The sequence below is a fragment of the Triticum urartu genome, chromosome 7 (assembly GCF_003073215.2).
Source record: "Triticum urartu cultivar G1812 chromosome 7, Tu2.1, whole genome shotgun sequence".
In the NCBI taxonomy this organism is placed as follows: Eukaryota; Viridiplantae; Streptophyta; class Magnoliopsida; order Poales; family Poaceae; genus Triticum; species Triticum urartu.
Window position 1 is genome coordinate 294,713,088 of NC_053028.1, and position 144,179 is coordinate 294,857,266.

A 144,179-nucleotide genomic window follows, 5' to 3' on the forward strand; every position below is an offset into this window, starting at 1 on the left:
TAGACATCCCTCTAGTCATCTAAATGATCACGTGATCCAAATCAACTAAACCATGTCTGATCATCACGTGAGATGGAGTAGTTTTCCATGGTGAACATCACTATGTTGATCATATCTACTATATGATTCACGCTCGACCATTCGGTCTCCAGTGTTCCGAGGCCATATCTGCATATGCTAGGCTCGTCAAGTTTAACCCGAGTATTCCGCGTGTGCAAAACTGGCTTGCACCCGTTGTATGTGAACGTAGAGCTTATCACACCCGATCATCACGTGGTGTCTCGGTATGACGAACTGTCGCAATGGTGCATACTCAGGGAGAACACTTATACCTTGAAATTTAGTGAGAGGTCATCTTATAATTCTACCACCGAACTAAGCAAAATAAGATGCATAAAGGATAAACATCACATGCAATCAAAATATGTGACATGATATGGCCATGATCATCTTGCGCCTTTGATCTCCATCTCCAAAGTACCGTCATGATCTCTATCGTCACCGGCATGACACCGTGTTCTCCATCATCTTGATCTCTATCAATGTGTCGTCACATGGTCGTCTCGCCAACTATTGCTTTTGCAACTATTGCTATCGCATAGCGATAAAGTAAAGCAATTAGATGGCACTTGGATCTTATGCAATAAAGAGACAACCATAAGGCTTCTGCCAGTTGCCGATAACTTTAACTAAACATGATCATCTCATACAACAATTTATATCTCATCATGTCTTGACCATATCACATCACAACATGCCCTACAAAAACAAGTTAGACGTCCTCTACTTTGTTGTTGCAAGTTTTACGTGGCTGCTACGGGCTGAGCAAGAACCGTTCTTACCTACGCATCAAAAACTACAACGTGGTATAGTGATTGCTTTTTTATCTTCAGAAAGAACCTTGTTCATTGAATCCGATTCAACTAAAGCTAGACAAACAGACACCCACTAGCCACCTGTGTGCAAAGCACGTCAGTAGAACCAGTCTCATGTAAGCATACGCGTAATGTCGGTCTAGGCCGCTTCATCCAACAATGCCGCTGAATCAAGAATCAACTAGCGATGGCAAGCAATATGTATATACCCACGCCCACAACTCCTTTGTGTTCTACTCGTGCATATAACATCTACGCATAAACCTGGCTCGGATGCCACTATCGAGGAACGCAGTAATTTCAAAAAATTCCTACGCAGACACAAGATCATGGTGATGCATAGCAACGAGAGGTAAGAGTGTTGTCCATGTACCCTCATAGACCATAAGCGGAAGCGTTATGACAACGCGGTTGATGTAGTCGTACGTCTTCACGATCGACCGATCCTAGTACCGAACGTACCACACCTCCGTGATTTGCACACGTTCAGCTCGGTGACGTCCCGCGAACTCACGATCCAGTAGAGCTTCATGGGAGAGTTTTGTCAGCACGATGGCGTCATGACGGTGATGATGTTGCTACCGGAACAGGGCTTCGCCTAAGCACCGCTATGATATAACCGAGGTGGATTATGGTGGAGGGGGCACCGCACACGGCTAAAAGATCAACTGATCAACTTGTGTGTCCATGGGGTGCCCCCCTCCCCCGTATATAAAGGAGTGGAGGGGGGAGGGCCGGCCCTCTACTATGGTGCACCCTCGGGAGTCCTACTGCCACCGGGAATAAGATTCCCCTCCTTCCATGTAGTAGGAGTAGGAGAGAAGGAAAGGGAAAAGAGAAGAGAAGGAAGGAGGGGGCACCACCCCTCCCCCTAGTCCAATTTGGACTAGGCCTTGGGGGCGTGCAGCCTCCCCTCTCTCTTTCCCCTAAAGCCCAATAAGGCCCATATACTCCCCGGCGAATTCCCGTAACTCTCCGGTACTCCGATAAATACCCGAACCACTCAGAACCTTTCTGATGTCCGAATATAGCCTTCCAATATATTGATCTTTACGTCGCAAACATTTCGCGACTCCTCATCATGTCCGTGATCTCATCCGGGACTCCGAAAAACCTTCGTTACATCAAAACACATAAACTCATAATAACGATCATCACCAAACGTTAAGCGTGCGGACCCTACAGGTTCGAGAACTATGTAGACATGACCGAGACTCATCTCCGGTCAATAACCGATAGTGGAACCTAGATGCTCATATTGTCTCCTAAATATTCTACGACGATCTTTATCGGTCAAACCGCATAACGGTTACGTTGTTCCCTTTGTGATCGGTATGTTACTTGCCTGAGATTCGATCGTCGGTATCTCAATACCTAGTTCAATCTCATTACCGTCAAGTCTCTTTACTCGTTCTGTAATGCATCATCCCGCAACTAACTCATTAGTCACATTGCTTGCAAGGCTTATAGTGATGTGCATTACCAAGAGGGCCCGGAGATACCTCTCCGACAATCGGAGTGACAAATCCTAATGTCGATCTATGCCAACTCAACAAGTACCATCGGAGACACCTGTAGAGCACCTTTATAATCACCCAGTTACGTTGTGACATTTGGTAGCACACAAAGTGTTCCTCCGGTATTCGGGAGATGCATAATCTCATAGTCATAGGAACATGTATAAGTCATGAAGAAAGCAGTAGCAACAAACTAAACGATCATCGTGCTAAGCTAACGGAATGGGTCAAGTCAATCACATCATTCTCTAATGATGTGATCCCGTTAATCAAATGAAAACTCATGTCTATGGTTAGGAAACTTAACCATCTTTGATTCAACAAGCTAGTCAAGTAGAGGCATACTAGTGACACTCTGTTTGTCTATGTATTCACACATGTACTAAGTTTCCGGTTAATACAATTCTAGCATGAATAATAAACATTTATCATGACATAAGGAAATAAATAATAACTTTATTATTGCCTCTAGGGCATATTTCCTTCAGCCCCCCCCCCCTTGGGTCCGAATTGGACTAGGGGAAGGGGGCGCCGCCCCCCTTTCCTTCCCTTCCCCCTCTCCCTTCCTTCTTCCCCCTTTCCTCTAGGTGAAATCCTACTAGGACTTGGAGTCCTAGTAGGACTCCCCTCTCCTGGCGCGCCCTACAGGGCCGGCTGGCCTCCCCCTCCCCTCCTTTATATACGGGGGCAGGGGGCACCCTAGAACACACACGATCAATTATCTTAGCCGTGTGTGGTTCCCCCCTCCAGAGTTACACACCTCGGCCATATCGTCGTAGTGCTTAGGCGAAGCCCTGCGCCGGTAACTTCATCATCATCGTCGCCACGCTGTCATGCTGACAAAACTCTCCCTCATCCTCAACTGGATCAAGAGATCGAGGGACGTCATCGAGCTGAACATGTGCTGAATGCGGAGGTGCCGTACGTTCGGTGCTTGGATCGGTTGGATCGCGAAGACGTTCGACTACATCAACCGCGTTACTAAACTCTTCCACTTTCGATCTATGAGGGTATGTAGACACACTCTCCCTGCTCGTTGTTATGCATCTCCTAGATAGATCTTGCGTGATCGTAGGTAAATTTTTTGAAATACTGCGTTCCCCAACATTTAGAACTTAAATAGTGCTAGATACATCCATTTGAGCGACAAGTAAAAACGGACGGTGGTAGTATTACTGTACTTGCATTGCGAGATAGTTGATTATCTAGCATTAGTCCGCATCTTATCTGCCCTGCCCTCCACTTTCTCCAAATTATTACATCTAAATTTACTCTTACCAAAATGTTGAATAAAGCCAATGCCACTGCACACGTTGAGGTATGCATTCCTCTTGTCAGTACCTTTTGCCTTGTAACGTTGTACTTAATTGATAGCTATTTGATTATGTATCATCACTGTGCACCTGGGCTTCATTATCCTCTATTTCTTCCAATATTATTAATCTATACTTACTCTTTACAAAATGTAGAATAAAGGCAACACTTATGAAGAAGTTTCTTTGGGGAATTCCTTGAATTATCCTTCCATCGACATGGAGAAGGGCTTTGTTCAGCCCGTGTTAACATGTAATGTAATTCCATCATTCTCAAGCCTTCAAACTTTGTTCTAGTATAGATTTGGATAGGCATAATTTCCTCCACTGCTGTTTACTTTGGTGTTTGCATCAGATTGGATGTTTGCAACAACTGCCAGTTTCAAATTATAGTTGTAGAAAATGTTCCTTATGCAGAACAGATCCATTTATTTTCTTTAGCCCTGTATGTATGCATGTGTACTAGATCTCTAATCCGGTGGTGTGGTGAAGCTGCCCACGCCTGCATCATCTCATTTTCTGCTTTCTCTTAACTAATTATGCCAATGATACGGACAATGCCATATTATGTTAATGCTATTTTAAATTATATCTCTGAATTTGCCAATATAAAATGGGACAGAATTGTCAGCACACTGACTATCTGTAACGCCCTCGATGCGGCTATATCTCCCACGTGTCGAAGCACGACTTAGAGGCATAACCGCATTGAAAGAAATGTCGCAAGTGAGGTAATCTTCACAACAACCCATGTAATGAATAAGGGAAAAAGAGATACATAGTTGGCTTACAATTGCCACTTCACACAATACAAGAATGTAACATTACATCATCCAGATACACACAAGGTCCGACTACGGAACCAAAATAAAAGAAGACTACCCCAAATGCTACACATATCCCCGATCGTCCCAACTGGGCTCCACTACTGATCAACTGAAATGAAACACACAATGAACGAGATCTTCATTGAGCTCCTCCTTGAGCTCGGTTGCGTCACCTGCACGGTATCCTCGGCACCTGCAAACTGGTTTTGGAAGTATCTGTGAGTCACGGGGACTCAGCAATCTCACACCCTCGCGATCAAGACAATTTAAGCTTATAGGAAGGGTAAAAGGGATGAGGTGGAGCTGCAGCAAGCGACTAGCATATTTGGTGGCTAACATACGCAAACGAGAGCGAGAAGAGAAGGCAAGGCACGGCCGAGAGACTATGATCAAGAAGTGATCCTAGAACAGCCTACGTTCAAGCATAACTCCAACACCGTGTTCACTTCCCAGACTCCGCCGGAAAGAGACCATCACGGCTACACACACGGTTGATGCATTTTAATTAAGGTAAGCTTCAGGTTTTCTACAACCGGACATTAACCAATTCCCATCTGCCCATAACCGTGGGCACGGCTTTCGAAAGTTCAAATCCCTGTAGGGGTGTCCCAACTTAGCCCATCACAAGCTCTCACGGTCAATGAAGGATATTCCTTCTCCTAGGAAGACCCGACCAGGCTCGGAATACCGGTTACAAGACATTTCGACAATGGTAAAACTAAACCAGCAAAGCCACCCGAATGTGCCAACAAATCCCGATAGGAGCTGCACATATCTCGTTCTCAGGGCACACCGGATTGTCCAAGGTTCCGGTAGGCCAGCCCAGGGTTGCCCTTGGTGGCCACCGGCAGCTGACAGGTTGGACCAACACTCCGAGCAGCACTGGCCCGGGGGTTTAAATAAAGATGACCCTTGGGCTCCGGAAACCCAAGGGAAAAGAAAAGGCTAGGTGGCGAATGGTAAAACCAATGTTGGGCCTTGCTGGAGGAGCTTTATTCAAGGCGAACTGTCAAGGGGTTCCCATTATAACCCAACCGTGTAAGGAATGCAAAATCGAGGAACATAACACCGGTATGATGGAAACTAGGGCGGCAAGAGTGGAACAAAACACCAGGCATAAGGCCGAGCCTTCCACCCTTTACCAAGTATATAGATGCGTTAATTAAATAAGAGATATTGTGATATCCCAACAAAATATCCATGTTCCAACAAGGAACAAACTCCAATCTTCACCTGTAACTAGCAACGCTATAAGAGGGGCTGAGCAAAGCGGTAACATAGCCAAACAACAGTTTTCTAGGACAAGGTGGGTTAGAGGTTTGACATGGAAATATGGGAGGCATCATAAGCAAGTGGTGGGTATCGTAGCATAGGCATAGCAAAAGAGCGAGCATCTAGCAAGCGAAGATAGAAGTGATTTCGAGAGTATGGTCATCTTGCCTGAGATCCCACAAGGAAAAAGAACGAGTCCATGAGGAAGACAAACAGACGTAGTCAAACGCGATGTTACCAGATCCAACCCGAAGAAGCAACACCGGAAAGGAGCAAACAACATAGTAAACAACCAACACATAAACATGGCATGATGCACAACCAAGTATGATGCATGTCCGGATTAATGAAGCATGGCATGGCAAAGTGCACAAGCAATCCTACAAATTAAGTGGAGCTCAATATGCCACGAGTTGCATATTGACGGAACACCGCATGACTTATTTAGTTCTCTCTTGTTTAGGTACCCAACAAGATTAAATGTTGTTAGCATGGAAAGAGGTGAAGCATAACAAAACTATACCATCTAACCAATTTAAATGGGGCCGGATATAACAAACAACAAATCCAGTAATCCCCATATGCATTTAGCAATTTAATGCAACAACAATTTAAACATTTTAATTGTTGTTATCATGATGCGGATGACATGAACAAGTTTATGCAATTTTTAATAAAAGTTGACAAGAGCAATATGAAGCATTTGTCACCGTGGTGGAAAGGAAAAGGGGTGCCACGGCAACGATAACGAAACGGTGCCACGGCAACGTCCCGGTTTCCGGTAACTCGATTGAGATGCTAGTGCAAAAGGAAAAATGACGGGGGCGTGTCAAAATATGGTGGGGCGCTCCCAAATTCCGGGTGTCCCACGAGTTGGCGACAAGGAAACGAGTGACAATTTGGACATGGTGCAAACTCGAGCATCTCATACATCACACAACATTCGTTCACGGGCGTCGTCTCGGGGTTATACCTTTGTAGCGTGCATTATCGGAGCGGTTCGAGTTCGATGCAGTGTAGGGGAAGTAGACGTTCTCGGGACGTTCGTAGTGGAAGAAGTCATACACGGGCACAGTGGGTTGTAGTGGTACTAGCATCTTCGGACTTGTCGGTCTCGATTCTTACGACGGTAGCGGTATACGTCTCGTTTTCGGAGAGGTACTTGGGGTCATTTGAACTTGTCGGTCTTGTCATCTTGAAGGGGTGCTTGACGTTCTTAGCAATTCCGAAGACGACGGTAGAGGTACACTTGTTGTAGGGGTACTTGTCGGATCCACGGCGACGGTAGAGGTACAAACGTTCTCGCGGTACTTGGGTCGTCGTGGAACTTGGCGTTTGCGGTATTGATAGCTCGAAGGGGTACTTGTCGTGTCCGGGGTCTCCGGCCGTAATGGTACTTGATGATACGGGTAGTTGAACTTGACGAAAAACGGGTCTCCTCGGGGACTTGATGCATCCGAATTCTTCGGGTTTGTAGTAGTACTTGGCGTTCGGAGCGGTGGTCGTTCGTGTTCCGTAAGTCGTGGTACTTGCCGGACTTGGTGAATCCAAGTGTCTCGGTGGCGGCCATGGTACTCCCTGATTTGGAGGGTCTTGACAATGACAACAGGGGCCAGCGATGGCATGGAGGAGGGCCTCGGGTGGTTGAAGACGCCAGCGAAAGTGGGGTGAGGCAGGGAGCAGCAAGGCGTTGCTATGGATCCTGGACGGCGGCGGAGCATCTGCTGGCAAGCAGGTGCGGGGTGGAATGGGCAAGAGCATGGAGGGTCCTGGTGCTGGAGCTTGACGGCGTGGACTTGAAGTGAGGAGGAGGCCACGGCAGGAGGTCGGCGACATGGACTTGGGGGCGCCGGCGATGCTTGGCACGATGCAGGGCTCCGGCGGCGCGGTCGACGAGCAGGAGAGGCGGGGTTGAGGACGACGGGTCCGGGCGGCGAGGAGGCACGGCCCTGGAGACTGGGCGCGTCGCGCAGGACTTGGGGCGCCGGAGGTCGACGTCTATGGGCGCAGGGCCTCAGCAGCAGGGGGCGCGGCCATGGCGGGGCTTGGCTGCTCGTGGTGGTTGGTGGTGGCTCGGGACGAGGACAAGGGGGGGTTTGAGTAGAGGGACGGCGGGGAAATAGGAGGGGATCGAGAGCAAGGCTCTCTCCCTGGCAACGTGAGAGGAAGGAAACGAGGGAGAGAGAGAAGTGGGATCGAGGCCTAGGGTTATGGGGCGTGCGGGCTGGCCTTGGTGCGGGTAGCCTAGGTAGGCCGGCGTGAGAGTGGGCCTAGGGAGGCCCAAGTGGGCTGCGGCTGGCCTGAGGTGCAGCTGGGCCTAAATGGCCTGTTGGGCACCCTCTCTCTCACTCTAAAGAAAAAACAGAGATAAGGAAGAAAAGAAAGAGAGGTTAGGGGACGAAGTTGGACGCGCGGATAATTTTCCCGGACTCACAAAAATGTGAATTTTTCGAGAAAATAGAAAAAGGCCATGATTGAAAGATTTAAATTCAAACTCATTTGATTTAAATTCAAATGATTTGAATAGGAAGTGAGGGTTGGGAAGGTCCAAAAAATATTCGGATTTTTAGTGGAGCTCTGGAACATGTTGAAAGAATATATGGCAAGGTTGGAGACCAAGAATTAAGATAACAAAGGCATTGAGATAATTTGCAAGTGTGTTATGGTGATATCCCAATTAAATAAATATTTAAAATAGCTTCCTAATATTGGGAGGATATGTTGTAAAGAGAATCACCATGTGAATTCCCTCGGTTTAAATGGATCAAAGATCCATGCCATTTATTTAGTTGAGTTGCAAAAGATTTATGAGATGATGACATGATGCAAAGCAAAAATAAAAGGGCAGGCACAAATGAAACACACGGCGAAACGTGGAACATATGGAAGTCTTCTCGAGCATCGGTCTCAGGGCGTCACAACACTCCACCACTACGAGAGGATCTCGTCCCGAGATCTAGGATGGCACCGGATAGAAAATGGAAGAGGAAGAGGTAAAACAAAGTTGCTTCTTTGACAAATGAGTGAAACCAAAGAACCTTGAAAAGTTAAGCCATTTTGAGAAAAAAAATACAACGGAGATGAACGAAGTTGAAAACACTCCGTTAGAAAAGAGGAACGAGGAAGAACAAATTTTTGGCAGCACTCCGGTTGAAAAGTGATAAGAAACTTTATAAGATGAGAAGAACTTGAGCAGCGGGCACACACTCCGGTTAAAAGGATAAGCAAGAAAAAATCATGATCTTCACAATTCGAGATGATGACTGAAAAGAGCAACATCACAAAGCCTCCGGACGAAATGAAAGAATGGAATGGAATGGAATGGACGGAGGGTAACAAGATCTTGAGAGATCATGATTACAACAAATGTTGGAATGGAGTTGTTGGATTATCAACAACGAAAAGCATAAACTTGATATGGTCTTATGGAATACATCTCAAAATTATGAGGTGACAACCTGCCACTCACGGAAAAAGATTGGATTGATAAGAACAAGGAGACGAGAAAATATTTCACTGGGAGAATAAAAGAAGAACTTGGGTCACTTATGAGCACCATAAATAGCAACAATCCTTAGGGAAGGCTTAGATGAAATATAACCCAAGATAACTCCAAGGAAGAAGGTGATGGGTTTAAATATCCCATTCTTGTGAAAGAAGAATGATATATTATCACCTCAAATGATAAGGGAGAACAATTGCACTCCGGATAGCAAGATGAAGAATGCTAGAAGTCCTCAGAAAAGAATCTCAATGAACACTTCGAGATTGAATTAAATCCTTGATGAACCATCATGTAGAGCCTCCATGAAGAACTCCAGTAATAAAAGAATGATCAAACGAAAGGAAAGAGAAGTTGAAAACACAAGGTGAATCCTTGCAATTGATTGGATGAAGCTTTGCGACGAGATAAAGTGGTAACTTGGAACTCCGGAAGGAAAGATAAGGCATCTCGAACCGAGAATGTGATATGATGAACCACTTCGGAAAGAAGAAATTAGAATGCTTGGATGAAACAAGAAATAAGACTTATGTTATGCGTATCCTTCACCAATTTAGCTTGATGGCAAGCAACGGATTGCAAACAACTTAATCTCATGGAAAGGATTAAGAGAGATAGATCATACACTCAATGGACCACCGGTAGGATTGAAACAACGAATAAATTAATATGATAACCATGGAATAGAATCTTGAGCAAACCACCGTAAGAATTGAAAAACTAACGAAGTAAAGGGATGAATCACCGGTAAAAATTTGAAAACGAACAAAGATACTTAGGGAAATTTAGATACAATAGAATGAAGAGATCACGAGCTAATTAGATAATACTTGAATGAAGCACCGGTAATATTTGGAGAGCGAGAGCTGAAAGCTGAGAATGGAAAAGTCTTATGAAATGATGGGCTCCAGAGAATCAAACTGAAAAGACTCCTGAATTGCTCCGGATAAGTGGAGAGAATTCTCACAATCGAACACAATTATGAGAGGATGGCAACAAGCTAGAATGATGAATCTTTGAGAGAACGGATAAGATTTAGAGAAAAATCTTCTTCGGTCTTCAAGTGTTGAGAATTGCAAAGAGAAACACCACCATGAACAGTTGAGATACTCCGCAATGACGAATAGAAAGGTTGAGCCAATGGTGACAAGAATTTGAAAGCGATATTGGAGAAGGCAATTGACTGATGATAATTCATTCTTACGTCAAACTTTGAAAGATTTGAGAATAGCTCCGGGAAAATTAGAAGAGTCAGGTAAGATCCTAGGAAAAGACCTGTGGGTTAGGGCCCACTCAAAAGTTACAACGTTGAACAATTTCAAAGAGAGATTGCACCGGTTGAATTAAATGACTTGAATGAGATAACAACCTCAAAATATCTTGGACGGATTGATAATGGAGACACAAATCTTCTGAGATATCTTCAGCACTCCGGAACAATTGAATAGCGAGAAATGACTGAATGTGAGGTGCACCGGCATGAGAAGGTATTTGAAACTAGGAAAAGGATATGATCAACAAAGCTTGAATTAGATCCACCGGAGAATATAAAAGAAACAAAGAATGATGAGCTTGAAGCTCCATTGGAATATTCATGATGATCACCGGATAAGAACATTGACGGAAAATGAATGGAGAGGCTTCCCATCAATAAAATTGATACTTGATTAAGAAATCCGAGTCCTTGAAGAAAGAGGGTGGGTGGGCGGGAAAACAAAGACAATTTGGGACGAATGAAACAAACACCGTTGAGAATGCTTGAGTTGATCTTGCGGATGTTGAAAATGACCGGATCCACTTGAAGAGAAAACACGCCGGTTAAAAAGGATTGACAAGACAGACTCGATGATCGAGAAGGATTAGTGCTCACATAGCAATATGAGAACACCGCTTAGGAAAGGTATGGAATCTGCATTTGACTTCGAAGCACCTCGAATACAACAACTCAAAACAAAACAAAGGCTTGGCTTGCAAAATAAGCCGGAACAAACATATGATAGAGATTTCGTCCGAAGTTTTCATGGTGGGGCCCACACGGGCTCGATCGTACAGCACCATCATGTACAAGGCAGTGCACATGACATACGAAGCGTCCCCGAGTCAGCATAGCCAAGGACACTTTAAGACACAAAGAGACCACTGTAAAACCAACCGTGGATAGGCGGACCACTAGACGTTGAACCCCAATTTCATATCATACATCTGTCGGAAAGATATCCTAAGAGCTACTTGAATTCCCACTTATAAACTCCCGAAACTTCCCGATTATGCAATCAGGTGTTGGGGATACACGGGAAGCATAATATCTCACCCAAAACTAACAAATCCTACATCCAAATGTATCCATCCTTCAACACATAACCAAGAAACCTTCGGAAATCGTTTACCTCAACCTTCAAAAAGCATCCGTTATACGAGTTATGGCAATACTCCCGAACTCCCGCCCCAGTACTGGGTGGCGTCGAGGTTATCTCACCAACAACTGCATAAAAGAGATTTTCGATGTCGGCGAACTCAGGTATTCCAGAATTGCAACGATAAAATTGTGACGACAACACCTCGGAGCTCAACTCCCCGGGACACTACCACAACCCCTAAATGTCAGGAGGCATCAAGAACAATGTTCTCGTCACAAAACCATCGGAACGATTCCAAGATACCCGCGTGATCCTAAATTTTTTTTGTGAAATTTGAGAAGAGAAGAGTCAAAACTCTACGTTAGGATGCCTCACCAGAGCGACGAACGGACTGGGGAGTAAAAAGAATCCTACTCTCCGATATATATAATCCTAAAAGACTCAAAACATTTTTCTAGACTCAACAACACCAGCGATTTGGTCAAGCAGGGGGCTCCTAAGGTCGGGGAAGGCTCTGATTACCAACTTGTAACGCCCTCGATGCGGCTATATCTCCCACGTGTCGAAGCACGACTTAGAGGCATAACTGCATTGAAAGCAATGTCGCAAGTGAGGTAATCTTCACAACAACCCATGTAATGAATAAGGGAAAAAGAGATACATAGTTGGCTTACAATCGCCACTTCACACAATACAAGAATGTAACATTACATCATCCAGATACACACAAGGTCCGACTACGGAACCAAAATAAAAGAAGACTACCCCAAATGCTACACAGATCCCCGATCATCCCAACTGGGCTCCACTACTGATCAACTGAAATGAAACACACAATGAACGAGATCTTCATTGAGCTCCTCCTTGAGCTCGGTTGCGTCACCTGCAAGGTATCCTCGGCACCTGCAAACTGGTTTTGGAAGTATCTGTGAGTCACGGGGACTCAGCAATCTCAGACCCTCGCGATCAAGACTATTTAAGCTTATAGGAAGGGTAAAAGGTATGAGGTGGAGCTGCAGCAAGCGACTAGCATATTTGGTGGCTAACATACGCAAATGAGAGCGAGAAGAGAAGGCAAGGCACGGTCGAGAAACTATGATCAAGAAGTGATCCTAGAACAACCTACGTTCAAGCATAACTCCAACACCGTGTTCACTTCCCGGACTCCGCCGGAAAGAGACCATCATGGCTACACATGCGGTTGATGCATTTTAATTAAGGTAAGCTTCAGGTTTTCTACAACTGGACATTAACAAATTCCCATCTGCCCATAACCGCGGGCATGGCTTTCGAAAGTTCAAATCCCTGCAGGGGTGTCCCAACTTAGCCCATCACAAGCTCTCACGGTCAACGAAGGATATTCCTTCTCCCAGGAAGACCCGATCAGGCTCGGAATCCCGGTTACAAGACATTTCGACAATGGTAAAACTAAACCAGCAAAGCCATCCGAATGTGCTGACAAATCCCGATAGGAGCTGCACATATCTCGTTCTCAGGGCACACCAGATTGTCCAAGGTTCCGGTAGGCCAGCCCAGGGTTGCCCCTGGTGGCCACCGGCAGTTGACAGGTTGGACCAACACTCCGAGCAGCACTGGCCCGGGGGTTTAAATAAAGATGACCCTTGGGCTCCGAAAACCCAAGGGAAAAGAAAAGGCTAGGTGGCGAATGGTAAAACCAATGTTGGGCCTTGCTGGAGGAGCTTTATTCAAGGCGAACTATCAAGGGGTTCCCATTATAACCCAACCGTGTAAGGAATGCAAAATCGAGGAACATAACACCGGTATGATGGAAACTAGGGCGGCAAGAGTGGAACAAAACACCAGGCATAAGGCCGAGCCTTCCACCCTTTACCAAGTATATAGATGTGTTAATTAAATAAGAGATATTGTGATATCCCAACAAAATATCCATGTTCCAACAAGGAACAAACTCCAATCTTCACCTGCAACTAGCAACGCTATAAGAGGGGCTGAGCAAAGCGGTAACATAGCCAAACAACGGTTTGCTAGGACAAGGTGGGTTAGAGGTTTGACATGGCAATATGGGAGGCATGATAAGCAAGTGGTGGGTATCGTAGCATAGGCATAGCAAAAGAGCAAGCATCTAGCAAGCAAAGATAGAAGTGATTTCGAGGGTATGGTCATCTTGCCTGAGATCCCGCAAGGAAAAACAACGAGTCCATGAGGAAGACAAACGGACGTAGTTAAACGGATCCTCACAAACGCGACATTACCGAATCCAACCCGAAGAAGCAACACCGGAAAGGAGCAAACAACATAGTAAACAACCAACACATAAACATGGCATGATGCACAACCAAGTATGATGCATGTCCGGATTAATGAAGCATGGCATGGCAAAGTGCACAAGCAATCCTACAAATTAAGTGGAGCTCAATATGCAACGAGTTGCATATTGACGGAACACCACATGACTTATTTAGTTCTCTCTTGTTTAGGTACCCAACAAGATTAAATGTTGTTAGCATGGCAAGAGGTGAAGCATAACAAAACTATACCATCTAACCAATTTAAATGGGGCCGGATATAACAAACAACAAATCCGGTAATCCCCATATGCATTTAGCAATTTAATGCAACAACAATTTAAACATTTTAAATTTTGTTATCATGATGCAGATGACATGAACAAGTTTATGCAATTTTTATTAAAAGTTGACAAGGGCAATATGAAGCATTTGTCACCATGGTGGAAAGGAAAAGGGGTGCCATGGCAACGATAACGAAACGGTGCCACGGCAACGTCCCGGTTTCCGTAACTCGATTGAGATGCTGGTACAAAAGGAAAAATGATGGGGGCGTGTCAAAAGATGGTGGGGCGCTCTCGGATTCCGGGTGTCCCACGAGTTGGCGACAAGGAAACGAGTGACAATTTGGACACGGTGCAAACTCGAGCATCTCATACATCACACAACATTCGTTCATGGGCGTCGTCTCAGGGTTATACCTTTGTAGCGTGCATTATCGGAGCGGTTCGAGTTCGATGCGGTGTAGGGGAAGTTGACATTCTCGGGACATTCGTAGTGGAAGAAGTCATACACGGGCGCAGTGGGTAGTAGTGGTACTAGCATCTTCGGACTTGTCGGTCTCGATTCTTGCGACGGTAGCGGTATACGTCTCGTTTTGGGAGAGGTACTTGGGGTCATTTGAACTTGTCGGTCTCGTCATCTCGAAGGGGTGCTTGACGTTCTTAGCGATTCCGAAGACGACGGTAGAGGTACACTTGTTGTAGGGGTACTTGTCGGATCCACGGCGACGGTAGAGGTACAAACGTTCTCGCGGTACTTGGGTCATCGTGGAACTTGGCGTTTGCGGTATTGATAGCTCAAAGGTGTACTTGGCGTGTCCGAGGTCTCCGGCCGTAGTGGTACTTGATGATACGGGTAGTCGAACTTGACGAAAAACGGGTCTCCTCGGGGACTTGATCCATCCGAATTCTTCGGGTTTGTAGTAGTACTTGGTGTTCGGAGCGGTGGTCGTTCGTGTTCCGTAAGTCGTGGTACTTGCCGGACTTGGTGAATCCAAGTGTCTCGGTGGCGGCCATGGTACTCCCTGATTTGGAGGGTCTTGACAATGATAACAAGGGCCAGCGATGGCATGGAGGAGGGCCTCAGGTGGTTGAAGACGCCAGCAAAGGTGGGGTGAGGCAGGGAGCAGCAAGGCGTTGCTATGGATCCTGGACGGCAGCGCAGCATCTGCTGGCAAGCAGGTGCGGGGTGGAATGGGCAAGAGCATGGAGGGTCCTGGTGCTGGAGCTTCACGGTGTGGACTTGAAGCGAGGAGGAGGCACGGCAGGAGGTCGGCGACGTGGACTTGGGGGCGCCGGCGACGCTTGGCGCGATGCAGGGCTCCAGTGGCGCGGTCGACGAGCAGGAGAGGCGGGGTTGTGGACGACGGGTCCGGGCGATGAGGAGGCGCGGCCCTGGAGACTGGGCGCGTCGCGCGGGACTTGGGGCGCCGGAGGTCGACGTCTACGGACGCAGGGCCTCAGCAGCAGGGGGCGCGGCCATGGCGGGGCTTGGCTGCTCGTGGTGGTTGGTGGTGGCTCGGGACAAGGACAAGGGGGGTTTGAGGAGAGGGACGACGGGGAAAGAGGAGGGGATCGAGAGCGAGCGCTCTCTCCCTGGCGGCACGAGAGGAAGAAAACGAGGGAGAGGAAGAAGTGGGATCGAGGCCTAGGGTTACGGGGCGTGCGGGCTGGCCTCGGTGCGGGTAGCCTAGGTAGGCCAGTGTGGGAGTGGGCCTAGGGAGGCCCAAGTGGGCTGCGGCTGGCCTGAGGTGCGGCTGGGCCTCAATGGCCTGTTGGGCACCCTCTCTCACTCTAAAGAAAAAAACAGAGATAAGGAAGAAAAGAAAGAGAGGTTAGGGGACGAAGTTGGACGCGCCGATAATTTTCCTGGGCTCACAAAAATGTGCTTTTTCCGAGAAAATATAAAAAGGCCATGATTGAAAGATTTAAATTCAAACTCATTTGATTTAAATTCAAATGATTTGAATAGGAGGTGAGGGTTGGGAAGGTCCAAAAAATGTTCGGATTTTTGGTGGAGCTCCGGAATATGATGAAAGAATATATGGCAAGGTTGGAGACCAAGAATTAAGATAACAAAGGCATTGAGATAATTTGCAAGTGTGTTATGGTGATATCCCAATTAAAGAAATAATTAAAATAACTCCCTAATATTGGGAGGATATGTTGTAAAGAGAATCACCATGTGAATTCCCTCGGTTTAAATGGATCAAAGATCCATGCCATTTATTTAGTTGAGTTGCAAAAGATTTATGAGATGATGGCATGATGACATGATGCAGAGAAAAAATAAAAGGGCAGGCACAAATGAAACACACGGCGAAACCCGGAACATATGGAAGTCTTCTCGAGCATCGGTCTCACGGCGTCACACTATTGTTGCTTATATATTTGTGAAACTTGTTATCTGCCTCCTTGTTTCTCTTTTAGAGTCATATCTCTTATGCCAGGCAGAACTTTACAGAAGATAGTGAGCCAAACCATCTTGAAGAGAGCGAGGTGACCCCAAGGTCATGTCTTGGTTAATAAAGTGAGTTGAATCTACTCACTGGCAGTTGTGAGACAACCTCAGTGTAGTTGCTGCCCCAATCAGTTTGACTTCTTCAGTCTCAACTTAAAGCAGAAAGGCTTGGTTTAGCTTAGGTCTGACTTGATGTCAATTTTGTAACAAATATCTCAGAGGACAACCATCCCGTGCTTTCTTGCTACACAACTAGAGTTTGAGGATCTACGTTGAGATAACTGAGGTCTCATCGGCATGTTCTACTGCTTGCAATGCACCTCTGGGGCAGGCCTAATGCCTTCTGAATTGTTTTGAAGTGCTATCAGTTCTGTATATTCTTTTTTCGGTGTGTTTATATGCACTGGTGGCGACCTTTGATGCCCAGTGTATGTAATCACTGGTCTCGTTGTGCTTTATTATCACCGATGGCGAACTTTGATGCCCAGTGGAGGTAATATTTCGTAATTGCTTTATTGTATAGTCTAGGTTTATCCTTAGTCGGTATGATGTAATTTAGGCTGGAAGCTCTAACGAAGCTCAATGTTGTCGGTCTATTAGGCCGGCCCGCAACTCCTATATATGGGCTGAAACGTGGGCCTATAATCATCTTGCTCCATTACCAGGACTAAACGTAAAGTAGTTTTCCACCTTTAATAGGCCGAGTAAAATTCGGGCCTGTTGAGCCAAAGAATACCATGGGCTTTTAAAGGCTGAAAACTAGATTGGGCTAGAGTTGAGCCAAAAAATTCATGGGCCAACATGGTCCAAAACTGTCGTAGGCCCATGTTTGGCCCAGTAACATACGAGCTGTTAACATGCCAAAATGTATCTCGGGCCCTGTTTGGCCCAATAAAATTACGGGATGTAAGCAGGCCGGTATCAACACGGGTCGTAGGCCCAACTGTGTCACAGGCCATTAATAGGATGGGTTGTAAGCAGGCTGGATTCAACGCGGGCCATAATTAGGCCCAATTGTGCCATGGGCCATTAACAGGCTGATAGGCACGTTGGCCTGAAATTTATCAATGAAGACTACGGGTCGTTAAGAGGCCTAAAGTCACTCTGGACAAGAAATAGCCCAGTTGCGGCACGGGCCGTTAAATGGCCTAAAGTGGAATCGGGCCAACGATGGCCCAGGTGCACCAAGGTCCGCTAACAAGCTGAAACGATTATCGGGTCAAACTGGTAAACGGGCCTTTAAGAGGCTGAAATACAAACCCGACTTAGAATGGGCCCAAAAGCACAATGGCCTGTTAATGGGCCTGATCTGATATGGGTTGTAATTTAGCCCAAAACACGACATGCTGTGAATGGGCCAGATCTGGTATGGGCCGTAATTTGACAAAAAAACATGGCAGGTTGTTTAACGGTCCGGCCCACTAGTGTCTGACAAAATATTATGGACCTTTGGCTAGGCCAACCTTTTTACCTTAAATGGGCCACTGTTGGGTCGTGCAACGTGTCGATGTATCATAGGCGTGTTCCATCCATTGAAGGCATGCCCAACGCTGGGCTGACACGTGAATCCTCTGGTGAATAAGAAATTTAAATGTGGAAAATTACCATTGGTCATGGCTGTTAGCGGGTTATCGGATTCAAAACCGGACCCGGTAGGTTAACGGAAACCCGTTATGGTGGATGCCACGTGTCAGTTACCCTTGACAAAAACATTTCCATGAAGCGGCATTTATTGTCATGGAAGTGGACCTTCCGTGTTGATAATTTCAGTATTGTCATGGAACACTTCTACGACAGCCCGGGTATGACTATCTTGATTCTGTCATAAAATCGTCATAGATGTACATGCATGATAGAAAACGTGACCTACTATGACAAAGATGTATCATCACGGAAGTGTTTTTTTGGTAGTGAGAGGACACCGACATCGAAAACGCTTCTATACTCTTAGTGGTGAGATAACCTCGACGCCAACCAGTACTGGGGAGTGCGTTCGTGAGTACTGCCACAGGTAGTATAGTTGAAGGTCTAAGATACACAAGTTTCCAAGGTTCTTGGTTATGTGTTAAGGAGGTGGTACATTTGGAGCTAGAATTCTGCTAGGAGTTGTGTGATGATATTTTGCTCCTTGTACTTGTTATACCAGACTGCATAACCAAAAATTTCGCGAGTTCCTAGGTGGGAATTCAAGTAGTTACCTAGCTTATCTTTCCAACAAATGCATGATATGAGATTGGGGTTTGACATCTAGTGGTCCACTTGTTCACGGTCTTTCTTATAGAGGACAGTCTCGGTATGCGTCGTCAAGCCATGTAGTTTACTATGCCTAGGGAGCCTATTCGAATGTCATTTCAACATGAAAATCCAAAGTATTATTGAGCCCATGCTGATCCCACCATGAAAATTTCAGATGAAATCTGTATCATATGTTTGTTCCAGCTTATTCCGCAAGCCAAATCCTTTGTTGTTGTTTTGTTGTGGTATTTGAGTTGCTTCAAAGTCAAATGTGGATTCCATACCTTTTCTAACATGTGTTCTCATATTTCTATGGGAGTGCTAATCCTCTTGTTCGTTAGAGATTTTCATGTCAATTCTTTTCCAACCAGTGTGCTTTTCTTCTTTGTCCCCCCCCCCCCCCCTTTTTTTCCATTGGGGCCGGAATACTCAAATCAAGTATTCTTTTGTTCAAGTCTCCTCATCCATTTTTCTTAAATGTTGTATCCGGTGATTCCTCATGAAGATGGTCAGGAGTTTCAAGCTCATCATTCTTCATTCTCATTTTCTTCTCTGGTGGATTCAATTCAAGCATCCAGTGTTGATAATATCCCTTTCTTTTGTGAAAATACTTTCTCATTTGGAAGTTCTTAGCTAATCCTATCTTAACCATTCACCTTTCTTTATCCATTTATATCTGGAGTGCCGAAGATATCTCAAAATATTCACGTTTCCATTTGTAGTTCGTTCAAGCTAATTCGAGGTTCTTACCACATTCAAGCCAACTAATTCAACCAGTGCAATCTCTCTCTAAAAATCATTCAACGGTGTTTTCTTTTGAGTGGGCCCATAACCCACAAGTCTTCTCCTAGGATCTTACTTGACTCTTCTAATTTTTTCAGATTTATTCTCAAATTATTTTTCAAAAGTTTGACATAAGAATGGATTTTCATCGATCAAATGTATCCTCCAAGATCGCTTTCAAATTATTTTTGTCTTTGTCTCCCCCTTTTATCTTTTCATTATTTCAGTGTGTCTCAACAATTTTGGCGGTGTTCCTCATCTTCATTCTCATTGTTCAAGACCGAAGAAGGATTTCTCCTAAATCTTGGTCCGTTCTCTTGAAGATTCATGGTTCAAGCTTGTTGCTATCCTCTCAAATTGTTTACGATCGTCAACAATTCTTGTCATACCCATTCGAAGCTTTTCGTGAGTTGTTTTCGTTTTGAATCTTCGAAGGCCATTAATCCAGAAGAAATTTTTCATTCGCAAATTTTGCTCTTGTTCTCCAATTATTCTGATGCATCGCTCAAGTATTATCTATTCAGCTCATGATCTCTTCGTTCTCGTGTATCTAAATCCCCTCAAGTATCTTCATTCGTATCTAATTCTTTCCGGTGATTCGTTCTCTTTTCTTCGTTTGTTTTCAATTCTTACTGTGGTTCATTCAAGATTCCTCTTTCTTTATTTTCATATCAATTCATTCATTCTTTCCAAATCCTACCGGTGGCTCGTTTAAGACCTTCCCAAGTTTGCATTATATCTCTCTTAATCCTTTCAATGAGAATAAGTGGTATGCCAAACATCCATTATTTGTCATCAATTTAAGATGATGAAGGGCAAGCATGACATAATTCTTATTCTTATTTCATCGAGGTAATCTAATTCCATTTTTCGGAGTTCGTTCATGCTATCAAATTCTCAGTTCTAAGTTGTTCATCTTTTCTTTTACGGAGTTCCAAGTTTTATCGTTATCTCATCGCGAAGCTCCATTTAAATCATTGCAAGGCTTCAATCTTATTCTTTCCAACCTTCATTACTTCTCTAGCATCCTTTCATTTTCCAGAATTCTTCCAAAAGGTTCTTCATGGCGGTTCATTAAGAATTTAATTCATTCTTGAAGTGTTCGTATAGAATCTTGTTGGAGGAGCTCAAGTATTCTTCATCTTGCCAAAGTGCTCTCCCAAACATTAAGTCATGACATGAGGCATTTGAAGTATGAGTATCTATGGATTTCATTGGGTTATACTCCTTTAATGCTTCTAGATCTACTCCTAAATTTTCTTTTGGAGATTATCTACAAAGTGTCATGCTTAACAATTTGAAGTTCACACTAATGATTTCAAGCCAACTTCTTGAAATTTTCGTTAGTTTTGCAAAGTTCATTGCAATATCAACCATGATGGTTCTTAATTTACCGCTCGTAAATTAATTATCTCAGGTTTACCCTTATAAGAAACCAATGGCTAAAGAATTTTAGGCACTTGCCTTAATGGCCACAACTACCCTACATTGGTCATGGACATCAATATTTGTCTTATGTCCCGTGGGATAGAGCAATCCCAGGACACTAAGGACCTCAAGGGAAAAGGTTTGAATTCAAGTTCAACCTTCACCCACACAGTGCAAATGGAGCGGGTTGTTCGCATGATGTTCCTTTTGAACCGAGCAACACCATGACTTTCCATCAACCAGAGGACATTGCTGACACGGAGAACATGTTGGTTGAGTATGCCTCATCGACGTGTTTGAAGACTTCAGCTAGTCTCTCAATTTCCATGGTGATATATTTATTTATGTCCATTTATGATGTTGTATTAACAACATAAGTCCTATTGTCATCATATATTGTATATCACACTATATTGTATCAGCACTTTGGTACAAATACATTTGTATGTATTCTATATAAGGTAGAGATTTCCATACTGAGAATCTTTAAGTATATTTATGATTTCTACGGGGGTTAATCTGATGAAAAATAATATATGCCTTGTGGACATATGCACCACAAACTCTATACTCGGGGAAGTAAAATGTTTCCACTCTTATTAAGAGAATAGGAGATATTTTAACAACCGCTAGACGCGATGATGTAATTATTGGCTCAACTCGAGTCATATTTACTATCCCCATGAATACCCGAGTATCATCAAGGATGCTTTATTGTGTCCGGGTCAACTCGTACCCTACTAAACTATAGAGATATTCACCAAAATAGTTTCCATAGCGAAACTTATGATGAAAACAAAGAGGAATATCTTCTCTTTACCTTATGCAGCGGATATGGCAAGCATGTTCTCTATGTATCATCAGGATTGCACTACACATAATACAAAACCCATCACACATGTTGCGTACAAGATAGTTTTCCAGGATGCCTTCTACATAACAAACTTGGCATACTCGCCTTGGTCATCCAGGCATTGGTTCGAAACTGAAACTATCAGCAATTCCATTGGTTTATGACTATTATGATGCTAAATTCTAACAATATTTGTATTTTATGTTCACTACACGTGATGCAGGGAAGCTAATTTTAAGGCTCGTGCACCTTAAAGTCTTCACTGAACCGCTTAGACTCCTTGAATGTATCAGGTCGAGGTAAGTGGCTCTTCCCAACTGTTGACTAGACTATTAGGTATCCCATGGTTTTTAAAAGATACATTTACACGATTCTCTCAATTGTGCCTTTATCCACATGAAAACCATTGATTGATTATCCTGACCATCGATTTCAAGCAAATCGAATGAACAACGTCGTAGAATTCTCCTTCGTGCCTTATTATGGCCCTAGGATTGAAGTTTGCACTCTGTCCTAAATGTCTAGACTCAAATTGGTTAGGTAGAATCCTTTATCCAATGAGTTAAACTCATTCTATGATCTTTACCTCGGAATTGCAACTTACCAACTTTACATTGGAGTCATGCAGTTTTACACGCTCATGACCAAACTGCATAATGTTATTCCCCTCTATCTTTGATACGTGGAAATCTACCAAGTATTTCCCATCTGCCGTAATTTGGTTGATACCGGTATCACCACCCCAACATACATCATTGGCCCCTCAACATACATTTGGGATCTATGTGAGGAATAACTATATTTCCGTCAATACCTCAAGCATACATGGGAAGTTATTTATGACTAGTATGTTGATTCAATGAGGAACATTTCCAAACATTAGGGGGAGATTTCAAGTACCATAAAGAATGCTAGGAAATTAGTGGAATGCTCAACACATTTCTGCCTCAAGTCCACGTACTCAAAGATCTGAACCATGCGTTCAGAAGATTTACAACACATTGCAAATAACCTGCCAGATTCATTTACTAAAAATAAAGGTGTCACATAATCCTTCAATCCTGCAAAAATATGCCTGAAAGAATGGAGGTACCAACAAAAACCACTCAACTACCCATTCATAGCAATAGGGGGAGAAGTATGGCAATAGTACATCAGGATTCGACTTCTCGCAAGCAAGTATATCGAGGCTCTGAATCAGTAAATGCAAGTCAACTTCACGTTGGCAGACACCTAATGCGTAGTATACACCCAGTGGACGGGCAACCTTCACCAACCCAGGTCATAGTGCACACAATGACCGGGACAACGAAATACCCGACTCAATCGCATTGGAAATCATGAACAGTCACCATGGGTAACGATATTTCCGTCAACTCTATATTGATAGGAGAAACATATAATCAAAAGTCTGCAATTGTCGACATACATTTCTCAACTAGATTGAAAAAACCTTTCACATGATTTAGGTCCAAAGACCATGGCCATGGAAAAGTGTGAATGTCACACCCTAGTTAGTTCAAGCATTAGAGTGTGCATCATGTTTAAATTCCTCTTAAATTTGAAATGGGGAAGACAGAACCCCCAACACCCCCCCCCCTGAAAACAACTAGGGTTTACTTAAATTATTTTTCAATGAACCTGAAATGCCCTTCTAAAAAGTTCACTCTCTTTGTCTTGGGTTAGAACCTCTGGCAAAATTGGTGCACAATTTTCTAGGTCAATAGAAGGTCATTGAATTAAATCATAAGTATTTGATTTTGGGCATTTAAATACTATAAAATAATTTAAATGATCAAATAATTCTGGAAATAAATGTATACTGTTGGAAATATTCTAAACAGAGCCCACATTTATTTTCAGGATTTTTGGAAACGTTTTAGTATTTTTAATAAAGCCCAACAGTTGCAGTTAAATAGAAAAACAGAAACAAATCAAAAAAAAGAGAGAGAGGGAAGCCCACCTGGGCCTTACCTGTGCTGGCCCAGCCCACCTGGCTCGGCCCAGCCGACTGGCCTTGCCAGTCGTCCTCCTCCTCCCGCCAGGAGGACGAGGAGCGCGTGGCCGGCGCCCGTGGCCACACGTCGGCCACCTCCTGCTTCTGCCGACGCCCTGGAGACGTCTAGGGATGCCACGCCGACCCCCACGTCCCCCTCTCATCCTCCCTCACTCTCCCCCTCGTCTCCCTCACCCTCTCCCGCGATGGCCGAGCGCGATCCTCGCCGCCGTTCGCCGTAGACGTCACCAGAGCCACCCCCTCGCCCCTCCGACAAGCCCAATAGCTCCGCCTCGTCGCCCTGGACCTCTCCACTGACCCACGCGACTCCAAACGCCACCGAACGCCGTCTTCGCCCTCGTCTTCAACCTCGGGCACCCGAGCCGTCTCCGGTCGATTCGTCGCCGCCAGGACCTCCCCGAGCTCGCTGACCCCCTCTCCGACCCTGCTATGAGCTCCTCTTCCTCTTCCCCTAGCTCCCGTGCTTGTTTGGCCTCTGTAGTCGCCACTTCCACCGCACCCGAAAGCTCCCCGCCGCCGGCCATGGCGCCGTCGTGGCTAGAGCCACAGTGGCTCGAAGCCAAGCTCACCGTTGTGCTAAGCGCAGCACCAGGAGCCCGTAGCCACCACCAGCTCTTTCTCCCGTGCACCGTAGCATCGAACCCAACCCCGTCCGAACTCCGGCCGCCGCTGTCGAGCTCGCCGGCGTCGTTTCCGGCGTTCCCGTGTCCAACCACTTGCACCACTGGATGCAGCAGCTCCCCAGCTACGCGTAGCACGTCTCCACCGGCGATTTGGTCACCGGAGGACCAAATCCGAAGCTCTCCACCGTCTCGGCCTCGCCGGCGACTCAACGCCGGCGGGATTAGCCCCGCTGACCAGGGGTTTGACCCCAGTTTGACTCCATCTAAGACACTGATGTGTGGGGCCGGCTTCTAACTAATTTAGATTAGTTTAAATTAGAGCTAATCACTCTGTTAGAGGTTAATGACGCCGTTAACTACCCCTCTCTCACTGACATGTGGGCCCAGAGCCTAACTAACCCAGTTTAGTGCTAACTAAACACTAACCAACTCTGTTAGTTAGCTGAGAGACTGACAGAAGGGGCCCACCAGTCAGGTTTGACCTGGGCTGGCGCCTTTGACCCGCTGACGTCATAGTGACGCGGTGCTGACGCATTAATCCAATTTCTGGATTTATTCTTTAATAGGAAATTCCAGAAAATAATCAAAACTTCTAAAAATCATAGAAAATCAACCATAGCTCCAAATGCAAAGATTTATATATGAAAAATGATTAGAAAAATTCAATCTATCCATCTGTAATGGTTTCATGCATGACAAAACAAGTTAACCTTGCTGTTTAAGCAGAATGAGGTAATGCACTAATAAAGCCATGTTTAATAAGCTAATAATTGAATCTTTGACTCAAATGATTTCATCCCTTTCTGTTTTAGCTTGCATTAGGCCAAGACACCTTCATCTTGCCATGTCATAGCATGCATCATATTGTTGCATATTGCCATGTGTTGATTATGTTTCGGTGTGTCTTTCGTGGTAGGTTCTGCCTCCGAGGATAACCCCGAGTATCCGCCTGAAGGGCAGTACCCTACTACCACTACAAACAGGCAAGCAACCCATTGATCATTCCAATACAAAACCATGTTCTCGCTTCTGCTCTGGTTTACTGCATTAAGACAACGTGATTCAAACTGCTGTGTGTTACGGTAGTTGAACCCTTATCCTCTGCATGACCTGTCATTGCCACAGTAACTAGATGAAACCCACTAGCATGTGTAGGAGTTGATTGAGCCATGTATGTGATTCCTACCTTGCTATGCCTGCTATGCTTAGAGTTGTGTCAGGTCTGGTTCATCTGGGTGATGGGCTAGAGTGATATGATATGTCGGTAATGTGAGGAATGTGTCGAACATGTTTTGGTAAAGGTATCGATGAGACGCCATGTAGGAGTACATGGTGGGTTGTTTCATTGAGACCGTCCATAAGAACTGAGATCTGTATGCATGATTTAAGATTCAGCTACTACCACACATTGGGCCCTGAAATATGACCCCGCTCGACTTACTGACCCCTCTCACCCTCTGTCCAGGAGTTGCAACTAGTTTCTGGTGTTTGTAGGACATGTGTTGGCGGCCGTGCGTAGCGCTGACCCTAGGGGTGGGCTATGATGCGGTAGATACACTGTGGCCGGGTATGCCGGGCGCCCGTTTGGCGTCTCGGGACCCTGTACACATCGTTTGGGGCCGTTGAGGACACCCCGGCCGGATTTCCTTGCGGATGGAACCTGAATAGCCGATAAACCTAGACTAGAGACTTGTGAGGTTAGTCAGGTCGTGGTCTACACCCACGTCGGTTTTCGCTTGAAGTCTGCCGAGCACATGTCGTGTGCAGACGTTAAGTGGTGGAAACATGTGTGACGAAGTACACCCCTGCAGGGTATAAAACTATTCGAATAGCCGCGTCCGCGGTAAAGGACTACTTGGTTGCCTATGCAGTTCATAGACAAGTTAATGGATACTACTAAAAGACTCAAGATAAGTGTGAGTACCGAGAATGGCCCTCTCGTAGGATGACGAGGGAGGATCCTCGGTGGAGTATTGTGTTGGTGAGTAGTGGACTCGTGTGCGAAAACTATTTTACTGGTGGAGTTCCGTAGGATAGCTTAGCCAAGAGTCAAAGCTGGCTTGCTGCAATAACCCCACCTCCTTCTTGAGAATAAGCATTTATAGTAGGTTCTGTTGTAAGACTTGCTGAGTACCCTTGTACTCATGTTTGCTTAATTACTGTTTTCAGACGACAACACCGCCCCCTCCGATGGGTTCTACGTAGACCTTGACGTCGACGAGTGACTAGCCACCCAGGTGGTGATCCTGGCCATGGAGGGCCCTATGTAGATAGACAGGCTTCGAGAAGCTTTCTTTCTTTCTAGTGTCTGTACTCGGACTAGTTGCTTCCGCATGTGCTTGTATGATTGTATGACTTGAGTGTCAGGTCATGTGACCCCTGTCTGTATGAACATGTTATGTATGGCTCTCTGGAGCCTTTAAATAAAGTACTTGAGTTGTAGAGTTTTGTTGTGATGCCATGTTGTATGTACTCATATCGGGCATATTGTGTGTATGATTGAAATGCTTGGTATGAGTGGGATCCGACAATCTAGTTGTTTATCCTTGGCAGCCTTTCTTATGGGGAAATGTAGTCTAGTGTTCCTCGAGCCATAGTAGTCCGCTACAGCCCGGTTCACCGGAGTCCTGCTAGCCCAGCACTACTGTTCAGGACACTTGACTGGCCGGCATGTGTTTCACTTCGTTCCTATGTCTGTCCCTTCGGGGAAATGTCACGCGAAGACTTCCGGAGTCCTGTTAGCCCAGTGCTACAGCCCGGAATCACTCGCTAATGATCAACATGCTCGATGTGATTCATGTATGCCTGTCTCCATAGGTCTGTGCCGCTTTGGGTTCACGACTAGCCATGTCGGCCCGGGTTCTCTGTCATATGGATGCTAGCGACACTATCATATACGTGAGCCAAAAGGCGCAAACGGTCCTGGGCCACGGTAAGGCGACACCTGTGGGATACCGTGCGTGAGGCCGCAAAGTGATATGAGGTGTTACCGGCTAGATCGATGTGGCTTGGAATCGGGGTCCTGACAGTGAACAACACTCGGACTGAACTCGAGCAAAGGGTATAATCTAGGTAGAAATAATCTTGCTCAGTAAAGGGAAAAGTATTCATATAAGCAATACCTACACCAGTTTTCTTCTGGAAACAGAATTGAGAACAACGAGGTGGTGAAACATAGAGCAAGTATTGTAGCACAAGGGTTCACACGGATACCCAACTATGCTCTAGAGATGGAATCTCTTTCTGATAACTTATATCATTGGCAGTACAAAATCATCTATCTATGCAGTTGATAGATGTAGTGATTACATATCCATGTCGATCACTAGATTCAGACATAGATGGTTCCCAATGGAATCTCACTTCTGAATCGAAATGCAAAACACAACATACAGTGTGTAAAAAACCAATAAGTCACTATATGAGTTATTGTTGTTGGTACATTTTGGTACAACTGACATAGTGAGTTTCTTATACACAAGGATTACTCCTACAATGATGATTACCCATGCATGTTTGTCATACACAAGGATTACTCCAGCAATGACAAAGCACATGATCATCTTAATGATGGATTTTGAGATGAAGGATTGGGTAAAACCTCAATCACCTTCACTCATACATTATGGTACGCTATGTTGTCTATATTCAAAATATGTTGGGAAAATTCATTGTGGACAAATCTTATGCATCCATAACTCGCATGGCTTCATTCTTTAGACATAGAGAAAGATCCATTAAAACCATGAGTTGATGAGAATGCGATATTGGGACATAAAGTTTCATATCCTAGTGCCATGGACCCACCACACATAATTGGTTGGGGCTCAAGAATATCTTTGATATCTCCAAGGCATCAAATAGCTTGTCCTAGTTTTCAGTTCAGAGAAATCTGGACACCAATATCATTGGATAAATAAATCAGATCCCCACTATGTTAGATCATACACAACCTTTGTGTTCCTCCTAGGTGTGGTAGCCATACCATGAAAGTCTTTGAAACATACCTTTGTGGCTACATCCACCAACCATTTTCTCAAATATAATGTTGCTTGTGTTGTCTGGATGCAAACAGGGTACATAGTAAGCAATATCTTTATATTGTTCATCTTGCAAGTCAAATCATGTGACAACCTGAAGTCTCTGCCAACTTCAACATTCTAGAAACATGTTCATGGAATTGGTATTTGATGGCTTCAAGATATGCAAGTATCGGGGGAGTATCTTCCTGAATTACACCTAAATTACTCATGTTCAAAGCACCATATTATACTCCTTTTCCCTTTATGAGTTTACTTTTACAAGTTTTCATCAAGGTTTTTAATGAGGTAATATCAACATGAGATCATATGTCATACTTTCTGTTTTCCCCACCGAGGTTTTTATGAAAGTATACACGACATATTTATTGTCCTCTAAAATCTATGGATTTTCCCATATTGAGTTAAAGAGACAATTATCATGATATGTCATATCTTTTTGTCCTTATATATTTTTCCCATTGGGTGTTAAAGGAGTTTTCAATGACATATGAGATCGCACTATTTTCCCTTATGAGCTTTCCCTCGAAGTTTCTCATAAAAGGTTTTAACAAGGCGACATATGCAATATTTTCTATTTTTTCTCACTGGTTTTTTAAAGGTAAGTATACAAGGCATATTTATTGTTCTCCAAACTCATCAATGAGTTTTCTCCTTTCTCAAAGGTTTTCTGATATGAGTTATCAAGAAGACAATAATCATTATATGTTGACTTTTTCTCCTTATTCTTTTTCCCATTGGGTTTAAAGTAGTACTCAGCAACATATCTACTCTATTCTCCTCATATTTTTTCCACGGGGTTTTTGGGGGAGACTCTCAAGATTATACGAAAGACTTCTAAAGATGGAAGATCTATGTACAAGAAGTTTTCAATGATGAAACATTCAAGGAGCGGTGTTGTACAAGGGGGAGTGTTAGGAGGGGGGGGGTGCCTCCGAATAATCAACAGAAATCCGGACTAATCATCAATTCACTTTCAATCTCCCTTTACTTTCGTTTTACTCTTAACATAATTGATTGGATATCCCGCATAAGGAATCGAAAAAAGACACGATGTTTTATTCTAGAGAATCCCCAACGAAAAATGCACACTATTCCCCTCTTTTCTATCAAATCGGTCATAACCACTACCTACATTCCATAAAATAGTAGTACACCACTAGGAGCAAATACATGCTCTAAGTACAACTAGGTGAAATGACTACGGTTTACATGATGAAAAATTATATTTTTGAGGATTATACAGTTTGAGGATATGCTATGTAGGCCTTGATCCCTCAAATCCTAAAATTTCCCCTTAAATATAACATTTGGGGAACCTGCATGAGATGTTACTTTGTGTTCTAGGCATAGTTTCAAAAACCAAACTCATTTCAGGTTTTTACTTGTCAGACCGTCGATTCATCGGTATTTGCAACAAAAAACAAATATTTAAGGTGATTATTGAAATTTTTGACCACATATAATATTGTATGTAAACCATTAATAAATCATGAAATGTTATTAGCCTAGTTGGTTATTGGGCCTTTAGCATGTCTTGCCTCAAGGTTGCCTAATTTTTAAAACATACTTTTGGTTTTACTAAGAGACCGGTACATATTGAAACTAACTTGGCGCCAGTTTCTTGTTTTTCTGGTCGGACCGACAGTTTAGCGCGGTTTTTAAAACTATATATATGCCTCGAGGTAGATTATGCCCACATGCACGTCAGGCCAAAAGGAGCAGTAAAATAATCTGTTCTCGGGATATGGGATGGGCCAACAGGGCAAGAGAGGAACAACATATGCCAACATGTTCTTTTAAGACTTCCAGAAAATTTGCATGCTCTCAAAACTACACACCTACGAAGCCATTGAATAATACAAATATAGAGAATGACAATGTAAAATTCTAGATGATGACCCTGCAAAGTATTTAAATCAAGTATAAAGAAAGCAAAAGGCAAACTACAAGGCGATTGATAATTTCTAAAACCAGACTCTGAACAGAGCAGTCACAAACGAGCTTGATCTGCATCCTCCAAAATTCTCCAAGGTGCTGAAAAAAAAGGACAGCAACAAAATTGCATGAATGCAACTGTGTGATTGAAGGAAAATGATCCATATCTTCTTCCTGATTAGAAATGCTTGCATGGAGTTCCTATTTCTTTTTAGGAGAGATACCACATCCCATATATCTCAAGTCATAGGGTAACAAGATAAGGTAGTTCACTTACATTTCTGAGTATTACATTTGGATTGCATCTTCACCACCACTCAGTACAACAGAGCTAATTTTCACTTGCTCTTAACCATTCAACAAAATTGTCTAAAATTAAAGGCCAAGCTTGGTCTGCATCATAATTGTCAAGTGATGGGAAGTTTATCTGAATGAAATGTGATTCAGCGTTAGTAGTATGAGAAGGAAATGTTATTAAGTACTGTACACAAAAAGGAAGCAAAAGGGGAAAAAAGATGCTGGGACATGGGGTTGACGTTTAAATCATGACCTCATTGCAGAACCGAAGAAATCCCATCCATTGATCCATGTTTATAACCTTGTACTCATTTTGATGCTGAAACCCAAACTCACATAAATAAGCACATCAACCAAAATACGAGTCCCTTAGATGAATGGGACCAATAAATTAAAATATTGAATCAACCGTTACCTTAAGGTAATTAATAAGTTTTTCAACCTGCGGGCGGAACTGCAAGCTCAACACTAGATTCAATAACTCACAAGCAACAGGTATTTCTATACACTTCTTCTTGTCCTCTGAGCAAGCACAAGTGCACAACCAAGTCATAAGTATTTATCAAGGAAAAAAATGTGTCATAAGAATAGCAAGTGTGACTACCTGTTAGGCAATAACGGAACGCATATGGATAGAAATCCTGGAAATTAGAGGACCTCGTAACCTGGTTTGTAAAGAACACGTTATGAGCAAGCCGGTTACAGTACAATTAAAAGTATCATCGTTTAATGGTAGCTCATTGTTCCATTCCCATGACAAGCCTTCCGTACTCAAATTCTGTTTTAACATAACTAGTAGGGCCCATCATAGGTAATTTCCACCCTTAGAAAAGTATAAACCTTTCAAATATATTTAATATACTACTCCCTCCGTTCCTAAATATTTGTCTTTTTAGAGATTTCAAATGGACTACCACATACGGATGTATATAGACATATTTTAAAGTGTAGATTCACTCATTTTGCTCCGTATGTAGTCACTTGTTGAAATCTCTAGAAAGACAAATATTTAGGAACAGAGGGAGTAGTTACTAAATATTTGTGGAATAGAACACTCACTTCTTGGACCAGTTCAGGAAAGGCTTTCTTCAGTTTACTGATGCTATCAGCTCGCAGAGCTTTCATCCCAGTTCTCCATTCATCCTATCAACAGAGTACTACCAGTCAAAAATCAGAAAGACAGTGCGATATATCATACCAATAAACATTTTGAACAGTTTAAAAAATATAATGCATACCAGAGTAAAATAACCTTGCTTTTCACAGCCCATTTTCCTGATACAAGATAGATGTCCATTAGATATTTCGGTAAATGATATCACCACTAAAGAATTTTAGAGAACAGTGACATACCATGCTAACATCAGAATCCGAACATCTGTATGTGGAACTTCAAGATGAGAGCAGAGTGTTTCGATGCCTTCTGGGCTGTTCAGGCAGGTTAAAAAAAATTGGAATAATGTCGAGCAACAGTTTCATTGGAGCAAACAATGGGGGCAATATGGTGGTGGTGGTGGGAGGGGGGGGGGGGGGGGGGGGGGGTAACACAATAAAACCCTGATGTCTCTACCAAAGATGAAATTATAGCATTAAAGAATCATTAACATCTAGCTGCATCAAAATGGTATGTAAAACTACCAATACACATTTTCGTGAATGGGATTACATAACATTGACAACTATTACATCACAATTTACAATGATTCATATAAAACAGCTCGTATTTTTACCATGTGCGATAATTCCCTAATTGGAAGGTATACATAGAATTTCTAAATGGAAGGATGACCACCATGAGTATACAGCAAAAATAATGACAGGCAAGTGTTTGAGAAAAACTGTGAAAAAACTTACTCAATCATGCTGGATGAGCCATCAGCATATGTATAGAAAAGTTGGTCAATCCGCTCTATTTCCTTTGAAACCGCTTTAGTGGGAACTGGAGATAATAATGGAAATGTTATTACAAATAGATCTAAGGAACATGTGGTTTCCTATCAATATACAGTATCTTGATTTTGCATACCACATACCATATGATAGAATTTAGCTTGCAAGCAAAAATTATGCATTTGGTATTTCTAATGTGCAAACAAAACTTGTGCATGTGGAAGAAGCAGAAGTAAGGAGAAGACCAACACATAGCTTGACATAAACCAAATGACTGAATAACACGCACATGCACATTCTTACACCCAGATGGATAAGTGTATAGGGTTCAACAAGTAATTCAGAAAGAAAAGGAATCAATGCATCTCACCACGTTGTGCTTTCCTGCTGGTCAGGTTTGTACTGACTCCTTTTCTTTTTCTGTTTTGTTTTTCATTTACTTGTTCCTCACCTAAATATAATCGTTTGCTTAGTACTCATTCAGATATACATACCCTCAAAAGAGAATATGATAGCTCCTACACCAACCCATTTGGAAAAAGAAGTAATGCGACAACAAATTTAAAGAGAAGGTAAGAATCAAGAGTTCAATACACAAACATTTTAATAACCTAAAAAAGAAAACCTATTAGGACAAAGTTTGAGCCAATGGGCAGCTATTCTAGTTGCTTATGAAACTTCTATGTATACACACGCAATTTCAAGATAAGCTTCTTAATCTGTCTTTTACATTTACTGGGGTAAAATTCAGCACTACAAATTACAAAATGGCACAAACCCCATGGGAGCAGCAAACTAACCACCAAATGAGTAAGTTGAAGTAATCGCTTGAGATATGTAGCAAGACAGCATGTAGTGATTAATCATTCCAATAATAAGGGACTACACAGGAGCAAAATGAGTGAATCTACAAACATATGTCTATATACATCCATATGTAGTTTGTATTGAAATCTGTAAAAAGACTTATACATCCATATGTAGTTTATACTAACCTGATTTCTGTAGTCACAGAAAAAAGGTAAAGATTTACCGCACAAGATACATGGCGAATTTATGTTATTAGTGGTGTAAAATTGATGCAAAGACAACAAATCGCCGCGGAGATTGCAGAGCTGAACCAGAAACCCAGAACACGGTGTTAACAGGTAGCTGCTCTTTAGATTTTACTTGCAAAGCGTTTCGGCATGGGTAGGCACACAATTAATAAACCTATGAATTGCCATCTGCTTACATTACGAATGTAAATCTGCTAGCGAATCCACACCCAATTCTGCACCAGGCGATCCAAACCCAGGATTCAGCTCCTTCTCTTTACCACCATGACAGATTCCCAAACCCTGAATCTACCCCGACCCTTCCCATCCCGTAACAAGCGATCCGAACCCCACATACCGGCAATCAACGAGTCGTACCTCGTAGGCTTCCGCACAGGACAACTCAAGATTGGATCTTCCCGAGACAACGCACCACACGGAATCTCGCAAGACAACGAACGGACCGGGGACCTGCCGAGGCCACCAGCAAGGCCTCGCACGCAGCCTAATCACGAAACAAGGAAGACAACCAGGGGAGCGGGGATGGGGGTCGGGGTGGGGGTGGGGGTTGAGGGGAGGAGCATTACCGGCCGCGGCGGACGACGACGACGACTTCTTGGAGGAGCGCCTCATGGTGGCCCGTCCTCTCACCTTCTCGTCGCGCGTCCCTCTCTTTCTCTCTCGGGTACCCCTGCGCGCGGTCGCCGAGTTATCTTCCCTCGTCTCGCCTTCTCTGCTGTCTCGGTTTGAGAGTTCGAGTTTGCGGAAGAAACGGGGGCGCCCCCCCCCCCCCCCCCCTATATTAACTACGATTCGACCTGGTTAGGAAGTTGTGTCCCACGTGCGGGCCTGGAGGCTAAATTTCATGTTTTGATCTTTTTCCAAACCTATTCGAGATCTGACTTAGTTTGAAAAAAAATTGAGATCTGTCCCTTTGCTACCGCCAGGGACCATGGCGGTAGGGTAATAGCCTATCGCCAAGGACCCTGGCAGTAGGGTTGCATGCCCTACCGCCAAAACCCGCCTAAGTATTGAACACAGCATGTGCCCGTGTCTACCGCCAAGCACCTTGACGGTAGGGTTGTGCAGACTATCGTCAGCTTGTTTGGTGGTAGAGATATTTTCTACCGTCAAGTCTCTAGCGGTAGGCTGTTAGACCCTACCGACATGGTCTCTGACGGTAGCAAAAGGGTCAGATCTCGAAAAAAATTCAACTTAAGGTCAAATCTCGAATAGGTTTCGGAAAAGGGTCAAAACACGAAATTTTGCCGGCCGTGGATACCTGCACCAACACGGCTGCCCCTATTTCTTCCTTGGTGAAAGATCGTACTCTCTATTGTCTTTTTTAGTTTGCATATATATATAAGTTTTATCTGAAATTAAATCATCTCTATTTCAATCAAGCTTGTAGAAAAATATTAACATTCATAATGCCTAATTAATATCGTTAGATTCTTTATAATATGTAATTCATAGTATATATATTTGATATTATAGATGTTGGTATTTTTTTAATATAAATCACAAATCTAATACGTGGAGTAAAAAGGACTGAAGAAAGTACCAATTTGCGAGTTTATATCGATACTACCGAACGCTCAGATTTTAAAAATCTGGGTTGAACGTCCTTTTCACCGCTAGATTTTGAGCACGCGTGCTAAAGCAGAGAACACAACCACGTTGGCAAATGAGATCTTTCGGTAAAATGGAAGTTGTCGTCGCGAACGCCTCCCGGATCCTATGTTCCCTTATCCATCCACACGACCTCCCCGAGCATGCTAGACAACGATGTTGCGAACCTGCACGGGGATTAATTCCTTGCCTATCCTACAGAGTTGTCGCTTGTCTTACCCGATGGTCCTTAATTTTAGTTATGGTCGGCGCATGAAAAGAAAGAGGCAGTATACTATGTCAGAGCTTTGATTTAGCAAGCAAACATCACATGCTCAACTATTTTTTAGTCTTAGATGATTATTGGTATACGACAGCTGTCACTCATTCTACCAAGCAGTCCTTGGTTTTGTTTCTGATCAGCGCATGGAATAAAATAGGCAGAATACTACGTCAGAGCTTTGATTCAGCAAACATTACATGCTCTACTATCTTTTAGTGTTTAGATGATTATCAGCACCCAAGAGTATATTTTAACAAGAAACGGGCAATTTCAAACAAACAAAAAACTTCAAATGTTGCATTCTTCATCGAAAAATGCGTCGAACTACTAAACTTGACACATCTATCGACCCTGATCGAATGCAACGAACACACCATTTTTGAACTTTCACCGTGCAATCATATTCAATTAAATCCAACTTGCACTAAACGAGGGAAAGAAGCACAAGCGGAAGGCTGAAGCTGGATGGAGCGCTGAGGATGCGGCCCTGGCCGTCCAAGGTAAATGCAAAAGCTTCCAAAAGCAGAAGAAAGACTAGAAGGGGAAGAAGCAAGTCGCCTTGAAGAGTAAAATCCTCGATCGACCCTGCCAGATCCATATGAAGAACAACGAGGAGGGCAATTTAATTTTGCCGAAGCATACCACTCGGGAGTGCCGACTCCTGAAGCAAGAGATGCGGCAAGATTCCTCTGGGGATAAGTATGAAGACGACGATGACGACAGAGGAAAGGGTACTTCTGGGTACCGCAACATCGAGAAAGTCTTGATGATCTTTGCCGATGTCGAAAGCAAGAGTCGCCTCAAGGTTATCAACCGAGAGGTCAACATGGCAATTCCGACTGCCCCCAAATTCCTCGACTAGTCCAAGATGTTGGTGACCTTCTATCAGTCGGACCACCCAGCCCACATACCGACCCTCGGGCGGCAGGCTTTGGTGGTTGAACCAGCTGTTGGAGGAGTCTGATTGCGCAAAGTCCTAATGGACGGTGGCAGCAGGCTCAACATCATTTATGCCGACAAACTGGAGGCAATGGGAATCCCGATGTCCCGGCTCAGCAATAGCAACATGCAGTTCCACGGGGTAATCCCCGAGAAGAAAGCCAAATCACTCGGACATGTCGCCCTCGACGCCTTTTTCGGCGAAGAGATGAACTTCCGGAAGGAACGGTTGACTTTTGAGGTGGTAGTCTTCTGAAGTGCTTACCACTCTATCCTGGGTAGGCCTGCCTACGCACGTTGTAACGCCCTTGATGCGGCTATATCTCCCATGTGTCGAAGCACGACTTAGAGGCATAACCGCATTGAAAGCAATGTTGCAAGTGAGGTAATCTTCACACAACCCATGTAATACATAAAGGGAAAGAGATACATAGTTGGCTTACAATCGCCACTTCACACAATTACATGAATAAAGCATTACATCAAACAGATACAATCAAGGTCCGACTACGAAACCAAAATAAAAGAAGACTACCCCAAATGCTACACAGATCCCCGATCGTCTCGACTGGGCTCCACTACTGATCGACTAGAACGAAACAACACAAAGGACAAGATCTTCATAGAGCTCCTCCTTGAGCTTGGTTGCGTCACCTGCTCGGTAACATCGGCACCTGCAAACTGGTTTTGGAAGTATCTGTGAGTCACGGGGACTCAGCAATCTCACACCCTCGTGATCAAGACTATTTAAGCTTATAGGTAGGGAAAAGGTATGAGGTGGAGCTGCAGCAAGCGACTAGCATATTTGGTGGCTAACATACGCAAAAGAGAGCGAGAAGAGAAGGCAAAGCACGGTCGAGAAACTATGATCAAGAAGTGATCCTAGAACAACCTACGTCAAGCATAACTCCAACACCGTGTTCACTTCCCGGACTCTGCCGGAAAGAGACCATCACGGTAACACACGCGGTTGTTGTATTTTAATTAAAGTCAACTTCAGGTTTTCTACAACCGGACATTAACAAATTCCCATCTGCCCATAACCGCGGGCATGACTTTCAAAAGTTCAAATCCCTGCAGGGGTGTCCCAACTTAGCCCATCACAAGCTCTCACGGTCAACGAAGGATATTCCTTCTAGCGGGAAGACCCGATCAGGCTTGGAATCCCGGTTACAAGACATTTCGACAATGGTAAAACAAGACCAGCAACACCGCCCGAATGTGCCGACAAATCCCGATAGGAGCTGCACATATCTCGTTCTCAGGGCACACTCAGATGAGCTCTTCATACAACTAAAACCAAACCTCGAGTTTCCCCGAGGGGGCACTGCACAGGGCTCTAGTTTGGACCAACACTCAGAGGAGCACTGGCCCGGGGGGGTTAAAATAATGATGACCCTTGAGTCTGCAGAACCCAAGGGAAAGAAAAGGCTAGGTGGCGAATGGTAAAACCAATGTTGGGCATTGCTGGAGGAGTTTTATTCAAGGCGAACTGTCAAGGGGTTCCCATTATAACCCAACCGCGTAAGGAACGCAAAATCCGGGAACATAACACCGATATGACGGAAACTAGGGCGGCAAGAGTGGAAAACACCAGGCAAAGGCCAAGCTTCCACCCTTTACCAAAGTATATAGATGCATTAATTAAATAATAATATTTGTGATATCCCAACAATGTAAACATGTTCCAACAAGGAACAACATCTCCATGTTCCAAACAAGGAACAAACTTCAATCTTCACCTGCAACTAACAACGCTATAAGAGGGGCTGAGCAAAGCGGTAACAGCCAAACAACGGTTTGCTAGGACAAGGTGGGTTAGAGGCTTGGTTCAACAATATAGGAGGCATGATAAGCAAGTGGTAGGTATCGCGACATAGGCATAGCAAAAGAGCGAGCAACTAGCAAGCAAAGATAGAAGTGATTTCGAGGGTATGGTCATCTTGCCTGAAATCCTGCAAGGAAGAAGAACGAGTCCATGAAGAAGACAAACGGGCGTAGTCGAACGGGTCCTCACAAACGTGACGTTATCGGAACCAACCCGAAGAAGCAACACCGGAAAGAAGCACACAACATAGTAAACAAACAACACATGGACATGGCATGATGCACAACCAAGTATGATGCATGTTCGGTTTAATGATACATGGCATGGCATGGCAAAGAGCACAAACAATCCTAACAATCCTACAAATTAAGTGGAGCTCAACATGCAACTCCATTGCATATTGACGAAACACCACAAGACTTATTTAGTTCTCTCTTGTTTACGTACCCAACAAGATTAAATGTTGTTAGCATGGCAAGAGGGTGAAGCAAATGAAAACTACCTATCTAGGCAAGTTTAAATGAGGCGGGAAGCAACGAACAACAATTCCGGAAACTCCTCATATGCATATTTTAGGTTTGGTGTTGTTCTGCCCTAAACATAATTTTAGAGTTGTGAAACATGCAAAGAGATCCACCATGTTAAACTAGGCAAAATTCTACCCCAGTTACATATAAAGTTTGTTAGGTTTGGAGCTACGGTTATTTAGATATGAATTAAATCATTTTAGCAAGTTATTTAAGCAAATTTAAACAAACAACATTTTAAACATATTAACCATGGATGAAAATGACATATTATGAAACTAGATGCAATTCTAAGCATATTTCATATATAAATTGTTTTAATATGATGCACCATTTGTGAGTTGTTAAATGCATGAACTAGAGGGACTTTTCTGCAAAACTGTTTTACTGGACTAATTAGCAAAAAACCCAGGAGCTGAAAAAAACATACACGGGCCGAAACTGGGTGAGCGTAGGATAATATTCAGCGCCCAGGGCGTCACATAAGCAAACAGGGATGGGTTGGCTGGTGCTCACCTCGCGGGCCTTGGGCCAGCGGATCTGGTGGGCTAAGGCTGGTGGGCTAAGGCTGCAGAAAACGAGGTGGAGCAGATCGGAAAAGGATCCCGAGGGAGATGGAAGAGAGTGGCGGCGGCGGAGGATCCCTAGAAATTAGGGATTTGGTCTTCGGATAGACTAATATATATATAGCGGGTAGGTTAGGCTAGGGGCTATCTCGTCCCTCCGATCGTAATCGGACGGACGGAAAAAATATGTTAGGAAGTCCAATTAACAAAACGGAGACGTTTTGTAGATGTTTGGGGATGATCTGGACCCAACGGTGACAACTGTCCGGGTCGGGTTCGGGTAAGTTTCGGACACGCGCGAGGGGTCGATGCACTGTGCAGAGAGGGTTTCGAGGTCTGGCGGTAGGTAGTGGGCTGTGTAGACGGTCTCGAGCTGAGAGAAGAGAAGAGAGGGAGGCCCGACGACTGTTTCCGGAGACCGAAAACGTCCGACGTTAGACCGGCTATACTGCCGCTATAGTTATCCGTTGGGGCATCAAATGATCTCCGAATGCGATGAAACTTGACAGGCGGTCTCTACACTAAAATAAGACCACACGTCAACTCTCATCCCATTTCGAGAACATTTTCCGGCCACTTATGAAATACTATTTCGGACATGCCGCGGGCGCGTGCAAGTGTGTCTGGGCTCAGAACGGGCAACGGACGGAACGAGAAGACCGGGACGGATGCAAGTTTCAAAAACATGATGATGCAATGCACATGATGAAATGATGAAATGCAACACGCAAGCAAATGACATGGCAACGACAGCGAATAACTAGAAGACACCTGGCGCATCGGTCTCGGGGCATTACAACACTCCGCCACTACGAGAGGATCTCGTCCCGAGATCTAGAATGGCACCGGAGGGAAATTGGAAGAGAAAGAGAAGAGGTAAAACTAAGTTGCTTCATTGACAAACGAGTGAAACCAAAGAGCCTTGCGAGGTTGAACAAATTCGAGAAAAGAATACAACGAAGGTGAACAAAGTCGAAAACACTCCATTAGAAAAGAGGGACAAAGAACATTGCGAAAAACCTTTATGTTGAAGGGCAAGATATATATTGAAACCACTCCGGTTAAAACAAGATAGAGAAGCATTAAGAATGATATAATTTGGACAGCATTCCGACTGTAAATGGAAGGAATTGAACATGAATTTGACAAGATGAGGGGATACTTGATGAAAACAACAATACACTGCCTCTGGAACTATTGAAAGAATGGCACAATGGGTAAGAACGATTTCAGGCGGCACTCCCGTTGAGAAGGGAGGCAAAACTTGACAGGATGGGAAGAAACTCGAAAAGTGGGCATGACACTCCGGTTAAAAGGATAAGGACGAAAAGAACACGATCCTGACAAAACAAGAAGATGGGTTGCAGAGAGCAACATCACAATGCCTCCGGAACGAAGGGAAACAAGATCTTGAGAGAGCACGGTTACAACAAATGCTAGAACGGAGTTGTTGGAAAACCAACAACGAAAAGAATAAGCTTGATATGGTCTTATGGAATACATCTCAAATTATGAGGTGACAACCTGCCACTCACGGGAAAAGAATTGGATTGATATGAACAAGGAGACGAGAAAGTATTTCACCAGGAGGATAAAGAAGAACTTGGGTCCTTTATAAGCACCATAGATAGCAACAATCCTTACGGAAGGCTTTAGGTGAAATATAACCCAAGATAACTCCAAAGAAGAGATTGATGGATTTAAAATATCTCATTCTTAGCGACATGTGAATCACGAAACATGAACTCAAATTATCAAGAATGACATAATACCACCTCCAAAGATACGATAGAAAGAATTGCACTCCGGAATGCAAGATGAAGAATTCTTGAGCTCCTCTGAAAAGAATCTTGATGAACGCTTGGAGAAGGGAATAAATCCTTTGATGAACCACCATGATGGGCCTTCATGAAGAACTCGGTAAACAAAAGGATACCGAAAAGAAAGAGTAGTTGAAAACACAAGGTGAAACCTTGTAATGCTTTAGATGGATCTCCGTGACGAGGTAATTGAGAGAACTTGGAACTCCAGGAAAAGAAAGATGAACAAATGGAAACAAGAATTTGATGAGCCTCCGAAATAAGGAATTGAATAAACTCGATGAAACAAGAATAAGGATTACATTATTCTTATCCTTCACCAATTTAGATTGATGAGAAACAATGGATTTGGCATACTACTTATTCTCGTAGAAAGAATTAGGAGAGATATCGATAACTTGATAAGGTCTTCAATGAAACACCGGTAGGATTGAAAACAACGAATAAATTGATATGATAACGAATGATGAGAACTCTTGAATGAACCACCGTAAGAATTAAAAATGAACGAAGAGAAGATAAAGAAACACCGGGAAGAATTATAAATTGAACGAAGATGCTTGAGAGGATTTAGATACATGAGAACGAAGAGATCACGAACTGATTAGAGATCACTTGAACGAAGCACCGGTAAGATTTGGAGAACAATAGCTGAAAGCTGAGAATGAATAATATTTGAAAAGATGGCCTTTGGAGGAAATAAATGGAAAACAACTCATGAAATGCTCCGGGTGGGTGAAAAGAATTCTGACAATCGAAAATGATTATGAGAGGATGGTTTCGAACTAGAGCCACGAATCTCTGAGAGAACGGATAAGATATGGATGTAAAACTCTTCTTCGGTCTTCAAGTGTTGAGAATGATGACGAGAAACACCACCAAGGATCGTTGAGACACTCCGGGACGAAATTTAGAAAGGTTGAACCAACGATGAAAGAATTTGACAGATCAAGGAGAAAGGCATTTGACTGATGACAATTCATTATTACGTCAAACTTCAAAAAGAATTTTTAAGATATCTCCGGGAGAATTAGAAGAGTCAGGTAAGATCCTGGAAAAGACCTGTGGGTTAGGTCCCACTCAAAAGATACACCGTTGAAAAGATTACTTGAAAAGAGAGATTGCACCGGTTGAATTAAAATGGCTTGAATGAGATACCCATCTCGAAAGAGCTTGAACGAATGCAGAGTGGAAACACGAATCTTCGAGATATCTTCAGCACTCCGGAACAACTGAATAGCGAGAGGTGAATGATTAAGAATTGCACCGACATGAGAAAGCATTGAAATGAGGAAAGGGTATGATCAACACCAAAAGCTTGAATAGAATCCACCGGAGAAGAAAAAGAATGAAGAATGACGAACTTGAAGCTCCATTAGAATCTTCCTGAGAATCACCGGATAAGAACATTGACGGAAAAGGAATGGAGAGACTTCACAAGAATATAAAGGATACTTGATTAAGACATCGGATTCCTTGAAGAAAAAAGGGTGGGTGGGCGGGAAAACAAAGGCAACTTGGGGACGGCTGAAACAAACACTGTTGATAAGAACTGATAATTGATCTTGCGGATGTTGAAATGATTGTATCCACTAGAAGAGAAGCACACCGGTTAAAAAGGATTGACATGACAAACTCGATGATCGAGAAGGATTAGTGTTCACATCGGGGTATGAGAACACCGCTTAGGAAAAGGTATGGAATCAACATTTGACTTCGAAGCAACTCGAATACCACAACTCAAAACAAAACAAAGGATTGGCTTGCAAATAAGCCGGAACAAACATATGATAGAGATTTCATCCGAAGTTTTCGTGGTGGGGCCTACACGGGCTCGATCGTATAGCACCATCATGTACAAGGCAGTGCGCATGACATACGAAGCATCCCCGAGTCGGCATAGCCAAGGACTCTTTAAGACACAACGAGACCACTGTAAAACCAACCGTGGATAGGCGGACCACTAGACGTCGAACCCCAATTTCATATCATACATCTGTCGGAAAGATATCCTAGGAGCTACTTGAATTCCCTCTTATAAACTCCCCAAAATTTCCGGTTATGCAATCAGGTGTTGGGGATACAGGGGAAGCATAATATCTCACCCAAAACTAGCAAATCCTACATCCAGCTGTATCCATCCTTCAACACATAACCAAGAAACCTTCGGAAATCATCTACCTCAACCTTTGAAAAGCATCCGTTATACGAGTTATGGAAATACTCCTGAACTCCCGCCCCAGTACTGGGTGGCGTCGAGGTTATCTCACCAACAACTTCATAAAAGAGACTTTCGATGTCGGCGAAACTAATCTTAGGTATTCCAGAACTGCAACGATAAAATTGTGACGACAACACCTCGGAGCTCAACTCCCCGGGACACTGCCACAACCCCTAAATGACAGGAGGCACCAAGAACAATGTTCTCGTCACAAAACCATCGGAACGATTCCAAGATACCCGCGTGATCCTAAATTTTTTTTAGTGAAATTTGAGAAGAGAAGAGTCAGAAATCTACGTCAGGATGCCTCACCAGAGCGACGAAGGGACTGGGGAGTAAAAAGAATTCCTAACTCTCCGATATATATAATCCTAAATGACTCAAAACATTTTTCTAGACTCAACAACGCCAACGATTCGATCAAGCAGGGGACTCCTAAGGTCGGGGAAGGCTCTGATACCAACTTGTAATGCCCTTGATGCGGCTATATCTCCCACGTGTCGAAGCACGACTTAGAGGCATAACCGCATTGAAAGCAATGTCGCAAGTGAGGTAATCTTCACACAACCCATGTAATACATAAAGGGAAAGAGATACATAGTTGGCTTACAATCGCCACTTCACACAATTACATGAATAAAGCATTACATCAAACATATACAATCAAGGTCCGACTACGGAACCAAAATAAAAGAAGACTACCCCAAATGCTAGACAGATCCCCGATCGTCCCGACTGGGCTCCACTACTGATCGACTAGAACGAAACAACACAAAGGACAAGATATTCATAGAGCTCCTCCTTGAGCTTGGTTGCGTCACCTGCTCGGTAACATCGGCACCTGCAAACTGGTTTTGGAAGTATCTGTGAGTCACGGGGAGTCAGCAATCTCACACCCTCGCGATCAAGACAATTTAAGCTTATAGGTAGGGAAAAAGTATGAGATGGAGCTGCAGCAAGCGACTGGCATATTTGGTGGCTAACATACGCAAAAGAGAGCGAGAAGAGAAGGCAAAGCATGGTCGAGAAACTATGATCAAGAAGTGATCCTAGAACAACCTACGTCAAGCATAACTCCAACACCGTGTTCACTTCCCGGACTCCGCCGGAAAGAGACCATCATGGTAACACACACGGTTGATGTATTTTAATTAAAGTCAACTTCAGGTTTTCTACAACCGGACATTAACAAATTCCCATCTGCCCATAACCGCGGGCACGGCTTTCAAAAGTTCAAATCCTTGCAGGGGTGTCCCAACTTAGCCCATCACAAGCTCTCACGGTCAACGAAGGATATTCCTTCTAGCGGGAAGACCCGATCAGGCTCGGAATCCCGGTTACAAGACATTTCGACAATGGTAAAACAAGACCAGCAACACCGCCCGAATGTGCCGACAAATCCCGATAGGAGCTGCACATATCTCGTTCTCAGGGCACACTCAGATGAGCTCTCCATACAACTAAAACCAAACCTCGAGTTTCCCCGAGGGGGCACTGCACAGGGCTCTAGTTTGGACCAACACTCAGAGGAGCACTGGCCCGGGGGGGGGGGGTTAAAATAATGATGACCCTTGAGTCTGCAGAACCCAAGGGAAAGAAAAGGCTAGGTGGCGAATGGTAAACCAATGTTGGGCATTGCTGGAGGAGTTTTATTCAAGGCGAACTGTCAAGGGGTTCCCATTATAACCCAACCGCGTAAGGAACGCAAAATCCGGGAACATAACACCGATATGACGGAAACTAGGGCGGCAAGAGTGGAACAAAACACCAGGCATAAGGCCGAGCCTTCCACCCTTTACCAAGTATATAGATGCATTAATTAAGTAAAAGATATTGTGATATCCCAACAAGTAAACATGTTCCAACAAGGAACAACATCTCCATGTTCCAACAAGGAACAAACTTCATCTTCACCTGCAACTAACAACGCTATAAGAGGGGCTGAGCAAAGCGGTAACATAGCCAAACAACGGTTTGCTAGGACAAGGTGGGTTAGAGGCTTGGTTCAACAATATAGGAGGCATGATAAGCAAGTGGTAGGTATCGCGACATAGGCATAGCAAAAGAGCGAACAACTAGCAAGCAAAGATAGAAGTGATTTCGAGGGTATGGTCATCTTGCCTGAAATCCTGCAAGGAAGAAGAACGAGTCCATGAAGAAGACAAACGGGCGTAGTCAAACGGGTCCTCACAAACGCGACGTTATCGGAACCAACCCGAAGAAGCAACACCGGAAAGAAGCACACAACATAGTAAAAAAACAACACATGGACATGGCATGATGCACAACCTAGTATGATGCATGCTCGGTTTAATGATACATGGCATGGCATGGCAAAGAGCACAAACAATCCTAACAATCCTACAAATTAAGTGGAGCTCAACATGCAACTCCATTGCATATTGACGAGACACCACATGACTTATTTAGTTCTCTCTTATTTACATACCCAACAAGATTAAATGTTGTTAGCATGGCAAGAGGGTGAAGCAAATGAAAACTACCTATCTAGGCAAGTTTAAATGAGGCCGGAAGCAACGAACAACAATTCCGGAAACTCCTCATATGCATATTTTAGGTTTGGTGCTGTTCTGCCCTAAACATAATTTTAGAGTTCTTAACCATGCAAAGAGATGCCACCATGTTAAACTAGGCAAAATTCTACCCCATTTACATATAAAGTTTGTTAGGTTTGGAGCTACGGTTATTTAGATATGAATTAAATCATTTTAGCAAGTTATTTAAGCAAATTTAAACAAACAGCATTTTAAACATTTTAACCATGGATGAAAATGACATATTATGAAACTAGATGCAATTCTAATCATATTTCATATATAAATTGTTTTAATATGATGCACCGTTTGTGAGTTGTTAAATGCATGAACTAGAGGGACTTTTCTGCAAAACTATTTTACTGGACTAATTAGCAAAAAACCCAGGAGCTGAAAAAAAACATACACGGGCCGAAACTGGGTGAGCGTAGGATAATATTCAGCGCCCAGGGCGTCACATAAGCAAACAGAGATGGGTTGGCTGGTGCTCACCTCGCGGGCCTTGGGCCAGCGGATCTGGTGGGCTAAGGCTGCAGAAAACGAGGTGGAGCAGATCGGAAAAGGATCCCGAGGGAGATGGAAGAGAGTGGCGGCGGCGGAGGATCCCTAGAAATTAGGGATTTGGTCTTCGGATAGACTAATATATATAGCGGGTAGGTTCGGCTAGGGGCTATCTCGTCCCTCCGATCGTAATCGGATGGATGGAAAAAATATGTTAGGAAGTCCAATTAACAAAACAGAGACATTTTGTAGATGTTTGGGGATGATTCGGACCCAATGGTGACAACTGTCCGGGTCGGGTTCGGGTAAGTTTCGGACACGCGCGAGGGGTCGATGCATTATGCAGAGAGGGTTTCGGGGTCTGGAGGTAGGTAGTGGGCTGTGTAGACGATCTCGAGTTGGGAGAAGAGAAGAGAGGGAGGCCCGGCGACTGTTTCCGGAGACCGAAAACGTCCGACGTTAGACCGGCTATACTGCCGCTATAGTTATCCGTTGGGGCATGAAACGATCTCCGAATGCGATGAAACTTGACATGCGGTCTATCTACACTAAAATAAGACCACACGTCAACTCTCATCCCATTCCAAGAACATTTTCCGGCCACTTATAAAATACTATTTCGGACATGCCGCGGGCGCGTGCAAGTGTGTCTGGGCTCAGAACGGGCAACGGACAAAACAAGGAGACCGGGACGGATGCAAGTTTCAAAAACATGATGATGCAATGCACATAATGACATGATGAAATGCAACACGCAAGCAAATGACATGGCAACGACAGCGAATAACTGGAAGACACCTGCACGTCGGTCTCGGGGCGTTACACATGTTTCATGGGCCGTCTGTGTTACGTGTATCTTAAGCTTAAGATGCCAGGGCCAAAGGGCGTGATCACTATCACGGGCAATAGGAAGTTGTCCGAAGAATGTCTCCAGAAGGGCTCCCAGATCGCTGACGAGCAGATGACAATGGCCGAATTAGATGAGTACAAGAAAACGGTGGATTCAAGTGACCTGCTAAAGTCCAAAAAGGTTATTATGGAATCCGCTTTCCAATCGGAAGGAGAGAAGAAGCCAGTGCACATTCATCCTAAGGATTCAAATGCCGCCCCAACCAACATCTCCACCACCCTTGACAGCAAATAGGAAGGCGAGCTCATCCAGTTCCTTCGTGAGAACTGGGACATCTTCGCATGGAAGCCTTCTGACATGCCTGCTGTTCCCAGGGAACTGGCTGAGCACAGACTCCATGTTGACTCAAAGATGAAGCATGTCAAAGAGCACCTTCGACGATCTTCCATAGAGAAGCGCAAAGCAATCATCGATGAGATAGTGCGGCTGTTAGCCGCCGAATTCATCCAAGAGGTATACCACTCCGAGTGGCTCGCCAACATCGTCATGGTTCCAAAGAAGAATAACCCCCTCCAGATGTGCATTGATTTTAAGCACATAAATCGGGCCTGCTCGAAGGATCACTTTCCTCTCCCTCGCATTGATCAGATGGTAGATTCTACTATCGGGTGTGAGCAGTTATCGTTTCTGGATGCGTACTCCGGGTACCACCAGATCCGATTGTACGGTCCTGATGAAATAAAAACAGCGTTCATCACCCCATTCAGGTGTTTTTGCTATATCACTATGCCATTCGGGTTGAAAAATGTTGGGGCCAGGTTTTAGCGCATGATTCAGAAGTGCTTACGGAAGCAGATCAGTCAGAACGTGGAGGCTTATATGGATGACATCATGATCAAGTATAGGAAAGGTTCTGACCTCCTGACTGACCTTGTCGAGACCTTCGCAAACTTACGCAATTTTGGCATTGAGGGAGTCCTGGATTAGGGGGTGTTCGGATAGCCGAACTATACCTTCAGCCGGACTCCTGGACTATGAAGATACAAGATTGAAGACTCCGTCCCGTGTCCGGAAGGGACTTTCCTTGGCGTGGAAGGCAAGCTTGGCGATACGGATGTTCAGATCTCCTACCATTGTAACCGACTCTATGTAACCCTAACCCTCTCCGGTGTCTATATAAACCTGGGGTTTTTTAGTCCGTAGGACAACATACACATCAACAATCATACCATAGGCTAGCTTCTAGGGTTTAGCCTCTCTGATCTCGCGGTAGATCTACTCTTGTACTACCCATATCATCAATATTAATCAAGCAGGACGTAGGGTTTTACCTCCATCGAGAGGGCCCGAACCTGGGTAAAACTTCGTGTCCCTTGCCTCCTGTTACCATCCAGCCTAGACGCACAGTTCGGGACCCCCTACCCGAGATCCACCGATTTTGACACCGACATTGGTGCTTTCATTGAGAGTTCCTCTATGCCATCGCCGTCAGGCCCGATGGCTCCTACGATCATCAATGGCGATGCAGTCCAGGGTGGGACCTTCCTCCCTGGACAGATCTTCGTCTTTGGCAGCTTCGCACTGCGGGCCAATTCACTTGGCCATCTAGAGCAGATCGAAAGCTACGCCCCTGGCCGTCAGGTCAGATTCGGAAGTTTAAACTACATGGCTAACATTCGCGGGGACTTGATCTTCGACGGATTCGAACCACTGCCGAGCGCGCCGCACTGTCACGACGAGCATGATCTAGCTCTGCCGCCGAACAGTGCCATGGAGGCCGCACCCGCATCGGCTCTGACCCTTAGTTCAGAGCCAACTGCGCCGATCGAGGATGGGCGGTTGGACGCCACCTCTGGGGCTGTGATCCCAACAGCGGTTGAGCCGAACACCAGCCCCGTACTCTGCAAGACTCGTGACTCCATGGAGCCGGATTCTTCTCCGGACTCTGAACCCTCCATGCCCCTGCCAATCGAATCCGATTGGGCGCCGATCATGGAGTTCACTGCTGCAGACATCTTTCAGCACTCGCCTTTCGGCGATATCTTGTAGACACTGAAGTCTCTCTCTTTATCAGGAGAGCCCTGGCCGGACTGCGGTGAGCGAGGTTGGGGTACGGACGATGAAGAAATTCAAAGCCCACCCACCACCCACTTTGTAGCCACTTTCGATGACCTAACTGACATGCTCGACTTTGACTCCGAAGACATCGACGGTATGGACGCCAATGAAGGAGACAATGAAGAACAGCGCCTGTTGGGCCCTGGAACGCCACGTCGTCATATGACGTATACACAGTGGACGCACCAAAAGATGACGACGAGGAGCGGAAGGACGCATCGAAGGCTTGTTCCCTCGAAAAGCAGTCAAAACAGCGACGCAAGCGCCGCCCCAAATCCTGCCTCGACAGAAATAGCGATCACACAGACCCAGCGCCGGAGCAGGGCGAACCCCTGCCGGACAACGGCAATCCGAATGTTTAAACCGAACAAACAAATCCTATCAAGGCTAATGGCCCGGACAACATAACGCCGGACAGGCACCCGGAGCATCAGAATGCCCACAAAAGGCTCGTTGCCACCGCGAGGAGCCTTAAAAAGCAGAAGCAAAGGCTCAAGGCCGCGCAAAACACACTCCAATTCAGATGGAGTAAAATACTCAATACAGAAACAATGTACGGCGACGATCGCCCCTCAAAGAGCTACCCAAAGCGGAAGCTACTACCTGAATTCGATGAGGAGGCCTCCGACCCCCCACAACCAAATATCAAAGCAGCCACCCGGTCGGATAGACGACCCCTCTATCAACACAGAACGACATACAACGCCGCTCACAATACAACACGCGACCCACGCTAGGGCTCGCACCCAAATGACGGCGCAACAAGATCCATTTATGGACCACGCAGGCGCGCCCCAGCATACAATGCAACGCAACAAACGTCTGAACAATGTGGCATACCCAGCTACAGGGGTGCCGCACATCCCCTGTGTTTCACCGATGAGGTGCTAGACCATGAATTTCCAGAGGGATTCAAGCCCGTAAACATAGAGGCATATGACGGAACAACAGACCCGGGGGTCTGGATTGAGGACTACATCCCTCATATCCATATGGCTCGAGGAGATGATCTCCATGCCATCAAGTACTTACCCCTCAAGCTCAAAGGGCCAGCTCGTCACTGACTCAAAGGCCTCCCCGAAAGCTCCATTGGAAGTTGGGAAGAGCTCGAAGACGCCTTTCGGGCAAATTTTCAAGGGACTTATGTCCGACCTCCGGATGCGGATGATCTGAGTCATATAACTTAGCAGCCCGGAGAGTCAGCCCGAAAGCTTTGGAATAGGTTTCTTACTAAAAAGAACCAGATTGTCGACTGTCCGGACGCCGAAGCCTTAGCGGCTTTCAAGCATAGCGTCCGTGACGAATGGCTCGCCAGACACCTCGGCCAAAATAAGCCGAGAACAATGGCCGCATTAACAAACCTCATGACCCGCTTTTGCGCGGGTGAGGACAGCTGGCTAGCCAGATGCAGCACCAGCGATCCCAACACATCTGAAGTTAGAGATGGAAACGGGAAATCACGGCGCAATAGCAATAACAAACGCCGCAATAAAGAAGACATCACGAAGGGCACGACAGTAAACGCTGGATTCAAAGTCTCTCGGCCAGGTCAAAAGCCGCCCCCTAAAGGCACCAGGGATGAAATGTCCAGCCTCAACAAAATTCTGGACCAAGTATGTCAGATCCATAGTACCCCTGGCAAACCTGCTAATCATACCCACAGAGAATGTTGGGTCTTTGAGCAGTCCGGCAAACTCAACGCCGTACACAAGGGGGAGGATACACCAAGTGAAGACAAGGACGAGCCTCCCAAGCAAGACACTGGGGAACAAAAGAAATTCCCACCAGAAGTCAAAACAGTAAACGTACTACACATGATCAAGGGAAAAAACAATGCGGCACCCCCAGGAAAATATACCCAAGTGCCTGTCACCGTGAAGTCCTGCCAACGGTCGTCTCAACCGATCATTTTCGACCATCACGATTACTCAGCAAGTATCCGACACGCAGGATGGGCTGCCCTGGTATTAGACCCAGTAATTGGCGGATATCACTTCACACGAGTCTTGATGGACGGCGGCAGCAGCCTAAACCTAATATACCAGGATACAATCCGCGGGATGGGGTTAGACCCAACACAAATTCGCCACAGCAATACTACCTTTAAAGGAGTAACGCCAGGCCCAGGGGCTCATTGTGCGGGCTCCCTCCTACTGCAAGTTATATTCGGCTCCCTCGATAACTTCCGTAGCGAACATTTAACTTTCCACATCGCTCCGTTCCGAAGTGGCTATCAAGCACTGCTCGGACGCGAAGCTTTCGCTCGCTTTAATGCAATACCACACTACGCCTCCCTTACACTCAAGATGCCCGGTCCACGAGGCATCATTTCAGTGCACTGAAGTATCAAGCGATCTCTGCGCGCCGAAGAGAGTGAGGCTGCCTTGGCAGCCGCACACTAAAGGCACCCGGACCAACGAAAGCATCCAATAGGTCGTCAAGACCTCAGATACAACTAATCGAGTCCGGCGCCACTACTTATACCGCATAAACGGACACACCCCTATTTTTCAATACAAGGGGCTCCACGCACGCAGACAAGTGGCAATTTCTCCTCCTCTTGAATTACACATGGTTTCTTTAGAAAACTATCTTTTTGGACGACCACCTTTTCACCCAAATTCCTCTCTTTTACAGACGATCATCATGCTACACCTGTCCAGGATACGGCACAATGGAGACACATGCACAGACGTGCAGCAGGGACCCGCTCCAAGGATTCTTTTTAGATTAAGACCCTGCGTAAACCTTTTTTACTGTCTCTTGTTGATACATATCCACCGTTGAGAAGGATGCTGACGTCTTGGCATGCGGCCACGCCAGACCAATGCACGTACCTGGACATAAGGGGCTTCTTATGAAGGCCATTATTTAGGCCCGGTTTATACCACAAAGACCGAATACCTTAGGGAGTGTTCGGCGTCGCGAGTTTGGCCCTATATGCATCAGCTCCGAATCATTGTCTTTGGTCAAATGTTGGGTTTGCCCGGCTCCTGTGTTTTGGTGCCTTACGTTCCGCTTTACCGGCTAAGGTAGCACCAGGAGAACTACTGCGATTGTGCCCTGGTTCATCCGGACGAGCACCTCAGTAGAGAAAGCCGAAAACTGTCTGTCATGATCTAGCGCGAGACTGGTCAACCACTCGATGACCCATGGGAATGTTAGAATTCCTCCGCCTTAACTAAGGGCCGCTTTCCGGCCAGGCATATACGCACCCCGGGACCGGGAGAGTGCGGAGCCACTAGGGGCTATCTAGTAGCCCCACTGTCAAACTCCTATGGCTAAGTGAAAGTGTTAAAGCATTATAGTCCGGTTGCCTCGCTTGCTCCGCTATCACCTCCTTAATAGGACCAAGACGTTGGGTTAAGTGTGAACACGTGTTTCTGCGAACACCTCCGCATTATATGCGTGGGGGTTGAAGCCGACGACTGCAATCTTTCAGGTTATACACATGTATACATAAACGGCTGCCCAGGAGGCATCACATTACTTTCAGGCAAAAGTATAAAAGTAGCCTTATGAAAATTTATAAAAGCATTTCGCTTACAATGAGATTACATGTCACTCGAACATAATATTTTTTGAGCACTAGGTCTCTAACAAACGAGCACCCTCAAGAACTTCCTCAAAGTAGTGCTCAGCAGCCCTTCGACCTATGGCCGAATCCTGCGCTGCAACAGTGGTAGCATCCATCTCTGCCCAGTATGCTTTAGCACGGGCAAAGGCCATTCATGCGCCTTCTATGCACGCCGACCTCTTCATCGCATTTATGCGCGGCACCACGTCAAGGAACTGCTGCACCAAGCTGAAATAGCTGCTCGGTTTCGACCTTCCCGGCCATAGCTGATCCACAACAGACCTCATGGAGAGTCCGGACAACCTATTTAGTTCGGCCCATTCGGCTAATTGGTCCGTTAATGAAAGCGGACGCTCGGGAGAAAGGAATTTGTCGGGACCCCGATTCTAAGTCACACCGATCTAGCTTGTAACACCTCATATCACCTTGAGGCCTCACGCACGGTATTCCCACGGGTGTCTCCCTACCATGGCCCGGGACCGTTTGCGCCTTTTGGCTCACGTATATGATAGTATCGCTAGCATCCATATGACAGAGAACCCGGGACGACATGACTAGTCGTGAACCCTAAGCGGCACTAACCCATGGGGACAGGCATACATGAATCAACTTCGAGCATGTCGGTCAGCAGCGTGTGAATCCGGGCTGTAGCACTGGGCTAACGGGACTCTAGTAACCCGGGCTATAGCAGGCTAGGCAGGACTCTGGATGTCACCGCGTGACATTTCCCCGAAGGGACAGACACAGGAACAAAGTGAAACACATGCCAGCCAGTCAACTGTCCTGAACAGTAGTGCTGGGCTAGCAGGACTCCGGTGAACCGGCCTGTAGCGGACTACTTTGGCTCAAGGAGACACTAGACTACATTTCCCCATAAGAGAGGCTGACAAGGATAAACAACTAGATTGTCGGATCCCACACATAGCAATACACGTTACACGTACGCATAACATGCAAGTATGTGCTGTACAACATGGCATCACAACATAACGCAAACTCATATAGATAAAGGCCCAGAAGAGCCACATAACATATATACAAACAGGGGTCACATGACCCATCATTCAGAGCATACAAGCAACAAGCGGAAGCATTACATGTCTGAGTACAGACAACTACAAAAGAAAAGGCTGTGAGCCTGACTATCTACAACGTCCGATCAAGATCGTAGCTAAGGTACAAGCTACTTGTCGAAGTCCACGTAAACTAGTAAGACCCAAGTCTCCGCTGCAAAAACATAAATAAAGCAACGTGAGTACAAAGGTACTCAGCAAGACTTACATCAGATCCTATCATACATGCATTTGTATCAAGAAGGTAATGTGGGGTTTAGTTGCAGCAAGCCATCTTTGACTCAGTGGCTATCCTGTACTACGACTGCTGGTAACTCTTCTGAGGTGGCGCACACGAGTCCACTAATCACCACATCAATACACCACTATGGATTCATTCCCGTCTCACTACGAGAAGGCCATCCATAGCACTCACACTTATCTTGAGCATTTTAGGGTATCCACTTTAAGTTGTCTATGTACCACATAAGCATCCAAGAAGTCCATAACCGAGGACACGGCTATTCGAATAGATCATGATAACCCTGCAGGGGTGTACTTCTTCACACACGCTCTCACCACTTATCACCATGTACACGTCATGTATCTCGGCAACCTTCAAGCGGAAGCCTGGCGAGGGTGTCGGCCACGACCTGACTAACCACACAAGACTCTAGTCCAGGTTTATCGCCTATTCAGGTTCCATCCACAAGGAGATCCGGCCGGGGTTTCGCTCACGGCCCCAAACGATGTGTACAGGGTTCCCGAGCCCCCCATCCAGGTGCCACTCGGTACACCGGGCCACGTGTGCCTAGTCTGTCCCAAGCCCACCTAGCCGGGTGCCACTTGGTAGACTACTAACACTACCTACAAACACCAGAAACTATTTGCAACTCCTGGACAGAGATCAAGTTGGTTAATAAGTCGAGAGAGCTTGGAGTGCCCGGAGCCCAATGTGTGGTAGTAGCTAGTCATTGGACAACATACACAGAACTCAGTGCTTAAGGACGGTTCCAGTGAGACAACCCACCATGTACTCCTACATGGCCTCTCACCGCTACCTTTACCAAAACGTGTTCATACGTTCACTCTCAGCACCAGAACATATCGTAACACTCCAATTCATTCCCAATGAATCAGACCTGACACAACTCTAAGCAATAGCAGGCATGGCATGGTAGGAACACAACATGTCTCAATCAACTCCTACACATGCTAGTGGGTTTGAACTATTTACTGTGGCAATGACAGGTCATGCAGAGGAATGGGTTCAACTACCGCAGCATAAAGTAGAAGTTGAATCGTTGTTGTCCTAATACAATAAAAGAGAGCAGGAGCGAGAGAATGGGATTGTATCGGAATGAACAAGGGGGTTTGCTTGCCTGGTAGATCAACAGAGGGGGCACTGCTCCACAGATAGGTACTCTGGAACACTCTCCGAAGCAGAACCTATCGAGAAGGAACGATGTCGACAATCAAACACAAGCATATGCAACAATATGATGCATGAACATGTGATGTGTTTTGAGCTAATGCATTTAGCATTCAACTGGTTGAAGTCCATTTGAACCAAAGGTTCAAATGCAACTCCAAAATAAGCTCTTATAAATGCCATTCATGTGTTTTCATCTATACAACAGGTATAACTTGGTTTTTCATGCATGAAACTGATATAGATGGATAGATTGAATTTTTCTGATAATTTTTCATATATAAATTATTTCAATCTGAGCTACGGTTGAATTTCTGTGATTTTTTGAAGTTTAGAACATTTTCTGAAATTTCCTGTTTTAATATAATTCCAGAAAAAGGATAACTGCGTCAGCATGACGTCATGCCTGCGTCAGCAGGCCAGCGGCGCTGACTGGGTCAAACCTGACGTGTGGGGTCCACACGTCAGTGTCACAGTTAGTTAACAGGGGGGTTATTTCTAATCTAACTTAGATTAGTGGCGCTGGGGCCCACTGTCAGTGTCTCAAAGTTAACTAAGTGGTGATTAGCTTAAGCTAATCACCTGGCAGGTCGGACCCACACGTCAGGCCGGCGAGGTTAACGCCGGCGACCTCTGGACGCGGCGGCGTCCGTGTTACAGGCCACGGTGGCGGCGACTAAGGGCACCGGGGCATAGCCTGGGCTCTCGCGCAGCCAGCGGAGCAGGTAGGGGAAGCTGGGGTGGCCGGAGCTTGCCGAAGCGGAGCTCGTGGCGGCGGCCGGAGCTCGGCTCGAGCGGCGGAGGGGCTAGAGGCGCAGGGAAGCATAGGAGTAGGGGGGAAACGACGACGGGGCTCACAGCGAACTTGCAGGGCTGCTCGTTGTGGCCGGGGGACGCGCTGGAGACGACGGAGCGACGATGGCGATCTACGGCGGCCGGAGGCGAAGACGATGGCGATGGCGGCGCTCCAGGGCTTCCCACGTCACGTGGCTCGACGGAGAGGTGGACGGCGACGTGGCGGAGCTTCTGAGCTGGTCGGAGAAGCGAGGGGGAGGCGGTGGCTACGGAGACGGCGAACGGCAGCGACGGCAGTGCTCGGGCGGTCGCGCGGGAGAGAACCAGGGGAGGAGGGAGAGCGATGGAGAGGGAGAGAGGTGCGGGGCGTTGTGGCGACGTCCAGGGAGGCCAGAGCGACGAGGAGGGGAAGCAGGAGGTGGCGGGGAGACGTGGCCACGGCCGGCTGTGGCGCGGCCACGCAGCAGCTCCTACTGGCAGGAGCTTGAAGAAGCTCCTGGCAGTTGGGCTGGGCCGGCCTGCTGGGCCGCAGGGCCAGGCCAGGCTGCACAGGTGAGTTGGCCCAGGTAAGTATTTCCCTTACTTTTGTTTTCTGTTTTCTATTTTCTGACATTTGTTTTGATTTAGTAAAAATACTAAATCATTTTATTTACTTCTGTCAATTTATGCAGGGACCTAAGGGATTATTCCAAAGCCCCTCACCAAAATTCAGAATTTTTGGACATATATAAAATATATAACATATATATCCAATGCAAATAAATATTGGATTAATTCCAAATGCCCAAAATAAATACTTATGAGATCCTAAAAATATTGGTTTGATTTTTATCTCTGTCCAATATTTTCAGAGAGCAACATGAACATTTTCTTGGATCTTTTTGGAGCAATTTTTAACTGGGTTATTTCTAGAAATGATTCTGAGGGTTTCACAAATCCCCATTTCAAATTTAAATGGAATTTAACATGATGCACACATGACTAGCTAGCCTTGAGCATACCAGAACTAGGGATGTGACAGAATTGTTTCCAAAATAGCTGGTCTACTTCACGGTCCGTCTGACTCTGGAAGTATTTGGCTGCATCGGCAGCACTCGCCGCCAAATCCATATACACATCCTCCGAACTCCACAGCCGATCTAGAGGGGCATACCGTGGATCTCCGAACTTCCTCTGCAGCATAAAGGATTTCCCGGCTACAATATCCCCGGCTTCCCGCAGCTCCTCCTTCTTTGCCCTCATAGCAGAGCGGAGGTCTTTTCCCGTTGCAGCAGCCTTCTCAAGGTCCGATGCCTTCGCCTGGTTTTCCTTTTCAAGAGCCCAACAACGGTCGACGGCGGCTTTTAATTCTACGGCCATATTGGCCATCTTATCCCGGCTCTCGCCATGCGCGGCCTTCTCAGCTCATGACTCTTTGGCCGCCTTCAAAGCAGCCGCATTACCCAATCTCGCTTGTTCCTTGGCTCGGGCAAGTTCTGCCCACAAGGCTTCAATAGTGGCAGCTCCATCTGCAGTAATAACATGTTAAATATACTGGCTTCATGCTGCTCTTACTATGCGGCGTTTACCAGATAATAACACCTACCCTGCACCTCGTCAAGCCTTTTGTTAACAAGCTCGATGCCGGCGTCTGCCGCATCCAACTGCCATTTTAAATGGGCAAACTCGCTAGTCCGGCTAGCCACCGGAGCTTCCATCACCTGCTCATAAAAGCAGTATGGTTACTACCTGGGATTATGATCCTCTGATCGTCGTCGTTCTCAACGACAACCAGAGTCTCAGGGGCTATTATCTACACAGGGCACACTTAGCATGTGCAGGACTATCATACATTATTTTACGTACCTCAAAACCTGTCAGTAGACTCATAAAAGCTTTATGCAATCCGCTTTTGGCGGACAAGATTCTCTCCATCACCTTATTCATCAGCACACGGTGTTCATCTGAGATGGCCGCTCGCCCCACCAACTCCCTCAGAACATCCGACCGCACACTAGACCGTGCCGGACTCATTTGTCTGCTCTCTTCGGGAGCCGGACACTGGGAACTTCGGGGGTCGACGGGATTATCTTCTGGCCTCGCCGGGCTCGGAGAGGCCCTCCGCGACGACACTTCAGGGTCGCCCGCTTCCGGAGCAGAGAAGTCTGGAGGAGGCGTTTCGCTCTCCATCATCTCTGGAAGAAGATCCCTCAAAGACGAGCTCATTTGAGAGGGGCTAAGGCCCGAACTGCAAAGATACATGCAGTGGTTATCTTCTCAGAAGAAAAGAAGACATATCTGTGCTATTAAGGTATTTTGGGTCACTTACGACTCGTGGGAGAATTGATCCCCCTGCGGACTTTGTGCGGCAACCGCACCCCCCGGGGGAGGACGCTCTGCGGGAGACTTCTTCTCCCGTTTGGAAGCTTCGGCTTCTGAATCCCCAGACGCAATCCTTTTCCTCTTCTGGTCGTCTTCCTTCATGGAGACGCTCGCTCCCTCGGCTAGAACGGCCAGCGTTTGGGGCCCGCGACCGCCCACATTTTCCTTCAAGGGCTCCGAGCAAGGTGCGGTCTGGAGCATCTTTTCCAATATCGGATTTTCCAAACCCTCAGGGAGGGGGGCCGAGCACCGAATCAACTTCGCCTTTGTTAGCCAGTCCTGGTCAAAAAGTGAACTGTCAGAAATAACTTCGCATCAAAGGAGAGGTAGTACGCTCGGTCGAAAGATGCCTTACCTGTTCGGCGACACGGTTGCTACTCAGGCCCACGTCCTCGGTAATTTCTGGACACTCCACTTGAGGTCCGAAGAACAACTTGTACATCCCCTCGTGCGTCAGGCCGAGGAAATTTCGAATGGCGCGTGGTCCCTCGGGATTGAACTCCCACAAGCGAAGAGGCCGGCGTTTGCAAGGTTGGACTTGACAAACCAGCATAACTTGTGTTACCGCGACCAAACTGAAATCTCCATTAAAGAGATCTTGAATGCAGCTTTGCAGTATAGGCACGTCCTTGGCCGGACCCCAGCTCAATCCTCTACTAATCCATGACATCAGTTGTGGAGGAGGGCCCGGGCGGAAAACGGGGGCGGCCGCCCACTTGGCACTTCTAGGAGCCGTGATGTAGAACCACTCCTGTTGCCACAATTCAGACACCTTTGGAATGGAACCTTTGGGCCATGCAGCTCCCGTCATCTTACGTATTGAGGCACCTCCACACGCCGCATGTTGCCCCTCGATCATCTTCGGCCTTACTTCAAAAGTCTTGAGCCATAGGCCAAAGTGAGGGGTAACCCGGAGGAAGGCCTCGCACACAACAATAAACGTCGTGATATGAAGAAAGGAGTCCAGAGCTAGATCATGGAAATCTAGCCCGTAGTAAAATATCAAGCCCCTGACAAAAGGATCCAATGCAAGGCCTAGACCTCGGAGGAAGTGGGAGACGAACACGACGCTCTCGTTGGGTTCGGGGGAGGGGACGGCCTGCCCCCGGGGAGGCAGCCAATGCAGAATCTCGGCGGTCAGATATCTGGCCTCCCTCAACTTTTTGACGTCTTCTTCCATAACGGAGGAAGGCACCCATTGGCCTTGAAGGCTAGATCCGGACATGACTGAAGGTTCGGAGCTCCCGACCTGAACTTTGGGCGTTTGAGCTTGAGATGGGGGAAAGATTTGATTGAGCACGGGAGGGAAAAATAGAAAGCCTCATCCCTTTATAAAGAGGCGAACATTAAGTGTCCTCTCCGTGTCCGTTTGGATTTGCCTATAATCTAGGAGTCCTAGAAACGGTTGGGTTACCCACGCCCGTATTGATGAGAATCCCGGAATAAGGGGACACGATCTCTGCTTTGACAAGACGTGCCAAGGAAACCGCCTCGCATGACACGCTGAGGTGGGATAATTAAACGACTCGGATAAAAGCTTGGTCGTGGTGTGTCGCACTACGGAATACGTCAGCAGATTAGATTTGTGTAAATATTATTCTCTCTATGGCAATATGTGGAAAACTTATTTTGTAGAGCCGGACACTATCTTTGTGTTTAAAATCTTCTATAAAGTACTTGGAGGAGGAACCCGCCTTGCAATGCCGAAGACAATCTGCGCACCGGACTCGTCGTCATTGAAGCCTGGTTCAGGGGCTACTGAGGGAGTCCTAGATTAGGGGGTGTTCGGATAGCCGAACTATACCTTCAGCCGGACTCCTGGACTATGAAGATACAAGATTGAAGACTCCGTCCCGTGTCCGGAAGGGACATTCCTTGGCGTGGAAGGCAAGCTTGGCGATACGGATGTTCAGATCTCCTACCATTGTAACCGACTCTATGTAACCCTAACCCTCTCCGGTGTCTATATAAACCAGGGGGTTTTTAGTCCGTAGGACAACATACACATCAACAATCATACCATAGGCTAGCTTCTAGGGTTTAGCCTCTCTGATCTCGCGGTAGATCTACTCTTGTACTACCCATATCATCAATATTAATCAAGCAGGACGTAGAGTTTTACCTCCATCGAGAGGGCCCGAACCTGGGTAAAACTTCGTGTCCCTTGCCTCCTGTTACCATCCGGCCTAGACGCACAGTTCGGGACCCCCTACCCGAGATCCGCCGGTTTTGACACCGACAGGCATCAAGCTAAACCCAGCTAAGTGTACCTTTGGGTCCCTGCCGGCAAGTTACTCGGTTTCCTTGTTTCCGAATGTGGGATCGACACAAATCCTGAGAAGACCGGAGCAATAGTCTGAATGAAGCAACCAGAGCGTCTCCATGACGTACAACAACTCACAGGCTGTCTGGCAGCCCTGAGTAGGTTCATCTCAAGACTCGATGAAAAAGCAGTGCCGCTTTACTGATTGATGAAGAAGTCAGACATGTTCGAGTGGACTCCCGAAGCACAAGTTGCGTTCCAGGAACTCAAAGCCATGCTTTCCACCGAGCCGGTGCTAGCTGCTCCGAGCAGCAAAGAGCCACTCCTCTTATACATCACGACCACGAGCCAAGTTGTTAGCACAGTACTCACTTTGGAGCGGGAAGAACAAGGCAAGACCTTCATGCTCCAACGACCAGTCTACTACATCTCTGAAGTCCTAACCCCTTCCAAGCAAAGGTATCAGCATTATCAGAACCTAGTATATGGGATCTATCTGACTACGAAGAAGGTGGCACATTACTTCCAAGAGCACCCAGTCACGGTGATAAGTGATGCCCCTCTGTCTGAGATCATGAACAACAGAGATGCCACGGGCTGAGTGGCAAAGTGGGCCATCGAGCTCCTTCCTTTGGATATCAAGTTCGAAGCCAAGAAAGCCATCAAGTCACAAGCCCTAGTGGATTTTCTCGCCGAGTGGATCGAATAAGAGCAATCCGTCCCGAGTCTCCCTGAGCATTGGACGATGTTCTTCGACGACTCCAAAATGCTCCACGGCTCCGGGGCCGGAGTGGTTTTTCTGTCCCCTAAAGGCGATCGACTCAGCTATGTGCTTCATTCACTTTGACTCCTCCAACAATGAAGCCAAGTACGAAGCTCTCCTATTCGGGCTGCGGATGGTAGTTTCCCCCGGAATTCACCGATTGATCACTACAAAAAAAACACTTCCGTGATGATACATGTTTTTCACAATAGGTCATGTTTTCTGTCATGCATGTACATCCATAAAGATTTTATGACAGAATCAAGATAGTCATACTCGTGCTATTGTAGATGTGTTCCATGACAATACCAAAATTATCATCACAGAAGTGTTCACTCCCATGACGATAAATGACGCATCATGGAAGTGCTTTCGTCAAGGGTAACCGACACGTGGCATCCACCGTAATGGGTCGCCGTTAAGCTATCAGGTCCGATTTTGGATCCGATAACCCGTTAGTAGCCCAGGCCAATGGGGATTTTCCACGTGTAAAATTCTCATTGGTTGAAGGAAACACGTGTCAGCTCGTCATTGGGTCAGATGGGCGCCTATGATATGTCAACACGTGCGACGGCCCAACACTGGCGCATTTAGCTTACAAATGCCGGCCCATTTGACATGGTCAAAAGCTAGCGGGCCGGCCCATGACAAGCCTGTTAACGGTCTATTCACATATAGCCCATTTTATGGCTCGGTAACTGATAACGCACAAGTATAGGGGAACGCAACAGTTTTCGAGGGTAGATATTCAACCCAAATTTATAGATTCGACACAAGGGGAGCCAAAGAATATTTGAAGGTATTAGCAGCTGAGTTGTCAATTCAACCACACCTGGAGATTAATTATCTGCAGCAAGTAATCAGTAGCAAGGTAATATGATAGTTTTGATAATAGTAGCAGCAGTAATAGTAACAGTGATAGTAGTAATTTTGTAGCAAGTGTAACAGTGATGATAATGGCAGTAACTTTGCAAGAACAATATAAGATAAATTCGTAGGCATTGGAGCGGTGACTTGTTGGATGATATTCATGACGAGACAGTTATAACCTAGGGCGATACGGCACTAGCTCCAGTTCATCAATATAACATAGGCATGTATTTTGTAAATAGTCATACGTGCTTATGGAAAGAACTTGCATGACATCTTTTTGTTGGGGAACGTAGTAATTCGAAAAAATTCCTACGATCATGCAAGACCTAACTAGGAGATGCATAGCAACGAGAGGGGAGAGTGTGTCCACGTACCCTCGTAGACCGAAAGCGGAAGCGTTTAGTAACACAGTTGATATAGTCGAACGTCTTCATGATCCAACCGATCCAAGTACCAAACATACAACACCTCCGTGTTCAGCACATGTTCAGCACGATGACGTCCCTCAAGCTCTGCATAGTAGTTGGGGTACTGAGGACCGGGCATCCACTCATCCCACTGCCGAGGCTCCTCCTCTGCCTCCGCGGCAGCCTGAGTGTTCCGGTAGGCGACGATGTCCGCATGCATGATCCTATATCCGCCCCTAGCAACAGAATCAAACAAAGCAGGAGCAGGCAACGGAATAATATCACGAGTTTCAATGCTAAAAACCAGGTTATAAGGAATAGGGATGGAAGGGTAATCTCGTGCAATAAAATGGTGGTGTTCCATGGCTGCACGGTCTAGGTAAACCTTGGTCAGAGGGTAATCATGATGGCATATCTCAACATTAAAGTGAGCCGCCAAACGAGTAGCGAAAATGCCACCATTTATCTTACCCTTGGACTTATTAATGTGTAGGTGAGGAGCCACAATAGCTCCCAAGCTATAAGTGTTGTCGCCCTCTAGTGCACGAGTAAAACAGCAAGGTCTAGTGAACTGAGTGCACCCACCTTATCTCTAGCAAGCAAACATTTTGCAATGAAAAGAGCAAAGTAATGAACAATAGGAAAATGCAAGCCAACGGCAATGATAGCTGACACCCCTCTCTCATCTCCCACTGTCAACGTGCGATAAAAGGTCTCAAACTCCCCCGGCCTAGGCTCAGCTAAGCTACCATCAGAAGGGATCATGCATATGTTACAAAATTCAATAAGTGGTATATGATGGTTTTCAGCATATAAATCAAAACTCACTTCAGGAGGATTATTCCTAGGAAGGAAAGTAAAACTTTGAACAAAGATGTTTTTGAGGATTTGATGCTGTTCACACTCACCTGCGATGAAGTTGTTGAGGCTGGCATTAGCAGCATATTGTGTGAACTCCTGAAGGATTCTAGCCTCTTCCAGGAACGAGGTCTGCGACCATTCACACGGCCGTACTTCCGCCAACCTCCGAGGATGGAGATCACTATTAGATGACTCCCCAATAACACCCTTAGAGTTCTTCTTAGATCCAAACTTCCTAAAGATATTCATGGTTTTCCTATGAACAAAAATTCTGAAATTTATTAGCCCACAAAATTTTCTCAACAAAACTTCACAAAAAATGATACCAACTACTCATAGGGATACATAGAGGCCATAGCAAGCATTCAAACTACTTAGAGATCTAAGAATTCAACATGCAAGCTCATCTACAGCAGCACCAAGAGTAGCTAATTATTCAAAATATAAACCACTAAAACAAAAACTAATTGGGCAAACAGTGGAGTCACATACCAGGCAACAATCCCCCAAAACAGTTTCGAAAATGGAGCTTCGAGAATAGAGATCGAAATCCGCGGATTTGAGAGCAAGAACACGGGAGAGAGAGCAATGGAGAATTTTTTCTGGAGGTAAGTGATGATGTGGTGTGAAGGGATAAGTGAGGGGGCCCACGTGGGGACCACAACCCACCAGGGCGCGTCTGGGGGTCCTGGTGCACCTCCCTCTGATATTATTTGCACTAGAAATTCATAAATATTTAGAAAAAATCATATTAAATTTTCAGGGCATTCTAAGAACTTCTATTTTTGGGTCATTTTTTATTGCACAGGAAATTCAGAAAACAGACAAAACATGGCATTTTGTTTTATTTAACTAATAAAAACAGAAAACAAAAAGTAGGGAGAGAAGGTAGTGCTTACTAAATTCATCAACTTCATACCGCTAAAAATGATCCATTAATAAGGTTGATCAAGTCTTATTAACAACCACTTTCGAGTAGCATGAAACCGAAGAACTTCCATAAATCACTAAGTTACCTTAATGGGGATATGGATGTCCCCAACAATAAGCATTTCATATTTCTTTTTGATAGTAGGTAGAGGTATTTTAAAACTTCCAATAATGATTGTCAAAGATTTTTCAATAACATTAATACCATTCACTTGGAATTGTTTCTTCAGAAAGTGCACCTTATGTTCATTACCATTGATATGAAAAGTGACCTTGCTTTTATTGCAATCAATAACAGCCCCTGTAGTATTCAAGAAGGGTCTACCAAGGTTAATTGACATGTTGTCGTCCTCAGGCATCTCAAGTATAACAAAGTCAGTCGAAATAGTAACATTAGCAACAACAATGGGTACATCCTCACAGATACTGATAGGTATGGCAGTTGATTTGTCATCCATTTGCAAAGATATTTCAGTAGGTGTGAGTTTATTCAAATCAAGTCTTTTATATGAAGAGAAAGGCATAACATTAACACCAGCTCCTAAATCACACAAAGTAGTTTTCACATAATTCTTTTTGATGGAGCAAGGTATAGTTGGTATTCCCGGATCTCCAAGTTTTTTAGGTACTCCATCTTTAAAAGTATAATTATCAAGCATAGTGGAGATTTCAGCTTCCGGTATTTTTCTCTTATTGGTGATGATGCCTTTCATATACTTCGAATAAGGAGGCATTTTCAAGATATGAGTCAAGCGAGTACGCAAAAAGACTGGCCTCAACATTTCAGCAAAGCGTTCAAATTCTTCATCATCTTTATTTTTAGTTGACTTGGGTGGAAAAGGCATAGGTTTTTGAACCCACGGTTCTCTTTCTTTACCGTGTTTTCTAGCCACAAAGTCACTTTTATCATACATTTTATTCTTAGGTTGTGGGTTCTCAAGATCAATGTGTGGTTCTATATCAACATCGTTGTTTGGTTCTTTATTATTATTAGGTTGAGAGTCTTCATGAACATCAGCATTATCTTTTTCATTATCACTAGGTGAATGTTCATTACCAGACTAAGTTTCAGCATCATAGATAGAAGTTTTGTTATCATTATCAGGAGGTTTTTCTATTTCAGGTTCACTAGAGGCATGCAAAGTCCTATCATTTTTCTTTTTCTTTTTCTTTCTAGAAGGACTAGGTGCATCAGTGTTAACTCTTTGTGAATCTTGTTCAATTCTTTTTGGGTGTCCCTCAGGATAAAGTGGTTCCTGAGTCATTTTACCTCCTCTAGTTGCAACTCTAACAACAAAGCCATGTATATTATTATTCATTTCATCAAGCAACTCTCTTTGAGATTTAGCAACTTGTTCTAACTGAGTTTGAACATAGAAGTATGTTTTCCAACACCTCTAACATCATTTGAGATTCTAAATAACAAGTCACTCAAGCGATCAATCATATCAGAATTATATTTCAACTGTTTCATAACATTTGCACTGAAGTGATCTTGTTTTCTAATGTAGTTTTCAAACTCATAAAGGCATTAGCTAGGGTGCATATTGTGAGGATTGTCATTATCATTGAACTTCATAAGAGAATTTATCTCTACCACCTTAGGCAGTGGTGGTGTATTAAGCCCATGCATTTCTTCAATAGGAGGTAAATTTTTAATATCCTCAGCTTTAATACATTTTTCCTTCATAGATTTCTTTGCCTCTTGCATATCTTTGGACTGAGATATAATATACCCCTCTTCTTCGGAGTGGGTTTAGCCGGTGGTTCAGGAAGAGTCCAATCATCATAATTTTTCAATATATTATTCAATATTTCTTTAGCTTGCCCAACAGTTCGTTCCTTGAAAACACAACAAGCACAACTATCTAGGAAGTCCCTAGACGCATCGATTAGTCCATTATAGAAGATATCAAGTATTTAATTTTTCTTAAGAGGATGATTAGGAAAATCATTAACTAATTGGCAAAGCCTCCCCCAAGCTTGTGGGAGACTCTCTTCTTCAATTTGAACAAAGTTAAATATTTCCTGCAAGGCAGCTTGTTTCTCATGAGCAGGGAAATATTTTTCAAAGAAGTAATAAATCATATCCTGGGGACTATGCCAACAACCAGGAGCAAGAGTACTGCACCAAGCTTTAGCATCACCCTTTAATGAGAACGGCAATAATTTGAGAATAAAGTAATAGCGAGTTTTGTCATCATGAGTAAAAAGGGTGGCTATATCATTTGTAACTTCCCAAAATTCTAAATTTTGGAATGTTATATTAAATAAATAGTTTTGATTGATTGTTTGATGTGGTGTGGTTGCTTGTGTGAAATTGAGTGAAATTTGAATATTTTTTGAAATTTAAATGAGAGGGAATAAAAGGACTTTCCCAAACTTTCACCATGCATTTATGATCTCCATGAATTCAAATTCATTTCATCATAAAACCCTAGAGTGACGATGATATGACTTCTTCCATTTAATTAAATGAAAAAGGGTTTTTGTAAAGGTTTTAATTCCATTTGAAAATATTTCAAATTCAGAAACTTTATGCAACTCAATGAGTTTCATGAGAGAAGATAAAATGACTTCTTCAAATGCTAAGAAAGAGAGTTGGAAGTTTCAAAGAATCAAATTGAAAGTCCCCTTTGAAATTATTTTCAATTTGGAGTTATTTGGTTTTTATTCAAATTATTTTTCTCCAAAAGTAAAATATATGGAAAGTAGAGTAAAATGATTCCCTACAGTAGAAATATTGAGAGAAATGAGTTTGAAATCATTTTGGTATTTTTAAAATATTTTATTTGGTTTTTAAATAAACCAGTAGCACTGTTTGCTTTATTTAATTTTTTGTGTAATTTATTTGCCCTTGAAAAATAGTTCATGTTTTGAAAAATCTTTTTCTGAAAATTTTGATATACAATATGCCTATATATCATTTTTATTATTGGTGGTTTGTTTTATTTTTGTTGACAGTTAAAAAAAACTGCCGAACTGGGCCGGCCCAGCCCAGCGCCGTGTCGCCCCTGACCGGGCGTCGGTCTCTGTCGCCCATACGCCATCGCCGTCGCCACCCGCCGTGTCTGAGGCAGACACGCCACCCGCCTTGCCCCTCCTCCAAGCCGCCCGACCCCGTCCCTCCTCCTATTTATACCGCCGCCCCGGCCCCTCTCGCCTCCCACATCGCCGCCGCTTCACGCATCTTGCCGCCGCCGCCACAGCAAAATCCCACCGCCGCCGTCTCGCCTCGCCGCCGTCCGCAACCGTCGCCGTCGTCGACTCCACCGCCCCGCGGCGCATCCGCCGCTACCGAAGCCGTCGTCCGCCGCTGCCGGAACCGCCTCCCTCGCTCGTAGCTGATGCCGCCGCCGTCTTCTCCGTCGCCGACGCTGCGCCGCCGCGGTACCTTCGAACCCCCCCTCGCCATCAGATCTGGATCCAACGGACCAGATCGATTTTGTTTTTTTTGAAACATTTTCCTTTAACTAGCGAACGTTTGTTGTTTAAGCCTCTGTAGTGAACAGTTTTCATCGTAGGTTCTATCATGAACGTTCGTCCGTTAGTTTTCTGTTACGTAGCCAGGGACATAGATGTAAATAGTTTTCTTACAAATTAGTCCTTGATTTTCAAACTCTCACAACTTTTTACTCGTTTGTCCAAATTCGATGAAACCAACGCCAATTTCTTCGTCATGGTCTCAACTATCTAGAGAACATATAAAATAAAGTTTTTGAAATTTTAAAATTTAAATTAGATTAGATTTGAATTCAAACTTGTTTTAGCTATAACTTGAGTTTAATAACTTGATTTAGTTGATTCTTTTTACAAATCGAATCTCTTGACATGTACTTTCTGTTAAGATCAAAATCACATAATTTGCTACTGTTAAAAAAATATGTTTCTGTTGAAAAGCTTTATTTGATATTTTTGAAGTTTTTCCAAAGTATTTTCTTTGTTCTTTTGGATCTTTGAGTGATTGCTTATGTGTGGTTATAATTGCTTGCTCACGATAGATTGATCGGAGTGTGATGAGTAGAACTACCAGAATTTATGAGTGCAAATAATCTTCATCAACAGTACAAGGCAAGTTCACACTTTGATCATACTCTTCCTATACCCAGTTTTACTTGCATTAGATACACCCCCAAAGATTTGCATTTGTAGGATTTGGGTACATGTGGTTATTGCTATGTAGTTGTTGAGGTAGGAACCTAATACCGTTGATCACCCCGGGAATATACATTATGCTCATATTGCTTAGCCATGCTCATAGACGGGGATTGGTATGTGAGAATCATGCAAGTTGTGAGAGATAATAACTAAGGGAAACTTAAGGTGGCTACTTTAATACACATCTGGGTGGATTGGTTGTGGGCACCTGGGGAATCCAGTGTTGTCCTAGGAGATGTCGGGGTATCCATGTGATCATCCTATGGAATTCCACCCAGTCTCAAAGGGATCATAAGATTATTCATGCTAGAAACTTCCGTGTGCAGCCACAAGCCATTATGGGCTCTTGCATAGTTAAGTTGTGGGAAACCTTTCCATGATGGGCTCGCAGATGTAGGGGGATTGTAGGTGTACCGGCCTATCTATCGGTTAAGGGGACCTCTTCGGAAAGACCATGTCTTGATCATCCGGTTCTCAAACATCAGGTAGTGCGAGGAATTGAACGGAGGAGATTGAGTCTTGTGGGGGAAAAGTGCGCAAACCTCTGCAGAGTGTACAAACAAATCATGATTTGCCGTGTCCCCGGTTATGGACAATTTTGAGTATCTAGTATTTGAATTATTGGTTGATCTCATCACTCTATTAAATGAAATTATTAGGTTAATATTATTATTAATTGGAAATTTTGGGATTGAGTTGGGGAAACCTTCTCAATATGGGAATTTTAACTTAGTAGTAAATAAAAAGGTATTCCTTTGTTGTAGGGAAAAATTAGCTTTATGCAAAAATTAAACTTAGAGCTCCCACTAGCCAGATATGCATATAGTGATATACATTCTCATTATTACTCTATGGTGTCAGTACATTCAATGTACTGACCTATATGGCTACAACGTCTAATGTTGCAGGATTTTACGACGAGTAAGTGATACGATAGGGTTACGATGTCTACACTCAACTTTGCCGTTGGTGTTGTTGGGACTCCACAGCTTTGTTGTTTCTTTCGCTATATGGATTGAGGTAATAGAATTTACGTTACTTTATACATGTCATTTACCTCCGTTATAAATCCTCGAGTACCGTGTGTGTCAACATACCGATCCGAGGATGACACTTAAGCACAGAGACTTCGATCCATTGGGATCGGGTCGCTACATCATTCAACTTAGTGAGATGTGCCACAACAGTTTCAGTTTCATAACGATGGAAAGGATCAGATTCAACCAAAGTAATTAACTCTGGGTCGACAGAGAATTCATAATCCTTATCATCAATAAAGATAGGTGAAGTAGCTAACTTAGGATCATATTTCATTATAGCATTCAGAGATTTATCTTTATACTTGCATAATAATTTCTCTAGATCATCTCTATCCCTACAAGCAAGAGTATCTCTAGTTGTGTCCTCATTCATAACATAACCTTCCGGTACCTTAGGCAATTCATATCTTGGAAGGCTAGTTCTAGCAGGTGTTTCAGGAGATTCAGTTTCAAGCTCATCATCAGATTGAACAACATCATGTTATATTACTCTAGCAGTTTGTTTATCAAGAAATTCACCAAATGGCACATTATCATTATTAAGCAAGGTAATAGCATCATCATAAGCATTATCCATAGCAGAAGTAGCATCATCAATAACTTGCGACATATCATAATTAATAGCATGTGGTGGTGTTGCAAGTTTACTTATAACAGAAGGTGAATCTAAAGCAGAACTGGATGGCAGTTCCTTACCTCTCCTCATCTTTGAGGGAAAAATCTTAGTCTTAGCATCCTTCAGATTCTTCATAGTGATAATATGATAATAATCCCAAGTGACTCAACAAATATAGCTTTGCTCCCCGGCAACGGCGCCAGAAAAAGGTCTTGATAACCCACAATTATAGGGGATCACAACAGTTTTCGAGGGTAGAGTATTCAACCCAAATTTATAGATTCGACACAAGGGGAGCCAAAGAATATTTGAAGGTATTAGCGGCTGAGTTGTCAATTCAACCACACTTGGAGATTAATTATCCACAACAAGTAATCAGTAGCAAAGTAATATGATAGTTTTGATAATAGTAGCAGTAGTAACAGTAACAGTGATAGTAGTAATTTTGTAGCAAGTGTAACAGTGATGATAATGGCAGTAACTTTGCAAGAACAATATAAGATAAATTCGTAGGCATTGGATCAGTGACATGTTGGATGATATTCATCAGGAGATAGCCATAACCTAGGGCGATACGACACTAGCTCCAGTTCGTCAATATAATGTAGGCATGTATGCCATAAATAGTCATACGTGCTGATGGAAAGAACTTGCATGACATCTTTTTTCCGACCCTCCCGTGGCAACGGGGTCCTATTGGAAACTAAGGGATATTAAGGCCTCATTTCAATAGAGAACCGGAACAAAGCATTAACACATAGTGAATACATGAACTCCTCAAACTACGGTCATCACCGAGAGTGGTCCCAACTATTGTCACTCTGGGTTGCCAGATCATAACACGTAGTAGGTGACTATAACTTGCAAGATCAGATCTAGAACATGGATATAATTATGATAACATAAACGGTTCAGATCTGAAATCATGGCACCCGGGCCCAAAGTGACAAGCATTAAGCATGGCAAAGTAACAACCATATCAATCTTAGAACATAGTGGATACTAGGGATCAAGCCCTAACAAAACTAACTCGATTACATGATGAATCTCATCCAACTCCTCACCGACCAGCGAGCCTATGAAGGAATTACTCACTCCCGGTGGGGAGCATCATGGAATTGGCGATGGAGAAGGGTTGGTGATGACGAAGAACGATGATCCCCCTCTCCGGAGCCCCAAACGGATTCCAGATCTGGCCTCTCGGTGAATAATAGGAGGTGATGGCAGCTCCGTCTCGTGGATCGCAATAATTCTTTCTCCCTGATTTTTTGTAGAAAAATAGGATTTTATAGCGTCGGTTCCAGGGTCTGCGGGGCCACCAGGTGGGGACAACCCACCTGGGCGCACCAGGAGAGGGGGGCAGGCCCTAGTGGGTTGTGCCCACCCAGGTGCCCCTCTTCGATAGGTCTTGGCTCCAGAAATTCTTATTTATTATATAAAAATTCCTCGCAAAGTTCCGTTCCATTCCGAGAACTTTTATTTCTACACAAAAACAACACCATGGTAGTTCTATTGAAAACAGCGTCAGTCCGGGGTTAGTTTAATTCAAATCAAGCAAATTAGAGTCCAAAACAAGAGGACAAGCGTTAGGAAAAGTAGATACATTGGAGATGTATCAGAACTCATGGCCCGTTAGGGCCTTCTCGAAATCGACCCAACATCATCATGTGGGCTGTCGAATATAACACCAACCCGTTTCACTTTCGGCCCATGTATGGCCCACGACGTCTTTCCGGCCATATGAGGCCTTTCGTATCTTTAGGCCCTTTAGTGGCCCTCGGTGACTCTGGCCCATAATGAATAGTAAATTTCTTTGTACCCATTAACGGCCCATGATTCACATGGGCCGTTTCCAGCCCGTGTTAGCTTTCGGCCTACTGACGACCCATATCATGGGCCATTTCCAGCCCGTGTTAGCTTTCGGCCTACTGATAGCCCATACGTTCTTGGGCTCCTTTCTGGCCCTCGATTACTTTTGGCCCGTTACTGGCCTATTCCCCTAATGGGATAAATTCGGCCCGTGGTTAGAATCACCTCGTTTGTGGCCTGTTAACCCATTGCGCCGTTTCCAGCCCGTCCTCTATTCTGGCCCATTAATGACCCATTTTGCATGTGACAGAATTAAGCCTTTGTTGTCTTCCGGCCCGTGAATGGCCCATTACCGTGCTGGCCCGATACCAATTACACCTGTTTATGGCCCATGTAGGCCCATTTATCCAATGACCCGAGGCCCACTAATTCTATAGCCCGTTAGAGGCCCATTTTTCCGACAGCCCGTAGGAGGCCCATGGATTCTACGGCCTGTAGCAGGCTCAAGGTTACCATGGTCCATATATGGCCCATGGTTGTTGCGGCCACTAGCAAACAAAGGAAAAAGAAGACTAGGAAATAAATAAGCCAGAAACTAATGATAGACTATTAAGGCGATTGCACAGATTACATCCACTAGGCATCAAAGTTCGCCACTAGTGCAAATATAGGGAACACCCTACACTATACAAAAATGGCTTGCTATTTTCTTCAGCCGGTGGCTGCATGTTAAGAACAAATATTGTATCGCAGCAAAACAAATTAAAACCATAAAACAAAAGGAAGGTTGGCATAAAAGTTAACAGTTCGGTAGATAAATGCACCACCAGAAGTTCAGAAGCTCAGTTCATTTGACCTGACTATTACGTTTTCATGTTGTACTGTCCGATGGAGCACCATAACCTTCGCCTTCATTTCTCCTAGGCCCCTGAACAACATAGCAAATGTCTGATAGTCTGTTTTCAAAACCATGCATATCTTGATGACATCGAACAATGGTTGTCCTTGTTTCACAAAGGGTCTCTGTTAGGGAATGGACTTGTGTCTGGAGCGTAGATATAACATTGTTTTGAGCTTGCATATCTTGATCATGAGGCAGTTTGGATGAGATTGCCTTAACAACCAACCCAGTATTACGCAGGAACATGCTTTTGGCACTGTTAATGGATAGGTACTGACCCACTGCAACAAGAGGTGACATTGTGGTTATAGTTTCCTTGTCACCTTCAGAAGGTGGCGGTTCCACCATTTGTTCCATAGCTTGCTGAAAAGTTGAGTTTTTACATTAGTAGTACCAGAACATAAGATATTAAAGAGGCAACAAAACCAAACAAAATAGCTTTGGTTTATATACATAACTTATTCTGGTGAACGCATGTAAATATTAGTTGTATTTTACTGCAAAGTACATAATAAAACCAGGTTCCAAACATGTGAATGTCTTGATCTTCCGAAAGATTATGTCTTGATCTTCCGATCATGGATGTGGTCGAGTCTTGTGGGGAAAAGTGCACAAACCTCTGCAGAGTGTACAAACTAATCATGATTAGTCGGGTCCCCGGTTATGGACCTCTTGAGTATCTGGTACTTCAATTATTGATTTGATCTCATCACTTTACTTAATGAAACTGTTGGGTTATAATTATTATTTTGGGATTGAGTTGGAGGAACCTTCTCAATATTTTCATTAAACTTTGTAGTTAAAATAAAATATATTCCTTTGTTCTAGGAAAAAAATTAGCTTTATGCAAATGATAACCGTAGAGCCTCCACCAGCCAAATATGCATGTAATGATAGCTGTTATTTGTTCATTGCTCCATGGTGTTATCGTGCCAGCATATTCCATGTGCTGACCTACACGGCTGCAACGTATCATGTTGCAGAATTTTCAGACGAAGAGTAAGGTGCGATAGGCCGTTGTCATGCACTCAGTATTGCCGTGGAGTTGGATGGACTCATTTATCTTTGAAGCTTTCGCAGTTATCTATTTTAGATGGCCTTCAACCATATTATTGTAATAAGTACTCTTTTTGAGACACTCGTGTAATAAGTGTGTGATTGAACTCTGTTATAAATCCTCGAGTACTGTGTGTGTCAGGAATTCTGATCCAGGGATGACACTTAAGCACAGAGACTACGGTCCATTTGGATCGGGTCGCTACAAGATGGTATCAGAGCACACGCTGACTGTTGGACGCGACCACTGGGAACAGTCACATGATACTCTTCTCTACTCATTTCTGACTCTTCTCCATTTCTACTCTATAGATGGCCTTCAGCCAGATTATTGTAATAAGTACTCTTTTTGAGACACTCGTGTAATAAGTGTGTGATTGAACACTGTTATAAATCCTCGAGTACTGTGTGTGTCAGCAATACCGATCCAGGGATGACACTTAAGCACATAGACTATGGTCCATTGGGTCGAGTCGCTACAAGATGGTATCAGAGCACACGCTGACTGTAGGAAGCGACCACTAGGAACAGCCACATGGTACTCTTCTCTACTCATTTTGACTCTTCTCCATTTCTAGGATGCCAGTTTGTCCGGAAGACCACCATCAGTCCCTGCCTTATTTTTCCCTTCCTCTTTCTTAATTGTATTGCCTTGTCAAATGAAACCCACAAGAAAAATGAATAAAAATTCACTTTTCAGAACTCATTGATGTAGGATGCCGACGAACACTACTTTAATGTAAGGCGACCGCATGATAGGACGATTGAATGTGTAAGAAAAAAGGACAACATTGCATATTCACAACTATGATGTGTAAACTAAGCAGAATGCATTTCAAAAAATTAGAAGCTATGAAAGCTGGACACCATATGAAAGATGCAACGAATATCACTCTACCAAGTTAAAACTGTCTCGTCATAAGTGCCATTTCAACAAATTAGAAGTAGTACAAGCTAGAAAAGAATGCAAGATGTAGCCTATATCATACTCCCAAGTTAAACGTGTCTTATGATAAGTGATTGTTGCAGGTTACACAATAGTAGTACTTTGATGTAAGAACATGGTGTGATAAACAGATATTGTATGCTCTAGAAACAGGAACACGTGTCTTATTCGCAAGTATAATGTGTAAAGTAAGCAAATGGAATTCAACAAAATTAGAAGCAATACAAGCTAGACATCATACATAACGTGCCATAACCGTGCCATGTTAGAGGGAGCACCTTTGATGGTGTACAAGGGGGACCGTGCTCATCATCAACACAACTACGTTGAGTGGCGATGCATGTGTTGTCTTCCAAATCTTGTTGGGGTGATGGCGGAGTAGAATTTGTAGAGGCCCCTATTTGGAAGAAGCACCTTTATCCACTGCCTTACTAATTTCCTTCTGCTTTATTGATTTTGCATTGTTAAGTAAAACCGACAAGAAAAGGCAATAAAATTCACTCTTCAGAACTCGTTCATGCATGATATTGACAATCACTACCTTGATGTAAGGGAAACATATGATACGAGGATGGAATATGTACGAAAAATAGGACGGCAGGGCATATTCACAACTATTTGTGTAAACTAATTAGAAGCCATTTCAACTAATAAGAAGCAATGCAAGCTAGACACCACATGAAAGATGCAACCAGTATGACTCTGCCAAGTTAAAAGTGTCCCATCATAAATGGCATTTCAACAAATTAGAAGTAGCGCATGCTATAAATCATATGAAAGATGCAACCAATATCACACTGCATATACTAAAGGTGTCTCGTCATATTGATTGATGCGGGATACAAAAAACAGTAGTTTTATGTAAGGGCATGCTTAATAGACAGATGTACTATGTACTAAAAATAGAAAGGCATGTCACATTAACAGGTATAATGTATAAACTAAGCAGAATAGCACATGCATTTTAACCAGATTGGAAGAATTACAATCTAGACACCATATGCAACATGCAACCACATATCACGCTGCCAAGTGAGAGCATGCACCTGCGATAGTGGTGTAGGGGAAATGCGGTCATCAACTATAGAGCTACATTCACTATCTTCATCTAGCCTTGCTGTTTGTTGAGAATCATGTGGGGAGGCTCACACTACATTCTTTAAAAGAGGATCTTTTCTCACAGTAACCCACTGGCGTGACTGTCTCATCATAAGTGATTGATGAGGCATACATACGAACATTAGTTTGATGTAAGAACATGGTTAATAGACAGATGTACTAGTATGTACCAAAAATAGGAAGGCATGTCATATTCAAAGGTATAATGTGTAAGCTAAGCAGATGCAATTTAACCAAATTGAAAGCAATACAAGCTAGACATCCGGCTGGAGTAGTGAGCATGATCATCGAGGACCTGAGAGCCTGGTGGGAGGCGGGCTGCTTCGCCACCATCGTGGCTTTTTAGCTGGCTTCCAGGTGATGCCTCCCTGTGCTGGGCTTGTCACTGGCTCGGCCAGTGCCCTGACTAGCTATTTATCTTCTGGTACTCCCGGGATGGTGGTTCATGTAAAAAATATCTTTCCTTATCTTAATAAGGACCGACTCCGGCCTTTCGAATACAAGCTAGACACCATATGCAACATGCAACCACATATGACACCGCGAAGTTAAAGCAAGCACCTGGGATGGTGGTTCATGGCGAGCGAGATCATCAACTCCAGAGCTACGTTTACCATCTCCATCTGTTGAACATGCAACCTTTAAAGCACCGACATGTGTCTTGCCTTCCAACGAAGAAATCAGGAGCGACTTCTCTCTTTTATTTTGTGCTTCTGACAACAGTTTGGAAGAGGCTAAAATACCCATGCATAAAAAACAATAGTGAGAGTATGGGTGAAGTGTGTGTAGAACTAGTGCACTGTAAAAGTAGTAGATAGTAGGTGGCTGAAAAATAAATGATATGAGACATATGATAGCTCTACAACATTGCATGGCAAACAAAGTTAGATTCTACTCCGTATGGTTTTGTAATATATGAGCACATGGATGGCTAGGAAATGCAGGTACTCCTCCAGCACACCACCACATGTGGTCCTATCAAAATAACAGTCGATTGAAAATAAATAGGCCAGTCGATTTTTTATGAACCGTCCGATCTAGAAGGAACAGGTAGATGGCCTTTGTCTACCTCCCGCCAGTCACTGTTGACGATCTTTGTCGAACTGCCAGCGACCACCGGCCCAGACCCCTGCCTCCGTCGCCCCGCCCTCCCCTCGACCTCACACCCTTGCCATGCTTGGCAGCGCCCCCGGGCCATCCCCTTAAGCACGGCCGACCTCTAGATCGGGCGCCAGCAGCTCCTAGGCCCCACACACCCCTAAGATAAACACTGAGGCGCTGCTTCCCTGGCGTAATAGGCGGATTAGCGCCTGTCACGCTGGGGAATGCTTCCTTTAATTAGGAATCAACTGACCAGGAATTGAAATCCAGGGGGCGACGGACCTCTAGCTAAGGTTAAATAGTATATGAGGAGAAACCTTGTGCATCGTGACTTACTAGGAACATCTAGTATTAGGAAGAAGGTGTAGGAAGAAGCGGTCAACTAGTGTCTTCTGTGGGATGAATACCTTGCAAGTAGACACGTAAGATTTGCATGAATAAGGGAACAGGAGTACCATTTCCGGTTGCCAGTGTTGTGTCCTCATGATATCGCGGTGATGTTCTTCTTTTTACCAAGGGAACCGATGTTTTGGAGGAGGGTGGAGCCTTGGATGAACCCATGGACAAATTGTTGACTGTGTTGCGGTGGCCGTCTGTCGGTGGAGGGGAAGCAGATCCAAGGCGGCGAAGGAAGGCGTAGCGGGAACAGCTCCGGTGCGATGGACGGTGGCGACGTTGGAGCAGCAGCAGTGAGGCGCAGGACGACATGGTTGAACTGACATGGGTACGGCGCACGTCGCCGTCCTGGAGGCAGCTCGGCCTCGGCTTCAACTACTAGCCATGGAGGGCGCTGCAGTTGCGGTGGACGACGATGTCGGGGTATCGGCTCCGGCGTGATGGAGGAGGGCGGCGGTTGATGGGTCAGATGGGGTGGCAGACAGAGGACGCCGGGGTTTCGCGACTGGTGGAGAGGTAGTTTTGGCGCCCACGGAGTACGAATGGGGAATCGAATGTGGGGGGGGGGGAGGGAGCTAAGGGGGAACCATGTCATTAAGTCCCATTTTAAACAAATCGAATGGCGCCCAAGTTGGAGGTTTTCATTAAGTCCCCTATGTCCAGATAATCAACTTGAACATGATTTTGAAAATTTAAAATTTGGTTTCAAGCAGATTAGAATTTGAACTTCTTTTGATCGTAGTTTGAGTTTTGTAACTCCGATTCGATTGATTCTTTTTGCAAATTGAAGCTCTTCACTTGAACTTTCTGTTTAGATCTTTCCTTTTGGTTTTACTTTTGCATATTATGCTTGAGTGCTTATGTATGCTATTGTTTGTTCACAATAGAGTTTCCGGAGTGCGAGGCTTGCTACTACGAGTCTCTAGGGTTTTCCGATCGTCAGCAAGGCAAGTAACACTGTGATCATATCCCTTTATTGCGCAATTTTTATGCATTAGTTTCAACCCTCAATTATTTCATGAGTAGGATGTGATAACATGTGGGTATTGGGAAGTAGTTGATGAGGTAGCATTCTATTGCCTTACATTTAAACCCTGGGAGTTAATACGTTATGATTGCATTACTTTGCTATGCTCATCGACGTGGATTGGTTTGTGAGATTCATGAAAGTTGTGAGAGTTATTATTAACTAAGGGAAACTTAAGGTGGCTACTTTAATACACTTCTGGGTGGATTGGTTGCGGGCACCTAGAGCAATCCAGTGTTGTCCTAGGATATCCCGGAGTACCCGTGTGATCATCCTATGGTTCGCCACCCAAGCTCAAAGGGATCATAATATTATTCATGCTCAGAAACTTCCGTGTGCAGCCACAAGCCATTACGGGCTCTGGCATAGTTGAGTAAGTTATGCGACCTCTTTCAGTGGTAGGCTAGCAGATGTAGGGGAAAGTAGGTGGTACTGTCTACCCAGAGTAAAGAGTTAATGCTTCAGAAAGACTATGTCTCGATCTTCCGATCATGGATGTGGTCGAGTCTTGTGGGGAAAAGTGCACAAACCTCTGCAAAGTGTACAAACTAATCATGATTAGCCGTGTCCCCGGTTATGGACCTCTTGAGTATCTGGTACTTGAATTATTGATTTGATTTCATCACTTTACTTAATGAAACTGTTTGGTTATAATTATTATTTTGGGATTGAGTTGGAGGAACCTTCTCAATATTTTCATTAAATTTTGTAGTTAAAATAAAATATATTCCTTTGTTCTAGGAAAAAAATTAGCTTTATGCAAATGATAACCGTAGAGCCTCCACTAGCGAAATATGCATGTAGTGATAGCTATTATTTGTTCATTGCTCCATGGTGTTATCGTGCCAGCATATTCCATGTGCTGACCTACACGGCTGCAACGTATCATGTTGCAGAATTTTCAGACGAAGATTAAGGTGCGATAGGTCGTTGTCATGCGCTCAGTATTGCCGTGGAGTTGGATGGACTCATTTATCTTTGAAGCTTTCGCAGTTATCTATTTTAGATGGCCTTCAGCCAAATTATTGTAATAAGTACTTTTTTTGAGACACTCGTGTAATAAGTGTGTGATTGAACTCTGTTATAAATCCTCGAGTACTGTGTGTGTCAGCAATACCGATCCAGGGATGACACTTAAGCACAAAGACTACGGTCCATTGGGATCGGGTCGCTACAAGATGGTACTAGAGCACACGCTGACTGTAGGACGCGACCACTAGGAATAGTCACAGGATACTCGTCTCTACTCATTTCTGACTCTTCTCCATTTCTACTCTATAGATGGCGGACCTAAGGAACAAGTTCACTCAACCAGATGATGACACACCCTTCTGACGACACTTGAAGGAAGTCACTAGGTATCTGAACATCGGCATACCAAGCTTCACCGAAACCTACACCGCCACTTTACCAGAAGAGGAGCACTGGACGACTCAAGTTCATGTACCAGGAAGAACATTCGCGCCAGTTACGGAGCCTATCAACTTCTCCTTTGATGCACCAACCCGGAGTCTAGGAAATAGCATGGCCGCCCACATCGCCATTGGACGCATCGGAGAGGTGTACAACAAGGATCTTAAGGACACCATCTATCAGATATGTGGACGTCGAGATGAGCAATGGGAGATGATTCACACCAGGAAGGATAGATCCATTGCAGCCTACATACAGAAGTTGAACCAGCACATTCGACGCTATGAGAACCAGATGTGTGCCAACATGATAGACACAAAGAAGGTGGTGACCAGGAACATGGAGCTGGAGGAAGAACTCAAGTCTACACGCGAGGGATATGAAGAAGAAATTGCTGTACTACTGGAGAAGAATGAAGACCTGAAGAAGATGCTAGGAATATTCATGGGGGATCCTGAACCTAGAGTGGACATTCGCTCAGAGGATTACATCATACTGGACGACACAGACTCCGACCCCGAGAATGATGATGATTATGAAGACGAAGATGGAGCAGATATCATGGAGTCTTCCACCGATCAAAATTTCTAGTCGGCCACCATATTACCATTAGTATTCTCCCATGTATATAGTAGTAGTCCACGAGCTTTTGTAATGATAGCTTAGATCGATTGTATGATCTTGTTTGAATTGAGTGGTGTGGAATGAATATGTTTGTTTCATGTGCATATGGGTAGTGAAATCTCTCTTTAGACCTCACTCTATTATGTTCTCACCCCTCTAAACCTGTCAGATGCCTCCGAGACGTGACCCCGCATTCGCCTTTCCACCAGAGCTCACTTAGTTGATCCAACAACATAATGGCTTGATGCAGTTGCTAGTCTAGAACCAAGGCAACAACAACAACCCACCGCCTCCACCTCCAATGGAAAACTTAACCCATTTTCTAAGGTTGAATCCGTCGGTGTTCTCTAGTAGCACCGAGCCGATTGTTGCTGATGACTGGCTTCGCAAGATTGGAAGGGAGCTGACCACCGCAGGTTGCACAGATGCTGAGAAGGTGCACTTTGCCGCACATCAACTGGATGGACCCGCAACCTCATGGTGGGAGAATTACACAATCACTTTCCCCATGGCCAATGTCACTTGGGATCAGTTTCAGCAAGCATTCCGCACTGCACATGTCTCTACTAGAGCCATGAGTATGAAGAAGCGTGAGTTCCGCAACTTATGCCAGGGAAATCGTACTGTGGTGCAGTACGTGGAGGAGTTCAGTAAGCCCGGTACGCCCTAGATGATGTGGCCACAGATGCCGCGAAGCAGGAGAAGTTCCTTGAGGGGCTGAATGATGAGCTGATTATGCAGTTGATGGTGGCAACATTCGCCAACTACTAGGAGTTGGTAGACAGGGCTCTCATGATTGAAGGCAAGCAGCAGCAGATTGAGAACCATAAACAGAAGTATGGACAGGGGAAGTACGACTTTGGAGCTCAGCAGAAGCCTTGTTTTACCCCGAACTCGGGAGGACATACCCATCATAACCATGGAGGCCAAACTCACAATGGAGGAAGTTCACACAACCACAATGGCCCCAAGAATGGTAATGGGAATGGAGGGAACAACGGTCAGAACCGTTTCAACCCCGCTACACCCGCCAAGAAGGATCTAAGTCACATTACTTGTTTCAAGTGCGGGAAGACTGGACACTATGCCACCGAGTGTCCTGAAGCAAAGAATGGAAATGGAAATGAAAGCTCAGGGAAGAAGCCAAATCCCTTCACCAGAGGTCAGGTGAACCACATCAACGTGGAGGAAGTTGAAGAGCAGCCTAACGTAGTGATTGGTAAGTTTTTGATTAAGTCATTTACCGCCCTTGTTCTTTTTGAGACTGGTGCATCGCATTCATATATCAAGGGGATTTGTGGACAAGTTTAAATTGCCAACCTTAGCCCTTAGGTCACCCATGTTAGTAAGCTCACCAGGAGCGGAGTATATGGCTAGCCGATGGTGTGATCGGTTGCCATTAACCATTGGTAGCCATGTTTTCCATTCAGACCTCATAATCTTGGAGTCACAAGGATTGGATATAATACTAGGCATGGATTGGCTCTCGAAGTATGGAGGAAACATCGATTGTGCTAGTAAGTCAATTCTACTCACCACCCTAGAAGGTAAAAGGATCAAGTATGTATCTAGGCATGCGCCAAGGAGGACTCAAGTGAATTCACTTTCGGGAGTTATTCAAGAGGAAGTGCCAGTTGTGAAGGATTATCCCGACGTATTCCCGGAGGAACTACCCGACATGCCACCAAATCGAGATATATAATTTTTGATAGAGCTGTTACCAGGCACCGGGCCAATATCGAAGAGACCGTATCGGATGTCCGGAAATGATCTGGAGGAGATTAAGAAGCAGATTAAGGAGTTATTGGAGAAAGGCTATATTCGACCAAGTTCATCACCGTGGGGAGCCCCAATGCTCTTAGTTGAGAAGAAGAATGGATCTTTAAGGATGGTTGTGGATTATCATGCACTGAATGAGGTGACGATCAAGAACAAATACCCACTACCGATGATCAATGATTTGTTTGACCAGCTGCAGGGAGCTAAAGTATTCTCCAATATCGATCTTCGATCAGGATACCACCAGCTGAAGATCCAAGAATAGGATATACCTAAGACAACTTTTACCACAAGGTACGGGCTATATGAGTACACTGTCATGTCTTTTGGTTTGACTAACGCCCGTGCCTACTTTGTGAGTATGATGAATAAGGTGTTCATGGAGTTCTTGGATAAGTTTGTTGTGGTGTTCATGGATGATATATTGGTGTACTCGAAGAATGAAGAAGAACACAAGGAACATTTGCGCTTGGTTCTCGAGAAGCTCAGAGAACATCAGCTATATGCCAAGTTCAGCAAATGTGAGTTTTGGTTGAAGGAAGTTAGATTTCTAGGACATGTTATATCAGGAAAAGGTATAACAGTAGACCCTTCCAAGGTTTAGTCTGTCACTGAGTGGTTGGCACCCACCTCAGTTGGAGAGATACGCAATTTTCTTGGACTCGCAGGATATCATCGGAGATTCATTGAGGATTTTTCCAAGATCGTGAAACCCATGATGGAGTTATTGAAGAAGGACACCAAGTTCAAATGGACCGAAGAATGTGAGGCCAGTTTTCAGGAGTTGAAGAAACATTTAATCACAGACCCAGTACTAATTCTTTCGGATATACGCAAGGATTTCCAAGCTTATTGTGACGCTTCTGGCCTGGGACTTGGAGGCGTACTTATGCAGGACGGAAGAGTTGTTTCATATGCCTCACGTCAGCTTTGACCTCATGAGTTGAATTATGCCACGCATGATTTGGAGTTAGCAGCCATAGTGCATGCGCTCAAGAACTGGAGACATTTTCTTATTGGAAACCGTTGTGATGTATACACGGATCATAAGAGTTTGAAGTACATTTTCACACAGAAGGAGTTAAATCTCAAGCAAATGAGATGGTTGGAGCTCATAAAGGATTATGATATGAAGTTGCATTATCATCCAGGAAAAGCCAATGTTGTAGCAGACGCTTTGAGCCGCAAGAGTTATGCTAATACTCTTGTAACCGGAGGATTACCTCAAGAGATAGCCGATGACCAGAACTTCATTTGGAGATAGTTTCGAGAGGTTTTGTTGCAGCATTGGAGGTTCATTCCATGTTGTTGGGAAAGATTCGAGAAGCCCAGAAGACTGATAAGGAGATTGCGGAGATAAAGGAAAGGATGAGTAAAGGAAAGGCCAAAGGTTTTCATGAGTATGAGCACAAAACGTTATGGTTTGAGGACCGTATTTATGTGCCCAATAATTCAGAGATCAGGAAGTTAATACTTCAGGAGGCCCATGACTCGCCATACCCGATTCACCCGAAAAACACCAAGATGTATTTGGATTTGAAGGAACATTTCTGGTGGACTGGTATGAAGAAGGATATTGCCGAGTATGTAGCAGTATGTGACATATGTGAGAGAGTGAAGACGGAACACCAGAAGCTAGCAGGATTACTTCAGCCTATGCCGATACCCGAATGGAAGTGGGATAAACTGGGCATGGATTTCATCACCGGATTACCCAGGACACGACCAGGTTATGATTCCATGTGGGTAGTAGTTGACCGCTTGGCCAAAGTGGCTCGCTTTATCCCTGTGAAAACCACTTATACGAGCGTGAAGTTGGCCAAGATATATATGACAAGGATCGTATGTCTGCACGGAGTTCCGAGGACCATCGTATCAGATAGAGGAACATAGTTTACCTTGAAGTTTTGGAATCAGTTACACCAGACCTTGGGTACCATGCTAGAGTTCAATAAACCTTTCATCCGTAGACAGATGGACAAACCGAGAGAGTCAATCAGATTCTGGAGGATATGTTGAGAGCTTGTGCACTAGATTATGGATCTAGTTGGGATGATAATTTGCCTTATGCAGAGTTCTCGTACAACAACAGTTACCAAGCTAGTTTGAAGATGGCCCCTTTTGAAGCTTTGTATGGAAGGAGGTGCAGGACACCATTGATGTGGGATGAAGTTGGAGATCGTCAATTGTTTGGACCAGATTTAATCAAGGAGTCTGTAACACCCCCAGTATCATGCTATAGTAACCCTCTGTGATTAAACTAATCATTTTCCAAACAGTGCTTAATCACCTTTGATCAATATCCCATTTGAAATTCCAGTCAATTCAAATTCAAGTGAAGTTTGAAGTTGCTCAAAAGTTGCTGGAAAAATGTTCATCATTTGTCAAAAATTCCATAACAATTATTTGTTAATGAACACAACATCACTTTTGTGCAAAGATGAGCATTAGCAATTATAACAGCACCAATTCAGCATTTTTAAATGCTATCCTATTTATGAAAAATACCAAATGAATTCTTCTGGTCTCCAAAATATTTGTGGCACTGACGATAATTACCAGGGATTTAATGGGACACATCCCAAATTTTTCTTAAGTGAAACACTCGACCAAATAATTCCCTTTCTCTCTTTGTTAATAAATAAAGGCAGAATATACAAATATAAAAAAGGCCTACCTGGCCTCTGGCCTAAGGCCCAGCGCGGCCTAGCCCATCAGGTGCGCCTGTCTCCCTCCTTTGTTCACAGGGCGCGTGGATGCCGTGTGGCCGCACATGGCCGGGATGGCCACATGCCGACCATCCGCTGCCATCCCGCGTGGACAAGTTCGCCGCCGACACCCCTGCCAACCCTAGATCGCCTACTTCCCCTTCGCGCCCCTCCCTGGTCCTCTCCTCCTTGCCACCCTTGCTAGATCATATCCCTCCTCCCGTGCGCGCCCATGGCCGCGGCGCCGTGATGACAGCAGCCACCGCTGTCCCCGCCCCTCTCTGACGAGTCCCCGAGTGCCGTCGTGCCCCGCTACATCTTCTCTGACCACGGACTCGACCTCGCCGCCCCTACAGTGCCCACCCCGTCGTCGTCTTCTTCCTCGGCTCACCGCCGTCTTCTTCAACGACGGTGCCCACTGCAGCTCCTAAACCCACCGCCGGGCCCTCGTGTGCCCTCTCGGTGAGCTCGCCCTCCTTTTCCCTCTCTCACGTAGGCCACCTCCCTCTCAAGCTCGCTCACCGTAGCTGCCGAAGCTCGGCCCCACCGCTGAGCCCCTCGCCGTCGCTATTAACGCTGTCGAGCTCAACTGAGCCCAGCGTCATGCTCAGGGCCTCGCGACGGAGCCGCCCGTGCCTTAGTTTGTCTTGCCACACCCCGCAACATCAACTCCGTCGAGCGCCCGAAGTCGCCGCCGCCGCCGTCGACGAGTAAGTCACTTCCGGCCATCCCCGGGCGAGCCACCACTACCCCCTCGACGCACCTCGACGCGCTCGTTTGTTAGGCCCCAAACACGCATCGAACGGAGCCCCTTAGCGCGATCCCCATCCGTGCCCGAACCCCACCACCGCCTCCACTCGTCATCGGTGCAGTTCCGGCCAGCCACGAGCCCAACCGACCACAGCACACGACGCGGCGTTGAGCCCTCGTTCGAACGGAAGCAAAACCGCGTGAAACGGTGCCCCGTAGCATTTTTCCAAGCGTCTCCGGCGAGCTCGCCGCCGCGGGAGGCCATCGGAGCAACTCCGGCGCCGGCCAGCTATGTGGCTCGGCGGGCCCCACCCCTAGGTCATTGCCAGTGGGCCATGGGGGCCCCGTTGACTGGGTTGACCCAGTCAACGTGCTGACTGGGCAGCCTAGTGGCACTGACATGGGGGCCCACCACGTAATTAAACTAATTAAAACATTTTTATAAATAAAACTAGTTTATTAACCTAATCAGTCACTGACATGTGGGGCCCTACTGCTAATTAACTCTGTCTAATTAAAATAAACCCCTGTTAGCCCCACTCTCTATGACAGGCTCTGTTGGAAAAGGCAGTGCCTAGGAGGCGCTTAGGCACGCTTAGGCGCTAGGCAATGGCCAAACGCCTCGCCTAGGGCATAAATGGAGGTCTAGGTAGGGCAAGCAAGGAATTGCCTACCCAAGCAAGAAATCATGCATCATATTGCACTGATATGCCAAACGCGTTATATTCCAATGCAGTAGACGGTAATTAACTTATTTATATGCCCTGAAATAATATCAACACCCATATAATAATCACAAATATACTATGAGTAAAAACAATATTACCGCCTAGGCCACGCCTAGGCACTAGGCGAAGGCCAACCGCCTCGCTTACGCCTACCGCCTTTTCCAACCTGATAGGTGGGACCCACTGGTCAGTTTGACCTGGCCAGCCGTCCTGTTTACTACTGACGTCACAATGATGTCATGCTGACTTAGTAATTCTTTTCTGTTAAATTAATTAATCCCAGAAAATGGTTTAATCTTTGAAAATTCATAGAAATTAAACCGTAACTCGGATGAAAATGTTTTCTACATGAAAGTTGCTCAGAAAAATGAGCGAACCCGAATACGCTAGCCACATACCTATCAGATGCCTCTAACTATCTGAACATGGAACATTCCCCCTCCAGTCATCTGTCTGACACAGGTCCGGAACCGGGAAAACATTCCCGGTTGATTTCCCCCTTTACCTATATCGTGTAGCCATACGTTAGGTCACACCTGGCACAACATATTGCCATGTTATGCTTTGTGATGCTTTGTTTGCTTTATATCTATTGTTTCTTCCCCCTCTTCTCTCTGGTAGACCCCGAGACCGATGCCACCCCTATGATCGACTACGTCGATGACACTTCTTCCTTTTCAGCAGAGCTTCCAGGCAAGAAACCCCCCCTTGAGCATTCAGATATCGCCCATTTCTTTCCCTCTCATGTTTGCATTAGAACTGCTACTGCTTTCTGTATGATCCTACTCTGACGCATAGCCTGTTTTTGTTACCTGCTTATTCTAAACTGCTTAGTATAGGTTGGTTAGAGATCCATCAGTGACCCCCACCTTGTCCTAGTTGCCCTGCTTTATGTTCAATGACTCGATCAACGTGATCGACGTCCAGGCCCCGACACCGCGCATCACCCCCCTAGTTGTACGACTCTACAGAGTTACTATCGAGTGCCGAGGGTGACACCTCATACATCATTCCTGATGAAATCTCTGTAGTGTAGCTATTCGGTCGTGGTCATCAAGGGTGATTTCCTCCTTAACCACTTCCGATACGACTCTGTCGTGCAACCCCTCAAGTGTGAACCTCAAGGGTGGTTCCTCTTATGTTCACCTTGATGATTACATCGAGTGGAATCCACCGAGGGTGGTTCCTCAGGGTTTCCCTTGGTGTTAGACACATAGTTACTATGGTTACTATGACTTTACAACTGTTACTTGAAAGGCGGGTCGACCCTGAGGGGTACCCACGAGTGATGTGGAAACGGGTTGAGTTGGAGGGTACCCGAGAGTTGAACACGAGGTGTGCCCGGGCATTCTTAGCCCTTGTCGCAAGTACTCGAGACAGGGCGGTGGGGTCACATCTTTCACGAGTCTCTGCTCGTGACCACACTACCAATGCACTAATGGTTTGGATATTTGATCTGAGTAGGCCTATGGCCTTTTCGCACTGACCACCACGCGGGAATAAGTATGGGCACTCTGCATTGTATGTATCAGCCGAAAGCTCACTGACGTCAGCAATGGAGCAGCGCGCGCTGGGTTGGACAGCATAAGCACCTGCCTTTTTTTAAGGAGGTTGCGGAAGTCGGTGGTGGTGTAGCGGATGATGTGGTGGAAGCCCTAGGCAAAGATGCCAAAATTCCAAAAATTTGACGGAGTCAAAAGATGTTGGTGGTATTTGTTTGGGAAGGGGGATGCCAAGAGCTTCAAAACGAGCTAAAGAACGTCAAAATCGGAGTTCAGATGAATTAGTTATGGCCGAAACAAAAATCAACCAAAGTCTGAAACTACACGTCATGGATGTCCATAAAAGGACGGATGTCCGGGGGCCGGACGTCCGGGCGGGCTCGGAAATCCGTAAATTTGACTCAGGTTAGGGGTTTCGGATGTCCAGAAAAGGTCGGATGTCCGGTCGTTCCAGGGGCTCCGGACGTCCGTAAAGTGTCGATCGTCCAGTGGGTCAGGATCAATGCGAGATGCGAGATCCCGGGCGCGATTTTGGGCGGATTTTGGGGATTTTGGGGTCAAAATTGAGGAGATTTCGTGGATGGAAAGTGGGGAAACTTGGGGAGATGCTAGATTCACTTGAAACCAAGCAAATCCATGGATCAAATCCAACAAAACTTCGTCAACCCAACAAATCACAAAAAAATTTGGGGCTATTTTTGGTGGGGATTTTCGAAATTGGGGAAGAACACAACAAAATCAAGCTAGAAAATGAAGAGGGGAGGCTCCGAAATCGTGATCAACGTGGCTCATGATACCAAGATGATGTAGGGTGGAACCCTAATCGGCTGATATTTCACGAAAGGAGCGGATCCCGCGAAGAACATGAAGAACACGAGGAGGGGAACGAGGGAAAACACGAGAGAAACACTAAACCAACAAGAAATAGTCACACATGTGCTAGATCCTGGAGTACATAAGAGATCACATGATCCACGGACAACTAAGGATGATAAAAAGGTAGCCGGTCTTCTCCTTGAGGAGGTCTTGAGGTCTTCTCCGCAAGGAGGTCTTGAATCCAAAGGGATCTTCTCCGAAGAGGGGCCGCGGTCTCTCTCGTGGAGTAGATCCGATGTGGATGAGCAATGCTCTATCTCTAAATATGAGCTAAACCAATGTTGACCCTAGAAAGGAGGTGGAGGTGGTCTATTTATAGTCTTAGCCATGAAGGAGTAAGTGGGACAGGGGTACAAGACCAAAGTCCCGCGGCTGCGCACAGGCAGGTACTGGACGACCGGTGGGGGTCGGACGTCCGGTGGCTCAGGACGGTCCAGACGTCCGGCGCGCGTCGGATGTCTGTTGATTCTTCTTGGGTGTAGTGGCACCGGTCGTCCAGTTGGCACCGGTCGTCCGGGCGCTGGGACTCGTCGGACGTCCGGTATTTGTCGGATGTCCGACCGCTGTAGCACTCGTCGCCTGGAGTTCTTCTAGCCATCTGGGCTGCGTCAGGTACCGGATGTCCGGTGGCGTCCGGACGTCCGGTAGCTGTAGCTTGTAGCAGCTATGCTTCTTCCTCTTCTCTTCCATGCTTCCCTCGCGGATGGTATAGGTGTTGCTTGGCGCTTGCACTCCTTGTCATCGTCCGTAGTGTTCCGACAATACCTATGAATGCACACGAGAGGGGTGTCAAGTAGCATACCATCCTCAAAGGGGTCAGGTGAGCACGTGTAATGGAGATGATTCACCTTTGTGTATGTGAAGTAGATGTCACACATGGCACTTGCCAAACGGACTCTTGACATGGTGATGTCCATAGGATGCTTCGCATCATCTCCCCTCCCATGGGAAAGATCTGACCTCGGATCGAAAACCAAATCACCATGGGAAAGAGATGGCTTCGCCGAGTAGAAGTGGACGTTCACCAAGTAGTCATCATCTTCAAGCTTGAAGTGGGCACTCTCCAATGTCGCACCGTCTAGTGATTCCTTCAAAATGAGCAAGGACAACACACAATTGGAAAAATAAATGTGGTTAGCGTTAGTGCAAAACCAAGCATTCAAGAGGTGATTCACCAAACAAGTGTCGTCAGCATGCAAAGCATATGGTTTGACAAAGGATAGTGACATGGCATGTAAGCACATAAATTAAGCACAAGCAAAGATATCATGGGGACAAGCAATGGGACATGGCATATGTGAAGTGATGACATTGTTGCAACCAAGCATATCATAGGGGCAACTAATCCAAGAATTGGATGCAACACACAAGGCATATATATCATGATACATGGCAAAGTGGTGATCGTGAATGAATGCAATATCACTAAATGTGCGCAATCAAGGGGTCCAAGATGAAAAATAAGTCTCAAGGTGCAAGCAACACAAGTAGTATGATCCACAATATTCATGCTCATGGTTTTGGGTTTCTTGAAAGAGAAGGATATCACCTTGAAAGCATGTCCTTGTGTGTCCTTCACAATGCTGAAGCACAAGCAAGTATGATGTAGAGTCATCGTGGTAGAAGGTGGTTCGCTCTCAAGAGCTCAGATTGTCAACTCACGTGACGTGGAAGTTGACACAAAGTCCAAGTAACCTACACATGCACACGACAAAATAAAGAACGTATGTGCATGGTAGATAAACACATCATCCATCATGATGGTTCTCTGCTCTTGCACATAACCATTAATAGCACAAGTGCATGAATAATAGGATGCAATAATGGCTATATTCATGGCACTAGGGATATGGTGCAAAGAGGCAAGACAAGCATGCTTCACAAGAAATATGTCAACATCTCCAATCATATGTGAGAATGCTATGGGGGCAATCTCATTAGCAATGCTAAATGTATCGTTGCACTCAATACGTGGCAAATCATCTAGCATGAGAGAGGCAACATATGGAGATATATGATAAGAAGCAATAACAATCATGTGCAAAGCATGTAGATGGTTGTCATCAACCGCATGAAATGAGCAAGTTTGAATCATCGGTGATGCAACAAGGCAAGCAATCATAGGAATCAAGTCGTGTAAGCTAGTAGTGTGAAGATGCAACATACTAGAGGAAATCATGGCCATCATGTCATGTGAGCAAATAATAGTCATAGGCAATGTACATGACATATCGCAAGCACGAACACAAAGCAATATGAAAGTATCATCATAGGCATGGGGTACAAAGCAAACATGGCAATAGCAAGAAATATCTCCACCAAGCTTGCAAATACACATACAAGTATTAGAATCAATCATCATGTGTATTGCAAAGCATGGGTCACAAATGCATGGCAAAAGCATAGGAATGAGCATATCATGCAAAGTGAACATGGCTATAGGATCGAAAGTATGTCTAGAGGGGGGGGTGATTAGATTACTTGACCAAATAAAACTTATCCTTTTCCCAATTTTAGTTCTTGGCAGATTTTAGCAACTTTGGACAAGTCAAGCAATCTTAACACAATTCAAGCAAGCATGCACAGAGTATATGAGCAGCGGAAAGTAAAGCATGCAACTTGCAAGAATGTAAAGGGAAGGGTTTGGAGGATTCAAACGCAATAGGAGACGCGGATGTTTTTGTCGTGGTTCCGATAGGTGGTGCTATCGTACATCCACGTTGATGGAGACTTCAACCCACGAAGGGTGACGGCTGCGCGAGTCCATGGAGGGCTCCACCCACGAAGAAGCAACCTTGTCTATCCCACCATGTCCGTCTCCCACGAAGGACTTGCCTCACTAGCGGTAAATCTTCACGAAGTAGGCGATCTCCTTGCCCTTACAAACTCCTTGGTTCAACTCCACAATCTTGTCGGAGGCTCCCAAGTGACACATAGCCAATCTAGGAGACACCACTCTCCAAGAAGTAACAAATGGTGTGTTGATGATGAACTCCTTGCTCTTGTGCTTCAAATGATAGTGTCCCCAACACTCAACTCTCTCTCACAGGATATGGATTTGGTGGAAAGAAGATTTGAGTGGAAAGCAACTTGGGGAAGGCTAGAGATCAAGATTAATATGGTAGGAATGGAATATCTTGGCCTCAACACAAGTGTAGGTGGTTCTCTCTCAGAAAAAGTAAGTTGGAAGTGTACGTTCGTTCTGATGGCTCTTTCCATGAATGAAGAGGAGGTGGAGGGGTATATATAGTCTCCACACAAAATCTAACCGTTACAACACAACTTGCCAATCTCGGTGGGATCGAATTGATAAACTCGGTCGGACCGATACATCAAATCTAGTGACCGTTAGGATTTTCGGTGGGACCGACATGCAACTCGGTAGGACCAATATGGTTAGGGTTAGGGCATAACGTAATCTCGGTGAGACCGATTACACAAACTCAGTGAGACCGATTTTGGTAAAAAGCTAACCAGAGAGTTGGTCAGGTAAACTCGGTGGGACCGATGCGCTCATTTTGGTGAGACCGAAATGTTATGAAAAGGAAATAGAGAGTTTACATTGCAATCTCGGTGGGACTGATCGCTCATCTCGGTGGGACCAAAACGTTACAAAGGGAAACAGAGAGATTACAATCCCATCTCGGTGAGACCAAGATCCCTATCGGTGAGACCGATTTGCCTAGGGTTTGTGGCAGTGGCTATGACATCTGAACTCGGTGGCGCCGGATAGAAAGAATCGGTGGGGTCGAGTTTGACTTTTGGTTTAGGCCATATGTGGATGTGAGAAAGTAGTTGAGGGCTTTGGAGCATATCACTAAGCATTTTGAGCAAGAGCCTCATTAAGCAATAGCTCATCCCTCCTTGATAGTATTGGCTTTTACTATAGACTCAATGTGATCTTGGATCACTAAAATAGAACATGTAGAGTCTTGATCTTTGAGCTTGAGCCAATCCTTTTGTCCTTAGCATTTTGAGGGGTCCACTTTTCTCATCCATGCCATGCCAATCATTGAGCATTCCTGAAATATTAATCTTGAAATAGCATTAGCTCAATGGGCTATATGTTGTTAGGAATTACCAAAACCACCTAGGGATAGTTGCACTTTCAATCTCCCCCTTTTTGGTAATTGATGACAACATATAGATCAAAGCTTGGACAAATGATAATAAGAGTGAAAAACATTGTCGCTTTGAGAAGTATGTGAAAGGCAAGAGCTCCCCCTAAATTTGTGCATAGTTTAAGATTTGCTTTGGACTGCAAATGCACAATGAGTTAGGATCATGGATTACTCTTCCATGTCACATACATCTTGGTGGAGCGCTCAAAATGATAATAATTAAGTACATGCACTCATCACCAAGCAAAGTGAATGATCATATGGGGATATAAAAGGATAATGTCATCCAACAAGCATTAAGATAGCATATGATCAAACACATGATCATCCAAGTATCACACAAAAGCATAAAGTATCTCAAACAAGCAAATAACAAAGTTCAACCACCAAAAACAAGAGAGAACAAAGAGCAACACTCTCTCTCGAAGCCTATGATCTATACATTTTCTCCCCCTTTGGCAACAAGTTACCAAAAAGTTCATAAAAAATGCATAGTGCTAGATTGACTCTCAGGCTTGGTCTTCAGGTGGTGGTGTAGATAAAACTCCAAGGACGAAGGCATCAGTTGATGTAGATGGAGCTGGTGGAGTGGGTGCTGGAGCTGGTGGCACTGAAGCTGTAGCTGGTGCAGATGAAGTTTCCCTGGTGTCTGTAACTGACATTGCAGCAGATCTCTGTCCTCTGGGCACTCTAGCAAAAAGCATCAGTGGTAGACTTGCTCTTCTTCTCCTGCACTTCATCTTGAAGTTTCTCAACAACTGACTGTATCTCTGTGACCTTCACATCTAAATCATAGAACTTCTGCTCCATGATCCTCTCCAAGCTCTCCTAGTTTTGGGTCAGGGTGGCCAATCCCTTCTCAATCCTCAGAGTGGAGGCAATCAAGTAGCCAAGCTGATTTTGCTTGCTCTTCAGAAGATACTGAGATGCCTCATCAATGGTTGGCATCTTTGCAGCCTTTTCAGTCCTTGCCTTCTCCCTCTTTGCTTGTGCTTGCACAGAAGATGGTTCATTCTCATGCATTACCACATTGTTGTCCTCAAAGTTTGGGTAGATGGGCATGTGTTCCTTGTCCAAGAGATATGTGCCAGTGCCCATCTTGGAGTTGATTAGCTCCTGGATCAGTGGGACATACCCACAACTTCTCTTCTGATCTGCAGCTGTTCTCTTTATGGTTTCCACAATTAGGCTCATGACTTTGAACTTTTGAGGCACATCAAATATGTGAAGCAAGTTAATTGCATGGCCTCTGATCATCTTGTGATCACCTGACTTTGGCAATAGAGTGTGCCCGAGGATCCATTTGATTGTTGGCAAACCTGACAGAAGGTAATGTACTGATCCAAATTTGTGTGTCTCAAGAGCAACATCTGGGATCTCACTGTACATATGTGCCATGGTGTTGTGATCCTTCTTCTTGGCATAGACACCCAAGTCATCTTCATTCTCCTCAGGAGCATTGATCAATTTTGCCCATTCTTCAACTGTTGACTGGTACCTAGTACCTTCAGACATCCAGACAATCCTTCCATCTGGGTAGAAATGAGCTGTGGAGTAGAATTGCATAATAAGCTCATCATTCCACTTTGTGAGCTTCTGAGCCACAAACTCATCAACTCCACATGCCTTGAAGCTGTCATATACACCAGGGAAGTGATCCTCATTTTCCTCAATGAATTTCCAATCAACCCATCTCATGTCACACACTATGGGCTTCTTGTCAAGTAAAACAGTCTCATAGAAGTCCTGTTGTTCCTTAGTGTGGAATCTGTAGTCCACAACAGTCCTTCTCCTGGTGGCATATGGATCAGACTCTCTCCATAGACTCAATCCTGAATCCTTCCTGATTTTCATATTCTCTACAACTGGGTGTGCATCATTGTGATCAGGGATCTTGGGCTTCAACTTCCTCAAAACAACAAAATCATCTTCCTCTTCTTCTTCAGTAGCTTGAGGCACTGGGGCCTTGTTCTTCTCCTCAACAGGGATGTTCCTGGTGCTCCTCTTGGGTTTTGGCTTTGGAGCTGGAGCAGCAGTCTTAGGAGCAGTTTTGGGCTTAGATGGAGCAGCCCCTGCCTTAATTGCATCTCCCATAAGCTTTTGAGCTTTGGGTGCTGGTGCTGCATCCTCTTCCTCTTCCTCTTCTTCAGAATCTCTCATAATTGATGATCTGCCAAGCACTCTGGCAGTGGTCTTATTGACCCTTTCCTTCCTTTTCTTCTCTGCCACAACCTGTTCTTTGGGTGCAGATCCCAAAGTTTCTTGAGTGGATGTTCTGGCCTTTGACATAGGAACTCTCTTGGCAGGAATCTTTGTCTTCATTCCTGGCTTAGTGGCAGCAGCTGTGCCATATTCCTTTTTCAGAACTTTCCTCTTTGAGGTGGCCTCTTCCTCAACAGCCACGTAGTCCTCATCCTCAGAATCTGAGGTTCTCTTCTTTCTGGTCCAGGTGGCTGCCTTAGGCAAGTTGCTGGGTGTACTCCTGCTTCCCTCATCAAAGCTGCTAGAGGGACCAGTGCCCTCACTTATGTTAACTTGCTCCTCAGACTTGTTCTGACTGTCACTCTGATCTGACATGATGCAAACACTGACAGCAGACCCTGTGATGAGTTAGAGTAGATGAGCATCACAAAGTATAGAGGTTTTTGCAAAAGAATGAGTCAAAAACTTAGTTTTAGTTTTCCACAGAAAGCATTTCGGATCTACCGATTTGAAAACTCGGTGATACCAAAGCAGCTTTTGGAACCTAAACTAGTGAACTCGGTCAGACCGAGTCACAGTTCGGTGGCACCGAGACTGCTAGGGTTTCACAAAGAATTGAACTCGGTCACACCGATTTGCAGTTCTCGGTCAGACCGAGAATCACATGTGCAATGGCCTTAGCCAAATCGGTGGAACCGATTTCAACAACTCGGTTGGTCCGAGATGATTTCGGTGGAAACCTAACCCTAAATTTCAATCCACAACTGAACTATGAAGTGATTTTGCTGGATAGAGTGATCTCAATCGTGGCAAGATACATGGCAAAACAATGTGCTAGGAATCGGAGTGAGATTAGCACAAGGATCAAGTCCATACCCTAAGTGCGGCGATGGACCTGCTACGTCAGCAACGACAGAGATGATTTCCGTTTACGGCGGTGGAGACCAGCGGCGGGAGGCAGCTGGCGATGAGGAGGACGATCCAGAGACCCAGGGAGGCAGAGCAGGCTGAGCGCGGGCGAAGGGATTTGGAGAATTTTCCAAATTTTGGCCCGGGGATATATATAGCCTGACCCTGTCGGTGTGACCGAGTGGAACAACTCGGTGGCACTGAGATGCATAACCGCAAGCATTTACTGCAACTCGGTGTGACCGAAAAGTTCAAATCGGTTGCACTGAGATTGAAAACCTAGATCGACTTAGTGATCTCGGTATGACCGAAATGGATGAATCGGTCAGACCGAAACGCACAAAGAAGTTTTGGAAGTTTAAGTCTATGACGAATCGGGGACTCTGAGTGCTCCTCACACAGAGTGGTTCGAATCTGACTTGATCAAACTTTGTGATGTAGCATGAATAGAGTTTGAGACAAGAAAAGCATAGATAGCTAGAGAAGGTTCTTAGGCATTCTTGTCCATCCACTTGGCAAAAGAAAAAGGAACCAAGCAATCAAAACAACAATTGGATGTCCTCGAATGAGTAAATTATGCAACCAACATGCTCACACAACAAAATGGCAAATGAAATATGTGGCAAAGCATGCACAACCAATTCTAGCATCTATCAAGCAATTGGCGTTGACTAGGTCATCTATATATGAGTATATTGACTTAGGAGTCAAATGAGAACATTTGATCATAGGTCATACTCATCGTTTAAGCACAAGTGGGGTTACCACTTTTACATAAACCGTTGTTGTGTTCACACCATTAGAGTTGCTTTAGCTCAATTTTAGAGTAAAGCTCCCCCTAGATGCGAGATCCCCCCTAAGAGGGATGAGCTAACCTTGGGTTTTGTCGATGATGACTTCATGTAGGTGTTGAAGATGTGGATTTTCAATGTTGATGTAGATCATTTGGAGCAATCCTTTGGAGTGAGTTGCACTTTCAATACCTACACGGGTTAGTCCCACAAGGAACAAATAAGGATATCCATAGACATAGAGTGATGCACACAGAAGATGATGTCTATGAAAGCATTAGGTTACCTTGTCCCTTGTCTTACCAACAAGAGGGTTTGTGACTCCTTGAACTAGTGCAAGATGTGGAAGTTGATTGCACTTGTTCTTGCCAAAATGATAAGAGTGAAGTATGTTGGCGGAGTCACCCTCAGGAACTCTCTAGTTCTTCTTCTTCAGGACCCACATCATCTTGATGGGAATCCTTGGAGTTGTAGTCGTACTTGATGAAGTAGAACTTGATGTAGTCTTGGGAACCCACTTGACCAAGGCCTTGGGTGCTTCTTCAAATGCATCAATTTCCTCTTGAAGCTTATCCTTGCCTTTTTGCTCGTGGTCTTGTGGTGGAAGATCATCTTGAGCTTGTGTCCCTTTGAAGGAAGTAGGATCATACTTCTTTTGTTGAGGAACAAACTTCATCTTGGGGTATTGATCTTCTTCCCACTCAACTCCATTGGCATTAAACTTTCATTCAAAACCAACACCTTGGTTCTTCCGGTGTCTTCCTTGCTTGCATACAATTTCCTCGAATTGCTTACTCCCGGCAAGGCTCTTGTAAACACCTTTCTCTATAATTCCCTTCAATAAGCTATTTTCTTGCTCAAGTGTAACTTGGCTAAGAGAATCATTAGTGGAATCAAGAGAACTAATAGAAGCAACAACATTGGATTTAGCATGATTATTGTCACTACTAGAGGAAGAATCTTTCTTGTTCTTGTTACTAGACTTGACTTGAGGCATGTAAGTGGATAAGAGTAAACACTTGGCAATGTAAGAAGAACTTTTCTTGTGAAGATCATCATTGATTGCCTTTAAGAACTCATGCTCTTGCTCAAGGTTGAGCTTTTCAAAACTTAATTTCTCATGAGTCCTTAAAAGTTCTCGATGATCTCCTAAGATAGTTTCATGAGCTAACTTATGAGTGTTTAGTTCTTTAGTTAGATACTCAATCTTCTCCATATCATTGTCATTCGTTTTATCTTGATTAGCATGATTAATTGACGTTTCATCATAGTATTCATCACTAGAGTTGTCAATAAGTAAATCATCATCACCTAACAAGTCATCTTCATCATTATTGAAATCAACATACTCGGGGTGTGATACCTTTGGGCCTTTAGCCATGAAGCATCTTCCAAGTCCTTCATTTGGTGAATCAAATATGTCACAGGAGTTGGTTGACACAAGTGCTAGACCGGCAACACCTTCATCTTGAGTATATTCGGAGCCAGAGTGATAGCTTCTCTCGGAGTGATTGTCGGAGTCGGATCCGGATACCCATTCACCAACATGAGCTTGATGTCTTCGTTTTGTGTAGCTCCTTGATGACTAGTCCTTCCTTTCCGAATCCTTGCTTCTCTGGGATGTTCTTCGTTCATAACGATCATCTCTACTCCTTCTCTCTCTTGATGGTGATTCTTCTCTTCTACTTCTTCTTTTTGGAGAATCTTCTCTTCTCTTGTAGGGTGCCGTACACTCATTGGAATAGTGTCCGGGTCTTCCACAATTGTAACAATTTCGCTCTCGACTGGAAGATCTTTTGTCATTGTAGGACCTAGACTTGGAACTTCTCTCTTTGCTTCTACTCTTGTAGAACTTGTTGAAGTTCTTCACCATTAGGCTCAATTCTTCATTCAAGATTTGTTTCTCACTTGATGATGTGGGAGCTTCACATGAGGCTTTGTAAGCACCACTTGAATTGTTATGGAGCTCCTCCTTATCCTTGAGTGACATCTCATGAGTGTAACGCCCTTGATGCGGCTATATCTCCCACGCGTCGAAGCACGACTTAGAGACATAACCACATTGAAAGCAATGTCGCAAGTGAGGTAATCTTCACACAACCCATGTAATACATAAGGGACAGAGATACATAGTTGTCTTACAATCGCCACTTCACACAATACATGAATAAAACATTACATCATCCAAATACACTCAAGGTCCGACTACGGAACCAAAATAAAAGAAGACTACCCCAAATGCTACACAGATCCCCGATCGACCCCAACTGGGCTCCACTACTGATCAACTAGAACGAAACAACACAAAGGGCAAGATCTCCATCGAGCTCCTCCTTGAGCTTGGTTGCGTCACCAGCTTGGTAACATCGGCACCTGCAAACTGGTTTTGGAAGTAACTGTGAGTCACGGGGACCCAGCAATCTCACACCCTCGCGATCAAGACTATTTAAGCTTATAGGAAGGGTAAAGGTATGATGTGAAGCTGCAGCAAGCGACTAGCATATATGGTGGCTAAACATACGCAAATGAGAGCGAGAAGACAAGGCAAAAGCACGGACGAACAACTATGATCAAGAAGTGATCCTAGAACAACCTACGTCAAACATAACTCCAACACCGTGTTCACTTCCCGGACTCCGCCGGAAAGAGACCATCACGGTTACACACGCGGTTGATGTATTTTAATTAAGATCAACTTCAGGTTTTCTACAACTGGACATTAACAAATTCCCATCTGCCCATAACAGTGGCCACGACTTTCGAAAGTTCAAACCCTGCAGGGGTGTCCCAACTTAGCCCATCACAAGCTCTCACGGTCAACGAAGGATATTCCTTCTCCCAAGACAATCCGATCAGACTCGGAATCCCGGTTACAAGACATCCTCGACAATGGTAAAAGAAGTCCAGCAAGACCACCCGATGCGCCGACATCCCGATAGGAGCTGCACATATCTCGTTCTCAGGGCAACACCGGATAAGCAATCCGTACAACTAAAACCAGCCCTCGAGTTTCCCCGAGGTGACGCTGCAAGGGGCTCTAGTTTGGACCAACACTTAGACAAGCACTGGCGGGGGGGGGGGGGGGGTTAAAATAAGATGACCCTCGGGATGCGCGACTCCCAAGGGAAAAAAGGCTAGGTGGCGAATGGTAAAACCAAGGTTGGGCCTTGCTGGAGGAGTTTTATTCAAAGCGAACTGTCAAGGGGTTCCCATTATAACCCAACCGTGTAAGGAACGCAAAATCTGGGAACATAACACCGATATGACGGAAACTAGGGCGGCAAGGGTGGAACAAAACACTAGGCATAAGGCCGAGCCTTCCACCCTTTACCAAGTATATAGATGCATTAATTAAATAGGAGATATTGTGATATCCCAACAAAATATCCATGTTCCAAACATGGAACAAACTCCAATTTTCACCTACAACTAACAATGTTATAAGAGGGGCTGAGCAAAGCGGTAACATAGCCAAACAATGGTTTGCTAGGACAAGGTGGGTTAGAGGCTTGGCTTAGCAACATGGGAGGCATGATATAGCAAGTGGTAGGTATCGCAGCATAGGCATAGCAATAGAGCGAGCAACTAGCAAGCAAATATAGAAGTGATTTCGAGGGTATGGTCATCTTGCCTGAAATCCCGCAAGGAAGAAGAACGAGTCCATGAAGAAGAGAAAAGGACGTAGCCAACGGATCCTCACAAACGCAAGGATATCGGAACCAACCCGAAGAAGCAACACCGGAAAGAAGCAAACAACATAGTAAACAACCAACACATGAACATGGCACGATGCGCAAACAAGTATGATGCATGTCCGGTTTAATGAGGCATCGCATGGCAAAGTGCACAAGCAATTCTACAAATTAAGTGGAGCTCAATATGCAACGAGTTGCATATTGACGGAATACCACATGGCTTATTTAGTTCTCTCCTGTTTATGTACTCAACAATATTAAATGTTGATCAACATGGGAAGAGGTGAGGCATAAGTAAACTAACTATCTAGACAAGTTTAAATGAGGCCGGAACAACAAACAACAAGTCCGAAAATTCCTCATGTGCATATTTTAAGGTTTGGTACTGTTCTGCCCTAAACACAATTTTAGAGTTGTTAAACATGCAAAGTGATGACACCATGTCAAACTAGGCATTTTTCTACCCCATTTACATATAAAGTTTGTTAGGTTTGGAGCTACGGTTATTTAGTTATGAAATAAATCATTTTAGCAAGTTAATTAAGCAAGTTTAAACAAATAGCATCTTAAGCATTTTAAACATAGATGAAATTTGGATATTATTAAACTAGATGAAATTCTAAGCAAGTTTCATATATAAAGTTTTTCCATGTGATGCATAGTTTGTGAGTTATTAAATGTATGAACATGAGGGTCTTTTCTGCAAAAGTGCTCTCTCTGGGATAAAGGAAAAATCGCAGACCTGAAAAAAACAGGAACTGGGCCGAATCTGGCCGGCCCAACAAGAGAAAAAAAACAAGAGGAGGGGGCGCTTGGGGGCTGCTCACCCAGCTGGGCCAGGCCCAGCCGGTTGGCTAGGCAGCGCACGATGGAGCTGGGCCGGCTGGCGGTTCGAGGCCCAAGAGTAGCGCTCGTCTCGCTCGATGCGGGGCGAGGCTCTGGGTTGTCCTCCTCGCGCAAGGGTGAAGCAGAGGAGGCGAGCAGGGCGGCGGGATCCGGCTAGGCAGGGCCGTGCCTGGAGGAGGAGGCGGATCCAGTCGGATCTGAGGCGGGGAAGGGCACAGACGGTCCATGGTGGCGGCGCTGTGAAGAAATACACCGAGAGGCGGACATGAGAGAAAGAGAGAGATGGGAAAAAGGAGGGAAAGGGAGAGGCGACGGGGTCCTGGATCGATCGAGATGGGGAAGGGTGGCCGGCGCTGTCGTGGAGACTGGTTCGCTGGAGTGGCACGGAGACCCAGCCAAGGCTGACTTCCATCGTTCCCTGCGAGAAGACATAGAGGAAGAGAGAGATGAGATGATGGAGATGAAACAGAGGGAAGAAGTAAAGGGAAAAGGCGAGGGAGTCTTGGCCTGGCGCTCCGGTGACGTGGAGCTGCGGCCGGAGATGTTGCCCTGTGGGCGCGCTGTCGCGAGGAGCGGCGGGCGCTGGACGCGTCTGGAAGCGCAGAAGCGAGGGGATCGAGGGACGAAGCGTAGTGGTTGGTCGGGCATGGAAATAGAGAAGAGACAGTGGGGTGGTGGCGGCTAGGAGAAACCCTAGGAAAAAGGGTTTGGTTTAAAATGGACTAGGGGTAGACTATAGGTAGGTTGGTTAGGTTAGGGGCTACTCGGTCCCTCTGATCGAAATCAGACGGTCGCGAATAAAATAGCTAGGGAGTCTAAAAAAGAAAACGGTGATGTTTTGTAGACGTTAGGGGATGATTCGGATCCAATAGTAACGACTGTCCGGGTCGGGTCCGGGACAGATTTCGGAAGCGCGTGGGAGGAGGTCCGTGGACTGACGAGAGAGGTTAGGTAGGTTCTGGCGGTGAGAGGTAGACTGTATAGACGGTCTCGAGCTAAGAGAAGAGAAGAGAGAGGGCCCCGGTGACTGTTTCCGGAGACCGAAAACGTCCGACGTTAGACCAGCTATCATGCCGCTATAGTTATCCGTTGGGGCATCAAACGAACTCCAAATGCGATGAAACTTGGCAGGCGGTCTACTAACAACAAAACAACACCGCACGGCAATTTTCAACCCATTCTGAGAACATTTTCCAGCCACTTATAAAATACTATTTCGGACATGCTGCGGGCGCATGCAAGTGTGGTTGGGCTCAGAACGGACAACGGAGAGAACTCGGAGAACTCGGACGAATGCAAGTTTTAAAACATGATGATGCAATGCACATGATGACATGATAATATGCAACACGCAAGGAAATGACATGACAACGTCAGCGAATAACTGGAAGACACCTGGCACATCGGTCTCAGGGCGTTACAATGAGCAACAATTCTTCCAATGACTTCCGTTGGCTTGATATCTTTGTAATTGGGCATCATTTGGATCAATGTGCATATGGTATCATATTTTCCGTCCAAAGCTCTTAGGATATTCTTGATGATGAATTTATCGGTCATCTCTTCACTTCCTAAGCCGGCGATCTCATTTGTGATAAGAGCAAGCCTAGAGTACATTTCAGCGACACCTTCACCATCCTTCATTTTGAACTTGTCAAGCCGACTTTGAAGCACATCCAACTTGGATTCCTTGACGGAGTCGGTACCTTCATGCATATCAATCAAAGTATCCCAAATTTCCTTTGCATTCTCAAGACGGCTGATTTTGTTGGATTCTTCGGGGCACAATCCGTTGAAGAGGATATCACAAGCTTGAGCATTGTATTGCAGCATCTTCAACTCTTTCGCGGTAGCTTCACGGTTTGGTTCTCTCCCATCAAAGAATTCATCTTGCAAGCCAATACACACAATAGCCCATACGGCGGGGTTATGTCCAAGAATAGGCATTTTCATCTTATGCTTCCAACTAGCAAAATTAGTACCATCAAAGTAAGGACCTCTACGGTGGTAATTTCCCTCACTAGACGCCATACTCTCCTAGGTTGTGAAACCAAGGCTATGAATACCAAAAGCTATGGAAATCAAAGCAAATGGAGACCAAAGCTCTGATACCACTTGTAGGATCGAAATTATGTCTAGAGGGGGGTGATTAGACTACTTGACCAAATAAAACTTATCCTTTTCCCAATTTTAGTTCTTGGCAGATTTTAGCAACTTTGGACAAGTCAAGCAATCTTAACACAATTCAAGCAAGCATGCAAAGAGTATATGAGTAGCGGAAAGTAAAGCATGCAACTTGCAAGAATGTAAAGGGAAGGGTTTGGAGGATTCAAATGCAATAGGAGACTTCAACCCACGAAGGGTAACGGCTGCGCGAGTCCACGGAGGGCTCCACCCACAAAGGGTCCACGAAGAAGCAACCTTGTCTATCCCACCATGGCCGTCGCCCATGAAGGACTTGCCTCACTAGCGGTAGATCTTCACGAAGTAGGTGATCTCCTTGCCCTTACAAACTCCTTGGTTCAACTCCACAATCTTGTCGGAGGCTCCCAAGTGACACCTAGCCAATCTAGGAGACACCACTCTCCAAGAAGTAACAAATGGTGTGTTGATGATGAACTCCTTACTCTTGTGCTTCAAATGATAGTCTCCCCAACACTCAAGTCTCTCTCACAGGATATGGATTTGGTGGAAAGAAGATTTGAGTGGAAAGCAACTTGGGGAAGGCTAGAGATAAAGATTCATATGGTAGGAATGGAATATCTTGGCCTCAACACAAGTGTAGGTGGTTCTCTCTTAGAAAAAGTAAGTTGGAAGTGTAGGTTCGTTCTGATGGCTCTCTCCACGAATGAAGAGGAGGTGGAGGGGTATATATAGCCTCCACACAAAATCTAAACGTTACACATAACTTGCCAATCTCGGTGGGACTGAATTGATAAACTCGGTCGGACCGATTCAGCAAATCTAGTGACCGTTAGGATTTTCGGTGGGACCGACATGCAACTCGGCAGGACCGATATGGTTAGGGCTAGGGCATAATGTAATCTCGGTGAGACCGGTTACACAAACTTGGTGAGACCGATTTTGGTAATAAGCTAACCAGAGAGTTGGTCAGGTAAACTCGGTGGGACCGATGCGCTCATTTCGGTGAGACCGAAATGTTACGAAAAGGAAACAGAGAGTTTACATTGCAATCTCGGTGGGACTGGTCGCTCATCTCGGTGGGACCGAAACATTATGAAGGGAAACGGAGAGATTACAATCGCATCTCGGTGAGACCGAGATCCCTATCAGTGAGACCGATTTGCCTAGGGTTTGTGGCAGTGGCTATGACATCTGAACTCGGTGGCGCCGGATAGAAAAAATCGGTGGGGCTGAGTTTGACTTTTGGTTTAGGTCATATGTGGATGTGAGAAAGTAGTTGAGGGCTTTGGAGCATATCACTAAGCATTTTGAGCAAGAGCCTCATTAAGAAACACCTCATCCCTCCTTGATAGTATTGGCTTTTCCTATAGACTCAATGTGATCTTGGATCACTAAAATAGAAAATGTAGAGTCTTGAGCTTTGAGCTTGATCCAATCCTTTTGTCCTTAGCATTTTGAGGGGTCCACTTTTCTCATCCATGCCATGCCAATCATTGAGCTTTCCTGAAATATTAATCTTGAAATAGCATTAGCTCAATGAGCTATATGTTGTTAGGAATTACCAAAACCACCGAGGGATAGTTGCACTTTCAATGGCAAGATGGGCAAAGGATATATAATGGACTACAACCCATAGCCAAGTGAGGGCCATGTAGAACAAATGCGCGAAGTATTTGCGTGAAGAGAGCGGTGGGAAAGACAATCCATGGGATCCCAAGTCATCATTGCTCTCTAGAGCTCGTTTTGTCAACTCATGGGATTGCGAGGTTGACAAGAATGCATGGGTACCTACACAAAAGAGACACAAACGAAAGAAATTGTGTGTGGTAAATGTACACATCATCCATCATGATGTGTATGTGCACGTGAAAGTTAGCACAAGATAAGCATCGCTCAAAGAAATTTGATGCATGGTATAAGAACATGTCATCCATCATGAAAGAATAGTTATTGTGTATAACACGATGGGGATGCAAATTGAGCATAAAAGTATAAGGATCATGCAATGGATGGGAGTGATCACAATCTCCTAAAATGTATGAGGAAACTGTGGGGGTCTCCTCATGTGCAATATTTGAAACATCATATGGAGAAAATGGACAACATCCAAAACAATGCATATTCGAATCTAGGTGGTTATGGCATGGCATATGAGATAAATGATGCAAAGGTAGCATGTCAATATCATCACAAGAGAAACAAATGCCAATAACCATAGGCTTTTCATCTATGCCATATGTGCAAATTGGGTTTATTTTAATAGCATATGCATAGTCACTATGAAGAGATTGCAAATATGACATATGATTGATCTCATGCGTAGCATATGACAAGTCAAGCGGATTGGCAAACATGATGTGACCGAGAGAATTAGCACAAGAAATCCTATGTAACATGGCATCACAACTAATAGACTCCACATGGCAATCATCATACTCATCATAAATGGGTAAATCATCGCATGGGGAAGTCGCACTAGCATGAAGCATGGTAATAGGTTGATCAACATCATGCAAGCAATCAATGTCAAGAATGTCCACTAGTGGGACTAGAGCATCACCTTCACCTATGTTACCTTTGTCATTCCACTCATGTGGTGTAGGTGAGGTGGTAAAGACCAAATGGTGGTCGTCTTCATCTTGATGGAACCATGTGGGGGTGCATCATATTCCACCATGGCATCGTCTTGTCCAATGGGAGGACGAAGTCATCGCAAATCGGCGCATCATCATAGATGGACCTAGAACCAAATGAGAAGACACATTAGAGGTAGAGGTTAAGTCGTTAGTGTTGAAAGTGGCCTCACATGACCTATCAACTATCTCACTCTCTCTATGTGGCGTTTCACTCACTCCCTCAAGGTAGGTGCGCTCAAACTCACATATGGTGGAGTCACTCATCTCACTTAAGAGGTGGGGGTTGTGGCTCTCCTCACATGGGAATTGGGGCAACACATCACATATGGGGCTAGTGGTGAAGTCACTCTCACTCTCAATATGGTGGCTAAAGTCACTCAAGTCAACATATGTCGCCATGGTCGAAGGGAAAATCCCATGCTCAATCATCTCGTTGTCGTCGCCGTGGATGAAGGCCGAAGATGGCGCATCATCACTCCCGCCTCCTAAGATGGAAGCATCATCCTTGCTCGTCACCATGTCGCTCGCCTCCAAAGCTTGGTCCTTGATGGTCTCTGTAGTTGTAGTCGTCGCCGCACCATCTTGAAAAAGATTCAAAGTAGACTCGGCATCATCAATGCCACAAAGAGGGATGGCGGTGAAGTCGAACTTGGGCGCATCATCATAGAGCTCGTCGGACTTGGACATCATGGTGGTACTAGCCTCATGCTCGTTCTCATGGAGCTTGGTCGTCGCAAAGTGAGCTTGGGGTGGAGAAGCTTTGGCCTTCATGTGTTCTTGTTCCGTCTTGAGAGCACCAATGTAGTTGTCGTCGAGGGACTTGTAGTTATCGAGGAAGATCGTCTTGGAGATGTCGTTGTGCAATCTCATCATGAAGTGGAACTTCATCAAAATGGGTTCGTCCATGCTGGCTCGTCGTAAGGCTTTCTTCATCTCCTTGAAGTACTTGTCGATGGACTTGGATCCTTGGGCGGTGTTCTCCAATCGGCGTAGAAGTTGTTCCATGTAGGTTGGAGGCACGAACTCGCACCGCAAAGCTCTCTTCGTCTTGGGCCAACTCATGTTGTAGGTCTCCGAAGGTGTGTGAAGCCACCATGTGGACGCGTAATCGTGGAAGTTCCTTGTGGCGCACTTCACTTGATCTTCGGGCGGAACTTGATGTAGCTTGAGGTAGTCGTCCATCAAACACTCCCACTCGAGATACTCATCGGGTTCTTGAGTCCCATAGAAAGTAATCGCGTGGTCGATGTCGAGGTCGTAGTAGCTCATGGAAGTCGCGAACTTGAGCTTGGGGAGCTTCTCTTGAGGTTCTTGTGGGCGAAGATGCCGTATGTCCGTAGGCGAAGATGCCTTGAAGTCCCTTGGCGAAGATGCCAAGGGATATGGTGAAGTCGTTGAGCGGTTGTTGGTGTTGAGCTCTTGACCTTCACGTCCTTGTTCGTGATGGTGTCGATGCCGATTTGATTTGGCTGGAGATGGTAGCTCAGAGACATGTGGTCTTGAGCATCTTCTCGAAGATGAGGAAGATCGCTTGTAGGACTTGATGAGGGCTTTGACCTCCTTCATTTGAGCTTGCATCTTGGCGTCGTTGGAGTTGTTTGTGGCATCAAACTCGTCGTTGTTGTTGTAGACTGAAGATGAAATGCCTTGCCTATCCATCACAAGACTCGAGTAAAGGCGAGTAGGAAATGAGATAAACAATACCAAGTAACCTTTTCCCAAAGTTGAGGATGTATCCCGTTTCACTCAATGTGAGATGAAAGAATAGTGGAATTGGTACCGGACTTGTTCACTCACACCTACAAACTAAAGATTATGGAGTAGCTCGGTGAGGATAGTGGCACACAAATTTAGTGTAAAATGTTAGCAAGAGTCAATAAAGTTGAAAGAGATTCACAAATTCGCAAGTGAAACAAGTAGACCAATAGCAATATGGGTGGCACATGGAAACACACACACACGGATAGATAAAATGGGGTCGTGCAACCAAGGAATGAGCACAAAATGTGGAATCCACAGAAAACGCTCGTGTTTCACAACTCAAGAGAGACGCTAGCATGATTGCTCTATAGGCGGATACGACACTTGTGCACAACCTATAAGATGCAAAATGTATGAACTTTCTATCCCAAGTATGCTATACATGTATGATGTTCCGGTGGTACGATCCAAGATGATCGGATATGACAATCTTATATGCAATGTGGTATGATGCTATGTCACTTGCTTACAAGCTTATTTGCTCTTTCTCTTTTGCTTAAAAGCTTATTCTTTTTTTTGATATGGACACTTTTGCACAATGCACAAACCAAGATAGCAATTGTGTATATGCGGGAACAAACTTGAGGCACACGAGATGATATGAAACCAAGATGATACCGATATGGTATGATATCTATGCAATGTATGGTGTAGATCACTAATGTGCACAAGTAACGTTGCCGACAATACTCAAATGGCTAGTCTCGATAGGCAAGTGATGCAAAATGGGCTAGGGGTTATCAATGCAAAGGCAAGGGAATATACAATGGAGGGATACCACGATACCAAGATGATATGGAGGTTACCGTCCTTGGCGATGATGAGTGGCGGTGATCTTGATGGAGATACCAAGATGATGGATACTCGTCCCTAAGTAGCCGAAACACCTTAGGAAACGTAAAAACCGCGAACTCAAAATCTCAAATGTCAAATGTCAAATGGTGGTAGCGGGAATGCGGTGGTGGTCGTGGAAGCTCAAAGGGATTGTGGAAATGTAATGATGGGTTGTGGAGTACGCAATGCGGAAATGGAGGGTAAGGTGGTGGGCTATACACGGTGTCGGAGTTGGAAGCACGGTCCCTAAGTAGCTGAAACACCTTAGGAGACACAACTCACAACACAAACAAAATTGGGTTATGTCGGTGTGGAAGAAGTGTATGGTTGGTAAGCCTATGCGGAAGTGGTGGTGGTGGTTGATGAAGAAGCAACCGTCCCTAAGTAGCCTAGACACCTTAGGAGACTCCAATCACTCATCAAGCAACCACTAATGCGATGGGGAACAAAATTGGTTAGGTTGCGGAAGTCGGTGGTGGTGTAGCGGATGATGTGGTGGAAGCCCTAGGCAAAGATGCCAAAATTCCAAAACTTTGATGGAGTCAAAAGATGTTGGTGGTATTTTTTTGGGAAGGGGGATGTTAAGAGCTTCAAAACGAGCTAAAGAACGTCAAAATTGGAGTTCGGATGAATTAGTTATGGCCGAAACAAAAATCTGCCGAAGTCTGAAACTACAGGTTACGAACGTCCGTAAAAGGACGGATGTCTGGGGGCCAGACGTCCGGGCGGGCTCGGAAATCCGTAAATTTGGCTCGGGTTAGGGGTTTCGGATGTCCATAAAAGGTCGGATGTCCGGTCGTTCTAGGGGCTCCGGACGTCCGTAAAGTGTCGGTCATCGGGTGGGTCGGGATCAACGCGAGATGCGAGATCCGGGGCGCGATTTTGGGCAGAATTTGGGGATTTTGGGGTCAAAACTGAGGAGATTTCGTGGATGAAAAGTGGGGAAACTTGGGGAGATGCTGGATCCACTTGAAACCAAGCAAATCCATGGATCAAATCCAAGAAAACTTCGTCAAACCAACAAATCACAAAAAAAATTGGGGCTATTTTTGATGGGGATTTTCGAAATTGGGGAAGAACACAACAAAATCAAGCTAGAAAACGAAGAGGGGAGGCTCCTAAATTGTGATCAACGTGGCTCATGATACCAAGATGATGTTGGATGGAACCCTAATCGGCCGATCTTTCACGAAAGGAGCGGATCCCGCGAAGAACACGAAGAACACTAGGAGGGGAACGAGGGGAAACACGAGAGAAACACTAAACCAACAAGAAATAGTCACACATGTGCTAGATCCTCGAGTACATAAGAGATCACACGATCCATGGACAACTAAGGACGATACAAAGGTAGCCGGTCTTCTCCGTGAGGAGGTCTTGAGGTATTCTCCGCAAGGAGGTCTTGAATCCAAAGGGATCTTCTCCGAAGAGGGGCCGTGGTCTCTCTTGTGGAGTAGATCCGATGTGGATGAGCAATGCTCTATCTCTAAATATGAGCTAAACCAATGCTGACCCTAGAAAGGAGGTGGAGGTGGTCTATTTATAGTCTTAGCCACAAAGGAGTAAGTGGGAGAGGGGTACAAGGCCAAAGGCCCGCGGCTGCGCACAGGCAGGTACCGGACGACCGGTGGGGGTCGGACGTCCGGTGGCTCAGGACGGTCCGGACATCCGGCGCATGTTGGATGTCCGTTGATTCTTCTCGGGTGTAGTGGCACCGGTCGTCCGGTCGCTGGGACTCGTCGGACGACCGACCGCTGTAGCACTCGTCGCCTGGAGTTCTTCTGGCCGTCTGGGCTGCGTCAGGTACCGGATGTCCGGTGGCTGTAGCTTGTAGCAGCTCTGCTTCTTCCGTCTTCTCTTCCATGCTTCCCTCGCGGATGGTGTAGGTGTTCCTTGGCGCTTGCACTCCTCCTCGTCGTTCGTATTGTTCCGACAATACCTATGCATGCACGCGAGAGGGGTGTCAAGTAGCATACCATCCTCAAAGGGGTCAAGTGAGCACGTGTAAAGGAGATGATTCACCTTTGTGTATGTGAAGTAGATGTCGCATGTGTCACTTGCCAAACGGGCTCTTGACATGGTGATGTCCATAGGATGCTCCGCATCATTGCGAGTACTTTGGATGAGTACTCACGGCTGCTTTGATACCTCTTTTCCCCCATACCCGATTGTTGCCACTAGATGATGGATCCCAGGAGCCAGACGACACCACTGATGACTACTAGTACCCCGAGGGCGCCTACTACTACGTGACAGCCGCTGACGACCTGGAGTAGTTAGGAGGCTCCCAGGCAGGAGGCCTTGCCTTTTCGATCATTGTTGTTTTTGTGCTAGCCTTCTTAAGGCAAACTTGTTTAACTCATGTCTGTACTCAGATAATGTTGCTTCCGCTGACTCATTTGTATTTAAGCTGATGTATTCGAGCCCTCGAGGCCCCTGGCTTGTAATATAAAGCTTGTATTACTTTAATTTGTGTCTAGAGTTGTGTTGTGATATCTTCCAGTGAGTCCTTTATCTTGATCGTACACATTTGCGTGTATGATTAGTGTACGATTGAATCGAGGGCGTGACAGAGTCTGAAGAGAAGGTTAAGTTGATTCATGATAGACTAAAGGTAGCTCAGTCCAGGCAGAAGAGTTATGCTCACACTAAACGCAAGGAGGTAGCCTATGAAATCAGAGACAGAGCATATCTCTTTGTGTCACCACTCCGAGGAGTTAAACAATTTGGAGTCAAAGGAAGTTAGCCCCAAGATTTGTAGGACCATACCGACTTTTGGAATGTATGGGAGAAGTGGCCTACAAGTTGGAGTTACCCGAAGGATCGTCAGGAGTTCATGATGTCTTTCACGTTTCCCGGTTGAAGAAGTGCCATGCAGAGATGGGCGATATACCTCTGAGAGATACAGTGCCCCTGGAAGCAATTCAGTTAGAGAGTGACCTAACCTACAAGGAGAAACCCGTCAAGATTCTCAAGTTTGCTAGCCAAGTTACACGCAACAAGGTCATCAAGTTTTGCAAAGTTCAGTGGAGCCACCATACCGAGGAAGAAGCCACCTGGGAGCAAGAAGACCTACGGAAAGACCACCCACACCTATTTGTTAGCCAACCCGAATCTCGAGGGCGAGATTCATCTTAAGGGGGGTTAGGTTTGTAACATCCCAATTTTCAATTTGGATGTTAATCATTAGGTCATCATATGCATCCATGCCCTTTGCATTTTTGAATTATTTTATTTGGACATTTTGATCCCAAAGACCTTAAGCAACTCAAGGACCATGTGAGAGAGTTGGAGGTTTTCATTAAGTCCCCTATGTCCAGATAATCAACTTGAACATGATTTTCAAAATTTAAAATTTGGTTTCAAGAAGATTAGAATTAGAACTTCTTTTGATCGTAGTTTGAGTTTCGTAACTCCGTTTCGATTGATTCTTTTTGCAAATCGAAGCTCTTCACTTGAAATTTCTGTTTAGACATTTTCTTTTGGTTTTACTTTTGCATATTATGCTTGAGTGCTTATGTATGCTATTGTTTGTTCACAATAGTGTTTCCGGAGTGCGAGGCTTGCTACTATGAATCTCTAGGGTTTTCCGATCGTCAGCAAGGCAAGTAACACCGTGATCATATCCCTTTATTACCTAGTTTTTATGCATTAGTTTCGACCCTCAATCATTGCACGAGTAAGATGTGATAACATGTGGGTATTGGGAAGTAGTTGATGAGGTAGGAACCTATTGCCTTACATTTAAACCCTGGGAGTTAATACATTATGATTGCATTACTTTGCTATGCTCGTAGACGTGGATTGGTTTGTGAGATTCATGAAAGTTGTGAGAGTTATTATTAACTAAGGGAAACTTAAGGTGGCTACTTTAATACACTTCTGGGTGGATTGGTTGCGGGCACCTAGAGCAATCCAGTGTTGTCCTAGGATATCTCGGAGTACCCGTGTGATCATCCTATGGTTCGCCACCCAGGCTCAAAGGGATCATAATATTATTCATGCTTAGAAACTTCCATGTGCAGCCACTAGCCATTATGGGCTCTGGCATAGTTGAGTAAGTTGTGTGACCTCTTTTAGTGGTAGGCTAGCAGATATAGGGGAAAGTAGGTGGTACTATCTACCCAGAGTAAAGAGTTAATACTTCAGAAAGACTATGTCTTGATCTTCCGATCATGGATGTGGTCGAGTCTTGTGGGGAAAAGTGCGCAAACCTCTGCAGAGTGTACAAACTAATCATGATTAGTCGGGTCCCCGGTTATGGACCTCTTGAGTATCTGGTACTTTAATTATTGATTTGATCTCATCACTTTACTTAATGAAACTGTTGGGTTATAATTATTATTTTGGGATTGAGTTGGAGGAACCTTCTCAATATTTTCATTAAACTTTGTAGTTAAAATAAAATATACTCCTTTGTTCTAGGAAAAAATTAGCTTTATGCAAATGATAACCGTAGAGCCTCCACCAGCCAAATATGCATGTAGTGATAGTTGTTATTTGTTCATTGCTCCATGGTGTTATCATGCCAGCATATTCCATGTGCTGACCTACACGGCTGTAACGTATCATGTTGCAAAATTTTCAGACAAAGAGTAAGGTGCGATAGGTCGTTGTCATGCACTCAGTATTGCTGTGGAGTTGGATGGACTCATTTATCTTTGAAGCTTTCGCAGTTATCTATTTTAGATGGCCTTCAACCATATTATTGTAATAAGTACTCTTTTTGAGACACTCGTGTAATAAGTGTGTGATTGAACTCTGTTATAAATCCTCGAGTACTGTGTGTGTCAGCAATTCTGATCCAGGGATGACACTTAAGCACAGAGACTATGGTCCATTCGGGGTCGCTACAAGATGGTATCAGAGCACACGCTGACTGTTGGACGTGACCACTGGGAACAGTCACAGGATACTCTTCTCTACTCATTTCTGACTCTTCTCCATTTCTACTCTATAGATGGCCTTCAGCCAGATTATTGTAATAAGTACTCTTTTTGAGACACTCATGTAATAAGTATGTGATTGAACTCTGTTATAAATCTTCGAGTACTGTGTGTGTCAGCAATACCGATCCAGGGATGACACTTAAGCACATAGACTATGGTCCATTGGGATCAGGTCGCTACAAGATGGTATTAGAGCACACGCTAACTGTAGGACGCGACCACTAGGAACAGCCACATGCTACTCTTCTCTACTCATTTTTGACTCTTCTCCATTTCTAGGATGCCAGTTTTGCCGGAAGACCGCCATCAGTCCCTGCCTTATTTTTTTCCCTTCCTCTTTCTTAATTGTATTGCCTTGTCAAATCAAACCCACAAGAAAAATGAATAAAAATTCGCTTTTTAGAACTCATTGATGTAGGATGCTGACGAACACTACTTTAATGTAAGGCGACCGCATGATAGGACGATTGAATGTGTAAGAAAAAAGGACAACATTGCATATTCGCAGCTATGATGTGTAAACTAAGCAGAATGCATTTCAACAAATTAGAAGCTATGAAAGCTAGACACCATATGAAAGATGCAACGAATATCACTCTACCAAGTTAAAACTGTCTCGTCATAAGTGCCATTTCAACAAATTAGAAGTAGTACAAGCTAGAAAAGAATGCAAGATGTAACCTATATCACGCTCCCAAGTTAAACGTGTCTTATGATAAGTGATTGTTGCAGGTTACACAATAGTAGTACTTTGATGTGAGAACATGGTGTGATAGACAGATATTGTATGTTCTAGAAATAGGAACACGTGTCTTATTCACAAGTATAATGTGTAAAGTAAGCAGATGGAATTCAACAAAATTAGAAGCAATACAAGCTAGACATCATACATAACGTGCAACCACATATAACCGTGCCATGTTAGAGGGAGCACCTGTGATGGTGTACAAGGGGGACCGTGCTCATCATCAACACAACTACGTTGAGTGGCGATGCATGTGTTGTCTTCCAAATCTTGTTGGGGTGATGGCGGAGTAGAATTTGTAGAGGCCCCCATTTGGAAGAAGCACCTTTATCCACTGCCTTACTAATTTCCTTCTGCTTTATTGATTTTGCATTGTTAAGTAAAACCAACAAGAAAAGGCAATAAAATTCACTCTTCAGAACTCGTTCATGCATGATACTGACAATCACTACCTTGATGTAAGGGAAACACATGATACGAGGATGGAATATGTACGAAAAACAGGACGGCATGGCATATTCACAACTATTTGTGTAAACTAAGTAGAAGCCATTTCAACTAATAAGAAGCAATGCAAGCTAGACACCACATGAAAGATGCAACCAGTATGACTCTGCCAAGTTAAAAGTGTCCCATCATAAATGGCATTTCAACAAATTAGAAGTAGCGCATGCTATAAATCATATGGAAGATGCAACCAATATCACACTTCATATACTAAAGGTTTCTCGTCATATTGATTGATGCGGGATACAAAAAACAGTACTTTTATGTAAGGACATGCTTAATAGACATATGTACTATGTACTAAAAATAAAAAGGCATGTCACATTAACAGGTATAATGTATAAACTAAGCAGAATAGCACATGCATTTTAACCAGATTGGAAGAATTACAATCTAGACACCATATGCAACATGCAACCACATATCACGCTGCCAAGTGAGAGCATGCACCTGTGATGGTGGTGTAGGGGAAATGCGGTCATCAACTATAGAGCTACATTCACTATCTTCATCTAGCCTTGCTATTTGTTGAGAATCATGTGGGGAGGCTGACACTACATTCTTTAAAAGAGGATCTTTTCTCATAGTAACCCACTGGCGTGACAGTCTCATCATAAGTGATTGATGAGGCATACATACGAACATTAGTTTGATGTAAGAACATGGTTAATAGACAGATGTACTAGTATGTACCAAAAACAGGAAGGCATGTCATATTCAAAGGTATAATGTGTAAGCTAAGAAGATGCAATTTAACCAAATTGAAAGCAATACAAGCTAGACATCCGGCTGGAGTAGTGAGCATGATCATCGAGGACCTGAGAGCTTGGTGGGAGGCGGGCTGCTTCGCCACCATCGTGGCTTTTTAGTTGGCTTCCAGGTGATGCCTGCCTGTGCTGGGCTTGTCACTGGCTCGGCTAGTGCCCTGACTAGCTATTTATCTTCTGGTACTCCTGGGATGGTGGTTCATGTAAAAAATATCTTTCCTTATCTTAATAAGGTCCGACTTCGGCCTTTCGAATACAAGCTAGATACCATATGCAACATGCAACCACATATGACACCGCGAAGTTAAAGCAAGCACCTGGGATAGTGGTTCATGGTGAGCGAGATCATCAACTCCAGAGCTACGTTTACCGTCTCCATCTGTTGAACAAGCAACCTTTAAAGCGCCGACACGTGTATTGCCTTCCAATGAAGAAAGCAGGAGCGACTTCTCTCTTTTATTTCGTGCTTCTGACAACAGTTTGGAAGAGGCTGAAATACCCATGCATAAAAAACAATAGTGAGAGTATGGGTGAAGTGTGTGTAGAACTAGTGCACTGTAAAAGTAGTAGATAGCAGGTGGCTGAAAAATAAATGATATGATACATATGATAGCTCTACAACATTGCATGGCAAACAAAGTTAGATTCTACTCCGTATGGTTTTGTAATATATGAGCACATGGATGGCTAGGAAATGCAGGTACTCCTCCAGCACACCACCACATGTGGTCCTATGAAAATAACAGTCGATTGAAAATAAATAGGTCAGTCGATTTTTTATGAACCGTCCGATCTACAAGGAACAGGTAGATGGCCTTCGTCTACCTCCCGCCAGTCACTGTTGACGATCTTTCTCGAACTGCCAGCGACCACCGGCCCAGACCCCTGCCTCCGCCGCCCCGCCCTCCCCTCGACCTCACACCCTTGCCATGCTTGGTAGTGCCCCAGGGCCATCCCCTTAAGCACGGCCGACCTCCAGATCAGGCGCCAGCAGCTCCTAGGCCCCACACACCCCTAAGATAAACAGCAAGGCGCTGCTTCCCTGGCGTAATAGGCGGATTAGTGCCTGTTACTATGGGGAATGCTTCCTTTAATTAGGAATCAACTGACCAGGAATTGAAATCCAGGGGGCGACGGACCTCTAGCTAAGGTGAAATAGTATATGAGGAGAAACCTTGTGCATCGTGACTTACTAGGAACATCTAGTATTAGGAAGAAGGTGTAGGAAGAAGCGGTCAACTAGTGTCTTCTGTGGGATGAATACCTTGCAAGTAGACACATAAGATTTGCATGAATAAGGGAACAGGAGTACCATTTCCGGTTACCAGTGTTGTGTCCTCATGATATCGCGGTGATGTTCTTCTTTTTACCAAGGGAACCGATGTTTTGGAGGAGGGTGGAGCCTTGGATGAACCCATGGACAAATTGTTGACTGTGTTGCGGTGGTCGTCTTTCGGTGGAGGGGAAGCAGATCCAAGGCGGCGAAGGACGGTGTAGCGGGAACAGCTCTGGTGCGATGGACGGTGGCGACGTTGGAGCGGCAGCAGTGAGGCGCAGGACGACATGGTTGAACTGGCTTGGGTACGGCGCATGTCTCCGTCCTGGAGGCAGCTCGGCCTCAGCTTCAACTACTAGCCATGGAGGGCGCTGCAGTTGCGGTGGACGAGGACGTCGGGGTATCGGCTCCGGCGTGATGGAGGAGGGTGGCGGATGGAGGACGCCGGGGTTTCGCGACTGGTGGAGAGGTAGTTTTGGCGCCCACGGAGTACGAATGGGGAATCGAATGGGGGGGGGAGCTAAGGGGGAACCATGTTTCGGTCTGAGACGCGCTTGTTTTTGTTTTTTTCAACAGATGGGACGTGCTTTTTTGAAATTTGGGAAAAGTACAAACTTTGCCCCCTCTTAAATTTCGGACCTACTGCGGGTCGGGGGTAGGACGGTAATCCCAGGTGTCCCAAATAGTGGGCGGGAGCGATTTTGGCTGAGCGAATGTGTGTTTAGGCGGCCACGGTGTATGAATGTTTTTCGGAGGCGGTTGCGTGGCGTCTAGATGAAGTTACAAACCTACCCCAGTTTAGACCTATAGACGCTGGGCCAGTAGGCTTCATGGGTCGGAGTTAGAGAAGTAATTTTCTTCTACCAAACATTGGTCTCGTGCGGTTTCAGGCGAGTAGAGGCTCTTTTGGCGCTTCGTTCGAAATTTTGAAACAGAAGCATTCACGTTAGGAGTACTTTTGAATTTTGAGGATTGACCTAAATAGACAACGTTAAATTTGACCTTGTATGTTTGAAAACCTCATTAAATTATGTGATCCGTTTTGAAATTTTGACACTTGAAAATCCTATAACTACGATTATTTTGGAATGGAGGAGGTAAATTTGAATCTATTTTGTACACGGCTATATATGTTATTATGTACAAAAGTAGAGCAAAGATTGGTGCCCCCATAATTTAGGTATGATTTACAAATGCCATGATCTCGAATTCAAATAATTTAATGGACTTCATGTTGAATTCGAATTTTTTAAACCACCTTAAGTTGAATTCAAATGTATGCTAGTTCATAACTAGCTATTTATAATGTTCATTGTGTAATTTTTGTATGTATAATGTGCTTTACACACACAACATGAATTATACTCACTTTTATATTCGATTGCTAAAGCGATGCATTGTCTAGAGTTACTAAATTTATGGATCAATTATGTCGAATAATAACATAGACATGCTCAACTTCGATAGAATATAGATGTCTGATGGATCACTGACCGTTCCTTACGCAAATTACAAATATCATGATCCCATCCTAATATTTGGATGCAATTTATATTTTTAATCAATGTGTACATCCGTATTTTACGTGTAGTTTCACTTTCCATAGGCCCCTCCTCACACACACACACACGCTGACTTTCTCTCTCACACATACGCGCACACGGTGTATATCCATCGGTGGTCTCTCACACATGCTCACATACTCTCTCCCGAGGTGTCTTTCTCGCATACATGCTCTCGATATAACCCTCCCTTCCTCTCGCAACCATTTATGACTGTTTTCATTAACCTTTATCACAAGAACTCTTCCTCTCACAAGTATACACATGCACAATCCCCATCGGCCCTTTCTATATACATAGACATGCCTACGTGTCTCCCGCACGCACATTATCTTTAGGCATGTCTCGCATGCATTATCTCAACCTCTCTTCCTAATTGACGAGTATGATTCTAGCACCGCATTCTGTAGGATGGCCCTTAAAGTTAGGTTGGATGAATGGTAATATCAGAGGTAAGGGTTTACCTTAGTCCGAGGACCTAGGGTTACAAATCCTAGTCGGCTTTGTCAGTGGACACAGAGTCCTTCACGACTCTGGTATCTTTGTCTTGTATGACTAGTCCTCCATGGGTCTCCCTAAATGCGTCACGGGCCGACTAATGTGGCGCAGGACATAACCGAACCAAGGTCCTCACCTCGGCCCATCGGACCTCACGTGGTGACCCACCCTCTGGCCCCAGGTCTCGTTATCTTCTCACACCCACACATACCAACATAGACACCACACAAAATATTTTCTCCTCGTGCCTCTTTCCCCTCCCCCTTGCATATACACACTCAAGGGCATCTCTCGCCATGACATCCTATTCGTCTCTCTCTCTAGAACTCTCTCATTTCTCATGCTATCTGTCCCCCGCCCCCCGCTGGCCCCTCTATCCATGCCTCTCTCGAATACATAATACATACACATACCTCTCTAGGCCCTGCCAAATACGTCAACTACACATTCACACATGTTACATCACGTACCCCATTGATCTAAAAAGCCCTCTCTTCACGTTTATTTCGCATACAACATCCCTTTTGAATAAAGCCACACAAAGTGTGGCCAAAAATTTATTTTAGAATTTCTACATATATACAACATTACAATGTTATATGGAGGAGTATGAACGTTAATCTGCATTGCATGGTGCACCCAATGATATTTATTCCACACTATGAATTTTTATATTTTTATACTATATATAAAGTTAGCCATAATAAAGAGAAACGAAGAGCATCTCTCTCTCCATCGCATACACCCCCTCTAAGCCCATTTCACGTCCGCACACAAACTATATTCAGGTCCTCTAAAAGTACGCCCCTGCCACATTCGCACATGTTTCATCTTTCTCTCGTGATATATACAGTGACGATCGTTGTATTTTAAGAGAAAGCATGATACGTACATTGAACTTCAGAATCAACTCATTACGGTCACCATTTATGTTTTGTGGTTATTATATAGTCACAGGCTCACTGTACAACTCTGTATTTGCTCAAGGCATGACTAGTTGACCAGTTAAACGCTCCACGTGGCACCTCTAGTGTTGCATCACATTATATCACTACCATTGGGCCCACCTATCGGTGTGTATAAGAATGAAAACAAACGATAAAAAAAGTGTTGGACGATGGTTCGAAGTCATGACCGCGGGAACAACAGACAATGTGGCCTTGTATTGGTATGCTGAGCCGTCTGTTTTAACACACATGAGCTGGTGTGGTGATTATACGTATACACACGCACGTATGCACATGAACTGCATGCACACAACACTCACATGAACACACGCAGCCTCGCACACATGCAACACTCACATGTACACACACAGCCAGGCACGCACGCAACACTCATACGCACACACGCACGCATGCATGCACACACCACACGACCAACACGCACTCTCACGCTCAAGTGTTCAACCTACACGTGCATGTGCACACATCAGGCCCTGACAGACACATACACAACCAGGTGGTTCCCGCGCACGGGTTGGAGTCTTGTTGCGCCTGCATAAATTTGTGCTTATCTTACCTTTTTCCTATGCGAACTGATAGGTGGGACCCACAAGGAATGTGTTCAATTTAACCAGTCAACATAGTGCCACACAGACTATTTGGCCGGTCAATAGAGTGCAATCCAATGTTGAATGGTGAGCAAGTGACCGTATAATCACCGGAAAACATATATAGTGTCCGTAATGAGCGTATTCTGGAATCCGGTGACCGTATTACGCTTTTCGCTTGAAATACACTGACCGTCCATGTATTTATCTCTTCTCTCGCTCTCTTTGTGGAGCCGAGTAGGCCAACGAGCCAGTGCCTAAATTGGTGTACGCCACCCCATTATTGTTGTACTGGTTTCGTAAGTGCGAACAAGCATTCACGTCTACTGTACAAACTATAGATATAAGTTACAAATGCTATGAAGATGAATACGAATATTTGAATCCACTTTATGCCCAATTTCTCTCTGTAGGCCCTCCAAAAGTACATCTCTACACGTTCTCGCATGTCACATCTAACAACTATGCAATACATCACTACTACTACACTCTAACACAATAAATCATATGTGTTTTTAGTTTTACTAGATCTCATATTGTTACTTAATTATTCAGTTTGCATACATTAAAATTGCCTTTGAAATGTATGGCTAGTATCATCTACCACACGGGAAAAATCCCGCCCTTGCCTGTTTAATTGGGTTTGTACCGATGGATCGTGCGAAACAACAAAACTATAGTAGTAGTACAATACAAGTAATAGTTCACTGGGCCGCCATGTCGTGTACTTCGTCGTAAGAGTGGAGCACTCTCTTGCATAAATGTTCTAGTCCCTTTTGCCGACATGTGGGACATCAAGCAACCAGGTCCACGTGCCATACCAAAATAATAGTGCAGAGCAGCAGGGGTGAAGCACCCCAGTCATGGCGCCGGCGTAGTAATGAGCAATGAGGCATCAAATCACAAAGCTGCACCTTTCCCGTAGTTAAGTTGGAGGGACGAAGTACTGCTAAAAAAGAAGTTGGAGGGATGAAGCAACCATCATTTCACTCGTTGCTGAATCTGCTTCTCCCTCATCTTCTTCAAGTTGACCACGTGTTTCTTCTGTCGTTGTTCTGCCTCATGTGGGACGCAGATCGGCTCAGGAAAGCACATACACGTGGGATCACATGTTAGCAAACCGTTAGACCAACGTCCTCTAAAAATAAGAAACCCCCCCGCCTTCGGCAGGGCAAAATCACCTCCTTTTTACTAATCTTGATACTATAATTTTTTAGATCAATATAATCAAGATTTGTATAGATAGCACACAGGAGCAAAACCAAGTGATACGGTTAAGGGCATCCAGAATGTGTAGCCAAATGTGAAAATAGCTTTTGGCATCGATGTGAACCATTGTGGACGGTGCTGCCAAAGCCAAAAAGATGGAACTGAAGCTCCCTGATTGATTGATTGATTGATTGAAGGAATAGAAAAATGCAACCTCTCTCCTCTTTCTCCCGTGCTTGGATGCATGTACAGTATAGAGCACAAAGTCTAGTCCCCTCTCCCTTCTAACACAAATCACAAAGCAGTGAGGCGTCAAATCACAAAGCACGGATGAAGCAACCATCATTTCACTCTTCACTGACTCCGCTTCTCCATCGTCTTCTTCGAGAAACCACCTTACCGCACTAAGCTGGACGGACGCGAAAACCGAATTTGGTGCCCAGGCTCATCTGCACCCGGTCAGAAAAAATCAAAATAAATACTAAACAAATTCAAAAAATCCAATTTTTTGTGTGATAGAAAATGTTCTGCATGAGGTTCGCTCCAAATTTAAACTCATTTGGACATTTGAGAAGATCTCAGCAAAAAAAAGCAAATCGGGTCAGAATAGTATGTGAACAGTAAACAAATGGGGTTTGTCTCGTACTAGCAACCAAAGACATTAATATACCCTTGTATGCATGCAGAAGTGAGAAGGTTGGTTTGGATGGTGCTGCATTAATCAAGCAATGAGGAGTGAGACTGTTATGTCTTTGGGTATTGTAGAAAAAATACGCATTAATTGACACGTAAAATGAGGATTTGTATCGATCAATCCCGTGAAGGAAAACCCCGCCTTTCTTTTTTAACACAAGTAGTACGTCCATACTTGTATCCTATTTGGGTCTAGGCCTTGCATTGCCATACTTTGCCACACATTTTTGCCAAGCTTGCCTAAAGTTTTCAAAATGAAAAGGAGGTACATGTAACACCCCGGATGTAACTTGCCATATTTGTAACTCCCACTCTTGCCATTTTCGGCTTTAAGTTATGAGATTCCCTTCGTGGTTGGGTTTTGTATTTGTTTTGCATTTTGTTCATGTCATGCATTTCATATCATGTCATCATGTGCATCGCATTTGCATTCATGTTCGTCTCATGCATCCGAGCATTTTCCCCATTGTCCATTTCGCAATCCGACACTCCCACATGCACAGGCGCACCCCTCTTGTCTCTTTTCGTGAGCGGGTGTTAAACGTTCTTGGAATGGACTGAGATTTGCCAAGTGGCCTTGGTACACCACCGGTAGACCGCCTATCAAATTTCGTTCCATTTGGAGGCCGTTTGATGCTCCAACGGTTAACCGGGTAACCGCAAAGGCCTCTTGTGTGTTTCAGCTCAACACCCCTCCAAAACGGCCCAATAACACATCTAAACCACTTCCATGTCCTCCGTCGTCGGATCACGATCGTGTGGGCGAAAACTACACCCCATTTGGACACTCCAAACTCCCTCTACCTATAAATATGTGCACCCCGTCCAAATCCACGGTCCAAACCCTAAAAAAACATCCCCGCCGCCACCGGACGCGTCCGCGACGACCGGACACGTCCGCCCGCCGCCGCCCGGCGAATCCTAGGCCGCCACGTGGAGCGCTGCCGCCACCGACCCCGTCGGCCCGCTCGGCCCGTAGCCGGCCCTCCGGACCCATGCCTCACCCGCCGCCGCCCGGACGCGCCCGCCTCCCCGCGCCGCCGCCTACCTCGTCGCCGTCCTCTCCGCCTCCGTCCGCCGCTCTGCCGCGCGCTTCGCCGGCGCCGCCCCTCCGCCCTTTGCTGGCCCCGCCGCCTTGCTCCTCTCCTCCACTGGCTCCGCCGCCCCGCCACCACTCGCCGCCCGCCGCCTCGCTCAACTCGCTGCGCCGCCCTGTCGGCGCTCCTCGCCGCCGGCCGCCGCCCTCCGCCGCCCTCGCCGTCCCTCGTCGCCGGAGCAGCTCCTCCGGTCAAACTCCAGCGAGATCTGTAGCAGGGTGGACTAGATCCACCCGGTGCGCCAACCAAACGTCTCCCCGTGCTCGGATCCCTCCGTCCCGGAACATATTCGTCCAATTTTCGCGGGGTAAAAATCGCCTAAGTCCTGAAATCCTGATATTTTATGCCCCTGTTCTTCATGTCGTATCTCCACGCTCGTTGCTCCAAATGATGCATATGATATATCAAATTGTTCGTCTTGTTGAGCTCTTCATGATAGAAGCTTTTCCATGCATGTTGCTGTCTGTTATGATGCCATTTGCATTGATGCAAATGTGCTATAAATGTTAACTGTTGTTACTTATCATATCATGGTGATTTGTCATTTTTTTCACAGTTGATGTGTGCATCGTATGAGTTTGAGGTCTACATGTGTCTTGAACTAAATCATGCCATCTTTACAGAGGTGCTTGCCTTGTATTTTTGTGATCTATGTGGTGACTAGGACAAGCATGCAAAGTAGCCTCCGCAATGTTGCTGTTTTCAGGGACTTAGGATTTTGCTGTCCTTTTCCTGCTGTTATTTTGATGCCATGTAAACTTGATGTGTAACGCCCCGGACACACCCGCCGTTGGTCGTTACTCCTGGTGGGATCTAGACTGGCCCCACAGATCAATACTAGTCTTTTCTGCGCACTTTGTCCTCACTCGTGCGCACCCGGGAGCAACTTCCCGGTCGGTCACCCGTCCTGACACTACTCCAAGCTGAGCACGCTTAACTTTGGAGTTCTGTCCGAATGGGCTCCCGGAAAAGAAGGAATTCCTTATTGATATGAGTAGTCTATCATCCCTAATAAGCCAGGCTATCACATACACCCCCACTCAGAGGAACCGACGTCCTCGTCGGGCCACAGGAACGTTCCCTCTTGGCACAAATGTCTGTGCTTCCAGTCTGGTACATGTGCCATGTCGGGTGCCACGACGGGTCACAAACGTCATGAACAACATGACGACGCACCTGTCCGCAACCATCCGTGTAACCGCGAGGGTCGGCTCTGATACTAACTTGTAACGCCCCGTATACACCCGTCGTTGGTCGTTACTCCTGGCGGGATCTAGACTGGCCCCACAGATCAATACTAGTCTTTTCTGCGCACTTTGTCCTCACTCGTGCGCACCCGGGAGCAACTTCCCGGTCGGTCACCCATCCTGACACTACTCCAAGCTGAGCACGCTTAACTTTGGAGTTGTGTCTGAATGGGCTCCCGGAAAATAAGGAATTCCTTATTGATATGAGTAGTCTATCATCCCTAATAAGCCAGGCTATCACATGATGCTACAGTGAGATACATGCTTATTTTGGGATACTTCAGTAAGGATGTTTTGAACATGTGGTTATGCTATATCCATCCATGCCTCTGTTTGCAATTATGGAGTTGTCTAGCATGTCTTGTTCTTTCTCTACTTTTGCTATAAAATGTTCCTGGCAGGAAGTTATCATGTTAATCAATTTTTCCATGGTTGTTGTTAGTGATCCATGCATCCTATGAACTTGCTCTTGCCGTGGTTAGCTTCATGAACATGTCATCTTGCTGTTGGTATGCTTGTTGTGTCATGCAATGCTTTGTGGTGGGTGGTTTGAGCTCACAAAGTTGCTATCATAAATCTGTTTATGACATGCTCTGTTTTTCTGCTAAGTCAAACTGTTAATAAAACTTGCTATGTTTACATGGCTGCCATCATATCTTCTGTGCCTTTTTGGCTCATGATCAATAAGGGACTTTTGATCTATGCATTTAGTAGAATCATGCCATGCCTTTGTTTGCAATGATATCTTCCTGTAGCTTGTTGTTTTCTTGCTCTAAATAGTGCTTCCTGATGTTGTTTTTGACATGTTAGTATTTTCACTAAGTCTGTGATGCTGATATCTTTTGCACTTTTGCCATGCTTGTTTGAACCTGCTCTTTTGTGATTTATCCATAGCTCAGTGTTCATGTTTTGTCAAGAATCTCTTGTACATCACTGCCATATGCCTTGTTGTTATGTTGGAGTGCAGTAGCTTAGTTTCTTGTTGCATTCTATATGGCATCGTGCTGTTAATCACAAAATTGTGCCATTCTTGTTTTGCTTGCCATTTGCAAACCGTGCATCCGTTTCCGGTGATCTTTATATCGATTTCAACCAAAATCATCTCATCTTTCCAGTGGCACACTTGGTTTGCCAAGTTGATGCCTTGTTCATTATTTCCCTTCCGGAGCACACGTATGCATTGCATATCATGTCTTGCATATCATGCCATGTTTTGCATCATGTTGCTTGTGCATTGCCCGTGATTCATTGTTGGTCCTTTGCTTGTGTACTTGCTTTGGGTAGAGCCGGGAGACGAGTATGTGACCGAGGAACCTGTTGAGTATGCTTTCGAGGATCAAGCTTTCGACAACTCTGAGAACTTTGCAGGCAAGATGACCATACCCTCGAAATCACTTCTATCTTTGCTTGCTAGTTGCTCGCTCTATTGATCTGTCGCGCTACCTACCACTTCCTTTATCATGCCTCCCACACTGCCATGGCAATCCTCTAACCCACCTTCCTAGCAAACCGTTGTTTGGCTATGTTACCGCTTTTGCTCAGCCCCTCTTATAGCGTTGCTAGTTGTAGGTGAAGTTGAAGTTTGTTCCATGTTGGAATAGGGATATGTTGGGATATCACAATATCTGTTATTTTAATTAATGCATCTATATACTTGCTAAAGGGTGGAAGGCTCGGCCTTATGCCTGGTGTTTTGTTCCACTCTTGCCTCCCTAGTTTCCATCATACCGGTGTTATATTCCTTGATTTTGCGTTCCTTACGCGGTTGGGTGTTATGGGAACCCCTTGACAGTCCGCTTTGAATAAAACTCCTCCAGCAAGGCCCAACCTTGGTTTTAACATTTGCCACCTAAGCCTTTTCCCTTGGGTTTTCGTGAGCCCGAGGGTCATCTTTATTTTAAACCCCCGGGCCAGTGCTCCTCTGAGTGTTGGTCCAAACTAGAGCACCGTGCGGGACCGTCCCTTGGCAACTTGGGTTATGTTGGTACCTGTATGCTTAGCTTACCCAGTGTGCCCTGAGAACGAGATATGTGCAGCTCCTATCGGGATTTGTCGGCACAGTCGGGTGGTCTTGCTGGTCTTGTTTTACCATTGTCGAAATGTCTTGTAACCGGGATTCTGAGACTGATCGGGTCTTCCTGGGAGAGGGAATATCCTTCATTGACCGTGAGAGATGGTGATGGGCTAAGTTGGGAAACCCCCTGCAAGGTATAAACTTTCGAGATCCGTGCCCGCGGTTATGTGGCAGATGGGAATTTGTTAATACCCGGTTGTAGAGAACTTGACACTTAACTTATTTAAAATGAATTAACTGCGTGTGTAGCCGTGATGGTCTCTTTTCAGCAGAGTCCAGGAAGAGAACACGGCCTTGTGTTATGCTTGAACGTAAGTAGCTTTAGGATCACTTCTAGCTTCTCGACCATTGCCTTGCTTCTCTTCTCGCTCTTATTTGCGTAAGTTAGCCACCATATATGCTAGTGCTTGCTGCAGCTCCACCTCACTACCTTCCCCTACCCATAAGCTTAAATAGTCTTGATCTCGCGGGTGTGATATTGCTGAGTCCTCGTGACTCACGGATACTTCCAAACAGTTGCAGGTGCCGAGGATACCAGTGCAGATGATGATACCAAACTCAAGTGGGAGTTCGACGAGGATTCGGGCCGTTCATGTTTCTTGTCCGGATGATCAGTAGTGGAGCCCAGTTGGGATGATCGGGGATCTAGCATTTGGGGTTGTCTTCTTTTATTTTGGTTCCATAGTCGGACATTTGATTGTACTTTGGATGATGTATGGATATTTATGTATTGTGTGAAGTGGCGATTGTAAGCCAACTCTTTATCCCTTTCTTATTCAGTACATGGGATGTGTGAAGATTACCCCTCTTGCGACAAGCCTACCATGCATCTATGCCTCTAAGTCATGCCCCGACACGTGGGAGATATAGCCGCATTGTGGGTGTTACAGTACACTTGCGCACGGCTGTCGCGGTGGCACCGCACCCTCACACAGTCGCTCCTGCACGTTGCAAACCCAACCAAGGGAACGCACCCTCACTAACACGTGCTACCGCATGTGATCAAACCAAACTCAGCCATCCTACCGCCGACACATAATTTTCGTTCATACAATATGTTTATCCAACCGCATGTTGGGGAAGATCCGTACGGCCCATGCAATGGTCTGTTGGGTAAGAAGAAAGGTGAGGAAGAAGAAGGGTTAGGAGACGTAGGATATTCATCCAACCGCTTGAAATGGTCGACTAACCCAAATGATTAAAGTCAGGCGACTTGCATAAATATATGTTTTTGCACATCAAAAGATCCCTACAAACAACAACATAAAGAAAACTATCACTGCTCATGGAACGAGACGGCCTCGTCGTCTTTGGCTACTGGTTCTAACCAGCCGTAGCTGCCAACGTGTGTCTCTACACCATGGTTGTCCTCGGCCTCCAGCTACTCATTCACACAGAGCATGCGGGCGCTCTGTATGGAAGTGAGCACTGCCCGGTTCAAGTCCAGGACGTCCGGTTCCACCTGCAGGAGGGCCTCAATGGCAGTGGCATCCGCGCGCTTGTAACACCCATGTGTCGAGGCACGACTTAGATGCATAACCGCATTGTGGTTTTGTCGCAAGAGGGGTAATCTTCACACAATCCCATGTACTGAATAAGAAAGGGATAAAGAGTTGGCTTACAATCGCCACTTCAACAAATAACAAGGTAAACATACATCATCCAGAGTACAATCAAAGGTCCGACTACGGAACCAAAATAAAATAAGACAACCCCAAATGCTAGATCCCCGATCGTCCCAACTGGGCTCCACTATTGATCAACCGGAAAAGACACATAACAATGATCAAGATCTTCATCGAGCTCCCACTTGAGCTCGGTTGCGTCACCTACACTGGTATCATCGGCACCTGCAACTGTTTGGAAGTATCTGTGATTCACGAGGACTCAGAAATCTCACACCCGCGAGATCAAGACTATTTAAGCTTATGGGTAGGATAGGGTAATGAGTAGAGCTGCAGCAAGCACTAAGCAAAAATGGTGGCTAACATACGCAAATGAGAGCGAGAATAGAAGCAACGCAATGGACGTGAAGCTAGAAATGATCAAGAAGTGATCCTGAAACTACTTACGCACAACCATAACACAAGAACCGTGTTCACTTCCCGGACTCCGCCGAAAAGAGACCATCACGGCTACACACGCGGTTGATGCATTTTAATTAAGTCAAGTGTCAAGTTCTCTACAACCAGACATTAACAAATTCCCATCTGCCACATATCCACGAGCACGGCTCTCGAAAATTTATACCCTGCAGGGGTGTCCCAACTTAGGCCATCACAAGCTCTCACGGTCAACGAAGGATATTCCTTCTCCCGTAAAGACCCGATCAGTCTCAGAATCCCGGTTACAAGACATTTCGACAATGGTAAAACAAGACCAACAAAACCGCCCGATGTGCTGACAATCCCGATAGGAGCTGCACATATCTCGTTCTCGGGGCAACACCAGATAGGTCAAGCTACGGGTAAAACCAGCCCTCAAGTAGCCCCGAGGAGGCCCCGCAGGCTGCCCGGTTCGGACCAACACTTAGAGAAGCACTAGCCCAGGCGGGGGGGGGGGGGGGGGGGGGGGGGGGGTTAAAATAAAGATGACCCTCGGGAGCGCGACTCCCAAGGGAAAAGTATAGGTGGTGGTGAGGCAAATGGTAAAACCAAGGTTGGGCCTTGCTGGAGGAGTTTTATTCAAAGCAAACTGTCAAGGGGTTCCCATAACACCCAACCGCGTAAGGAACGCGAAATCAAGGAACATAACACCGGTATGACGGAAACTAGGGCGGCAAGAGTGGAACAAAACACCAGGCATAAGGCCGAGCCTTCCACCCTTTACCAAGTATATAGATGCATTAATTAAAATAAGAGATATTGTGATATCCCAACATATCCATGTTCCAACATGGAACAAACTTCAACTTCACCTGCAACTAGCAACGCTATAAGAGGGGCTGAGCAAAAGCGGAAACATAGCCAAACAACGGTTTGCGAGGAAGGTGGGTTAGAGGCTTGACATGGCAATATGGGAGGCATGATAAACAAGTGGTAGGTAGCGCAGCATAGCGATAGAGCGAACAACTAGCAAGCAAATATAGAACTGATATCGAGGGTAATGGTCATCTTGCCTGAAATCCTGCTAGGAAGAAGAACGAGTCCATGAAGAAGACAAACGGACGTAGTCGAACGAATCCTCACAATCGCAATGTAACTGGAAGTATAGAGAAGAAGCACAACCGAAAAGAAGCAAACAACATGGTAAACAACCATCACATAAACATGGCATGATGCGCAAACAAGTATGATGCATGTCCGGTTTAAATAGTATGGCATGGCAAGGTGCAACAAGCAATACTACAAGTTAAGTGGAGCCCAATATGCAACGAGTTGCATATTGACGAAACTTCACAACATTTATTTAGTTCGCTCTTGTTTATGTACCCAATAATATTAAATGTTGTTAAACATGGCAAGAGGTGAAGCATGAGCGAACTACCTATCTAGGCAATTTAAATGAGGCCGGAAACAACAAACAATAATTCCAGAAAAACCACATATGCATATTTTGAATTTGGTACTGTTCTGCCCTAAAACGTATTTTAATGTTGTTAAACAGTAAAACAAAGTGCACCAAGTTAATCTATACATTTTTCTACCCCATTTACATATAAAGTTTAGTTAAAATGGAGCTACGGTTAATTAGTTATGAAATAAAACATTTTAACAAGTTATTTAAGAAAATTTAATCAAACAACATTTTAAACATTTTAAGCATGGATGAAAGTTGGATATTAATAATCTACACATAATTCTAAGCATTTTACATATAAAGTTTGTTTAATTTGGATGCGTGCATATTTAGTTATTGGCAAATCAAAATGATGGCATTTTCCGTAAATATGTATGCACCGGAAAATGCTAAAATCACACAGCACAAAAAAAACATACGCGGGCCAGAAGCAATACAGTGCAGCGGCCCCGAGAATGGATGAGGCCCAAGAGTAATTTGAGGTCCAGCGACTGAGTGTGTGGGAGCAAAAATAAAAGGAAAGAGGGAAAAAGAACTGGTGGCTCCCTGGGATTCGATCCCAGGACCTCCTGGATGTTTGCACTAGCAAATAACCACCGGGCTAGCTCAGTATCCATGATATAAAGAGCTCCCAGGATCTTTTGAGCCATTCAACAACTGGTCGGGCTTGGCCATGGCTGCAACGGCGACAACCGACGGCGAGGGCAAGCAAAAGCGACTGCCATTGGGCTTATGAACCCACGGCGGGCATGCGGAAACATAAGACGGTGCACGCGTACTTGCGGAGAGCTGCGAGAGGGGCCGGAGCATAAGCCTCAAATAGAAGTTCTTCCCGGTCGAGGCACGAAGTGTGACTATGCGGCGGCTGCTGGGCGTGGGCGTGCGCGGATGCGTGTGCATGGAGGTGTGCATCGAAGGTGCAGCAAGGGCCGGAAAGAGTGATGAAGCCAGCGGGCATGTGCACAAGCAAGAAGCAGAGAAGAACAAGGCAGGCACGCAGAATAGTGGGCGAGCTCGTCGGGGAACTCCGACGACCAAAACTCGCAGAGGAGGGCATCAAAAGATGTTGCACTACAAGGCGACCCTAAAGGGCTACGAATGAATCGAAACATGAACGGGAACCTCGCCGGCGATGAGGTCCCACGGGTACGCACGGAAAACAGCGACGACGACGGGGTATGACAGGGAAGGAGCAGCGGCTCACCTTGGGGCTACTGCTGGAGTCGGCGGACTCGTTGGGGTAGCAGAGGACCGGCGTCGGGCTGCGCTGATCGATGCAGTGCTCGGCTCCGTGAAGAAGATGAAGTAGAGGAGGTAGACGACGAGGAGGAACTTGGCGTTCCGCGACGATGAAGAGGACGAAGACGACGCCGGGGAAGAAGATCGTGGCGCCCTTGGGCCCTTCTGGCTCCTGGCCTTGCTGGAAGATGAAGAAGACGATGAGGAGGCCTCGCAAACGAGGGTGGAGCGTGCTCGATGGTTCTCTGGTCCTCTATTTCTTGAGGAAGAAGGAGAAACAAAGGGAAGGAAAGGGGTGGCGGCGGTGAGAGTGGGGAGAGGGAACCCTAGGGCGCGAGGCTGCGGTCCTTATAGGAGGGGTGGCGCGAGGCTATGGCTGCCCTCGTGGCCATGTGCCTCTAGTCATGGAGTTTTACTGTGAGAGAGAGGGAGGCATGAGGTGGAAGAAAAAGGAGGGCGACGGGAGACTGGCAGGCGGGCCCGGCGTGGGTGTCCATCGTGGATTACCGCGGGAGGGCGAGCGAAGGAGGCTGGGAGCTGGCGCTGGGCTGCTGCTGCGCTGCTATTACTGGGCCGTGGCTGGGCTCCAGGTAAACCATTCCCTTCTCTTAAAACTTCTGTTTATTCAAATGAACAAAACAAACAAATTTTAAGCAAAAAAGGCCAGGGGTTTTAGGAAGGAAAAGGAATATACATGGATATATATCTGGTGTCCTGAAATTATGCACAATTTTAATAAATTGGTTTGGCAATTTTTAAAGGTAAAAAATAATTCAAGTTTGAATTGAATTCAAACTTGAGCCATTTTCGAACCCAACGAAAACAACTCCAACATGGGATGAAATTTGGCAGAGAGGGTGTAGGCATCATTTAGGATTTATAGGGATAGGTTGAACATTTTTCCGAACAGGAAAAATGCCACATGAAAAAAATGGAATAAAGAAGAAAGGAGAAGTTTGGATGGGATAGAAACTTGGGTGAACTTGAAGAATGGTTGCTGATAGGTGCATGGTGAAAATAATGTGGTGGAGATAAGAATAAGAGGGGTTAACACAAGAACACACAACAAAACTTAAATATGCAAAACAAGGCATGATGATCATGATGCAATGCAAATGATGCAATGATGAATGGAACAAACAAAACAAATCACATGACAAAACTCGGAATCCCTGGAAGGCATCTGGAGCGCCGGTCTCGGGGCGTCATAGCGCTCAACGTTGAGTTGAGCCTCCATTGCCCGGTTCAAGTCTAGGATGTCTGGTTCTGCCTATAGGAGGGCCTCAATGGCAGTGGCATCCGCGCGCTCCGCGTCGTGTTGAGCCTCTGCCACCCGTTTCGCATCCACGACATGCGGTTCCGCCTACAGGAGGGCCTCGATGGCAGCGGCATCCGCGCGTTCCGCGTCAAGTTTAGCCTCCGCCTCCTGGTCCTCCTTTAGGATCACCAGGTTGAACCGTTGGTCCGCCTGCACCATGGGGGACCCGAACACTGGCACAAAATCGACGTCCATTGTCTCATACGCATCGGGGGCCTTCTGTGCCGTGATCTCCGCCATGAACATTGGATCGGCTTCGTCCTCCTTGGAGCTTGGCTCTAGAGAACTCGGGGATTGGCCCGCGGCAAAGCGAGCTTGGGAACGGAGGTCTGTGGCGCCGACCGTCACCGTGATTTCTGCGTGGCACTCTGGCGTCAGGATCTTGTAGTACGTGATCTTATAGCGCACCATGGCTTTCTAGCGAACTAGGGGACGGTTGATGTGGGCTAGGGGATCGAAAGGTGGGGGAATAGGCTGGAGAGGAGGTGTGGTTTTGGGGCAGTGGTGACCGGCCAGCAAGTAGCTGGCATAGGCCGAGCAGCGAAGGTTCTGGTGTGAATAGTGGTTCCGGTGATGAAGGGATCGAAGGGAGTATATTGTACGTTCAAAAGCAAAACGAACATTGAATACCCTTTATATATGATTTGCTGATGCTATGATCACTGGTTCAAAATTTTGAATCCGCCTTAGGTATCACACATGCACCCACTCGTTCTCTCTCGGTTTCATCTGAGGGTTTGGAGATCAATTGAAATAGGACTAGGGTGGGTACAGTATGTTCATTTCGCTTTTCAACATATAATATACTCCCGCCTATCCACACAGATCCCCTGGATCATTTCTATCATAGAAACACACCAAACCTTTATCTCCTTGCATGACACGCACTTGATCTCTCAACATCAATCGATCTCATCAAGATGTGTCGGGGCATGAACCGAATGGGATGTCAAAACTAAGATGGGAAGCGACACTTAGTGGAGGCAAAGTGAAACTTTAAATGAATCGTTTGTCTGTATGCATGTCGGACAAATTACAACATTGGAAATACAAGCATGGTCTAGGCCCACATGTGAATGATACTCGGCAGAATGTTCAAATGAGGCATGCGGGAGGATGGACTCGACCGGAGGGCGGCATGATCGATGGAGAAGAGGGTTGGAGAGGAATGAGAAATAAGCAACACCACATGATTATAGTTGAACGGCTCAAATAAACATTAAGTTGACTCGTTTTCCCTTACGTCTTGGTCAGGGAGTAAGATACTCCCTCTATTTTTATTTACTCTGCATATTAGGTTTGACTGAAGTCAAACTTCATAAAATTTGACCAAATTTATAGAAAAATATGAACATTTACAATAGCAAATCTATATGATGTGAAAGTATATTCAATGATGAATCTAATGGTATTGATTTGTTATTGTATATGTTATTATTTCTGTCTATAAACTTTATCAAAGTTTACAAAGTTTGACTTTGAGCAAAGCTAAAATGCGGAGTAAATAAAAACAGAGGGAGTACGCGTGGGACTAGTATATAGTTACTACTGCTGGAACATGGTAAGTTAGACCCCTAAATGCGGGCATGGACCAGGCACACCTCAATTATTCCTTGGAACAGTCGGATACCTACATTAGCACACCATCCGACTACTTAATCAAGTGTTATGCTTCACTAGTTGAAAAGGAAAAGGGTGGTATCGTACCCAAAACCACCACACTTGGGGCTAGGGTAACAAGTACTCTACCACATTTGAACTAGGGCACAAAAACCACCTGTTATGCACCTAATGCGTAATGCGGAGCACTGACGCTCGAATTTGGCCAGGAAAACAGGGAAATTGACATGCTGGGCACACCTGTCGGCATGATGTGGCGCATACTAGTCTAATGGAGGAGCTGGCCAATGACCTCCTCACCACCGGAAACCGTTCATGTGGGTCGTGGGGGCCAGCAACATGGCACAGCTCCCGCACCGCCTCTGGACACGGCGACCGTGGTGAGGGACATGCTCATCGTCGCTGGACACGCTCGGCTTGATGGTGCTGAGGGTGGCGTTAGCGCTATGGCAGGACCAGCAGATCAACACCCGGCTCGTCGAGGATGCACAGGGTGCCGAAGTGCGGGTGCCATGACGCATCCGCGGAGTGTTCTAGCGCAGCCAACTGCATCCCCAGGACCTGAGACCATGCCGGGTCATCTTGCTTTTTCAATGACATGTGGGGATCGCATGTGAGCAAAGGGCATCTCCAACATTTCTAATGAAGGAAATATGCATTCGAGGCAATAATAAAGATGTTATTTATATTTCCTTATATCATGATAAATGTTTATTGTTCATGCTAGAATTGTATTAACCGGAAACTTGATACATGTGTGAATACATAGACAAAACAAAGTGTCCCTAGTATGCCTCTACTTAACTAGCTCGTTCATCAAAGATGGTTAAGTTTCCTGAACATAGACATGTGTTGTCATTTGATGAATGGAATCACATCATTAGGAGAATGATGTGATCGACAAGACCCATCAATTAGCTTTGCATAATGATCGTTTAGTTTCTCTGCTATTGCTTTCTTCATGACTTATACATGTTCCTCCGACTATGAGATTATGCAACTCCCGAATACCGGAGGAACACCTTGTGTGCTATCAAATGTCATAATGTAACTGGTTGATTATAAAGATGCTCCACAGGTGTCTCCGATGGTGTTTGTTGAGTTGGCATAGATCGAGATTAGGATTTGTCACTCTGTGTATCGGAGAGGTATCTCTAGGCCCTCTCGGTAATGCACATCACTATGAGCCTTGCAAGCAATGTGACTAATGAGTTAGTTACGGGATGATGCATTACAGAACGAGTAAAGACACTTGCCGGTAACGAGATTGAACTAGGTATGATGATACCGACGATCGAATCTCGGGCAAGTAACATACCGATGACAAAGGGAACAACTTAAGTTGTTATGCGGTTTGACCGACAAAGATCTTCGTAGAATATGTAGGAGCCAATATGAGCATCCAGGTTCCGCTATTGGTTATTGACCGGAGATGTGTCTCGGTCATGTCTACATAGTTTTCGAACCCGTAGGGTTCGCACGCTTAACGTTCGATGACGATTTGTATTATGAGTTATGTGATTTGATGACCGAAGGTTGTTCGGACTCCCGGATGAGATCACGGACATGACGAGGAGTCTCGAAATGGTCGAGACATAAAGATTCATATATTGGAAGGTTACATTCGGACACCGGAATGGTTCGGGTCGTTTCGGATGAGTTACAGAGTACTGTGGGTCACTGGAACCCCCCGGGAAGTTATTGGGCCTCATGGGCCTAGTGGTGGAAGAGAGAAGGCCGTCCAGGGAGTGGCGCACGCCCCCTAGCCCAAACCAAATTGGACTAGGGTTTGGGGAGGCTCCTTCTCTCCTCCTCCTCCTTCCCTCCTTCTCCTACTAGGAATAGGAAAGAGGAGGGGAATCCTACTTGGACCGGGGAGTCCTAGTAGGATTCCCAACACCTGGCGCGCCCCCTCCTTTATATACATGGCCAGGGGGCACTCCATAGACACACACGTTGATCTTTTAGCCGTGTGCGGTGCCTCCCTCCACAGTTACACACCCCGGTCATACCGTTGTAGTGCTTAGGCGAAGCACTGCATCGGTAACTTCATCATCACTGTCACCACACCGTCTTGCTGACGGTACTCTCCCTCGGCCTCAACTGGATCGAAAGTTCGAGGGATGTCATCGAGCTGAATGTGTGCTGATCGCGAAGGTGCCATGCATTCGGTACTTGGATCGGTTGTATCGCGAAGACATTCGACTACATCAACCGTGTTACTAAAAGCACCGCTTTCGGTCTACGAGGGTACATACACACACTCTCCCCTCTCGTTGCTATGCATCTCCTAGACAGATCTTGTGTGATCGTAGGTAATTTTTTCGAAATACTGTGTTTTCCAACAGTGGCATCCAAGCCAGGTATATGCGTAGATGTTATATGAATGAGTAGAACACAAAGAGTTGTGGGCGATAATAGTCATAGTGCTTACCAGCAATGTCTTACTTTGATTCAGCGGTATTGTTGGGTGAAGCGGCCCAGACCGACATTACATGACCGCGTTCATGAGACTGGTTCCATCGACGTGCTTCGCACACAGGTGGCTAGTGGTTGTCTGTTTCTCCAGCTTTAGTTGAATCGAGTTTGACTATGCGTGGTCCTTGTTGAAGGTTAAAACAGTACACTTGATGAAAAATCGTTGTGGTTTTGATGCATAGGTAAGAACGGTTCTTGCTAGAAGCCCGTAGCAGCCACGTGAAACTTGCAACAACAAAGTAGAGGACGTCTAACTTGTTTTTGCAGGGCATGTTATGATGTGATATGGTCAAGACATGATGAGATATAAATTGTTGTATGAGACGATCATGTTTTGTAAAAGTTATCAGCAATTGGCAGAAGCCTTATGGTTGTCGCTTTATTGTATGAAATGCAATCGCTATGTAATTGCTTTACTTTATCACTAAGCGGTAGCCATAGTTGTAGAAGCAATAGTTGTTGAGACGACAACGATGCTACGATGGAGATAAAGGTGTCAAGCCGGTGATCATGGTGATCATGACGGTGCTTTGGAGATGGAAATCAAAAGCACAAGATGATGATGACCATATCATATCACTTATTTTGATTGCATGTGACGTTCATCCTTTATGCATCTTATTTTTCTTAGTACGGCGGTAGCATTATAAGATGATCTCTCACTAAATTTCAAGGTATAAATGTTCTCCCTAAGTATGCACCATTGCTACAGTTCGTCGGGCTGAGACACCACATGATGATCGGGTGTGATAATTTCTACGTTCACATACAACGGGTGCAAGCCCGTTTTGTACACGCAAAATACTCAGGTTAAACTTGACGAGCCTACCATATGCAGATATGGCCTCGGAACACTGAGACCGAAAGGTCGAACATGAATCATATAGTAGATATGATCAACATCGTGACGTTCACCATTGAAAGCTACTCCATCTCACGTGATGATCGAACATGGTTTAGTTGATATGGATCACGTTGTCAGGACCCCGATCCTAAGTCACACCGATCAAGCATGTAACACATCATATCACTTTGCGGCCTTAGGCACGGTATTCCCACAGGTGCGACCTTACCTGGCCTGGGACCGTCTATGCCTTTTGGATCACGTATATGATAGTGTCGCTAGCATCCAAATGACAAAGAACCTGGGCCGACATGACTAGTCATGAATCCAAAGTGGCACTAACTTACAGGGACATGCATACATGACCCGGCAACGAACGTGTCGGTCATCTACGTGTGAACCCAAGTCATAGCAAGCTACAAGGACTTAAAGGAACAACACGTGACATTTCCCCGAAGGGACAGACACATGAACGAAGAAGGACACATGCCGGCCAGCCTAAGTGTTCCGAAGCAGTAGCAAGCTACCATGGCTCAGTGGAAGAACTAGGAGACATTTCCCGGTAAGAGAGGCTACCAAGAATAAACAACTAGGTTGTTGTATCCCACACATACCAAGCATTTCAATAACATACACACAATATGCTCGATATGTGCGAATACAACATGGCATCACAACAAAACTCTATGACTCAAAGTATTTATTCATTAGGCTCCGAGGAGCCATATATTACAAACATGGGTCTGATGACCCAACATTCAAGTCATACAAGCAAAAAACACATGCAGAAGCTTAGCTTGTCTGAGTACAGACAACTACAAATGAAAAGGCTGAGAAGCCTGACTATTTACAAGATCCTGGCGAGGGTACAAGATCGTAGCTGAGGTAACAAGCTAAACATCGAAGTCCACGCGGAACTACTAGTGAGACTGAAGTCTCTCTGCAAAAACATAAATTAAGAAAACGTGAGTACAAATGTACCCAGCAAGACTTACATCAGAACTAGCTACATATGCATCAGTATCAACAAAGGGGTGGTGGAGTTTAACTGCAGCAAGCCAACTTTGACTCAGTGGCTATCCTGTACTACGATTGCAAGTAACTCTTTTGAGGTGGCGCACACAAGTCCACATATTCACCATAGCACTCAGGCTTATCTTGCGCATTTTAGAGTATCCACTTTCAGTTGTCTATGAACTGTATAAGCAACCCAGAGGTCCTTTACCGCGGACGCGGCTATTCGTAGATCATATTAACCCTGCAGGGGTGTACTTCTTCACACACGCTCCCGCCACTTACCACCATGTACACGTCGTGTATCTCGGCAACCTTCAAGCGGAAGCCTAGCGAGGGAGTCGGCCACGACATGACTAACCACACAAATCTCTAGTCTAGGTCTGTCGCCTATTCGAGTTCCATCCGCAAGGAGATCTAGCCGGGGTGTCGCTCACAGCCCCAAACAATGTGTACAGGGTTCCCAAGCCCACCTCGTCGGATCGATCTACGCTTGTTACACCGTGCCACGGTGCCTAGTCTGTCCCAAGCCCACCTGTACCGGGTGCCACTTGGTAGATTACTAACACAACCTACAAACACCAGAAACTAGTTGCAACTTCGGGACAGAGATCAAGGCGATTAATAACTTGAGAGGGGCACTTAAGCATTCCAATGCGTGGTAGTAGTTGTTCATGGATCACAAACATAGAACTCAGTTCCTGAGGACGGTTTCAATGAGACAACCCACCATGTACTCCTACATGGCCTCTTACCGCTACCTTTACCAAATCGTGTTCACACACTTAGCTCTCAATAGTAGGACATGTTCACCACATTCCAATTCATCCCCGATGATTGACTCAACTCTAAGCAGTAGCAGGCATGAGAACAAGCATGAATGATTAGGCACATCAGGGTTCAAACAACTCCTAGTCATGCTAGTGGGTTTCATCTATTTACTATGGCAACGACAGGTCATGCAGAGGAAAGGGGTTCAACTACCGTAGCAGGTAACAGTTGAAGTGTTGTCGTCTTAATGCAGTAAAAGAGAGCAGAAGCGAGAGAGTGGGATTGTATCAGAATGAACAAGGGGGTTTTGCTTGCCTGGCACTTCTGAAGATAGTATAGCTCTTCATCGGTGTCATCGAACACATCGATGGAATAACGTCTACTGATAGGGGACAATTACCGGCAACAGAGAAGAAACAAAATCAATGCGATGCAACAATATGATGCATGAATGTGACATGGAAATATGCTGTGGTTTGAGCTAATGCAACTAGCAACAATTTAAATGAAGTTGGTTTGAATCCAAGATTCAAATTCAAACTCCATATGTTATTATTCACATGCCATTTAATTGATTTGACCTAATGAGTAGGTTTAACTTGCTTTAACATGCATGTAAACAGTATCATTGGATAGATTGGATTTTTCTGACCATTTTTCATATATAAATTATTTCATTATGAGCTATAGATTATTTTCTATATTTTTTTAGATGTTTTGGGCATTTTCTGAAAATAAATAAATCATTTAGATTTATTTAAATTCCAGAAAGCTTTGTTGCGTCAGCATGACGTCTGTGTGACATCAGCAAGTCAACAGGAGCCGGTACAGGTCAAACCTGACCTGTGGGACCCATTTGTTAGTGTCACATTACTGGCTTGGGTCACTGACGAGTGGGTCGGTCAAGGGCCACGTCAGCAAGGTCAACACTGACGCGTGGGGCCATTGTGATTAGTTAAAACTAAACAGGAACTAGCTATGGTTAATTAAGGGTGTGGGGCCCATATGTAAGTGAGAGAGGGTTGGTTAATTAGCATGTGATTAGCCCTAACTAGATGGCCACGTCTGCAGTCGCTGGAGTTCGGCCGATGACGACCAAGAGCGCGGCGGATGTTCACCGTAGTGGCTCGGGTTTCACCTACAGGAGACCGTTTGGGCTGCGGGCGGTACCGTTGGAAAGCTGGCACTCGGCCGCATACAACGGAGGTGGAGGGAGGCCCTGGGTTGCCAGAGTTGGGCTCGGCGATGAGGTCAAGCGGCGGCGGGGCTCGGGTTCTAGTGGGCGCAGGGCTGCAGCTCGCGTACGGTGAACGGGGTGGCACAAGAGGCATCTAGGGGCAGCATAATCACGCCTGTGCCACGGGAGCGCGGGCTCGCCGTCCTTGGTGGACGGCAGCCTCGGTTGCTCACAGGGCGGCGACTAGAGAAGAAACACGCCGACGGGGAGAGGGATGAGAGGTGCAGGAGCTCACATGGAAGCAGAGGAGAAGGTCAGCGAGCTCGGGGACGACTTGGAGACGGTGAATCGGAGCCGGCGATCTTCGGTGCTCGTCGGTGAAGACGACGACGATGGCGTCACTGCAGGGCTCCCCGCGTCGTGTGTGTTGATGGAGACGATGTACGCAATGAGTGCGGAGCTTCCAGACAAGTGGGTAGGCGAGGGGAGGCCAGTGGGCACGGCGGCGGTGAGCTGCGCTCTGCGAGTGTGTTCGGGCAGCTGCGGGAGAGAGAGCCGGAGCGGTGGGGAGAGGCCAAAGAGGCGGGGGAGTGGGCGAGCGGGTGTTGGGCATCTCCAGACGCGGATGGGCTTGAAGGGGAGGCCGCCAGCACGAAGCAGGATGTGGAAACCTCAGGTGCATCTGCGGGCGACATGGTGTTGTCCTCCTGCAGGAGCTAGGAGATGACTGGCAGAAGGCCAGGTGGGCTGGGCTGCATAGCTGGTCCGGCAACAGTAGCAGGCTGTGCAGGTAGGCTGAGGTAAGTTCTGATCTGTTTTACTTTTCTTCTATTTTCTATGAATTTATTCATTTGCGACTCATTCAAATTCAAACGTAAATCAAAGCAGGGCAAAACCTTGTGAATATTTGTATGTTGCCATTATGGACTTTTCCAAAGGCACATAAATAATTTCAGGGCCTTTTCAAATATATTCTGTATAAAATGAATATAATCCAAAAGTCAAATACTTATTGATTTGATTTCAAAGGCCCAAAATAAATATCCCCGAGACTCCAAAAATATTGGTTTGAATTTTACCTTGTGGCAATATTTTTATAGCTTAACAGGAACATTTGCTTGGGTTTATGTGAAGCAATTTTTAATATTGATCATTTTTTAGAAAAGATCTCTGAGGATTTCCACTTTCCCCAATTCACATTTAAATGGAATTTAAACATGATGCATGGATGCCACTCACTGATGCAACTAATTACAAAGAAGAATTCTAGGGCTGTGACAACTCACCCCCACTAAACAAGAATCTCATCCCGAGATTCAATACGTGAGGTAAGAAGACAGAGGGGGCACAAGGCCAACACAATCTTCTTGATCCAAATGCTCTTCTCAAAGATGTTGATCCACTACATCATATGATTATGACATCCTTGCCTTCGAGAACTTCATCCAACATGGCAATGAGAGGAAAGGAAAACTCTAAAGAGTCGATCTTCTCGAAGATCGAGCAACTGACGGTCAACTCACATATTGAGACATGGTAACATCTCTCGAGTTGAGTCACAAAACACACATCAGGGTGATGGAAAGAAACAGATGACGAAAGTTCGATTGGGTAGGCAAGAATCCCACGCCTAAGTAAGACTGTGCATAGGTTTCAAAGTAGCGAGGAAGCAATTGCCATGATTCCATAACCGGACACCTTGGGGGAGGTGACTCGTAGAGATCTTCCCTAGAGTGGAAAAAAGAATTACTTTTGACATGGAAATCATTGAAACTCTCCATACTAGCCTAAGGCAAATCACAATGATTGTTTGAAGGAGTTCGAAAGAATGGCATACTCGGACCAGAATGGATGATGTGGACTACCTTGTTGAAGACAACGCAATTGATGCTTTTTACTTATCATCGGAAATGGATGGGACCCATGGTAGGACCACTTTTGAAGATGATCCTGAACATCAATTACTAAGAGGGCAACCTATGGGAAATTGGCACCATGGCGGTGCAAGCTGGGAACAAAATGCTTGGGAATGTTCCAACCATCATATCTGCTTGAGATTCAGATCTGGCATGATACTTCAGACTCAACATGTCTGAAAATAAGAATTGCAACACAAATCGACGAGATAATGTTGCGAGATTCTCAGGAAATGGACTATGGTAGTAAGCTCCAAAACATGAGCTGGTTCTGCTACACACATGTGAACACGCTGTCCCAGACAAGCATGGCCACATGGTAGTCTTACAACAAAACACTACCGATTTCTGGTAGGGAACCATCATTGAGGATATCGAAGTCCTTTTATAAGCTCGATTTAGCTCTTAAGAAGGAGCTTCTTCACCTTGAACAAATCTATCAATGGCTTTGTATGCTAGAAACACATATGAAATGAAGGCGGCCAACCTATCAAACCATAGAGTACTTCACACATGCGTGACTAACTTGGGATGATTCCAGAGGAAGCTAAAACAAGCTTTCTCGAATTCACAGCGGTAACTTGGATCAAATGCACATGAATTAGAGGAAGTCTCTTCTTTCATCTAGACATATGCTTCATGAGCTAGCATGAAGAAATGCTTACAAAAGTT

The 144,179-nt window shown here is 45.2% G+C and overlaps 1 protein-coding gene across 2 annotated transcripts; it reads right to left on the reverse strand.

The window, feature by feature from the left end:
* Positions 1-30,433: 30,433 nt before the first annotated feature.
* On the reverse strand, positions 30,434-34,591 carry LOC125522632 (DCN1-like protein 4). 2 transcript variants are annotated; one of them, XM_048687677.1, is made up of 11 exons: positions 34,401-34,591; positions 33,147-33,227; positions 32,741-32,825; positions 32,240-32,314; positions 32,125-32,161; positions 31,946-32,029; positions 31,491-31,551; positions 31,302-31,408; positions 31,140-31,205; positions 30,867-31,016; positions 30,434-30,688 (listed from the first exon to the last, which is right to left on the reverse strand). In XM_048687677.1, exons 1-10 carry the CDS (start codon positions 34,444-34,446, stop codon positions 30,921-30,923), a joined length of 738 nt encoding a protein of 245 aa, XP_048543634.1. In that variant the 5' UTR covers positions 34,447-34,591; the 3' UTR covers positions 30,434-30,688; positions 30,867-30,920. The 2 variants fall into 2 exon arrangements, with proteins under 2 accessions (XP_048543634.1, XP_048543635.1); XM_048687678.1 differs by lacking the exon at positions 33,147-33,227.
* Positions 34,592-144,179: the final 109,588 nt, after the last annotated feature.

Coding starts and splice junctions, on each gene's coding strand:
- LOC125522632 (XM_048687677.1), bottom strand. CDS start 34,446: ATGAGGCGCTCCTCCAAGAAGTCGTCGTCGTCGTCCGCCGCGGCCG. Junction 32,162..32,239: donor CGGATTCTGATGTTAGCATG/GTATGTCACTGT, acceptor ATCTTGTATCAG/GAAAATGGGCTGTGAAAAGC. Junction 31,206..31,301: donor AACTTATTAATTACCTTAAG/GTAACGGTTGAT, acceptor TTTGGGTTTCAG/CATCAAAATGAGTACAAGGT.